We start from the raw sequence: 142,363 nt of genomic DNA, 5'->3' as shown, positions 1-142,363 counted from the left end.
GCCCAGGTGTACAGAGGAGGGCGTGGCCAGCCATGAGGTCCGCTGTGCTGGAGGGAACTCTACAAGAGTAAGTTCCTGTAGGGAGGAGATGTTGACTATGTCAGAAACTTCACAAGAGGGAGGGGTGGGGACAGGAGTGGTTTTGTTGTTTGTCTCTTTGTTACTGTAGTAAAACAGAGAATATAGCATTCTCTTTTTGGCAGTATGTGTGTGTGTGTGTGTGTGTGTGTGTGTGTGGTGTGTCATGCACACCTGTGGCTGCCAGAAGCAATCCTTAGCTGTTACTCTTCAGGCACCATATACCTTGCTTTCTGAGATAGGTTTTCTCACTTTTATCTCGAACTAAACAAGCAGGCTAGGTCTGCTAATGCTGAGATTACAGGTATGCACCATCATTCCTGGCTTTTTTTTTTTATCTACATGGGTGCTGGGTATCAACCTCAGGTCCTCATGCCCACAAGGCAAGCACCATTCCCCCATGGCCCGTTTTGAGACTATTGAAAGGTACAATTCATTGTCACTAACACATTTACATTATTCGACAGCTGTCACCACCATCTAGCACCACAACTTCATCATTTGCCAGTTAAAACTTTGCACCCAATAAACACCAGCTTCTCACTGTCCACGCCTCTCTGCAATTAATTACCCCTCTGCTTCCTGTCTCTGTGACTGACAGCTAAGGGTACCTTTGTTAAGCAATGTGAGTCTCTTTTCTGTGGCACATAATACAATACCACAATGGCCTACGTTCTAATGAGAAGAGGTTTATTTGGTCCACAGTTCTGGCTCAAGGTCAAGGTGATTTGTCTAGTGCTGGTCCTTCTGACTGCCAGTCTGGAAGCAGTACAGAGCGTCTCCTGGCAGTAGACAGGAAGCACGCCACTGTGGACATGTCTTCTCCCCATTTTCCTGAGAACTCGCTTGGAGATTCTAGCTGGGGGCACAGATACTTGTATGCCCTTGAAGAATGGTCTGCCTTTGAAAGATGCCCACCTGCGGAGAGCAGGGTGGGCAAGACTGTGCCCTATGTAGTAAGTGGAGTAATCCAGTATTTCTCTGTGTGACTGACCTCCCAGCTGACAGCATCCTCATGGCTGGTACATGTCGTAGCCTGAGCTACAGCTTCCTTCCGAGGCAGCTAGGGACCACATTCTATGTGTCTGTTCTGCTGCCCTGAACACCTGGGTGGCTGCCACCCTTCGCCTACTGTGAGTGATTCTGGGGTGAGTCACGTAGGCGAGTGGCTGCTGAGTCCTTGACTTTGACCTTTGGGAGTATATGCCCTGAAGTGGAGCTGCTGATCATATGGAAGAATAAATACATCCAGAGTTTTGTATGCATTCTGAGATAGGCCTGGGCTGGGTGAGATATGGCTCAGTGGCCAAATGTATTTGCTACCAATCTTGAGACCCATGTGGTGGAAAGAAGAACAGACTTTTGCAAGTTGTTCTCTGACTTCCACGTGGTGGTTGTGATGTGTGTGTGTGTGTCTGTGTGCGTGCATACACATACACACACACACAAAAATTAATAAATGCAATTTTTAAAAGTTAAGCCTTTTGAGATTGGCTCTCACTATATAGCTTAGACTGGCCAGAGGCTTGCAACCCTCCTGTTCAGTCTCCATAGTGCTGGAATTACAGGCATGTACCTATGTTTGACCTTGGCTTCAAGGATAAATGAACTCCCTGGACATCTAAGGAGTAGACAGGAGTAAACTTCCAGCTTATGGCCTGGAGTGAGCAGCGCACAGGCTCATGTGCCTGGCATTGGAGGCTGCGCCAGAGGCAAGTGTAGTAGGAGCAGGTCGGGTGTAGAGTCTTGCTTCCAGCTAAAGAAACTGGGCGCTACCTCATGGAAACTGAGAAGCAGTGAAAGAGATCTCTGGCAGGAAGCCATGTAGGCTGATTGCCATCTTACAAGGATGGAGCTGGAAGTGATAAAGCAGGTGGACTGGGAGGGAAAGAGGCTGGAGGCAAGAAAACCACAGAGGCAGAAAACCAGGGCGCTCACGAAGTCCGGGGAGGTAGTGGCTGCTCAAGGGTGCTCACAAAGTCCAGGGTAATAATGTCTGCTCAAAGGTGCTCACAAAGTCCAGGGTAGTAATGTCTGCTCAAGAGTGCTCACAAAGTCCAGGGTAGTAATGTCTGCTCAAGGATGCTCACAAGCCTAGGATCATAGTGGCTGCTCAAGGGTGCTCACAAGCCTGGGATGGTAGTGGCTGGCCAAGGGTGCTCACAGAGCCCGGGGTGGCAGTGTCTGCTTAAGTGTGCTCTTCTTCAAGATTGCAGCTGAGTAGACGATGCAGCCTCCCCCTAGATGAGCTTACAGGACGAATGGTAGTCTGAGAAGATGGGAGAGGATCCACTTGGGCTGGGCGGCTTTGAGGGCCCCTGAGAGGTATCTGACAAGATGTGAGAGTGAGGGTGAGAAGCGGGCAGTCAAGGGAAAGGACTGCCATCCTGGCATGGAGGCCAGGACATGAGGTGGCCTCTGGGCAGTGTGGCCTGCCCCCATGAGTGTCTTATCAATCCACACACTCTGATTGCCAAGTTCTAGGCCCTGTGCCTAGCCTCTGAGGAGTGGACACACACAGATGAGCATGAGCGATGACTTTTAATTCACTTATTCATTCTGTAAAGCGCAGGCTGGAACTGGGCCAGCACCTTTGCACAGCTAAAGATTGAATGGTGATAGGTGGCATGCAGGACCAGCAGAGCGTGCAGTGACAGTACGTCCCGGACCTTGACGGTCTGAGGTGCAGTTCCTAAACACCCCTGACATTTTGCCTTTTTTTGTTCCTTTGTTTTGTTTTTTGAGACAAGGTCCCATATAGCCCAGACTGGCCCAGGAGTCATATGCAGCTAAAGAACACCTTGAACTCTTGATCCTCCTGCCTTTACCTCCTGTGCCAGGATTACAGGTATGAGCTACCATGGTTGCTTTATGCAGTGCTGGGGATGGAACTCAGGGCTTCTGGCTGAGCTGTGTCCCCATGCCATGGCCAGCCTTTTGGACCAGCAGATTCCTTATTGTAAAGGAGACAGACAGTTCTATATGTACTGTAGAGTGTTCCTCAGCATTTCTGCCTTCTGCACACTCACACGGGGGCAGGGGTGGGGTGGGGTCAGATGTTGTTCTCTGGGGAGTGAGTTTGTGCCCTTCCAGGTGAACTCCATTGGTCCTGGGGTCAGAAAGGCTGATAAGAAAATACTAACCTGAATTCATCAAGTCTAAGCAGGGATGGAAACTCCATGCTGCCCCTCTTTCCAGCACCATGATGGAACTGATTAACTTCATATCTAAGCTAATCACCGAAGAAGAGGGAGGGGCTTATTCTGGCTTGCAGCGTGGGCGTTTCATTCATTGTTGCTTGGCCCTGTTACTTTGGGCCTGTGATAAGCCAGAGCACCATAGCAAGAGCACAGGGTGGAACTGGCCGGCAAAGAGAGAGAAAGGAATGGGTAAAGCTCCAAGATTGATTCAAGGCTTCACTTCCACATGTCTAGCAGACTTCACACGGGGCGCCACATCTTAGAGGTTCTGCCACCGCCAGAGAGTGCCGTGGTGGGGACTGTGCCTTCAACACATGGGTCTTTGGGGGACATTTTACCAAGCCATAGCAATGGGAGAGAACATTCAAGGCATAGATTATAGGATGTGCAAAGGTCCGGAGGTGGGGAGAGAGCATACAGGGAGACCAGCGAAGAAGCTGGGGTCACTGTTGAAGAAGGCTTTAGTTAAACAGACAAGCTGTAGTGGAGGTGGGGGAACAAGGTTCTGGGTGTGCTTCAGAGGTGGCTTGGCTATATTTCGATGACCAAAGGGCTGTAGACACTACAGCGGCAAGGGAACCTCCCAGATATGGAGAGCAAAAGTGACCGGAAGCTGGTGAGTCACACCTGGGCCATGTTGGTCGCAGATACTCAGGCTAGAAGAGGGGTCTGGCTGGGCACACACCTTGAGAGTGAGCAGTACACTGATACCGAAGCCGTGGGATAAACACGAGTCCAGGATGGAAGGCTGAACCAGGCACAGGAAAACCAAGTGGAGGCTAATCTCCCCACCTTTGAGGCACCAGGTCATGCTTCCAGGCTCCGTTTGGGGAGGCACACGGTCAGCAGGAAAAGGCTCTACGGTGGGGAGCTAATGCAGCTCTAGACAAAGGAAGTTGCTATACCACCTGCAGAGCATGGGCAAGTCAGATGAGAGCCCGTGAGTGGCCCGCTAACAGCAACAGGGAGCAGGGCAGCTGGTTCCCCAGACATTTGTGGGCTGAGGGGAGGATGCACAGTTAGGGAGGGCTTAGTGTGTTTTCTGCCCGAGGCTTTATTTTTTCATTGAACTCTTCTGAGTGTCTGTATAGAGTTTTTCTTTTGTCTAGAGTATAGGTTGTCACGTTGAGACTTCTGCCTCCACCCAGGATATTCTAGAGAGTCACCTTGTCCCTGAGTCACTTTGTAAATGCAGGTGGCCCTATGTGAGGTCATGTCCCAGGAATGGAGTGGCCCGCCAGTATGGTTATCAAACTGGCTTGCTGATCTGGAGATAAAAGCTTTTCCTTGAAGTTTTTGCTTTGATTTTTGTTGTTGTTGTTGTTGTTGTTTGTTTGTTTGTTTGAGTTAGGGTCTCACAGGCTAGGCTGGAACTTGTAATCCTCTGACCTTGGACTCCTGAATGCCAGGATTTTAGGTGTCCAATAGAATACTAATAAGGAGAAAAAAAATCCCCAGGACTGGAGAGATGGCTGGGTGATTAAGAGCACTGACTGCTCTTCCAGAGGACCCGGATTCAATTCCCAGCACCCACATGGCAGCTCATAAGTGACTGTAAATCCAGTTCCAGGGCGATCTGACACCTTCACACCATTGCACATAAATAAAGTTAAATGCATCATTAAAAAGTTCCTTAAAAAAAAAAGACCACACATTTTTTTATTGTGTGTTGGGGAGTGCATGTACCATAGTACACACATAGAAGTCAAAGGACGCTTGTGAGAGCTGCCTCTCTCTCTACCATACAGGATGCAGGGATCACATTCAGACAGTCAGGTTTGGTAAGGCCACCTTTATCTGCTGAGCCATCTTGCAGGCCCTGTTCTATGTCATTTTAACTTGCATTTTTCTTACTATGCACAAGGTGAGCATGACAGACAGGCGCCCTTTGTACTTCCTTTTCTCTGAACAGTCTGTTCATGTTTCACCCAATTTTCATCGTGTTTTTTTGATTTTTTTGTATTGAATTAGAGGAAATCTTACTGAATCAAAGGAAACCTTTGCTTATTTTTTTCCCTTTTGAGACAAAGTCTCACGTAGACCAGGCTTGAATTCCCTGTGCATCTGAAGATGACCCTGAACCTCTGATCCTCCTGCCTCTGTTTCCTGAGTGCTGGGATTACACACATGCACCACCACGCTCAGTTTCTGTGGCACTGGGGGGGTTGGGGGTCAAACCCAGGACTTTGTGTATGCAAGGCTAGCCGTCTACCCCCTGAGTTACATCCTTGGTCCTGGAGGAAACATTTATATACCAAGAAAATCTGTCTTTTTTTTTTTCCATTGGATCAAGGAAGCTTTTGTTGTGTGTAGGGGGAGGGTTGTTAAAATCAAATTGTTTTATTTTATGTATCTGAATGTTGTGCCCCCCTGTGCATTCCTGGTACCCTGGGAGGTCAGCAGAGGACATTGGATCCCCTAGAACTATAGTTATGGATGTTGTGAGCCATGATGTGGGTGCTGGGAATCGAACCCAGGCCCTCTGCTGGAACAAGTGATCTTAATTGCTGAACCATCCCTCCAGCCCGTTTTTCTGGTTCTTGCTATTACTTCTAAATTTTAAGAATTAGAAATGCTGATGAGAGGTCATTTCCTAGCTGGCAGGCAGGGCGTTCTGGAGAAAAGATCCTTGTGGAGGCAGTGGGATAGGCAGGGGTGGTCTTGGAGCAACAGGGGAAGGACTTGGGGCTCCTGCCAGGACTAAGCATAAAGGAACATTGAAGGAACAAGGGAGATGGCTGAGTTAACCCAAGGACGAAGTCAGGTGTGTGCGGTGTCGTAAGGTCCTCGGGGCAGGGTCTACTATGTCAGAAGGAGAGGTAAGTGGACTCGGAGTCAGGGCTACATGAAGAAGGGACAGAACCTCTGTCCTCCTTGCATCTTCTTGGGTCCCATTTGTGCCCTTAGCTTCTGTTGGACACCAGGCCCTGAGGCCTGAGCCCACACTGGCGACCATGTTCTCATTCACACATGCCAAGTCACGTGCCACAGCACTGGGATAGCCTGTGCCCAAAGCCCATTGACGCTTAGCTAACCAGTTTAAACTGGCCTATTCTTAACCATTTCCCTTGCACTGCTTCGCCTTTCCCAGGGACCCAGGCCTCCCCTAACTGCTCCTGCCTCCATCCACTGGCAAACCTGGTGTTCCTTTGTCCCTATATGGCATGGTCCCTCCTTATAGGGAAGTAAGCATGACAGTCCCTTCCAATGGTCTTCCCTTTCTATGTTGTCCCCAACACTGATTTCCAGGTGTTAAGTCCCAGAAGTACTCTTGAGACCTTGGGAAACCCTTGAATATAAAGAGTAAGAGAGTAGTAGGTCCATTGTGTGAATGCTTAGTAAGCAAACATTCAAGGCCGGGGAGATGACTTAGGAGTTAAGAGCACTTGTTTTGCCAGAGGCCAGAGTTCAGTTCCCAGCACCCAGGCTGGGGGGTTTCACAACTGTCTGTAACTCCAGCTGCAAAGCCTTTAATGCCCTCTTCTGGTCTCCCACAGGCATCCAAGCATTCGTGGCGTGTATCCTACAGACATACACATACATTTTTACATATGTAAAAATAAGTGTTTTTTTTAAAAAAAAAAAACAAACAAACAACCAAACCAACCAAACAAACAAAAAGCTCTCTTGGAAGCCACCCTGGAGGGGTGGCTCTGAAGAATGGACATGAGTGGGACATTGGAATGGCCAGGGCCAAGTGGGAGGCATAGGGTGTGAGCACCTGTGTTGGATGTGAACAGTGAAACAGTGGTCAGCCATCACTCCCAGTGAGCGTGTTCTTGTAATTGTGGAAGAGGCACAGGGTGAGAGCATCCAGTATAGGATGGGTTCTGGGAATACTTGGTGGAAACAGGTTTCTCCCCGCAAGAGTGAGTTGACATTTTGTGAACTCTTGCTGCAGGCTCAGGGCAGGGCTGAGCCACTGCTTGTGCTAGAAGGCTCCACACTGGGCTGCCTTGGGGCCATCCCAGCTTCTGTTGATGAATGAAGCCCTTGCCCACCCTTCCTGGTGTCATCAGCAGAGCCTTGCCCTGGATGAACTCAACCACCGGCCTTTGCTCCCTCAACCCCAGGCCCCACAAGGGCACCCTCCTTCCTGCCTGATCCCACAGCACAGATGTTTCCTCTCCTGCCTGATGTGGGCCTCCCACCTCCCTCCTTTCTCTTGCCCTCTCTCTCTCTCTCTCTCTCTCTCTCTCTCTCTCTCTCTCTCTCTCTCTCTCTCTCTCTCTCTTTCTCTGAGGCTCAGTGCCCACACCTGTCCCCTGGTCTGAATTCAGATTATGATATTATTTAAATTTTTAAATTTTAATTTATGTGTGGGTGTTTTGACTGCATGTATGTCTGTGTACTACCTATGTACCCAGTACCCAGAGACTCCAGAAGAGATTGTTGGGGTGCCTGGGAGCAGAGTTACAGACAATTATGAGCCACCATGTGCATGCTGAAAATCAAACTTGGATCTTTTGGAAGAGCAGCAAGTGCTTTAAACCCATGAGCCACCCGTCCAGTCCTGGTTTTATTTTTAATTATGTCTATATATGTATGTCATTGTGTGGGTCAATGTAAGTGAGTGCAGGTGCCTGAAGAGGCCAGAAGAGGGCATCTGATCCCCTCTTGGGTGGAGTTACAGGTAGGTATGAGCCACTTGACATGGGTGCTAAGAACCAAACTCAGGTCTTAACCGCTGAGCCATCTCTCCAACCCACAAAGAAGTCTTAAACACCCCCAAAGGTTTCGAACACCAGAAATGGTGTCTGGGGATGTGGCTCAGTGGCTTTGAGCATGGTTCAGACCCCTGCAACAGGCCGGCAAGAGGGCTCAGCAGGTAAAGATGTCTGTCACTAAGCCCAAGGACATGAGTTCAATCCCTAGGACCTACATGGTGAGAGGAGAGAACCGATTCTTGAAATTCGTCCTCTGACTTTCACACACAGACTGTAGCACATTTACACACACACACACACACACACACACACACACAAAACCACAAACACACTAAACAAAATGTAAAAGAAAAATGATTAAGCCTGTATCATTAGAGAAAAGGAGGAAGAAAAATAGTAAGTAATAACGGTGGTGATTGGCAGTGCCGCTGCTGTTTGGGGCTGGGAGCCTGATCCAAGCTCCCCAGGACACATAGAATCTTTTAGGAGATGAGTTGCTGGCCTAGGTCATAATCCCGAGCTCTAAGTCTGTTGCTAAAATTCATTCCCAGGGGGAGACATAAGTGACACCTGCCTCTTCTCCTAGGGTTCCAATGATGGACAGAGGCAGAGCTCACTTTGGAGAGCTAGTGAGTTTACTGAGCTTCCTCTCAGAGTACAGATGAAGGGTTACTTACAGGGATGTGGGCACTTCTCCACAGGCCACACCTGGAGAGTCTTTACCCGGCAGGCATGAGGGTGGCGCTCCATTCCCTAATCTTCCCCAGAAAATATACTCTAGCCCCACCCTAAGGCAAAAAGGGCAGCTTTGCATACAGCAGGTGGTAGGGAGCCACTGGGTGCTCAGGTGAGGGTCTCATGTCCCTTCTACCCCTCCTTGAGTAGGTGTAGATGGCCATCAAGCCCAGCTGGGATAATCCTTGCAAGGGGGCACAGCTGAATGGTAGTTGATTGGCTCAGAGGACAGCGACGTCCCTATTCTGTGGGATGCTCACAAATGTCCCACCCATTTGGCCCTTGCTGGCGTTACCTTGTGATCTCTCTCTTTGTTGTCTACAGAGGTCTGTACCTTTCAGAGTGACATTTGTGGGGAAACGATGTCACACTCTCCAAGCCCGTTGCCCAGCTCTTTTGTAAATATTGTATGACCGCCTCAAAATGCTCATGTTGTTTGTTTGACCCCTCAGTTGAGACCTAACAGGCAGGCTCACTGCCATAACATGCGCTATGCAGATGACCTGTGGTTGGTAGAGAATGGCTTCTGGAAAGAGGAAGAAGGCAGCAGATGCTGGTTCTGAGGCGTGGTGAAGGGGTAGGAGGAGACAGGAAGTCCACGGGAGGTCCCAGTGTGGGGGAAGTTGAGTGTCAGATCACAGGGACGCCAAGGCGTGACCATGGCTCACCCTGAGGTGGCAAGGAGCTACCGAAAGGACAGAAGAGGCTCAGTGGAGTATCTGTGAGCTTCTGTCCCTGGGGAGCAATGAGTGCTGCCCTCTTGCTGCCAACGGAGGAGCCTGGGGGTCTAAGCTGGAAGGATTTAGGGTGCTTGGGGGCCTAGAAGCCCTAACAAGCTGGGTGGAATCTCGTGTCCCCAGTAAGCCAGCCTGTTACACAACATGTCATAGTGAAAGGAGAGAAAGGCGATTTCCTTATCTTGGCTACATTGGAGTGGGGAATAAAAGGTTCAACACCCACCCCATCTTCAAGGTCCTGATTTGAGGTTTGGTTTACATAGAGGGCAAGAGGTATTCCCAGCTAAACAGTCCCGGTCAGGGATGGACCTCCTCATCACCACTGTCTGGGCCCTAGTCTGTCCTGCAAGGTCTGTGTATTGTCAGAACTGTGCAGATCTCTTTCCTGGAGACAAGTCTCTCTCTGGCTGGCACCAGGCTCCAGACATTTCCATCTTCCAGCATGAGATTTCTGGGGGAAATCCCAATTCCTTAAGATCCATTTTTTTTTTCCCAATAGTCAGATCACCAAAAGGAGGGGCCCAAGTGTTTCCTTAGAAGACCTCCACTCCTCTCAGGACCATGACCGCCGGTGCAGGGGCCTGGCATTTCTGTGAGGGACCGAGGTTCATTCCCACTGCCTCCCAAGCTACCCCCACATTCTGTCCCGGGCAATTCAAAATCAAAGGTGACTTTTGCCCACCTAAAGGCTTTCTTGGAAAGAGGTAGGAGGGGAGGCAGAGGTTAACCAGTGGAAGAAGCTTCCTGGGAGCAGCGGACTTTGGGCTGGATGAGGCCTTTGTGGCTCATCTCTTGCATGTTTTTGGTACATATCTTCTCTGGAACCTTTTTTTTTTAACTGAAAAGAAATAGGGGAAATTGTGTCGAGGAGGATAAAGGATTGGTTTACCACAAGACTAAAGGAAGAGGGGGAGAAAGAAGGGGAGTCCCTGACTCTGTGATCCTTCCCCTCTTTTCTCCCCTTTCCAGTCTGACCCAGTTTACTATTCATCTTTGCCCCAGGATGGTCACTAGTGCTCTGCATTCTAGATTGTCAATGGAAACTGGAGCTTCTGGATTTATTCCCTGACCAGCTGCTGGTTGTGTGATCTTGGACACTCCAGATTTCCAGCCAGATTTTCTACTGACTTTGAGTGCCTAAACCACTCATTGCTTCTTTTCTCCAGACAACCAGGGTATCCTGGGGGACTAGACAGAGTAGGGGGACACTGAGGCAGAGATGCCATCTAGCTGTGGGGTTGGAGAGGAACTAAGGCTCCTGACTGGGCCCTGCAGAGCTGGGAATGCCCTCCATTGACCCAGAGCCTCGTGATAAAGACAGCTTTATTCTGAGCTGGGCCACAGCTCTGCAGTTTCAATGCTCCGCCTACCTGTGTGAGAGCTCAAACTGACTGTTCTCTGGGGTTAAATGATTCCTGTTCAGGGAAGCTGAAGGGCTTTATGAACAAGAGTCCTGCCCAAGCATGCCTTTACCATCATGATGTACCAAAAGCTTGCCAGGGCTCGGCACTGCAATTCTATCATATATCATATGTCATATATCATATATCATATACCATATATCACATATCATATATCATATTATATCTCATATCTCATATCTCATATATTATATATTATTATGTATTTGGGGATTTTCTATATGCATATAATATGTTTGGATGAAACCCCCATTCCTGCCCTGTCTTAGTCACTGTTCTGTTGCTATCAAGAGACACCATGACTAAGGCAACTCTTGTAAGAGAAAGCATTTATTTAACTGGGGACTTGCTTATAGTTTTAGAGATTTAGTCCATTATCATCATGACAGGGAGCATGGTAGTAGGCATGGCGTGCTGGAGCAGTAGCTGAGAGCTGCATCCTGATCCACAGGCAGAGAGAGAGGGGGGAGGGAGAGGGAAAGAGATAGAGAAAGACAGACAGACAGACAGACAGACAGACAGACAGACAGACAGAGTTGGCCTTGGCCTAGACCTGGACCTGGACACAGCATGGGCTTTTGAGACCTCAAAGCCCACCCCCAGTGACACACTTCCTCAAAACAAGGGCACTCCTCCTGATCCTTCTAATCCTTCAAACAGTTCCACTCTTTGGTGACAAAGCTTTCAAATATATGAGCCTATGGAGGCCATTCTTACTCACACCTCCACGCAGGTCTTGTGTGTGCAGTCACAACTGCTGCAGATTCATGTGTGCAGCAGCCCTGATGTGTTTGGCAAGCTTCCACTAGCTCTGGCGGCTCTCACCCTCTTTCTACCCCCCCTCCGCCCTGGGCGAGGAGTGTGATATAGATGTCCTATCTAGAGTCGGGCATGCCAGGGCCACTTGACACATTTTAATCGACTATCGCATGTGCTATTTTATTTTTGATGAGCACTTTAATGGTATGAGGTTCAGCGTGAACTTCAGTCCCAGGCCCTCTGTTTACCCAGCCCACCCATCTTTTCAACGTCCAGTGACCACCACTTCTGCATACATGCTGGCTTGCTTTAGAGAGCACATACAGGAAGGTTTTTATTTTGCCTGCTCCATTTCAAATGAAAGCCCAGTGCCTTCCAGTACCATCCGTTCTGTTCAATTGAAAAGATTTTGGTTTTAGCCCCACCATATGTACAGATTTCATTTTCTTGATTCCTTCACCTGTTGGTGGCTGCCGGCTTGTTTCACACACTAGCTGCTGTGAATGGAAGGTAGTGGTCTGTCTGGTGGGCTCCACGAACCTCTCCACGAAGGGGAAATGATGGGCAGGGGACCAAAACCTCTATGTCAGGCTTCCAAGACAGGCTAAGCTGGACTTTAGCCAAGTTTTGAGACCCTTTGCAAGTGATCTGTGCTCTCCTATTAGTAAAGGCGGTCTTCACATATCTGGCTTCTTCTCCACTCCCTGTTGAATTTGCTTCTCTGAACCCCCCTCTGTCTGACGCCAGTCATAGGGGAAGCTGGATTCCCTTGGTCCAGGCCTGATGTATCTAAACTGCTGGTAATTTCAAGTGATTTTTACGCATCCATCAATTCTCATAGTGCTGGAATGTTCCAGGCCCTTCCTGGAAAGCCCAAGGGGAATAATCTCTGAAGGTCTTATAAACCACCTGTCTCTGTCCATAGGGCCTGCCTGACTCTGGACATCCACATCCTCACACACGATGCCAGCCCCAGTATGACAATTTCAGGGCTAAGGAGCACAAGGACCCAGGTCTAAGTCCATGTCCCTCTTAAGGTCATTCCCCACTTCACAATGCACCACCCCCATCATGCTTTAGGACACTGGGGACAAATGTTTCTTCACCGTGGCAATGGTCATGATATTTCTCCTTGCCACTTTTCATAGAGATGCCCGGCTTATCCCTTCCTAAGCCAAGTAATAATCGTTTCACAGAAAAGCAGTGGCAGCTGGTGCTCGGGGGGCTAGGGGGACCAGCGCAGGGCCGGGTTCAGAACAGCTGGAGCGACATCTCTTCACCTTCCACATCTGTCATCTACTTGCTGGCTCCTCACCTGTTCCTCTGGGGAGCACGTGTGGGTTCTGAGTGCTCCTTAGTCAGGAGCCTCTGAGGCCTGCTCTGGGGCCTTGAAGTGACCCTGGGTGACAGGTACTAAAGGAGGGAATAACGTTACGTTGGCTCTCCTTGTTCCAGAGGATGATTTAGAGGAACACATTGTTTCCAAACCCTCATTAGTTTTGTTTTGTTTTCTTGTTTAGTTTCTTCCTTTTCGTGTGTGTGTTGTGGTTGTGGGTGTGTGTGTGTGTGTGGTGTGCTTGTGTGTGTATGGTATGTTTATATGTGAGTACAAATGCTGGTTGGTGGAGGTGGTGTCGGGATCTTCTTCCCTTGTTCTTCCACCGTATTCTTTTGAGGCAGAGTCTCACAATCAAATCCAGAGCTCGCTGATGTGGTTATTCTTGCTAGCCTGCTCTCTCTGGGATCTCATCTCTGCCTTACAAGCCACCGCCACGCCCACCCAGGATTTAAGGGAGTGCTTGGGATCCAAACTCCAGTCTAATTGCTTCCACAAAACACTTTAAGGGCTGATCCATCTCTCCGGAGCACCTCTTCACTAACTCTTGAGTGGTACATTTTACTTCAGCCCTTCAAATAAAAACAACCACCAAACCACCTTGTATTTTTATAATGCTAGAATGATAACCTAATGTCCCAAGTCAACCACTGGGTTTTTAATCCATGACTGCATTCACATGTTGTAAGATCTGTTACTCAAGACATCGATGAGCTGTACGCATCCTATCTGTGCTCATAGGGATACTTTTATCGGCTGCCTTATAGCCTGGGGCATCCAGAGAAGGCGGTGGTGGGATGGGGCTCAGTCTTCACAGCCATGGCTGCACTTGCCCTAGTTGAATCCAGGTTGCACACAAATGTATGTTGAACACCCCTTGTGCAGGGAGGCCTGCATACAACCTCAGCAGCGTGCAAGCTCACCCGGCATCGGCTTCCAGGGGACCTGGGGAACTGATGGTGTGGAATTTCCAAGCCGTATCACCTCTGCGTTAGTTATGTTTCTCGTTGTCTTGTTTGTTTTTAGAGTTTATTTCATTTCATGTGTACGAGTGTTTTGCTTACTTGTTTGCCTATGCATCATGTGTATGGTTGGTGCCCACCGGAAGTCAGAAGAGGACAGTGCACCCCTGCAGCTGAAGTTATGGACAGTATGAGCAGCCATGTGGTGCTGGGAAGTGAACCTGGGTCTTGCACAACAAAATGGCTCCTTCAGCCACTCACAGAGCCGCCTCTGGCAAAACCCCTGACGAACGCAGTTTCTAGGAAGGGGGCTTCTGGCACTATGGGGGGCAGGTGAGAGATGGCGGCCTGCCTGTCACATCACATCTGAAGCTAGGGGACGGAGATGAATGCTGGGTCTCAGCTTCCTTCTCCTTTTCATTCAGCTGGGAGCCCGGACCAGGGAATGGTGCCACTGAATCTTCAGACTGGTCTTCTCGTCCTCAATTTACCTGATCTAGAAACTCCCTCACAGACATGCCCAGCGGGATTGTCTCCAAGGAGACTCCAGGTCCTGTCAAAGGGACAACTGGAGGCTCAGAGAGGCACTCAGGACCCTCAGCACGTGGAACTGACTCGGGGAACGCGGGCCATGTTCCCATGTGAAACCTCAGCACCAGCACGGCAGGGTGTCCACCCTGGCTTCCCATGGGGCGGCTCACTGGGTTTGGGGTCTGTTTGCAAGTTATGTCCTTTCCCAGCTGGGCCCGAATGGCCCTCCCCAGTCCTCCAGCTGCAGCTCCTGAGTGACCTTCTACCTGGCAATTTCACTACTTCCTTTGGCTCTGTGACTGCCCCCTTCCCACCTTACCCGTGGGGTGTTCCTCTGGCTAATGAATATGAGACATGACTCCCTGCGGGTTAACTGGTTAATATCCACCATTCCCAGTCAGGCAGATAAGTTTAGTAGTTAATGGTTGCTGGAGAAATGTGTTTCAATGAGTGCAGACCTCAATCTAAGAGGGAGGGATGCCATTTCCCTGTGCCCTCGCTCTGGATCCCTGTGGCATGGACCTGGAGTACACTAGAGGTATTGTTTCTTGACCTGTTCGTATAACACACACACACCACACACACATCACACACACACACACCGCATCACCATCAACCACGCTATGCTCCCGTCTCTAGCACCTCTAGACCCAGGGACAGTAGGCTTCCTGTGTTCACTGCCTGCTTCCCTGCTCTGGGCCTCAGCTTCCCAAGGGGACACTGCTCTCTTCTGGCACCAAAATGAGTTTGGCTTTGGAATCTACCTCAAATCCGGTTTCTAACCCAGAACCCCTTGCTCTGAGCCCCACAGCCTTGCACTGGGTACCTGCTCTGGACTCCACAAGCCTTGAACTGATCTTTAGGTACATTTCCCGTGTTTGTTGGGGTTCTTTGCTTGCCTGACGATTCAGCAGAGGAAGAGGTAGTAGTCTCACTAGATTGGGTCAGCTGGGCTCGGACCATCCTTAAGCCTAAAGTGCCCTGTGGGGTCAGTGGAGGGAGGAGCGTGATGAAGGGAGAAATGGAATTTTCCAGGCAGGTGAGGGGATGTGTGAAAGGGCAGCTGAAAGCCTCAGGATGGTACAGAGATAGGCAGGACTGTGGTCAGATAATGGCCCCTTTGATGTGAGGTCAGCAGGAGATTTGTTTGTCCCTTGCTGCTCCCTCATAGGCTAAGCTGGATCCTTGTCTCCTCAGCAAAGGGGCTTCTCTCTCTGAGGCAGCTAAGAATGGCCAACACCTGGCCAATCAGTGACGCCAGGGCTGAATGTGTGCCTACCGAGAGTCTGTGGAGTTACACGTGAAGTGAATCTTCTTCAGTAACTGTCCCCCATCACCTGCTGTGTCCCACTTTGTCCTGATGCGTCTGGCTTTGGGTCGTGTAGCCCTGTCTCTCAGGGATACTCGGGGGGGCTTTTGAGCATAGACACTCAGAACAATGCTCCTTATTCTGGCTGTGCCTGGGAACTGACCCTGAGACTTTAAAGGCAAAAGATGTCTAGGATCTGAAGAAAACCAGCTACTGGGGACCTGATGGTGTTCTGCAGGCGCCCTGGGGCCTCTGACCCAGCACGCCTAGAGGTAGACTGGAGAGGAAGGGGCTGGTTCTGAGGAGAAACACCAAATTTCAGAGTGTTTGGATGGCTTGCTGGCGGTTTCCAGGGCCCCTTCGCCTCCCTAACTCCAGCCCCTCTTATCACCTCATGTGAGGATCAGCTTCCCCACCAAGAGCGTAGATGGCCTGGTTTCCACAAGGGCAGCCCTCCTCCTCTGTCCCAGCTCTTCTCCGGGCTCTTGTCTTCATGCCCCTGCTGACTATACAACACTTTCAAGTGTGAAAAATGCTTATCTTCTCTCTGCAGCTTCTCTTGTCTTTGCTCCCACACAGTGGCTGCTTTATCTCAGGCTGCTTTCTGATTAGATTAGCAGCTAGAGAGGAGGTGGAGATGGGACCAGCCTTCCCCAGCAGTCTAGGAAGCTGGCACCAGCAGTCAGGGCCTGTGATTGCTTTCTATGGCCCACCCCAGCCTTAGGGAGGAGCCTGCTGTGGCACCTGCCCTGGGGGCCAATGAACCTGTAGGTTGGGCCTCAAAGAACCCTGGTGCTGGGTGCCTTGGTAGCGTCTTTAAGGCAGTAGCTCTGTGACTTCTGTCCCTCTTCCAGGGGCCCAGAACTTCAGTGGTTCTGGTCTTTTCTGTGTTTTGCAGTCACCTGGCATCCCCTCCCCTGAGTCCCTGAGAGCGTGAGGTACTTGAGATGTAATACTCCCAACTCCCTGGGTGATCTGGGCACATGGTTTTCCCGCCATCTCCGACAATACACACAGGGTGTGACCACCGCATCAGGCTACTCCTGTGTCCATCCATATTTGTATTTTGCAAAGTGGCACTTCAAAAATGTGAAGCAGTGGATGCTTCACCACTGGAGATACAGAAATGGTTTTGAACACTAAGTAAAAGAGAATTCACAAAAATGTACATTTTTCATTTGGACCTGAGATAGCAGATGAACAGAAATCAAGTTTCTAGGTCATTAAAACCTATGCTGATTGCTTGCTTCCTGATGTATGTTTGTGGGACTGGCACTGGGCATGCTCCTCAAGCTCTCTGCTGGGTGCACTGAAACCGCAGCGTTTCCAGGGTAAAATATGAAGAGGAGGAGTCAGTTGATGCCGTGGAAGCAGACAGAATCTTTACATCAAAAAAGATGTTGCTGGCATCATTTGTTAAAAGTATTGGGGGGCATGTTTTGAGATGGAATTTCTCTGTGTAGCCCAGTCTGTCCTGGAACTCTCTGTAAACCAGACTGGCTCTGAACTCAGAAATCTACCTGCCTCTGCCTCCTGAGTTCTGGGATTATAGGTGTGCGCCACCACCACTGGCATGATTTTATTTTTTTTCCTAGAAAACAGTTTTTTTGTTTGTTAGGGAAGATGACACTTGAGATTGTCCTCGGCCTCCATATGCATGCACATGCGTGTATATGTGCACACTCATGTAGACACACACACTAAGGGTAAGGTGGGGGAGGATGGCTAGGCAACAGCAAGCACAAAAGTATGGAGGACACTCCTGGTGCTAAGGACAGAGGTGATGGAACAGGTAAGGGAAGCATGGCCAGGCTGGCGGGAGGTGAGGCTGGCGGGAGGTGAGGCTGGAGGGAGGTGAGGCTGGAGGGAGGTGAGGCTGGAGGGAGGTGAGGCTGGAGGGAGGTGAGGCTGGAGGGAGGTGAGGCTGGCGGGAGGTGAGGCTGGAGGGAGGTGAGGCTGGCAGGAGGTGAGGCTAGGGTTGACTGTGGGTATCTGGAGGACATGCTAAGGATTTTGGGTCATCCAGGACCTACTGGAGCGGGCTGCATGGTTTTATTTTTGAGACAGGGTCGTGTTTGCAGCCCAGACTGACCTGGGCACCGTCCTCCTGCTTCCAGTTCTCTAGTGCACCACTGAACCCATTCTCAGGGTTTTCCTGTAGGAGCATAAGGTGTTGACCATGAGGAAAGCAGATCCTTCAGGGACAATGAAGAGTCTTTGAGGTTTCCAAGGCCTCCTGGAGCTCACATCCACTAGTCCTGAGGTACGTGGGGTGAGCCAGGTCTGCTTTGATCCCCAGTGAGTGCATAGGGATAGGAGATGGCTGGCCCTATCGTGGGGGTACTGATATGATCTGCGGATGGCCTCTCCAGTGCTTTCCCGTATGGGCCACTTGGCCCTCCCAGTCCTCACCTGTGGTGATAACTAAAGGGAGGAACCTGGCCTTTAGCCCTAGAAATTTGGGCTTTCCCCAGATGCCTAAACCAGTCAGCAATAATAGCCCTCAGGCCCAGCTAATCCTGAGTGGGAAACTCCAAGGTCAGTGCTTTTGGCTGGGACCCACAGGAAGGCCCAGATGTGACTTTCTCAGGAATCTCAATATTTACAACTCTGAGTTGATTGACACAGGTTAATCTTCCAAGACCTGCCAAGGCTCAAAAGACTTACTCACCTGTTTTCTTTAAATAGTACAGTTGCTTTGCAGACAGCGCTATCTACGTGTGATCTGGTGTGAGGCACACTCTAGCGCTGGAGAAAACTTAGGAAGGGAAGCCTCTAGGTTTGGCCTGCCCTGCCCCAACTGCCTTGAGAGAACCCCAGTCAACAGCTTGTTTTTTTGTTGTTTTCTGTCTAAAATACAAGCTGTTAAATGTAACGAGTCTTTATTATGGAGGTAATGGCAAGATTCACACAATTACATAACCTGTTTTCCCTTTAGCGACTGGTGGCATGACACGGTTTCCTGTCCGTTACCACCGGTCTGTAACGTTCTCCGTGGTGGCTCAGTCCAGGTTTGCATGGGTGTGCCATAACAGCCTTGTCTGTGCAGTTGTGCTGAGGAAAAGCACCCAGGTTTTTTCCAGATGTTCAGTGAATTGGCCTAGTGGTAAATATTTAGAATAGCTCCCACAGCTGGCAAGAGAGAGAGAGATAAAAAAGGTTTAGTTCCCTCTCTGAGCTCTAATGCCCAGCTGGGAGGTCACCATGGCAACCTCCTGCTAGCTTCATTTGTGGCTCAGTACCAGCAGCACTGCGGTGGAGGTGGGGGCCGGTGGCAGTGAGCCGGCGGTCTCTGTCTTCGGAGATTTTATAAACACAGGGTAGAGGAGCAAGGGGCACCATCCTCAGAGCTGAGGGCTGAGACTGCAACTTAGATAATGGCCATCCTTGGCTGGGTGCTTGTTCGCCCAAGCACCACGTCCGTCTTCTTGAGAGCTAGTGCCACTTCTACTGTCCTTGGTCAAGGGATAAGGGCGTAAACGGGTGGGTCATTGTCTACGCGCACACAGTAGATGACAGAGCGAGCATTGGAAATTGGCCTGGTGAGATTCCATCAGGTAGTGGTTAGCACTGTGCACACTGGAAATTGGTCTGTATTTGCTACTTAGAATCCTCCTTGCCACCCAACTGGAGGTTCCTAGTCTCCCCCCCACACACACACACCCCGTGCCCTCATCCTGAGGCTTTTGTCCTAGCAACCCAGGCAGCCTGTACTTCCCTGGTTCTGATGGGGATGTACTGACTCTTCATCCAGGCTGACTACCTGCCACGTGGCCCCTCTACCACCTTCATGCTAAACAAATTGACTTATACACAGTGACCTCTTATCTGCTGGGGATACATTCTGAGACTTGGAATGCCTAAAACCATAGATGTTACCAAGCTGCAAAATGCAATGTCTCCCATCTCTCTTCTGATAAACATATATTCATAATAAAGATTAATAGAGAGATTTAGCACAGTTGGGGTGGTATGCTGGACAGCAGCATGGCTCAGCTGATATATTTGCCCCCAAACCTAGTGACCTGAGTTCGATCCCCAAGACCCACACCACAGAAAGAGAAAACTGACGCCCACAGGTTGTCCTCTGACTTCTGAAACACACACACAAAGTAAATAAATAAATTTATTTATTTATTTATTAATGTAATTTAAAAAAGAAATCAGGTACACTAATGGATGGACAACAGTCATAAAAACAGAACCATTGCCATGATATGCTGTAACAAAAGTTGAAAGAATCGTGTTTCTTTCTTTCAAAGGATCAAAAAGAAATACTAGTATATGTGAGCTGAAGTTGATCCTGGGTCCCTGAAACTCCTGACAGTGAAGCTGTGGATGTGACGGTGGCTGTCCTCTTCGCCTGCCTCGGGCTTTCCCAGTGTGCTCTCGGGTCTCTGAGGCTGCTGCACTGGAGGGTGGGCAGGAGTCACCTCACGGTCTCACACAGACTCCATGCCCTTCATCTCAAAGCCCTGCCCTCCTTTCCCTCTATGTCCTTAGAGGCTCCCATTCTCACCATCTTACCATCAGCGGGACCGTGGACCACCCTTAGGTCTGATGTGCACGAGAGTATGGGTGTGGGGGGCTTCCTTCCTCACACCACAGTTCTTCTAATGACAAGCAAGGGAAACTGAGGCTCAGGGTGAATCCTGGTTCTCATCCAGCAGTGCCATCAGTCTGACTTTCTGCATCCCGTGGATTCTTTACCTTTGTCAAGAATCCCTCTCCTTTGGGGGAAAACCCAGCTGTTTCTTGGCTTCTGAAAGTTCCTTCTCTGTGTCTCTCAAATTTATCTGAAGCTTTAACTTCCCCTCTGAGACAATGGTTATGGATTTAAAAAAAAATACATTTTGATTGATTGATTGATTGATTGTAGGCAGCACACGTTTGGCACAGCATGTTTGTGGAAGTCAGAGGACAACTCACAGAGTCGGCTTTCTCCGTCCACTATATGGGTCTCAGGGACTGAACGCAGGTCATTGGGCTTGGCAGTAAGCATCTTTATTCACTGAGCTATCTCATTGCCCCCCCCCCCATAAACTGCAGGCCTCTGTGTCTGGAAAGTACCCTGGGCTCCTCATTCTCCCAATGCTTCCATCTCTTTCAATCCCCTGGGAAATGGGGGTCTAGGGCTCTGTGTGCTCTGAACCCCGATCTGAATTTACTATTTCTCTTCTTGTGATTAGACACTTGATTTTGCCACCAAGGGCCCAGAGTTTAATCTGAACAGCCAGCCCAGAACCACATAATTTCTTGCTTATCAAGAGAACTGGGGCTCAAGGTTTCCGTGTGAAGACTCCACATTTCTTAAATGTGGGCCTAGGTTTTGTTCATTGGCTTTTATACAACATTTTAACCAAATGTCATGTTTGTTTGCTTTTTGAGACGGGTCTCATATATCCCAGGCTAGCCTCCAGCTTGCTATGCAGTGGAGGGTAACCTTGAACTTCCGATCCTCCACTTCCTAGGTACTGAGATTTCTGGCTTGCCCCACTCCACCCAGTTTATACATTGGGCAATCAACCCACGACTTTGTGCATGTTGGGCAAGCATTCCAACTGAGTTCCAGCCCTAACTTGTATGGTTTTTTTTCCTTAATAGATTTAATTATTTAGAGTCATCATTTGAAGTTTACAGGAAAAAATTGTACAAAGGTGCAGAATCTTCCAAATATTCCTGCCACTCTACCTCCAGTCCCCTGTCATGAAAATGGGGATATATAGATGTATAAATAGATATTGATCCTTTTTTTTTTAAAGACAAAAGCCAAGGCTGGTCTTGAACTGCTCCTCCTGCCATCGTGCTAGGGGATATAGGTGTGCACCACCACACCCCAGCAGGAAAATGGTGAGCAAAATCAATACTGATACACTGGTACGACTAGCCATGGTCTTTGTTTATATTAGGACGTCTGCATTTGCCTTCTGTGCATTTGACCAAAATGCATAATGTCACATGGCCATCATTACACTGTGGGTTCTGGGCTTTTAAAGACACGTTAGAAGGCAGAAGACTATTTGTCTTGTACAACCCTGCCTTTTCAGAGTCCTGCCCCACCCAGCATTCAGCTCTTCCCACCTCCCTCTACTCTTTAGAGCTCTGTCTCTGCAAGTACGTCTATCTGTCTGTCTCAGGCTGCTGCAGGCTCCCTAAAGTGTGGCTTAGGAGTCCCAGTCTGGGCCACTCTGCAGAGAACCCTGAGAGCTACCTCTGGCCGCCTTCCCAGACCAGGACAGCCCTGCCCTCACCACACCTGGATGGGTGACTGGCCTGAGAGAGGGTGTGCCTAGTGTGGGGCTAAGCATTCTACAGAAGAAAAAGGCTCAGGGTGTGGCTGGCAAGCCTGTTAGCAGACTGGCTGAGGCCTGCAGGGCAGGAATGGGGAAGAGATGAAGGGAGATGGGTGGGACCCCTATGCCTCACCCTCTCTTCCTGGTCTGGCCTCATAGCTGGAGGCTGGAAGGGAGTGAGCCAGCAGGCTTGGGAAAACAGTTGAGAAGGAAAATTAGCTGAGAATGCCCTTCCCTGTAAAACTGCACCCCACATGTACTGGGAGATTCAGGTCCCCTCTCATTGCCCCCAACACACACACGGCAGCTCTGCTTCTGCATCGCCAGAATGGGGCACGTGGCTTCCTTTCTGTCTAAGGAACTCAGAAGTCACCGTCACTCTTTGCACCTTTGCTCAAACTGTTCCTTCCACTACTGCGTGCTCTCCCTGAGCTCGCACACTCCATTCGCACACAAACCACTCTCACAGCAAAGCTACCCTAACCCTCCGCTGGTACTCCATGAAGATGCCCTGCGGGACTCCTCCACCCAGCTGTGCCCCTTTCAGCAGTCTTCCTGTCCCCACTGTTTTGAGGAGCCTGCCAAGGTTCTGCACGGTTATATACCCCATTCCCGGAGTTGCCTAACTCACGGCCAGCTCACCCCATGGATAAGTGGGCGTGTAGAGGGGCAGACTGATGCCTGTCTAACCTCAGTGGAGAACACTCGGTAAGGTTTTATAGGGTCTCATAAAATAGACCAATTCCTGTCTTCAGCTGAGCCCTCTAAATAGTGGCTATCAAAGTGACCACACCCTCAAGGCTTGGAATGATGCATGCTAGCCTAACAGTCATCGACTGAGCGGCTTTGCTGCAGGCATACTTGAGGCAGAGAGACTCCATCCTTTATTCATTTAGCCTTCCAGCCCACATGAGGACCGACGCTGGGAAGTGAAACCACAGTTTCAAGGGTACCAGCTGGTAAGCAGAGAAGCTGAACCTGCAGCTGTGGCCCGAAAGACTCCTTGGAGGGGCTGGTGAGGTCCGAGTGAGACTAAGTAAGGCTCGGGATGCCTCCTGGAGGAGGCACACATGACTGGGCCTTGAAGGTCTAGAGAAGTGGACAGTCAGGAGATATTTGAGACCTGTGGACATGCCCCCAAAGCCTGGCCAGAGTTGAGACACCCAGGGAACTGCAGAAGAGTGGTTATGAGCGGCCATTATCCAGGCGTGGGCTCCCCCTGGGTGGCACACTGTGACAGCTGGGTCCGAAGATGAACCCTTCAGGTGAGCTGGCCTGCAGGTGAGCACTACGCCTATCGTCTCTAGGTGTGGACACTCCTCTAGAGGAGAACAAGTCTAGCCGAGGGCTTCTCTTGGGGCTGCCTGCAGAGATAGCCCCCATGTAGCCATCAATTGCTGCACCCCTCTGGAGCCTGCACAGCTACTCCTGCCCTACTGGGATCTGTCTAGACACCAGAGTGCCTCAGAGTTTGACTTAACTCTTGTGGACCCGACACTCTCTGGGGCTGGTGGTCCAGAACCTTTTTTAGTTCACAGACATCACTGAAGATTTGATGAAAGCCCTGGCTGGTCCCAGTGTACAAGTGCACGTGTACCCATCTGCACTTTCTAGGTTACAAGCCCCCGCCCCCAAAGGTGTCACGGATGCTGGCCCCTCCCCTGATACCTTCTGCTCTAGTCTTTCCCAGGCTAGACAGCAGTTTGGACAGAAGAGACAGTGTGAAGGGACCTGGTGTCCTGACTTTCATGAACAGTGAACTACCCAGAGGCTATTTCTGTCTGGTGAGGTGGACGGACATTAGGACACTCCGACTGCAGCCTGGCTTCAGATTAAGAGCATGTCATTTAGCTGAGTGACATCAGATGCAACATGCTTGCTGACTGTCCTGTGAGATTGCTCTTTCCCCCCTTGGGTGGCCTCAGGTTTGGGCTCCCACAGGGTGGGGCTACTGGATTTTCCAGTTCTGCAGACATTTCTGTACAGGTTCCCCTTGTTGCTTAGAGAACTTGTTTAATCTTGACTTTGCCAGGCCTTGTCCAGTGACCTCAGGCAAGTCCTTCCTATCTAGAATGTCTGTCTATATAGCAAGACGAGGGATGGGTTGGACAAGACTTTGCTTCTCTGCGAAGAAAGTGCTGGGCAGCCATAGGAGATATATGCTACATGATTGTTTTTCTTTTCTGGAAGATTTGGAGAGAATAAATTTTTAAAACAGTCATAACTGAGTTATAGACCAGACCACAATACACATGCTTTTAAAAAAATAAAAAAGATACTTCTTTTATTATGATAGAAGTACATTACATAAAATTTATCATTCTGCATGTTTATGTGAGTGCACATACATGTGTGCATGTGTGGCGGCCAGAGGTTAATGTTGGGTGCTGTCCCCACCTTTATTGTTTGAGGCCCAGTTTCTCATTGAATCTGGAGCTTATTGATTAGTTAGTCTGGCTGGTCAGTGAGCACCAAGATCCTCCTGTCTCTGCCTCTCCAGTGATGGGAGTAAAGTCTCACCCTTTTTTTGTGTGTGTGCCGGTGGTCCGAACTCACATCTTCATGGTCGGGTAGCAGTCTTTACTGACTGAGCTATCTCCCCAGGAAACATTCATATCCAATTATTTTGTATAGTAGGCATCCTAATGGAGGCTAAGTGTTGTGTTGTGGTTTTGAATTGTATGTCCCTTGAGACAATGCTGAAGTATCTTTCTATGTACTTAGTGATGTCTTTGGGGCAAATATATTCAAATCTTTTTCTCATTTGTTTGCTTAATCCCCCCCCCCCCATACGGCCTTGGCTGTCCAGGAACTCACTCTATAGACCAGGCTGGCCTCGAACTCACAGAGATCGGCCTGCTTCTGCCTCCTGAGTGCTGGGATTAAAGGCGTGTGCCACCACCACCAGGTTGCTTTAAATCTTTTATTCCATTTGTATGTGTGAGTGTGTGTGTGTGTGTGAGAGAGAGAGAGAGACAGAGAGACAGAGACAGAAAGAGGAGAGAGAGACAGAGAGAGAGACAGAGAGAGAGAGAGAGAGAGAGAGAGAGAGAGAGAGAGACAGAGAGAGAGAGAGAGAGAGAGAGTTTGTAGGCACACTTGAACCAGGACATGCATTAAGATCAAAGGACAACTTGACAACTTGTGGGATTGGTTCTTTTCTTCTACCATGTGGATCCCAGGAATTAAACCCAGGTTGTCAGGCTTGGCAGCCAGCTTCTCTACCTGCTGAGCCTCCTTGCTGGCCTTGTGTTTCCTTTTAAGATTGGTTTTGTTGTTTGCTGTTTCTCAGCCTTGTCTGAACTAGTAGATGGAAGCAATCCTCCTGCCTCAGTCCCTAAGTAGCTGAGACTGTAGCATGTGCCACAGAGCTCAGGTTTTTGCTCAGTTTACTGTTGCTGTTTTGAGCCACAGTCTCCCTGTGTAGACCAAGCTGGCCTAGAACTTATGACCCCCTTTCTATACTGGGCTCACATGGCAAGCATCTATACCAGAGCCATCTCTCAAGCCCTGTGCTTGGAGTTCCCCACTCCATGCTCAGGGCTTATGCCTTTAGAGTACTGGGTAAAGAGGCCAGCCTCTCCTGCCATGCCTAGGAGGCCGGGCTCTACTTGGGCACCAGCATCCAACCACTCAGATTGGGTTCTGAGGACAAGCAGAGAGGTGATTCCGGCTCCTCTGAGCATCTCCCCACCACCTTCTGCAGGCCCCGAGGTCCCTCTGTAACACTGCTTCTTGGGATCAGTGTGTAACCTCTTGTCTGAAAGTCCCCTCTACATAATCGCATTTATCAGGTCCTGGATTCATGCTGTTCCATGTTTTCCTGATATTTCATGGCTAAGTCTAAAACCAAGGACTCCTTGGAGTCCCTAGAAAAAAAATAATTATTTTATTTTTATTATTTATTCTGAATATAAAATTATTAACAGAGTATTTTTCTTTTTGTTTCCTTTCCTTTTTTAAAAAAAATATTTTTCAAGGGGGTTTCTCTGTGCAGCCCTGGATGTCCTAGAACTTGCTCTGAGGACCATACTGGCCTCAAACTAAGAGTCCAGTTGCCTCTGCCTCCTGAATACTGAAATTAAAGGGGTGTACACAAAATTTATTTGTGTATTTTGTGTGCACGAGTGCTCTATCTGCATGGTCACCTGTATGCAAGAAGAGGACGTCAGATTTCATTATAGATGGTTGCAGTCCACCGTGTGGTTGCTGGACCTCTGGAAAAGCAGCTAGTGTTCTTAACCACTGAGCCATCTCTCTAGCCCCATAATTTTACTTTCTGACATAATGTTTTCTAGAACTAAGAAATGTGTCATAGCTGAGTCTCACGTTTTTTAAGAGTCATTGTGTTCCTTTACGCTGATCAGTAAACTCTTCGAGGGTGGCACCCTGACAGTGTGATGCTTTCCCTGGTAGCAGTGCTTGGGAACCCTGAGGAGGAACCCAGCACAGGACAGAGAAGGGGATGAGAAAATACAGTCTTCCAATGGAAGTAAAGCTCAGCTACTTCTAATGATCTCTTGAAGAGAGTGACCATTGTAAACAGACTAAGACCTAAGGCCATCACTGCCCGTCAGCACAGGGGCTCCATCACTGGTACATACACTCGACCTGACGCTTATGGACACACCATCTTAGCTGCTTTCCCGTGGCTGTGATAAAATGCCTGGCAAAAGCATCTGTTCCCACCTCCCTGTTCCTACCTCCCCAGCACTGGAATTATAGACACACATTTCCATGTGCACTAGAGACTGAATTTAGGAACTCATGCTTGTGTGACAAGCACACTTATTACTGAACCATCTCTCCAGCCCCCCACCCCCCACAGCCTAACATTTTAGCAGCTCTAAAACTGGAATTCATTTCCATTCAACAGCATCTCCTGATTATAACTGGCACGGCTTCCTCTCTTTCTGGTCCATGAAAATGGTGATGTACTTCCCAGCTAACAGTGTCTGAAGGTCATTGAAATGCCATCCTGTGCTCAGTTGGTATTTGGAGGTGCTTGGGGACAGTTGGACCACACTTCCCACGTCTGTGCCCATTGTCAGGTCAGCACAGCGAGAAGCTGGTGCTGGGTTCCTGCCACCCGTATTTGTTTAAGCAAAGCAGCAGGAGGGCATCATGGGGACTTCTGAACAAGCTACTTGTCCTTTGGGGGCCTCTCAAGCACACCTTGCCTAAGAGGTCACCACAGGCCAAGGCGACAGCTGTCTGGTAATGATGCAGGAGGAGCCTGAAGTAATAAAATTAGTGCTATAAAGGATTTACTAATATGCTTGCTTAGGAAATGCTAAGTTACACAAAGTAGAACCTAGGTAAAGGAGCACTGACCCCATTATGGCTGGAAGGTACAGCAGGTGCTGGCCAGACTGGTTAGAAAGGAGCACCCACTCCAATATGGCTGGAAGGTATGGCAGGTGCTGGCCAAGCTGGTTAGAAACTGTAGCAAGAAGATTCTACACCACAACTGTTCAAAAGAGCAACACTGTTGTGCTTAAAAACAATTCTGCCAATACTTTGCTTTGTAAATCTCTCATCTGCCTGAGTGGCCAGACTGGCAGTCTCCTGTGTCTGTTTAATTGTTCAAAGTGTGAGCTGGGGCAGGACCTGAAGGGCAGTTGAAGACGACATTGTATGTGGGAAGTATAAGCCTAAGGCCTATATGAGCTGGTCAAATGCTCTGTGCGAGGCCAGCTCCTCTTCGTGCATTAGCCAGAACCAGTTGTGAGCTTTTTATTTAAAAACCTTCTTATTTATTAATCTCTAAGGCAGTGGACCAATTCCCTGCTGGGAAGGCACGTAATTCTGTGACAGCATCCTTTAAACATCGGATCTGAGTTCCAGCTACCTATTCCTCTCTTGTGGACTCGTGGGCTCCATGAGGGGAGCCACTCATAGGGCTATGGTTAGAACATTACCTTCACAGCAGGCTCTCTATGCTAATTATTTAAAGATTATATTACTAATTCTGGTGTGTGTGTGTGTGTGTGTGTAGCCAGAAGAGGGTGTCAGATCCCCTGAAGCTACAGTTACAGGTGGTTGGTTGTAAGTCTTCCCATGTGGGTCCTTGGATCCAAACTCGGGTCCTCTGCAACAGCAGTAAGTGCTGAGCCATCTCTCCAGTCCCTCCATATAAAGTATTTCAAAGCTGATCATAAACAGTATAATACAGGTGAGCTCCAGACTGGGGAGAAATGTCTGACAAAAGGGTAAATAGCACCCGAGGGATGACATATAAGATTGTCTCTGGCCTTTGTATGCACACATGTGAACATACATACACAAATTTTCTGTGGCACAAGATACTTCAGAAATACAGGCTCAACAACCCAGTGAGAACTGTGTTCATGCTCAAGTTCTAGAAAGAGTGGACAGCCATTTGAAATGTATGCTTGGACACAGTATGGGTGGTCTAATGCATAGGAACATCAGTGGGAAACCCAGCCGGGCCTGTCTGCTCGGAATCTTTTTTGCCTCTCCGTGCAGCATACTCTCCTATTGGAGTGGGGACCTACAATGGAGTCTGAGACCATGAGTTCTCTGAGTGTTACAGCTTGCTGTAGGAGAGAGGTGACAGAGGACAGGGCAGGAAAAGGTCAGAGAGCCCTTGTTTCTGACGCCTTCTAGTCTTCTTCATCTTCTTCGGTTTAAGTGCTCAGCTTGATGAGGAATCGTGTCTTGGGAGCCTCTGTATATAATAGGCATATGATTAGACAATATTCTTCAGTTGGATGAGGCAACTCAAAAACGTGACAGTATTTATAAAGAAGATACTATCTTTGATGACACAGATGAAGACTTCATTCAATATATTTAATAAATGTGGAAAATTTTTAAGTACTCTATTAAATACAGTTGGGATTCTATATGTGTGGAAGACTAAATTAATAAATCCATGCTAACAATGTGACTAATTGTTGGTTCATTGATATTACTATAAGATATTAAATTTTTGTACCCTGTCTTTGGTACAATATTTGTTAGGTATCTTCAGGTTTTTGTTGTTGTTGTGATAAAGCACCATTACCAAAAGCAATCAAGGGAGGAAAGGGTTAATTTTATATCACAGTGAATTACAATACATCATCATGGGAAGTCAGGACAGGCATTCAAACAGGGCTGGAACCTGGAGGCAGGAGCTGATCCGGAGGCCATGGAGAAGGAGCGCTGCTTACTGGCCTGCTCTCCATGGCTTGCTCAGTCTGCTAGTCTGCTAGTTCCCAGGAACGCTAGTCCAGGGATGGCACTGCCCACAATGAGCTGGGCTCTCCCACACTGATTTGCCCATAGGCCAGTCTAGAAAGGGGCGCTTTCTCAATTGCAGATCCACCTTCCAGAGTAGCGCTAGCTCGTGTCAAGTTGACATAAAACTATCCCACACAGTGGGTTGTCAAGTCTTCAGCTATAGCCTTTAAGACGTGGGGTAGCCCAGCTGAGGTTGTTGTCTTCTAGGGCAGGGACCTGTAAGAATGGAATCCCATTAAGAGATGAGTGAGGTACCCAAGTTCAGCTTTTACCCATTATTAATTTTTGGATGCCCTTGAATTTGAGTCCTAATATGAAACCTCCTGCATATGGTTCTAGTCTCATGATTTTTAATGGCTGTTTCAGAATAACCCCAGCAAATCCTTGGAGATCCATTCCTTCCTTTTTGAAATGGTGTCTCTTATACTCCAGGCTGCCCTGGAACTCTCTGTATAGCCAAGGATGACCTTGAACCTTTTTGTTTCTTTGTTTTACTTTTCAAGGCAGGGATTCTCTGAGTAGCAGCCCTGGCTGTCCCGGAGCTCACTTTGTAGACCAGGCTGGCCTCAAACTCAGAGAGTCACCTGCCTCTGCCTCAAGGCTCACCTTGAACTTATTCTTCCTGCCTCTACCTCTGAGAGCTGGGCTTACAAGTGTGAACCACTATATTTGGTTTATGTTGTGTTCAGGATCAAACCCAGAGCTTTATGCAAGCTAAGCAGAGACTGTGCCAACCGAGAAACACCTCTAGCCCTTTTGTTATTAAAAGACATAGAAACTTCTGTAAGATGAAGTCTTTTATGAGGCACTATTAAGCTGCATCTTCCTGATGTGTTTGGATTTCATCTTAGAAACTGTGATAGTTAACTTAATTGTGTACTTGACACAACTTGAGAGTCCTAATGAGGGATTGTCAACACTGGGTTGGCCTTTGAGCATGTTTGTGCAATATTATCTTAAATTAATTGATGTAAGAAAATTAAGGCACCGTGGGTGACATCATTCCCTAGGCAGGGGTTCCTGAATTGCATGAGAACGAAGAAAGTGAACTCGAGTGGGCCTATATTCATTTCAGTTGACTGTGGGTGTCATGTGACCAGCTCTTTCGAACTCCTGCCACGGTGGCTTCCCTGCAGTGACAGACTATAGACTGCACATTTTAGCTAGAATAAGCCCTTTGTCCCCTAAGTTGCCTTTAAAAAAATCAGTGCTTTGCCACAGCAAGAGGATTAAAAATAGAGCAAAAGCCCTTTGGTTCGGTTCAAACTTGTCTCTAGACCTCTGCATAAAGACCCAACCCAAGCTGCAACGTTGGTGAACCTGAAGCCTTCAGTCTGATTCTTCTACTGTCTTTGGAACGAAGAGCTTGTTTCCAAACAGATAGGACTAAAAGGATCAAGGAGTTCATTCCAGGCTCAGTGATGTCTGAAAGGCTTAAGATCGGCAGTGTGCCACAACTCCCCATCATCCGCCACTGGTCTCTGGCAATTATTGACAAAGATGAGCATTTTAGGTGTTGGCTGACAGCTAACCATGGGAAAGGCCTCATCGCTTTGAATGCTGTGAGACTCTAACAGCAGAAGCCTTGCACTTGTGAAACAAGTCAGTCAAGTTCCGTCTTATCTGCGAATTTGCCTCAGCTTGCTGAGTTGGCAGGAGTGGCTCGCTACTTGCTGCCCAGGCTTAGCACACATCACGAACATTCTGTTTCCCATTATCTCCCAGCGCTCAGGAGAAACTCAGTCTTGGTGCTTTGTGCCAGGATGCAATTCCCTTTCATTGAAGCCAATTCTGTTATTTGTGTGTGGTATATGTGTTCATGTATGTGCATGTAAAAGCCAGAGGTTGCTGCGAGTCTTCCCCAGTTGCCTTCCTTTCATTTGTGTGTCTGTGTGTGTGAGAGTGTCCAGCCAGCCACAGAGGTCCCAGGAGGGGTGTGACTGGTGACCCAGGGAGGTTAGGAAAGGTCCCTGGGCCCTCAGGCAGGGAAAGACTCCCCTCTGTTGACGGGGACATGAAGGAGGCTCTAAGGAAGCAGCAGGCCTTGGTCCAGGGACGATAGCCGAGAAGATCCACACTGTGTTGGTCCCTAGCTTTGCTCTTCCCATGTTAAAGCAGCATTTTTGTTTTGTGGGTCTGAGAACTCTAGATGTCTGTAGTTCATATTATTTACAGTTACTAAACAGTCGTAATCCTGTCTTTGATCAACTTTATTGTTTACTGCAAGTTGCTCTGTCTCCAAGAAGCTCCTTGGATTTTTGCCTGGCCTGGTTCTTTCATGTGAGAGCGCTGTGGTCCGTGCTCTGGATGAGCCGATTTGTCTTTGAGAGCACTGTGGTCAGTACTCTCTCTGGACGAGCCGATTCATCCTTGAGAGCCCTGTGGTCAGTGCGCTTTCTGGACAAGCCAATTCGTCTTTGAGCTAGAGCATAGTTCCTGCCCTCTTTTAAAGTTTCTATTATATTGTGTCTGTGTGTGCTTTTGCAAGTGCGTGTGGGTGCCGCAGTAGAAGAGTAGAGGACAGCCTATAGATTGTCTGTTTTGTTTCCTTCCATGGTGATCCTGGGGTTTTCAGGCTTGGAGGCCAACAGCTGAACCCTCTCATCGCCCCCCCCGCCATTGTTTCCTTATGTCACCCAGGATGGCACAGGGCTTGAGATTCCCTCTGCCTACCTAGGAAAGCCTCAGCTTTTCCTAGCTCAGCAAACTCTGGGAAAATCATTCTACTGCTCACTTCCTCTGAGGGGAGTGGGTAGCCTCAGGTCCTTTACTACCCGCAGGTTTCTTTTCTAAAATTTCTTTTTTTCTCCCTCCGATTTTCTACCCCCTCAGTTCATTCTGCTATAGCAAAATACCTTAGACTGGGTAGTTTATAAACAATGAAAAAATTTATTGTTTCCAGTTCTGGAGGCCAGAGTCCAATATCAGGATGGCACACCCGAAGACTGTTTCCTTCTTCATTGATGGCTCCTTCTCCTTGTGTCTTCCCGGCCCAGTGTCAAGAAAGCTCCTCAAGGACCTTTTTATGATAAAAGTACCAATCCCATTCAAAAGAGTAGGACCCTCATGCCTCATTACCTTTCAAAGGCCTGACTTCATAACACACCGGGGATTAAATTCTAGCATACAGATTATGAAGGTCAAAACTTGCATATTGCAGTAATCAGCCATTGGAGGATCTAATTGCTTAAATCTGTTAGCATTCTCCAAGTGAGGGATGAGGTAGTCTGGATGGCTGCTTTTAAGAAGTTTTTGCTTTTGTTTTGTGACAGGGTCTCAGGTAGCCCAGGTTGGCCAGGAGATGAGGATGCTCTTTGGGCTCCTGATCCCCCCCCCCCCGCCTCCACCTCCTCAGGGCCAGGCTTAATGGCATTCACCAGCATACACAGGCATGCCTGTCTTCTGCAGTGCTGTGAACTGAACCCAGGGCCTCGTGTGTGCCAGGCAAAGCACTCTACCCACAGAGTCCCATTCCCCAGCCATGGGCATCTTGGCTTTTTTGCTATCATTGTAAAGCAAATGTCCAATAGCTGAGCCACCAGATGCCTGATCCGGGTGGAGTTAGGTGGAGTCTGATCTGATTTTCTCTTGCTATCCTTTTCCAGGGAAGTCACCCAGATATCCCTGGTATGGCCACAGTGTCTGGTGGGACCTGCTGGGAGGGCCGAGGAGACCCCAACTGCCTTGCCCAGCCTGGTGTCAAGATGCTGAGTTGGAAGCTCCTAGGCTGTTCCGTTAGATCAGGTGCCTCAGGTAGTGCTTTTCGTTCCACATGCTGGGTTCCAGGGTCTGCAGGCAACCAGCCTCTGCAATAGGGGAGTTCAGGATGCTTTTTGCAGGCTCTTCTCTTTAGGTTAGGCTACCCTCTGAATCTCCTGCAGAATCAGGACCCCTCGCCACACCCATGCACCAGGTCGCTAAGGGTAGTCCTTCAACGAAACATCTGTGTTTCATCCAGAAGCAAAGTCCTTAGAGAGAGACCTTAGATTTGGGGCTAGTCAGAGGAAGTAGGAGCAAGCTGCTGGGGAGGAGGGGAGGGCTGGTTAGGGCCTACAGTGGCGCTTCAGAGCAGACTAGGGGAACAGTCACCTCAGTGTGTCCCTGCACAGTGTTCTCTCTCCTCCCTACGTCCCAGCACCTCTGTTTTATTTGAAACAGCCTAGCCTCAAACTCACAATCCCCTACCTACCTTGGCCCTCCCTGGGTAGAGATTATAGGCTCCACCAGCGTTCCTAGCTCGAGCCTCCACTCTCGCAGGAAGGCTAGGCCAGGGCATGGGGTTGGGCAAGGGGGAAGTGTTGCAGGCCTTTCTTTGGACTGCAGCTCCAAAAGAATGACACGGAGAGTTCTTACTAGTTATGAAAGCTGGCCTTAGCTTAGGTGCATCCCTAACTAGCTTCTAAAAACTTAAATTAACCCATATATATTAATCTACATTCTGCCACATGGCTTGTTACAACCCCTCAGTACAGCAGTCTGACTTGCTTGTGTTTGGCTGGTGAATCCCCCACCTCTCAGATTCTTCCAGGAGTGTTCTCTGTCTCTGCCTGGAAGTCCTGCCTGTCCTCTTCTGCATAGCTATTGGGCATTCAGATCTCTATTTAACCAAACCAAAAGGTGTCATTGGCAGAAAATGGATGGAGCTAGGAAACATTATTTTGAATGAGGTAACCCAGACACAGAAAGACAATTATCACATGTACTCATTCATAGGTGCTTTTTAAACATAAAGGCAAGGAAAGCCAACTTACAAACTACAATGCCCAGAGAACTTAGATAACAATGAGGACAACGAAAGAGACTACATAAATTCAATCTACATGGAAGTAGAAAGTAGAAAAAGACAAGATCTCCTGAAAAGTTGGGAACATGGGACCTTGGGGGAAGGTTGTGGAATAGGAAGAGGAGGGGCAGGGAGGGGAGCAGAGAAAAATGTAGAGCTCAATAAAAATCAATTAAGTCCTGTTCCTTGGCGTGTGCACACATCTCTCTGTCTCTCTGTCCCTCTCCCTCTCCTCCTCCTCTCTTCTCTTCTCTCTCTCTCTCTTTCTCTCTCTCTCTTTCTCTCCTCTAAGTAATAAATGTCCAGTTCTACACCCTAAAAAAATAAATAAAATCAATTAAAATGACAAAAAGGTGTCGTCGGCAAGGTGAGGTAAAAGAGTGTCACATCTTCACGCTGTGTGATCCGTATCCTGCAACAGGGGAAGGGACTTCCTTAGTAGCTTTTCTTGTCTCCTTTTGTGGATTCCTGGGACTAGAGAGCCATCCCAGCACACACGGCACACCCAAACACCCTGATTCCATAAGCTCTAAGATTTTGGTTATATGCTCTGTCTAACTGGTGGCCTCCATCTTGCCTTGTAGAGAAAGCGCAGACTGTACCCGTCTCTGGGTCCAGTTCCTCCTGCAGGACTGAGTAAGAGTCAACACTATTTGTTGTAGGACATTTCACATGGAAATGAGAGCCTTTTGGGCTCAGCTGACTACCGTACACTGATGGCTTGTATTACCTAACCAAGCTCACGTCACCAGCAGGACACCTGAGCAGAGATGCCGGGCCAGAGGCTCTCCGTCTTGTAGGTGTAGAGGACTAGCTGATGCGGGACGATGGCACTGGGCAGGGTCATACGCAGTACAGAGCAGCTGTGGAACAAGATGAGGAAAGCTGGCCGCTCTAGAGGCGGTCCTTCAGCAGGGCCCTTGCCTCTGATCTCACAGGGCTGCCCGGTCCCTTTCCTGCTCCCACATCAGTGACTGTGACCAGTGGGAACACAAGGTAAGTCTTGGATTTATTCATGCGTGACATTTTTATTGACTTCTTCCTGTGTGCAGGATGTTTCTTTACAGGACTCGGAGAAGACTTGCAGGCAAGCCCTGTCCTTATTGGGCTCCTCTGGAACTCAGGGGCTCTCAAAACCCTCTCGAGTACTTTGTAAAGCAACTCAGAGGAGAGACAGATGTGTCGCTTCTGTCTCAGAGGAGGAGGGGATCAGGAGAGAGACAATTAAGATGAGTTTCAGGGACTGGGAGAATAACGGGTGGGTAATGTGCTTGTTATGCAAGCCTGAGGACTTGAGTTCAAAACCAGAACCCATGTGAGAAAGCTGGTGAGCGCTTGTAACCCCAGCGCTGGGGAGGCAGAGACAGGCACGGATCCCTGGGGCTAACGGTCAGCCCGCTTAGCCTAGTCTGCGAGTCCTTGGCCAATGAGTGACTCTTTAAAAACCAATATGGATGGCACCAGAGGAAGAACCACCCTGGAGATTGTCCTCTGGCTTCCACACACACGAGCACACATATGCACGCATACATGCATACACGAACACATACACACACTAAACAAATAAATGCAATGAAATTTTAAATCCTCCTAGGTAGTTCTGAGCCTCCTGGAGCTCCCCAGTGAGTGAGGGTAAGGATGACTTTTGCTTTCTTCACAGTGCTCTGTGTCTCAGGGCCCAGCTGGGGCTGTGATCCAGGTTCTCTGCTTTTATTACCGCTTGTTTGAGTCATCTCTTTTCTTCCTTTGCCTTTCAACCCTTCCTGTCGTTACATTTTAGCTGCGCCTTGTGTAAACAGCTTGCGGTGGAGCTTTAGCTTGGCGGCACATGTCTTTTCCTGTGCCGTTCGCTCTGTTAATGTTCAGAGTGATAGCTGGAGAGGGATTTGAGTTCGTTTCAAACGCTCATGTGACTCTGTCTTCTCTGCTTCTGTCACCCACTTTGTTTTTTGGGAGGAAGTATCACATTCTGATTTCTATTGTCTTCTCATTCTGTTCCCCCACTCTACGGATAGACCAGTTTCCCCTATCGGCTGGCTTAGAGATCACTTCAACTGCTTTATCATGGACAGCTGTACTAGGCATAAGGGTAGGCAAACAGGCTAACAGTCACCCAGGACGGCTGGGAATAGCAGCTCAAATGATCAGATTACTTATCGAGCACGCCACCAAGTCCCAGGTTCAAGTCCCAGTACCACAAGCTGTCATCTTAGCATTCATGAGGTGGAGGCCAGGAGATCAAAACTTCATGGCCGCCTTTGGCTACATAGTGAATTGAGGTCAGCTGGGCTACACGAGACCCTGTGGCAACAGCTCCTCAGACACCTCAGGACTGAGGTGTCAAAGATTTCTTGCACTTCAACATTACATAGTCGTTGGAGGTGGCAAGGCAAGCAGATGGAAGATCTGCCATCTCCTAGTGGCACCATCTGGAGCAGGTGGCTTCCAAGGTCACCACAGAGGGGAGAGAAAGGGCGGCGTCTTCAGTTGGGTTTCCCAAGGAAACAAATCTGAGACAGAAATTGGCATGCAGAATGTTAGCTAGGGTGAGGTGCGGGCAGGATAGTAGGAGGAGGAACCACGGCATCAGAGAGGGTCTCCCCATCACAAAAAGGGCTCCGCCATGACTAGCTCATCTTTCAGAACTGTCCTGAATGAAGAAAGTAGGTCTGAAATTCTTGCAAGATAGGGATGGGCTGGACCCTGAGAAGGGAACATAATGAAGGCAAGATTGTGCCCTTTGACCAAAACAGCTTCCCCTAAGACGTGAGCTGGCCGAGAGTTCTGAGTGTGGAAAATTCCTCTCTGAATAGCATGGTTGGCTCTGCAGGGTAAGGCGCCTACAGCCAAGCCTGACAACCTGAAGTTCGGTCCCCAGGACACAAATGGTGGAAGGGCCACCACAATTCCTCCTACTTGTCCTATGACATCTATACAGCACTGTCACACACACACAACACACCACACACACACACTCGCAGCGCGCGCGCGCGTAAATAAATAACATCTTAAATGTGAAGAAAATGCACTGGAATTTCAAGGCATTGTGCTGCTTTGAACTGGCCTGGTTAGAGGTAGCTCTTACTGGAAACATCACAGCTCTTACTGGAAACGTCACCAGACTCTGGACCAAGCTTCAAGCAGTCTAGGAAGTGGGGGAAGAACTTGGGCCGGCTGGTTGGATCTGACTATCTTGCCATTCCTGACTTCTCTGGCCTGAAGTCTTTTAACTTTGAACAGCTCTGCACATGCATAAGTGCTACGAGTGCCACATTTAAAATCTCATCCTTTGGAGAAACAGCCCATATCTCTGTTTTGCTTTAATCATATTTCCATCTGTCTTTCTGGACTGTTCTGGAAACTTCCTTGCTCTTCTTCAGTTGCTAATTCTTCCTCAGTCCAGGGCCTAGTCTTCAGCCTGTCCTTTTAATATATTTTCAATATCACTTTGTTTGTTTGTTTCTGGGAGTTACTCTAGGTCCTTTCAAATGTTCCCTCTTTAGATTTGTTTCACTGAGCACAGTGCTTTTATGTTTCAGTGTCTTCTTTCAAACTCTTTCTTCTTCTTCCTCCTCTTCTTCTTCATTCACCTCTCTTCCCCTCTTCCCTTTTTCCCTCTTTGCTTTTTGGGACAGGGTCTCACTGTGCAGTCCTGACTGGCTTGGAACTTTCTACATAAATCAGATTAGCCTCAAACTCAAGGTGATCCTCCTGCTGCTGCTCCAGAGTGCTTGGATTGCAAATCATGCTCCACCACACCTACCTGGAACTCCATCCCTCCTATCCCTCTTTTTAAATCTATTATTTTTTGAGGTTTTATGCATTTTTATTTTGTGGGTGTTTGGCCACATGCAGTGCCCACGGAGGCCAGCAGAGGGCATTGGATCTCTTGGAACTGGCTGAGTAAATGGATGGTTGTAAGCCACCAGGTTGGGAAACTGAACCTAGGTCAGCAGGCAGAGCAGCCCGTACCCTGGACCGCTGAGCCATCTCTTCTAACCCTTGTGCCTCCATTTCTGACCCTGCTCTTGCTGCTGCTTCAGAACTGCGCGCTGTTCCTGAGTGTGCATGCTTGAGACAAGTGGAGAGCCTTGAGGGAGGCTTTGTGCTTGCCTTTGGGAACTGCGAAACCTTGGGCTCTTTCTGTTGTGGCTGCATTACTTCATCCACTGGAGATACCTTGGTTCTTAGAGACAGTGACCAAAACCCCACATATAGACGATCAGAGGGCCTGAATTCTTGGGATGTTGTCTTAGTTAGGGTTTTTTATTGCTGTGAAGAGTACAAAACCATGACCATGGCAAACTTTTATAGTGAAATAGTTCAAACCTAACTTGGAAAGGGGATTGAGATAGGCTCTTCTCACCATATTCACTTCCAGCTAGATAATTTTTTTAAGCATTGGCTAAACATATCCTGTTACAAATGCCAGTAGAGAACTCAAACCCATAGTTAGTTAATCTCCCACCTCAGAATCGAATTGAAGATCTCTGATTTCATTGGTTTCTTCTAGGCATTTTAAATCTTATCTAAATGAAGTCCACATGTTCTCTCCTCCTAGCCTTCTCACTGGGGGAAATGAGAGTTTAAGGTTAAATTGGCTATGTGTTTCTAAGTCATCTCATCCTGGGGATTCATTTCAAAGAATGAGACACACACCTCTGAACTGTTCCAAAGAGAGCCTTTCAGGGGGCTCGGAGAGATGGTTTAGTGGGTAGAGCATTCATTGGCTGCTCTTTCAGAGGACCCAGCTTTGGTTCCCAGTCCATGTTACCTTGCAACTGGCTGTAACTCCAGTTCCAAGGGATCTCGTGCCCTCTTCTGGCCTCCACAGGCATTGCATGCACTCAGTGCACAGCCATTACATGTGAGCAAAACATCCACATGTATAAAATAAAAATAAATCTGGAGAAAAAAAGTTCTAACTCCAAGCAAAACTCAAAACATGCACCTGCCTGGCCTGGGCACACTTTGCGATTTCTGTCAGAGTCTGACTGTTATTGGTTTCCTGCTACTTCCATAACACAATCTTCAAAAATTTGGTGGCTTAAGTAAAAGAGGCCCAGGAGTCTAGCCCAGCACACATTGGGACCCCAGGCTCACCCCAGCACTGAAGAAACAAAACGACAATGAACGAGTTATGTCGTCTGCCAGTCCTGTGGACTGCACACGTGGCACGGATTGGAGGGCATAATCCCAGTGAAGGAAGGCGATCAGCAGCCCAGCGAGAACCGGTTCCTTGCTCTTCCCAGCTTCCAGAAGTGCCCACTCCTCGGCTCGTTGACCTCTCCACCCTAAACTCCAGAACCCTTGCATTCTCTGACCGCCTTTCTGCCTGCACCACCTCTCACCAGACATCCCCTGGGCTCGCCATTCCCTGCGCTGGCCTTTCGTGTCCCTGTGTATTAGGTAGTGCCTTTTCGCCGTGCCTGATGCGAACAACTTAAAAAGAGGCTGGATTAAACTCTGGAAAGGGTTCAGAGGTTTCAGTGCATCCCAGCAGGGGTGAGGTACGACAGTTCCCTAACAACACTGTGGCCGGAAGCAGAGACTAGGATACAGGAAGGGTCCAAGACAAGATAGAGGTTCCCACAACGCACCTCCACTGATCAACTTCCTCTAGTCCGGCCCTGCCTCCTGCTTTTCAGCCTTCTCTCATAATGCTCACAACCTGCATCCACCAGGTTAGGCAATCCGCTGTCTAGGTCAGAGCCCTGAGAATCCAGTCCCTTCCCAACAGTGCCATCATAGCAGCCAGGCCCCCAAGTACATGATTCCTGTGGACGTATTTTAGACTCAAAGCATAACAGCCTACCTTGTTCTCATCTTGTCGCTCTTAAGGGAATGTCCTCTTCCGAGATGAACTGGATTCTGGGCTGGGAGGGGGCAGCACAGAGAAGAGGCAGGAGCTGGGCTGTACGGCAGTATCAGCATCTGCACAAAACTGTTAGAAAGCAGCCCTCTTCTCTCGGCCTGCTGGGGTGGGGGGGTGTGGGGCTTGTCATTCCAGCTCTCTTGAGGCAGAAGCAGGGGGATCAGGAGTTCGAGGCCACTTTCAACTATATGATGAATATGAGTTCAGCCTGGGATGCATGAAACTGTTTCAGATAACAAATAAATGCATAAATAAATAAGCGAAGATCCTAATAGCAGCCACCCAAGTGCAGTGAGACCCTCCGGTGAGGTGCCAAGAAGCGGGCTTATGACCGATGTTGAGCAGCCTTGGAAGAAGCTGATTACTAAATCCCACTGGCTGCTTCCTCTCGGCTCTGGGTACCAGAAGACCAAGATCAAGATGTGCTCGGGGCTTTTCCTCTGGGGCCTCCTCCCTCCTTGGCTCACAGATGGCTTCCCTCCTGTTGCCTCACCATAGGGTCCACACACACACACATACACACACACACACACACACACACCTGAAGCCTCTATATCAATCTAACCTATCTTCCTAGAGTCACCAGCCAGATTAGAGAACAGCCCATTCTAACAGCTTTATTGTAAGTGCTATCCTCATGGGAGACTCTCTTGTCAGGGCTGGGGGTGTAGCTCAGATAGAAGACTTGCCTAGAATGTATGAAGCCCTGGGTTTGATCTCCAGCAGAGAATAGTGCTACACACTTGTAATCTCAGCACTTAGGAGGTGGAGGCAGGAGGATCAGAAGTTCAAGGTCATCCGTGGGTACATGGGGAATTCTAGGCCATCTTCAAATACAGTGTGTTTGGGGATAGTAGTATTTTAGCACATACATTTGAGGGGAGACCTAATTCTGTCCTTAATGACACTTAAAGAGACTGACTCTCAGTGTATAGGACAGATTGTCCAAAATATTCCCCAGGGGACGGGATGAGAGCTGCAACCTCCCAACAGTGCCCTGCTTAGCAGTATGGGAGAGAATGCCCTCATGGCCGGAAGGGAGCCTGAGGCTTGTATGTGGTTTTCAACCTAACTCCTGTAGCCACTGGGAACATGAGTGGATGGCCTTCTCTTTTGTCTGTCTTGAGGACAATAAAAGACTCGACAAGGTGGTTGTGAAGATTCTGTGACATTGAGACAGGAATGAAGAGCACATGCCAGAAGGCCTCTGCTTTTCCTTCGGCAAGCCCCTCTTCCTTTTCCCTTTCTCAACAGCAAACCTTATTTTTCACAGCCCAGAGACCCCCCCACTTATTCCCCCTCAGGTGATTTGCAGCTCAATAGCTAGAAAAACCAAAGGGTGGAATTCAGGCTTCAGCTGGCCGGTACACTGGGCCTCTGATATGTCAGGGAGTTCTTCCTGTTCGTGTGCAGCCTCTGGCAAGCACTAGGAGAGCCCAACGGCTGATGCGCCCTCCGCCCCCGAGTGCCGGGAGGTTCTCATTCCTAATAGACTGCGCACGACTTGGTTTCATTTCACTCCGAATTGCCTTGTCTGCCACCCTACAGATTCAAATGGAACCCTACAAATCTGTGCTGCTGTGCAAACAAGCAGGTGCCTCCTTACTCCAAGGGAGGGGGTCGCTGGAGATGGAGCCAGGCTTCAGAGTAGTGAGGCAATGATTGTAATTTGCCGTTGGGGATCAAACTGAGCTTGGAATACAAAATTGTTTTCAAATGTTCTCTTTGCCGTTTTGATGTATGCAGCCTGTGTTCTGCAAAGATCAGCTCCGTGTGGAGGGCTTTGCTGGGGCTGGGGTAGCAGTGGCGGGGAGGGAACTTGCTTCCTTCTTGTGCTCAGAGCTGCTGGGAGCAGGAGCGCACCTGCATGCTAGCAATTTGGTCCAGCAAACGGAGGTTCACGTTGGGGAGGGCAGGAATGGATCTCAGGAGGGGAAGGATGTATCCGTGTGCTATTTCAAGTGAAACTCACTCTTTTCTGAGTCACAGAGAGTTGCTGCTGTCTTTGTCTGCCCCCTACCCACCTGCCATGGCTTCTCAGGAGTGCCTTAAAATCCTGCCCGCGTCACACGGGCTTGTCATACATGTGAAGGTCAAACTAGAAGGACATGTGGAGGGAGGCTCTAGTCAGTGCCCAGGCCTGGCTTTGACAAAGACCTCTTCTTCCACCCTCAGATTTGGGACTAAGTCCTCCTCCTCCTCCTCCTCCTCCTCCTACTCCTCCTCCTCCTCCTCCTCCTCCTCCTCCTCCTTCTCCTCCTCATCCTCCTCTTTTTAGACAGAAACACATAGCCCAGACTGACCTTGAATGCCATCTGTAGCCAGCCACCTCCCGAGTTCGGGGATTCTAGGAAGGCACCACTTTTGCCTGGTTTATGCTGTACTGAGGAGCAAACCCAGGGCTTCATGCTTGCCAAGCAAGCTCTCTACCAGCTGAGCTCCATTCCCAGCCCTGGGAGTGCCTGGTTTACGCTGTACTGAGGAGCAAACCCAGGGCTTCTTGCTTGCCAAGCAAGCTCCTCTACCAGCTGAGCTCCATTCCCAGCCCTGGGACCAGATCCTCCACTGTGGTCAACAGGGACAGTATCCCTGCTCTTCCCCTCCAGGCTTTTGACTGTTTCACCTGTGCTGGCCAGAATGCTAGGACCCACAAACAGGAGAGTAGTTGTTGGTGGCATGCTGAGTCGCCTAGGCAGTTTGTGAGGACTGTCTTTCGCTAGCCAGAAGCCCTGCTCCTTGACATGCAACCACCCTTGCTATTAGATCAGATTCTTTTCTCTTCGACTCTCACAGATAAAGTCAGCCACTCTGGCTGTTTTCAGCAAGAATCCCTGTCAGTTTGGTTTAGCCCAGCTCATCTTATCTCTTAGGGGGTTTCCCAACTACTAGCCTCAATCTGCTCCTTGGTTATAGACTCCATTTGCCTATGCTGCAGCTATCACTGTGGTCCCGGATAAAGTCTTCCCTGCTGTGTGTTACGCAATGATTTAAAGCAAGGATCTGCTTAGCTAACTCACACAAAGGAGCCAATAATTAATTATATATGCTCCCTTCTGGAGACTTTGCATTTTAATAAGTATCCAACACTTTGGTTCACTTCAAAACTTTTAAAAGATTTCTTGAGTTTGTGTGTATGAACATTTTGCTTGCATATATGTATATGCATCAGGTGTGTGCAGTACCCAAAGAGCCCAGAAGAGGGTGCTATATCCCCTAGAATTGGAGTTAACAGATCATTGTGAGTTGGCATGTGGGTGCTGGGAACTAAACCCAGATCCTCTGCAACAGTAGCCTGGAGTCACATTTTCTGAGAGAGGACCTCCAGAATGCCCTAAACTAGAGACAGCCCTATTCCACATGCATCAAAGGCAGAAGGTATGTGTTCTTCCTTGTCCAAAGCCCCTGTGGCAAGTGCAGGTCAAGATTTCTGTGCCTATTAGAGGAATCTGCTCACTGTTGAAGGAAGAAGGGCTGCCTATTGGTTCATGACTGCTCAGCCCCAAAATAATCACAGAGAAACCATATTGTTTAAATCACTGCTTGGCCCATTTAGCTCTAGTTTCTTATTGGCTAACTCTTACATATTTAATTTTAACCCATCTCCATTAATCTGTGTATTGCCACAAGACTGTGGCTTGCCGGGTAAAGTTCCGTCCAGTGTCTGGTTCTGGCAGTGACTCCATGGCATCTCTCTCATTCTGCATCCTTTCTCCCAGCATTCAGTTTAGTTTTCCCTGCCGACCTCAGCTCTGCCCTATCAACAGCCAAGGCAGTTTCCTTATTCACCAATGGTATTCACAGCATACAGAGGGAATCCCACATCAGTTCACTGTAAGCAGGCGCATCAGCAGAAGGGAGAGTCCAAACTGGAGCAAGGGCTGGGATATCGAGGTTACTGAGTTCCAGCCTCAGCACCCTTCAGGGTTCAGAATAGGATTTCTATGACAAGCAAAGACTGGCTTGAATGGGATCTGAGGGGTAGAACAAATTGACTGACTTAGGCACGTTTTTTTCCTGGATGTTTCTTTATGAGAATAAGGGAAAAGAAGCAGCCTGGGGCATAAGGCTCAAGGGCAAAGGCAAAGCCAAGGCTAAGGGCAAGGGAGGCATCAGACATGAGGGTAAAAAGAGAACATAGGGGCATCAGGCATAAGGCATAAAGGGGGGTAAAAAAAAAAGTGAGGGTAAAGGGAATAAAGCATGAGGCATGAGAGTCAAAAAGAAGGAAGAGTAAGAGAAGGGGGTGATCTCTACAAAGCTGTCAGTTTATGTAGGCAGACAGACCAAGTTAACAGTCCCATAGGCGGTACCAATAGTATCAAGCATGCATTTTCAGAGTCACGAGAAACCGGTGGATCTGGCAAGGTGGCACCTTATGTTTTAGAGGGTGCGTGGCTGTGTCCTCAGTGGCTGGACATACAGCCTTGGTGGTTACACTAACCTGCAGGCTTGATTTGCATTAGCATCTAGCTGGTTGAGTTAAATGGAATCTCTTTTGGGAACTTTGCTTTGACCCCAGCAGGGGCCCCAGTGAGAATTTTTCTCTCTTGAAGCTAGTTTTAGCGACTCAGGCCTTTTTTCCTATATAAACACTTAATTTCCTAGGTTATGATCCTGTGTTAGTTGGAACCAAGGGTAAAGGGTAATACAGACTATTAGTAGCCTGTTACGTCAGAGCAGAAGACTAGTAGATTACACCTTCCTGAGTCTGCTGTGTGAGCGAGGTCCTTTCTTATCAGTGACGACTGTCAATAAAGAAACTTTGTAGGGGACTATTTTTGTGTAGATTTTGCCTCTGAGATTAAGCACTTGGCTGATCCTTTTCACAGCAAGGCTTCACGGTGTGGGGGAAAGCATCCAGTCGCCCTACAGGAAAAGTCAGGTTTAGACACTGCTAGGATATATGGGAGAAAGAAATGCCATGATTTCACAAGACTTTCACAAAACAGACAGTGACTTATCCAAAGGACAGATGTCCCCCGCAGCTCTGCAAACGGATTCTCCAGGTGGAGTGTGCACTTACCATGGATAGTTCACTAGGTCTGTCAGCTGTCCATTTGCTGTATAATACTTGTGGACTCACCACACTGGGATGCGGCTCAGGCGGGAGAGCACTTGCCTAGTCTGCTAGAAGTGCTAGGTTTTATCTCCAGAACTCCATAAGCAGGGTGTGGTGGTGTATGCCATAATCTCAAAACCCTGGAGGTGAAGGCAGGAGGATCAGAAGTTCACAGTCATTCTGTGTATCCAGCTCAAGGCCAGCCTGGGCTATACGAGATCCTTTCCCAAAAAGATAGAATATTAATATAATTTCTTTTTTAAAAAATGGAAGCAAATCACTTTTATTAGTTAAGGCCCAAACATAATTCAAATTGTATTTCCTTTAAAAATGTATATATTTACTGATTTCTTATATATGAGTTTACAACATCTTTATTGACCATATAATACATGTATACAATATACCTTGGTCCTATCCATCCCCAACATCCCCCCCCTCCACTTGACCTCAGTCAAATTGCTGTGTGGTTCCCAAGGAAGCAAAAACAGGGTGTCAGATCCCCTGGAGCTGGCGGTACAAGTGGTTGGTTATGCGGTTACAAGCCACCGTGTGGGTGCCCAAAAGTGAACTCAGGTCTTGTGCAAGAGCAGCGAGTGCAGTTATCTGAGGAGCCATCTCTCCAGCCCCCCAAACTGTATTTCTTGATGAGACCACGAATCAGCTTCTCTGCCCCTTTCCCTCTTCTCACCAGTTTACCCAGCACTGAACTGAACGTTTCCGAAAATTTGTATCTCACACCAGAAAAGCCACATGTCTGCTGCACTGGTTAGTCTTAACTGTCCTCTCGACACAGCCCAGAGTCGCCTGAGAAGGTGAGCCCCATCTGAGGAACTGCCCAGATCACTCTGTCCCACCGGCATGTCTATGCGGGATTCTCTGGGCTGTTAGTTGATGTAGGAGGGTCCCACCCACTCTGAGCGGCACCATTCCCTGGGCAGGTGATCCCTGGCTATGTAAGAAAGCTAGCTGAAGCCTGAATCTGTGAGCAAGCTAGTCAGCAGGCAGCACCCTCCATGGTTCCTGCTGTATTTTCTGGCTGTGAAGTGAGTCTCTTGATTGGAGTTAATGGTGTGTGGACTGGCAATCAGGCCTGCCTTGAGCTTCCTCCTTGCCTTCCCTCAGTGACAGACTGTGATCTGGGATTATAAATCTTTCCTTTTCTGAGTGGCTTTTGGTCCAAGTATTTTATCACAGCAGGAGAAAGGAAACTGTAACACCTACCCTGCAATCCACCACCATCCCATTTCATAGGACCCATAGGGCATCAGTGTGCTGCTTTTTTTTTTAGATGAAATCTTGCTACATACGCCAGGTTGGCCTTGAACTCATAGAGATCCTCCTGCCTCAGCCTCCTAAGAGCTAAGATTTCAGGCATGTGCCACCACCCTGGCTTCCAAACATGCCTTTTTGCTTACTTTATGGTTCTGTGGGAACTCTTGACTAGAACAGCAAGAGAGGGAGCAGCTCTGCTTGGTACAGTTCTTTGCTTTTGTTTTCAGTGCTGTGGATAAAACTCGAGGCTTCGTGCATGCTGAGTCGGTGGGGCTCTGCAGCTGTCCCCTCCTCCCTCAAGAAGACAAAGGAGAAACTATAGAAAATGTGTCTTGACCTCCATCATGGGGGCTAAATACTAAGCAACACTGTAATAATTTGTCTCCGTCAACCTACTCCTGTATAGTGTGTGTGCGTGTGCGTGTACGTGTGTGTGCGTGTGTGTGTGTTTAGCATGCATGTGTGGACATCAGAAGACAACTTGCAGGAGTCATTTCTCTCGTTCCACCATGTGGGTTTGGGAATTGAACTCGGGTCATCAAGCTTGGCAGTAAGCGCCTTCACCTAGGAAGCCATCTCACTAGGTATAATTTACCTTCCAAAGGTTATGACAGTCTTTGAACCATGACTTTGAAATCAGTGCTTCTAACCAGGCATGATGGCTTACACGTGTAATGTCAGCATTTGAGAGGCTGAAGCAGGAGGGCTGCCAAGAGTTTGAAGTCAGCCGAGCTATACAGAGTGAGCCTTTGTCACAAAACAAACAAGATCAGTGTTCTTAACCAGAATTAGATGTTGCCTCCAAGAGACTGTCCCAGTATTTGGAGCCATTTGGGGTTGTCATAACTTGGCATGGAAAGGAGTTTGTACTTAGAGTGCTTCTAGCAGGTAGCAGGTAGACGGCCCAGGCACGCAGGAAGCCAGTCTTCCCCAGCAAGGAACCATCTGGCCCCAAATTCCAGGAGTGTGAAGAAACCTTGAGCTAAGCAACACAAAAAGGAAGATTCATTTCCTGCTAGCCAACTAGCCCGACAGATGGACCCCTTTCCTCTTCTGTGTTCTCCCCAGTCCCTGCCCCACTGTGAGAGTATACCTCTCCAGTCGTGGCAGGACTGTGTTCCACTTTTCTTCGCTTGATGTTACCCTCTGAGATGGGGCCCATGTGCCCCGGTGTGTTGTCAGTTACTGTGTGTATGAGCGCATGCGTGTTCACATGCAGGTCAGAGATTGACACTGGGCAGCTTCCTCATTGCTTCACCACCTTGTCTATCCATTTATTTATTTATTGAGGCGGGGTCTCACTGGGTAACCTTGGCTGACCTGGCGCTTGCTACCTAGACCATGCTGGCCTTGAACTCACAGCGCTCTCCCTGACTCTGCCTCTTGAGGCGTGCACTGCCATACCCAGCTGCCACCAAATTCTTTGAGACAGAGTCTTGTCCTAAACCCAGTACTCACCAGTTGATAGAGTGGCTGGCCAGCAAACCCCAGGGATCCTTGTCTCCACCATCGCCAGCATGGGGTTACAGGCCCTCGCTGCTTCCCGTGCTGGTACCTCCACTGGCACTCGAAATCCAAACTCACGTCCTCATGATTACCACTTTCACCCCACTGAACCATCTCCTAGTCCTCTGGTTACCATTTTTAATGGATATAATACAATGCTTTGGACAAGTCCAGTACCCCACATCTTTCTTACCGGAGATGCTGGGGGAAGGAAAAAGTGGTTGCTTACCAGTGATTCTCTTGGGGACTGTGGCTCAGTGATCCTGCGGTGGTCAGCCTCTTCTTCCCACAGTCCAGACTCTGGCATCATCATCGGCCTCATCATCAAAAGGCCTTTATGAAGTCCCTGTGGATGCCTCATCCCACTGGGAGGCTCTATCGCAGAGATTGCCCCACCAGCCTCTGACATCCAGGGCAGGCTGGCTCAGGCAGACAGCATACATGCGAGCACCACGAAGACATCTAAAGACCAGGCCATTGGCCTTAGGCAGAGTGCAAACACGACTCTTAGACAACATCATGCCAAGGGTAAGCATAGCCGGAAATGCAGAGCCAGCCTGCACTCCCAAGCCAGTCTGGCCCTTGGATCCCAACTGGCTAGGACGGCTTGGAGGACAGGGTTCTTAGAAGCTCCTGGGGAGAGAGTGGACAAAGGCAGAGGACCAGGTCAAGGAACTACTCAGTCACCCAGGAACTTGATCTAGCCAGAGCCACCCCTCCCCTTTGTCTCACCTCCTTGCCCCTCCCTTGTCTTCCCTCCACAGGTGTTCCATGAGCAGGGCATCCTCTTTGGCTACCGACACCCACAGAGTTCGGCCACTGCCTGTATCCTCAGCCTTTTCCAAATGACCAATGAGACCCTCAACATCTGGACGCACTTGCTACCATTCTGGTACCTTCGGCCCCCTGGACAGCCTCTCTCATTTGGGATCCCTGGGGACTAGACTTTGTAAAACACAGCTGGGTGGCAGGGAGATTTTATGCTAGGGCCAGGGGTCCCCTGTGGGTACAGGTACATGGGTGATGGGGGAAGGAGCCAGGACTGTCAAGGACTAAGCACCAGGGTGTGGACTGCCATAGGATTCTAGGGTTCCTATTGACCGGGTAGCATTTATCTTCATCTCTTTCAGTCTTACAGGCTTTGCTGGTCTTTGAGAAGTCTTTATTAAAATGTCACTAACTTGAGCAAGTCACTTAATCTCTCTGAGCCGGGCATTTTCTGCCTGTAGAGCAGGCATGATCCTCTGTCTGTGTCTTGTGGGTGCTGTGAGGACTGAGAGAAGACCCTGATAAAGACAAAGAGGCAGGAGCTGGAGATGTAACTCGGGTTGTAGTGTGTGTGTGGCAACTTCTGCTGTCAATCCCTAGTACTGCATGGTGCTGCATGAACCAGGCCTGGAAGCCTCACGCTCCTCAGGACTCTGGAGGTAAAGGAGGGAAGAGTTCAAGGTCATCTTCAGCTACATAGTGAGTTTGAGGCCAGCCTGGGCTACATAAGACCCTCTCTGAAAATAAAAACAACAACAACAACAAAAAAAAAATACATAGGCACGGTTGTGGGTGCTTGTAATTATCTGGGGACTATAGCAGCCATGTACCGTTGGTCACCTTTAATGGAGCCAACTAGGAGCCAACCAGGAGCCAACCTCTGAGAAGTAAGGGTGCAGAATGGGGTTTCCAGGAAGGTTAAGGAGGCTCCTTGCTGAGAAAGGTGGGGTGAAGACCAACTTTACACACATCAAGCAAAGGTTCTGGAAATGGAGACAGGGTCACCTCTCCACACCATGGTGCAGCTCTCCGAGTATCTGTGGGGATTGGTTCCAGGGTCCCCTAAAGATGCCAGAACCTGTAAATTCTCTGTGCGGCAGGTGGCACCGTATTTACATATCCCTCTGCACATCTTCCCGTGTTCTTTAAATCATCTCCAGATTCCTTAAAATACCTGAGGCCGAGTAAACACTGTGCCAAAGCTTGTTTCACTGTTCAGGCAATAAGGACAAGAGAAATGTCAGTGTGTGTTCAGTACAGAAGCCAGCCCTCCATGCTGGGATATTTTGGTTGACTCTAAGGAAACAGAAGGTGGCGGTCTGGAGGGTTGGGTATGTGTCAGGCCTAGGAGGACCTCAGCAGTCAAGCAGGTCACTGTCCTCCTCAGACCTCTGCGGGCTGACATGACGGCATGTGCAGCTGGAGAGGAGAAACATTCCACACAGCACACAGATGGTGGCCCAGGCCAGGCCTGAACAAATCCTTTGAGTCATTCTGAGAAGCTGAGCTAGGTGGAGAGTCCCTGAGTGTGGCAAGCAGACATGAGCCCCAGGAAGGACCCTGTGATTAGATTAGCATGGAACAGCTAGCCCAACTAGATGTGTAGCGGTATATTACCTGTATTTTAATAAATAAATAATGCCTGAAGACCAGAGGCAATGCTAAAGCCACTAGAGGTCACGGAGTGATGGCACACACCTTTAATCCCAGGATTTGGGAGACAGAGGCAGTCGAATCTCTGTGAGTTCAAGGCCACACTGGGCTACACAAAATCAATGCAGAAACAAATTCAGGTGGTGGTTGCTCGCACCTTTAATCCTAGTACTAGGGAATCATGCCTTTAATCCCAGCACTAGATGGAATATGAAATGTGGGGAGAGGGACTGGAGAGATGGCTCAGAGGTTAAGAGCATTGCCTACTCTTCCAAAGGTCCTGAGTTCGATTCCCAGCAACCACATGGTGGCTCACAACCATCTGTAATGGGGTCTGGTGCCCTCTTCTGGCGTGCAGGCATACACACAGACATAATATTGTATACATAATAAATAAATAAATAAATAAATAAATATTTTTTAAAAATGCGGGGAGAGAGAGAGGCTTAGTCTAGTTTATGGTTGCCCAGCCTTGGTGGAGCTAAGACTTCTCTAGGGGTTCAGCTGCCTTGCTTTTCTGGTTTTTGGGTTGATTTATTTTTTTAAAATACAAATAACATACCACTCTATAGATGTCAGAAGATAGGGTGGGGATCCAAAAGTTAACAGGAGGGGAGAAAGGCGACACAGTCTTGGGGTGAAGTGAGGTGATCTGTAGAGAAGCTTGACCGCCCTGCCGTCTGGCCAGTGGCAGCAAGGTCTAGTAGCTCGAGAAGGCCGTTAGCCACATTAAATCTTTGCTTACATAGAAATCTGAGGCTGGCAAGATGGGCCAATGAGTGACGGCAATTGACAAGCCAGCCTGGCAGCCTGAGTGTGATCTCCAGAACCTATGTCAAGGGAGAAAGAAAAAAAAAGACTTCACAAAGTTGTTCTCTGGCCTCTATATATGTGATAAGCATTCACGCATGTGTGCGAGCACACACATGTGCACGTACACACACACACACACACACCATACTCCATACACACAATGATAAATACAAAAGATTTCAAAGACTTTATGCCTTCTGAACATGGTTATACATGCCTGTAATCCCAGGATTTGGAAAGTTGAGGCGGAAAGATCATGACTTTGGGGCCCAGCCTGGGCTACTCATGGGGGCCCTGTTTCAAAGCAGTATCAACAACAACCTGGACATGCTGACAAATTGAAGGCTCCCCAAGGGAATAGATCCAGGCTGTTCCTCTGCTCCCCATTCTCCTCCCTGGAACTGCTGGGGCCACTTGTTTCTGTGTGCCCTTCAAAGCTTTCCCAGACAGCCTTGACTGTGGCATGTGCCCACCTGTCTTTTCTCCCATGGTCTTCCTGTTGCCCATCTCCCTTGAAGATTTTAAAGTTTAGACCATTTTAAAGTTTGTGCCACTGCGTCATGCCTTCCATTGCTTGTGTATCTTGCGGTCCATGCACAACTGAGTTGTTTACACTGCTCACAATTCCCAAAGCCAAGCCAGGCACTCGGGTCATCCACCCTGACAGCACAGAGCATTCTGGAGAGCCCAGGGAAACCTGCGCTAAGATACCCCAAGCAAATAGGACAAGGATGAATCTGTTGGGACGAAAGGAAAATTTTGGAGGAACAGCAAACAGCCCAAGTGCCACCTCTGCTAGACCATAGGAGAGAGCAGGTGGCCAGGAAGGCTTTATGGCTCTCCTTCAGTTACTGGGTGAAGAGATGTGTAGAGTCCCTTTCCTTGATGGACATTGTGGGAAAGCGACCTAGCTCTCCAGCTGTGGTTTGTGAAAGGGAGGTGCTGTGTAGGCAAAACACACATACAGTTGTAGGCCAATGTAGGTACAATGTAGGTACACATATAGGTACATGTGACTTAGGATGGTCTTCCCATTACTCAGAGCTACCATAAGAGGGGATGAGACCCTCATTCTTAGGTGTATGTAAGCTGAGACTGGAGGATATCTTAGGCAAGATGCTATAGGAAGGATCCTATCTCTAAGGACTATCTTTTTACCCTACTTCCTAACTCACTGCTTCAAGTCAAAGAGGCTTCTCTAGTGCATGCCATTTCATTTTAGTGAAGAGTCACTGGATGGGCCGTCTCCCAGTGGGGTGGAAGGCAGCAAACAGTCCAGAGGGGATTGAGCGGGTGCACATTCTGTTCCAGGTTCTTTGTGTGGAGGTTCGTGACTGCACTGTATATGACAGACATCCAGAATGACAGCTACTCATGGCCTATGCTCGTGTACATGTGCACCAGCTGTGTGTACCCCCTCGCATCCAGCTGTGCACACACCTTCAGCTCTATGTCCAAGAACGCCCGGCATATCTGCTACTTTCTGGATTATGGTGCTGTCAACCTCTTCAGCCTGGGTACGTGAGGCCCTTGCCCTTCCGTCCCCTCCTCCCTAGAGTGTCACCTGTCTCCCAGGAGATTTGATGGGTTTTAGGGTTTTAGCAAAGCCATGAAGATGTAGGAGCCCTGTCTGGGGCTCTGTAAGAAGCTTGTGCATACGTGTGCCGCCTGTGGATATACCCTCACTGGCATGTTTGCCAGTTCCTATGGTGTAAATGCCCTTGCCTTGTCTCCCTTCCTGTTCTCTGAGTGGCATCACCAGTTGTAGAGGTATAAGGAGAAGGTTAGGAGCAACCTCACTACATAGTAACTCCATCACACAGGCCCATGTGCTAAGTACTTAGGACTTTGGTTACTGTGATTTATTTAATTGTAACTTTTAGTGATGGCCAGGATTAACCACAGGCTTGCAAGGACTCTGAAATGTTCACTGTTTGGCTCTCATGGGCCACCATGGGCTGACCCCAGCACATCAGGTCTTTGCATTACTCAGAGCTACCATAAGAGACTCTCCACTGGTCTGCCTAGTGGAGAAAGGAGGATGGAGTCACAAACCACCTTTGCCCAGAGGCTTAGAGGTGTCAACTTTCCAAAGCACTGAAAAAGAGGGGAACTGTTGGGAGTGGGTGGTGCTGCTCCCATGCTCGTTCACTTATTTTTCTGGCTAGGAAGCCCCTCCTCCTGCTTCTCTCCTTCACATGGTTATCATCCATCCCTTAGGATGCTGGTTCTGGCTTCTTCCTCCATCCCGGCCCCACTCTAGCTGGGAAAGCCAGTCACTGTATCTGCTTTTGCATCAATTTGTCCTGAAGGAGGCTACCCTCATCCTTCTTCCTCTTTTCCCTCACAAGTGTACACCTGTCTCTCTCTCTCTCTCTCCCCCCCCCCTCTCTCTCTCTCGCACACACACACACACACACACACACACACTGCTCAATGCTCCACTGTCCAGTTCTCTCCAGTCATTCAAACTGGTTGCCATGGTCCCAGTCCCTTCATGCCACCCTCCAACATCTCCGTTCTCAGTCTTTACTGGTTCCTTCCTCCCCTCTACCCCATAACTGGGCACACTCAGAATTCTCGGTAACTCAGGATTAACCCTGGGTCCTTTTGTCTAGCATACCCAGGAACAGCCTCCCATCCCTAACATCTCTGGACAAGGGACTCTTAACCCTTATCCTTAAACACTGGATCTGAAGCCTGTTCTTTCTCTCAGGTCCCTGGCTAGGGGGTGCCACCTCTTGCTTTGCTCAAGTCTGAACTAATAAGCTTCACCTCCTCCTCCGACTTCTACTCCCCATTCTATCTAATCAGCTAGCAAGCTCAGGCTGTCCCATGAATCCTCAGTCAGCTTGACTCAGACCTGAGCTTCCTTAGAGCTTTGCCTTTCAGCTCCACCATGTTACCTGGGAAGTTCCTGCTTCATCTCTTGCCAGGTCCCCTCCCACTAGAAGGCTTTCAGACTCCTTAGTACCTGGGATAAGGTCCAGATCTTCAACTCAGTGACTTCCTAAAGGCGCGCGCGCTCTCTCCCCTCCCTCCCTCCCTCTCTCCTCCCCTTCCCTCCCCTCCTCTCCTCTCCTTTCCTTTCCCTTCTTTTTTGAAACAGAGCCTTGAACTTGCTGTGTAGCCAAGAATGACCTAGACTCTTGACCCTCCCATCCTCTTTTTCTAAGAACTGTGAAAACAAGCGTGTGCCACCAAGGTCAATTTAGATAGTGCTGGGAGTGGGTTCAGCTGTGTGCATGTCAGGCAAGCCCTCTACCAACTGAGCTACAGCCTCGGCTGCTCCCTGGGGATTCTAATACAAACAAGCATTTTGAGAAGTCCTCAGCCAGCTGTATGCTGAGTCCCTGACATGCACCTCTTTAAAATGGATTTATTTTTATTTCTGTTTGTCTGTGTGCCACGTGTGTGTGGGTGCCAGTGGAGGCCAGCAGGTCCTCTGGAGCTGGAGTTACCCGTGGTTGAGAGCTGCCCAACATGGATGCCGGAAACTGAACCAGGTCTCTCAGGCCCCTCTGATACACATTTTGACAAGGCACTTGGATCCAGATCCTGACCTTATGCCACCTGTCCCAAATTCAGTCTTAGATGAATCTCTTAGCTTTTCTAAGCCTTGTCCTCTTGAGCAGATGTAGGAGGGTTATCAACAAATTCAAAATGCTTTGATTCTGTGTCTTTCTCACAGGGTTGCTATTACTGTGATTGACAGTGTTCTCCTTTACCTGCTCCCTGGCCCATCTCAAACACCCATCCCCCATGGGAACCCATGGGTCGGCTTTGCTTCCTGCTATATTCTCAGGCAGGTTTGAGCCCCTTTATCTAGTGTGCAACGCTTGGTGCACACCTTAGCTCCAGTCAGCATGGATGGAACATCTTGGTCCAGACATCTCCCTGAGCATCAGGTCTGGAGAAGAGTTCCCTGGTCTCCTGGAGCTGAGTTCCTGGGTGAACGCCCACGGGAAGGTGATGCTTAGGCCTCTCTGTCAGCACTTGGGTTTGTTTACATGTGTGTGGAGGGAGGGGACCTCAGGTGGTGCTTTTAGAGTCGAAATATTTCACTGGCTTAGGAGTAACTGATTAGGCTAGGATGCCTGGCTGATGACCCCCCAGGGGTCCATCTGTTGCTGCCTCCCAGCACTGGGATTACAGGTGAGGACCACCAGGCTGTTGTCCCTTCAGGTGACGACCATCAGGCTGTGGTCCCTTCAGGTGACGACCACCAGGCTATGGTCCCTTCAGGTGACTACCACCAGGCTATGATCCCTTCAGGTGACTACCACCAGGCTATGGTCCCTTCAGGTGACTACCACCAGCTATGGTTCCTTCAGGTGACTACCACCAGGCTATGGTCCCTTCGGGTGACTACCACCAGCTATGGTCCCTTCAGGTGACTACCACCAGCTATGGTCCCTTCAGGTGACTACCATCAGGCTATGGTCCCTTCAGGTAACTACCATCAGGCTGTGGGTCCTTGGCCCTGTGATCATCTTTACTGGAAGATCCACCTGTTGAATGGGAGAAAAGGCGGGTTGAATCTGGCTTGTTTCTGCCTCTAATTATGAATCCAAGGTGCTTAATGTATTAAAATATTGGTTTTCAATCTGTGGGTCGAGACTCCTTTGAGCTCTTTTACAGGGCCATTTAAGACTATTGGAAACACAGATAATACATTGATTTATAAGAGTAGCAAAATTAAAGTTATGAAGTAGCAACAAAAATGATTTTATGGTGAGGGGGTCACCACAACATGAAGAATTAAAAGGTTGCAGCATTAGGAGGGCCGAGAACCACTGTATTAGAACAACATGAATTGGGACCAGATCCAGGCTCTCCCATACTTAAGGGTACAGGTCCCGGCCACTCTGAGATGGGCAAAAGTATCTCTTGTTCCTCCAGCCAAAAACTTTCACAACTAGTCTCTCAAGAAAGTTCTGATGTAGCTGCCTCCCTCATACTCCAAAACCCAGAGCCAAACCCCACATTGACTGGTCACTGATAGGACATCCCTGTCCTCAGGGATATGCCCTCTCTTCCTGAGCATCTCAGGAAGCACCCTGTCCACAAGTAGATGAGTTTGGTAGCATCATCAGTGACAGCCTGTGGCTAGGAGCAGGGGTTCCTCTCCAGGCTGGCTGGGTTTGAAGCTTATTTCTATTTTCTTGGTGTGTGACTCCAGATAAATTACTATGTCTCCTGTGCGTCTATAAAATAAGTGTAAGCTTTCATGGGACAGGATTGTAAACACACACATACACACACCTCTAAAAGGACATAACCTTATAGATTTTGAGTGGACAGAGAGCCAAGAGGATATTCGGAGAAGGTACAGAGGCAGGCTAGCTCAGGATTCCGTGCAGAAGATGAAGGCTAAGGTTGCCTTTCCCCGGGAGTCCTCATGGTGCTCTTGCCCGGCCTGGGTCTTCAAGGCTGCTGTTTCTTCTGCAGGCTCTGCCATTGCCTACTCTGCATACACGTTCCCTGATGCACTGATCTGCAGTACCTTCCATGAATGCTACGTAGCCCTGGCCGTTCTGAACACCATTCTCAGCACTGGTCTCTCCTGCTACTCCAGGTACAGGGCACTATGATCTTAGGTGGGAAGCCAGGGAGGACCTAGCATGTATCCCCATGGGAGACGCCCAATAGAGAAGGCTCTAGGAGCCTTGCTGCAGGTAGAACCCCTGTTATCTAATGTACTGGTTACTTTACTCATTGTTACTGACAAAAGCAACCGAAAGGAAGAAGGGTTTTCTCTGGCTCACAGTTGGAGGGTATAGTCTGTCAAGGCGAAGTCATGGCAGCGGGGGCTGGAGGCAGCTGGTCACATTGCGTTTGCAGTCAGGAAGCAGGGGGATGGGTATTGCCGCCAGCTAGCTTGATCCTTTTCCTTCACTTCAAGACCCCAGTTTACAGTATGATGTCACCCACAGTTAGGGTGAGTCTTCAGGTAATCAAATCTAGAAACTTCTGCATCAGCCTGCCCCCATTCAAGATTCATCTCCATGCCTGGGTATACCTTGGGCAGCCCCTCTACCCTCTGGAAAAGCCCACCTATGACCCGATGCTCTGAAATTCTCTGTAACTTAAACAAGAGTGTCCCTACACTACATTTTTTTTTACAGTCCCTACAAATTTTTCAGCTGGCTTTACTGCTTATGCAAGTCACTATGTGTCTTCCTTGAACTTCAACTCGTTCAGCTGTACAGTGGGATCAACACAGCTCCCTTCTGGATAGAAGGTGTAGGTCACATGCCAGGATGACACATGCCCTCTGGCAGAGAGGGGTCCTCATAGTCAGGCAGTCCTTCACTCAGAGTGATGGGGGATGTGTCACCGCTAGGTACCTGTGATGGTGGGGGATGTGTCATCGCTAGGTACCTGTGATGGTGGGGGATGTGTCATCACTAGGTACCTGTGATGGGGGATAAAGAGTATTTCAAAGTGGCCATAAGTCACGGCCAGCTCCTCACCTCTAATCCTGCTATCCTTTTTCCTTTCAAGCCAGACTCTGTGGGGTGGAGTGTGAGCGGTGTTGTCATGGGGATAGCGGTGCTAGTTGACACTCTTCTTTGCAGGAGTGAATTGCCTGAAATCACAGGTTCCCTGGGTCGCTTAGGAAACCTTCCAGGTGATTATGGCAAGGTGACAGTCCCATCTAGATAGTACCACCATGCCAGAAGTGGCAAGTCAGGAGAGGCACCTGGGTTGCATGTGTGTCCCCTGTACCCTCCGACTGCACTATCCCCCCTCCAGGAAGAAGCAGGCAGAGTAGGGGGTTCTTCTTTGGGATGGTTATGGTTTGTTTCCTCTGGGTGACACCCAGGTTTCGGGGGAACCTGCCAAACTGGTTTTTGTTTTTTAAATGTGGGAGGATAGATTTTTGTACATGAGAAAGATTCACCCCAGCTTGCCCTCCACTTTCCAGAGGCAGATGGGGTTTGTCCCCTGGAGGTGAAAGCGCCTTGCAGTGTGTCCACCCTGGATTTTGTATGTTTCATCCCTCAGGGAACTGCTAGGGATGGGAAGGGTCTCTCTTTGTGGAAATCACAAAATTCCCTGACAGCTGGGCAGGGCTTGAATCCACCTGCAGAGCCAGGAAAGAAAGTCCCTTGTCCTCGGTTGCTATGTCCTAATTCCAGGAAGAGTTAAGTTGTGTGGGATACAACCTCTGCACCAGGATGGAAATCTAGGGTACCGCTGATGGTGGAGAGGGGTTGGGTCTCCATCTTGGATGAATCAATGTACAAGCATGGTAAGAGCCATGTTCACAGCACAGAGATACAATGTACCTGTGTGATCTTTCCTCTGGCTGCCTGAGCTCCTAGGTAGGCCTGGACACCCCTGAGTCTGGTCTTTGGGTATGCTATTGCCCTGTGTAGTTGGTTTCTAAGCACCTGTGGCTTTGGTGTTTAGAACTGGGATCAGAGGGGACAAACACTGTGGGTAGTGGGGCTTGGGGCAGTTCATGGGTGTGAAAGATACAATCCCTATGATTAATAGGACAAAGCTGATTTCCCAGGGGCTCATAGTGCAGTGTATGAGGACATTTGCTGCCTTTTAAGTTAATTGAGTTTTTGAAAGCTCCTGACCGACCACCTGTTAGCCACCAGGGTATATTGCTTTCTGGTGGCCCAGAGTCCTCCTTGACCATGCAGGCTCAGTGTTGGGTGTTGTGGATTCAGCAAGCCTGGTGCATTTGGATGGTGTTTGGCACAGACCCAGCAATGTTTTGTGCCCCCCAAGTTTTGGGACTTCTCTCCTTGACTATGACACAATTTGTTTCTGATGATCCAGAGGGCACATCTGGGGCTATCATCCCCACTCACCTGACCAATGTTCCTCAAAGGCTGCCTGGGCTCTGGGGAACCATGTGAAAAGTTGCCACACCTAGCAGAGTGAGGTCTTGCCTAAAGAGGATGCCAGGTAGATGCAGGAAAGGCAGAATGCTCTCTCTCTCTCTCTCTCTCTCTCTCTCTCTCTCTCTCTCTCTTCTCTTTCACACACACACACACACACACACTCTCACACACACATACTCTCTCTCCTCTCTCTCTCACACACACACACACACATACACACTCTGTCTCTCTCTCTCCAACACACACACACACACCCCAAAGAGTCTGAAAGGGCACTTTCATTGCTCTGTGAAGCAGAACAGAGAACAGGGGAAGCAGGCCATGTCCGTGACTACACTTGGATACACAGGGCCTTGAGAGGTTGTCTTAGGACTGAAAGGGAGCAAGGGACAGTCCTGAAGCTGAAGATAAGGGAGGGCCTTTGGGGCAGAGCAAACAGCCTGGGCAAGGATGCTAGTGTGTGGGAGTGGAGGGCCTAGGAACAGCAGCAATGCACTGGAGGGTGGGAGGGAGGATAGCTAGAGAGGGCCCGAGGGCCAGCTGGGAAGTGTAGTGCTCTCTTGGAGGACCACTCTTGGCTCTTTGGGAACAGCGACCTCCTTGGCTGCTCCTTTTGGGCTCAGCTTCCTCTCCACAAGACCTTTGAGCTATGTCACCAGTAGCCATGTGGGGGGTCCTCTCATGTTGTCACACTTGAGAGGGGATCTAAGCACTTTGCTTGGTGATGGATAGTCAGTGCCCCAACACATCCCTTCTTGACCCCGCCCTCAGCTGGCAGCCAGCGAGCTGTCCTTGCTCTCTTTGCCTCAAGCCTCCTGTCACGTAGCTCTTCCTTTCAGCAAGCCTGCCGGCCATCGAGTTTTGTTTGGTTTAGTGTGTTTTGATAGCGGGTCTCACTGTCCTGCCCTGGCTGCTTTGATACTCATTACGTAGCCTACCCCCAGTTCTGGTACAGGCAGCCACCACCTCTCCCAGCTTTCATCCAAAATTTTTGTTTTGCAAAATCACTGAGGTCAGTATGGTGAGCATCACAAAGTAATCTGGGCCAGAGGAATAATCCCTCAGTATGCAGAGTGATAAACGTCAGCTTCAAAAGGCTCGGGGTCAGAGCTGGGGCAGTGGTTCAATAGACAAAGTTCTGGGGGCTGTGACACCCCACCCAGATTTCAGAGTGCTACCAGGGCTAGTAGGGTCAGGGATATGAAAGTGTTCCCCTTCCTGTGAGTCTCCAAACTAGGATAAAACCCACACACAATAGAAGACAACACATACACACACACACAACTGTGTACTTTAGCAATTGGATAACTTCCAATTAACTGCTTGCATCAACCATTAGTTCCGGCATTTTAGTTGCCAAGATTTATTGACTCTGATCTTAAGGGAGGCTTCTTCCCCAATCCAGTGTTTCCTGCACTGCTTCCTGGACAGAGCTCTCAACCCCAGGGTGGGAAAGCCAGCTGTGCTTTGGAAACTACTGCTGGGTGCTTTGGAGGCATCTCTGGCCAAGGCCTTCAGGAATCTCTGGCTGTGGCGACATCATGTGGTTGGATGTGGAATTACACCTTTGGAGTGGGGGGGGGGGTTGTCTTCTGTGGTTAAGAGCTTTTTTTTGTTTTGTTTTTGTCTCTGTTGCTTTCTTTTCTCCTATTCTGCTTCTTCTTTTTGTCCCCCTGTAGACTCAGCTTTGTTGCTGGAGAGGCTGATTCGTTTGCCCCCAGGGAAAACGGTGCTTTGGGGGACAGCCCTTGCCAAGCCAGAGCCAGGTTTTCTTCGCGTGTAAGTGGCCACAGGAAGCACTCGTTAGGAGTGAGCCTGTCCCGGATACGGCAGATGCATAGGACACGGCAGATGCATAAGGGGCTTGTTGCGATTGGACAGCTTCTGCTGGGGTTGTGGCAATGTGTTCCCTTTGGCCCGTGGGGGAAGAAAAACAAAGACTGGGGCTAACAGAGGCAGAGAGGGACAATGTGACACTCGGGGGACAGATACCTTGGGCTAGAGCCTAGCTGAGTCTGTTCTCAGCTTCTTCTGGACCCATCGCTCTGCTTTGACCCTCTGCTCCATCATAGCTGGGAGGTGAACGGGAAGTGGTTTGCTTGCTTTTCCCGAGCTACCTTTGGTACCTGGAGCTTCGTTTCTTTAAGTCTTTACAATAACACTGTGAGGGAGGGATAGGTCACACACAGCTTTAGAGGCAACCTGCCATATCAGCATGGTCCTGATGTGTCCAGTCTGTGTTGGAACCTGGTGTGTCCCTATGAAACCACAGCCCCACTGCCTCCTTCCCAGTGTTGTGGCATAGTCAAGAAGGTAATGGAGTCATTTGGTTTCTTTGACATAGAATCTCCTATAGCCCAGGTTGACCTCAAGTTCACTATATAAACTATATTAAAAATGACTTTGAACTTCTGGTTCTCTTGACCTCAAATTCACTATATAGAATATATTAAATGTATTTAATATAGTGTTTAATATATAAAATATATTAAATATGCCTTTGAGCTTCTGATCCTTCTGACTTGCCCTCCAGGTGCTGGAATCACGGGCATGTGCCACCATGTCTGGTTCATGAGTGCCGGGGAGGGAACCTGGGCTTCCTGCGTGCCAGCTAGACAGGCGCCCCGCCAGCTGAGCTACATCTCCAGCCCCAGAGCTGCAGTTTTGTGTGGATGCCTTGGTCAACCCTAATCTCCTGATACCCAGTCTGGGTGTCTCTGGTGCTGAACTCCCAGGTCTAAAGCTGTTACCCCTCACTAGGTCTCCAGAGAGGTGGGGACCTGTCCAGGAGGTCCGGCCTCCTCCTAAATAGTGAGGATTCTGTCTTTGCTCTGGGGAGCAGTGGGAAAGCTCATGGGGGAGAGAGACAGGCCCTCCGCACATCCGCTTTCCCCAGGCCAGTGTTCCCGTGCTGATACAAATATTCTAGAAACTTTTCTGGGTGACCTAGCGCCCTCTTGAGCCCAGGTCTTTGTATGGCATCACGTGGGTGGTTCCAGTTGTTTGGTGCATCTCTGCTTCTGTGTAAAGTGTCGTCCGGGTCTGTGCTTGAGAGGCCCCTTCCTGTCTTGGTGGTGTTGACCTTCTAAAACCTCTCTGCTGCTAAATCTCCTCTGACCTTTGCAGGTTTCTGCCTGAAGAGACACCCTCCACCTCCAGTCTTGGGTTGTGCCCATTACATTCCATGCTCTCAGAGCAAGTTTCTCCTTCTTGTTGAAGTTCTGTTGTTTCCAGCAGTGTAGGAGGTGTGAGAGAGGCTAGAGGTTCACAGGAAGCCATGTAAAAACGTTTGTTAATGACCCATGTGCTCATGTGTGAGTTCCTAAACAGTCTCCATTTTCCCTGACTTCAGGTTTCTTGAACTCCAGAAGCCCCGGCTCTGTAAGCTGCTCCGGGTCCTCGCCTTCGCCTACCCCTACACTTGGGACTCACTTCCCATCTTCTACCGGGTAAGAACATGGGTACATCTCCTCTCTTCCTGTCAGCAATGCCAGAGGCTTCATTGTCTCCTGAGCTCTGAGAGAGTCATAACATCCCAGTGGGTTTTGGGGGACCCATAGGAGTCGAGACTCGGGTGTTGCAGTTGGAGATCGTGTGAACACAGAGGCCAGACAAACTGATTAGGGCCTTAGGAACAACCACAGAGACCTAGACAAGTGTCTTAGTTCGGGTTTCTATTGCTGTGAAGAGACACCCTGACCACGGCAACTCTTATAAAGGAAAACATTTAATTGGCACTGTTGTACAGTTCAGAGGTTTAGCCCACTATTGTCATGGCGGAACATGGCAGCATGCAGGCAGACATGGTGCTGGAGAAGGAGCTGAGAGTTCTACATCTTCATCTGCAGGCAATAGGAAGTGAAGTTTGAGCCACACTGGGTGTAGCTTGAGCATATGAGACCTTAAAGTCCATCACCACAGCGATACATTTCCTCCACTAAGGCCACACCTCCTAATGGTGCCACTCCCTGTGACCAAGCATTCATGCACACGAGTCTGTGGGGGCCATTCCTATTCAAACCACCACCACCACAAGGCAGACAGCCTGGAGTTTGGTAATCATCGGTATGGGGAAAGGCCAATACACGCACGATCGTATTTTATCGGTAATATAGTGTGTTGCTGGAGGAAAAGGCGGGGATGGAAGTCTTAAAAGGATAGATGGGGATGAGGCCGAGGTACAATGGCGGGGAGCTGAGGTCGGATAACAGGACAGGAAGGAAAGAGACTCACTTGCAGGACACGTGGGCTCAAGTTCAAATTCTAGTCTCCACGGTTACTTGTTGTGTGATTTGGGCAGTACACACACCCTTTCTGAGCCTGGGTTTCCTCATCTGTGAATGAGGCTAACATCTGCTTCTGCGTAGGAGCTAATGAGGATTCCTGTGTATAACGAATCTTAGAGGGTCAGCATGACCTTGTGCGTAGACTTCTCCCAGAGGCAGTGTGAGGCCCAGGTGGCAGGGGGAGAGGCTACAGGGTGGGGGAAGAGTTTTACTTGCCACACTGGGGGTTTTGCCTGTATTTCCCTGAGTGGGTCTACAGGAGAGTTGGGGACGGGAGTGCAATTGAGAGCTCTCGCTGCTTTTTGGAGGGAGCTTGTGCAGGGGCACACAGGGAACTTCTGCTGAAAGCGGTCCCCAGTTACAGGCAGATTTCATGCTGTGTGTGCGAGACGATAGGGCATAGGGCAGGGGGTGATTGTATCGATACCAGAATGGCCCTGCCTAGATTCCAGCCTTCACTTCACTGACTACTGGCGGTTTGCAAGTCACTCTCAGGCTCACTTTCCTTGTGTGCAAAACTGGGAAGTAGAGTCTGCCTGAAGGTCCTAAGGGCCAGAGGAAACACATTCCCACAACCCCAGCAGAAGCTGTCCGACTGCAGCATGTCCCATCTGAGGCACAGAGATGGCTGGCCTGGTGCCTCTAGTAAGAAGAAGCTACTACTGTTATTTATAAAACTAATTAAAAAAAAAAACCTCTGCTTAGCCTTGAAGCAATATAGTGGTCATACATTGAGGGGTGGTTGATGCTGGGAATGAGTCTAAGGTCTTCTGTGTGATAGGCAAGGGCTCACATAGAGCTATATCCCCAGCCACTTCTTGATTGATTGGTTTTGAGACAAGATCTCACCAGGTTGCTCAAGCTGCCCTTCAACTAACTCCATAGCCTAGACAGGCCTTGAACGTCCAGTATTTCTGCCTTAGGCAGTGAGTTCAAGCTTGAGTCACCAAGCTAGGCCAAATGGTGATCCTTTTTGATGATACAGAAAGGCTTCCAAGCCTTTTTTGTTTTTAAAGATTTTTTTTCCTGTCACATTTATTTTTTTGTGTGTGCACATATCTGATCCCCACCACGTGCAAGTCACAGCAAGCGTATGGATGTCAAATGGTGGGAGCCATTTCCCTCCTTCCACTATGTGGGTCCAGGGGTTCGAACTCAGGTCATCAGGCTTGTTGACAAGGGGCTTTACCCACTGAGCTATGCTGCCAGATTGCCTCTAAGCCCTGAAGCCTTCATTATGAGCCTCAGTTCTGTAGCTCGGCATCTGGATTTGGGGCAGATAGGACCATTCCTCTGTGCTTGCATTTTATCCTCAGAAAGCAGCAATATCGCCGGGCGGTGGTGGCGCACGCCTTTAATCCCAGCACTCGGGAGGCAGAGGCAGGTGGATCTCTGTGAGTTCGAGACCAGCCTGGTCTACAAGAGCTAGTTCCAGGACAGGCTCCAAAGCTACAGAGAAACCCTGTCTCAAAAACCAAAAAAAAAAAAAAAAAAAAAAAAAAAAAAAAAAAAAAAAAAAAAAAAAAAGAAAGCAGCAATATCTAATAGGATTTTTCTCTTTTCTTTTCTTTCTTTCTTTCTTTCTTTCTTTCTTTCTTTCTTTCTTTCTTTCTTTCTTTCTTTCTTCCTTCCTTCCTTCCTTTCTTCTTTCTTCCTCTTTTCTTCTTCTTCTTCTTCTTCCTCCTCCTCCTCCTCCTCCTCCTCCTCCTTCTTTTCTGTTGTTTATTTAGCTCTGGCTGTCTTGGAACTTGCTCTGTAAACCAGGCTGGTCTTGAACTTGGAGGTCTGCCTGCCTCTGCCTCTGCCTCTGCCTCTGCCTCCCAAATGCTGGAATTAGAGGCATGTGCCACCGCTGCCCACTGCTCATCTCTATCCGGCCTCTTCTCTTCTATCTCCTTTCCCCTCCTCCCCACACTCCCCTTGTTCAGGCCACGATCCTGAGGAGGCGAGGCCTGGGCCTGAGGAGCTTGTGCTGGTGTGCTGAGAGGTGTAGGTCTGAGAAAGACCTAAGATCTGGCTTCTCAAGGCCTTTTGCTTTGTTTTGTTTTTCCAAACACCTGCAGCTCTTCCTGTTCCCAGGAGAGAGTTCAAGAAATGAAGCCATCTTTTATCACCAGAAGCACATGGTCATGACCCTCCTGGCCTCTTTCTTGTACTCTGCTCACCTGCCGGAGCGACTGGCTCCTGGACGCTTTGACTACATCGGTGAGTGGGGTGGGGTAGGGGTAGGGTGACCCTGAACCAGGGGGTGACTCTCAGCTGGGGTGGGGAGATCCTTGACAATGTGTATACAGCCACCAGGCAGGGGACCTGGAGAGGAGTGACCCTAGAGGGAGTCATCCAGGCATAGGTCACGGTGACAGGGATGGCAGTGACCGTATATCTTGACGGAAGCCATCATTTGTGTTGCTACTGGACTGCCAGAGACAGGGAGGATGGGAATAGGTAGATGCAGGACCCTGAAGCATTCCAGTGAGCAACCATAATGTGGGCACCCGGAGTCTGACTTCCCAGTACAGTATGAACATGGGTGGGGGCAGCCACAGAGAGGAAAGGGAAGATGGGCTTGCCAGTGACTGCGGGTCCCAGACAGCAGGCAGCTTACAGAGGACAGTCTGTCTTGAACATGGTGAGTGGAAGGCCTGGGGTCTTGTGGAGCTGCGGGTCCCAGGTGTATCCCTGACTGAGGCCGCAACTTCTGGACCCAAACTCAGACCTCCTGACCCAAGAACTCCAAAGCTGGGGCAAGGCCAGCAGCACTCACGGAGGTCATGTGACACTCAAGGGGCGCTGAGTTAAGTATGACTTAAGAGGGCACGTGATCGCCAGTGGCGTCAGAGCACAGGTGCTCCTAGCTGCTGCAGTGTTCCCTCCCGCTTTCTCCAGAGCAGGATGGGTGGGGTTCTTCAAGGCTTTATTTTGGTTTAGTTTTGAGGGTGTGCCCCACGGTGAAAGGGAAGGCATGGTGGCAGAGCAGGAGGCAGCAGGTCATTTTGTGTTCACAGTCAGAAAGCAGAGAGAGAGAGAGAGAGAGAGAGAGAGAGAGAGAGAGAGAGAGGAGAGAGAGAGGAATGAAGGCTGGTGCTCAGCTTGCATTCTTTGTATCCAGCCCAGGACCCCAGCCCATGGAATGGCAGGCCTTCTCACCTCAGTTGTCCCAGTGTAGAAACTCCCTCACAGACATACACAGAGATTTGCTCCTGAGTAGTTCTAGAGACTTCGGTTGACAATATTAGCCATCACAACCCCTTTGCGTGGCTTCTGTAGAAGGGGACAAGCCTTTGGCACGTAAGTTCCTTAACTAGATACTATGAGACTCAAAAAAGTCAGTTACTGTCCCCACCACAGCAAACACCTGGGTCCTCCCCAAGCCACTTTTGCTCCTGCCTGGAGCTTCCTCTCCACTTACTTTAGAGATGGAGCCAGATAGGCTTTGTGATCTGATTAGAGCCTCTTCTTTCCTCTTTGTCCTACTAGAAGGGACTGCCTCCAGCGAAATTCTTAGAGCACTTATTCTAGAGAAAACAGAGTCAGAGGCCAGGAACTGGAGGCCCCAGGCCTCTGCCTAGCACACGGAGACAGCTGTGGATGAGAGCTGGGGACCACAGCAGCGGGCAGGGGTGTGGCACAGGCTGGGCCATTATTTTGCCATCACTCTGGCTTCTCCATGTTTTATTTATTCACTTAGTCCTGTCCTCTCAGGCCTAAAGACACACAGCAGAAAGCCGCCAGTGTGGTAGGGGAGGGTGCTTTCCTGGCCTGGTTAGCCCTGGGCTACAGGAAGTTCTCGAGACCTGGTAGGTGGCCTAGTTGAAGCCATTCTCTAATGGAAACGGGTTTAGTGAATGGCGCAAGTCAAGGATCTGTGTTTGGCACTTGTCACAGCTGGGGCAGACGCCACTTGCCTGCACCACACTTGTTTGGAGTGTTGGGCACAGCCCTCCACTAAGGCTGGGGCTGAAGGAAAGCAGCAGGCAGGCTTGCTGGAGTTCAACAATCCTGATTCTGTTCCTGCCAGAAGAGGTGCTGTGGTCAGGAGCCCCCTAGAGCCTGAAATGGGTTTTATGGTACCATACAGAACTTTTCATGCATTATTTTTTTTATTTCATGTTAATTTATTTAATGTGTTTGTGTGTGATGCTTTGGGCATTTAGAGGTCAAAGGAACACTAGCAGGAACAAGTTCTCACTTTCTACCGCGTGGATCCAGGGTATTGAACTCAAGTTGTCAGGCTTGATGGAAGGTACCTTTCCCACAGAGCCTTCTCTCTCACACACCCACCCTTTTTATAAATTTATTGTTTAGATGAGGTCTCAAAGCATAGTGGAAGGTGGTCTTCAACTCATGTAGCCCAAACTGGGCTTGAACTTATGACCTTTCTGTCCCTGCTTAAAGAGTGCTGATGTACAAGTAGCTACCACCGTACCTGGATATAGGTATCTGGAGAAGTCTTATTTAATAGCCATGCTGCATTGGTTTCTTAGGCCTGCAATTCCCACAAAGGGAAGAACTGCATGCAAGTGTGACTGACCTGCACAACGGAGCGCTGTTTTCTCACACTCAGAAGGCTGACCGGCTGAGATGTAGTTGTCAGTAGGACGGTGTCTTCATACTAATCTTGGCCTTGGTACCTTTCCACGGTCTTCATGAGATTATTCCTCGGTATAGATCATGTCCAGTGGATTAGGGCGCACCCTAGTGACCTCACTGAAACTTAACTGTCTCTCCAAAGATGGCCATGGGTTGGACTTCAGCATGTTCAGAGACACAGTTCAGTCTTGAAAAGTACCATCTTCTCGTCCTGCCTTCTGTGTCATTTCCCTAAGCCTGAACCTTTCTTCATGGCCCTGCCTACTTCCGCCCCTCCTGCTTGGGCTCCTGCCCACTGATTGTGCAGTTGGTGAGCTCAGTCCAGCAAGGCCTCCTGGAACGAGAGCTCCTGGTCATGTCTCTGATTAGCCAGAAGTTGAGACAAGAACACTTGGGAAGAGGCAGGTGGAAGACTCCGGCTCTTCCACTGCAGCAGAAGTCAGAACTGGAGCCCTGAAAGAGCAGGGTGCCCACATTTTCACTTGGAAAAGGGGGCTGATGGATAAGGTGCTTTAGAGAAAGAATTTTGCTCATCTAACCTTCCTAGTTTTCTCATATTAATTTCTAAGAATAAATATAGTAAGGAGTTATATTAGGCCAGATTCTCTAGAACAGAACTTATTATATATGTATATATGTATGTATATGTATATGTATGTATACATACACATACACACACATATGATATAGGGCTTACTAGGTTGGAGTTTGGGTAGTCCAACAGTGGTTGGCAGCCTGCAAGAGAGGCAGAGAAGCTGCTGGGTGCTCAATCTACAAAGCTGGATGCATGAGTAGTTCAAAACTGGGGCTATGGGCCTGATAGCACCCTGCGGAGCTGGCAGTCAGTCCACACTGGAAGGCTGAAGAAGCTAAAGTCCCAATGGTAGAGGACGGTGGCAACAGCAAGAGATGCACTTGCTGGGGAGGGAGGCAGGGGGCACCTCTTTCTCAGTTACAAATAATTTCTTTGGAAGATGCCGCTCCCTTAGAAGGCAGACTTTCCCCCTTGGTTCTCTCTGGAAATACACACACACACACACACACACACACACACGAGGGGAGATGTCTCCTAGACTGACTCTGAATCTCAACAAGTGCACAATTAAGATCAGCTACCACAAGTATGTTTGACTACTACCACAGTCAAGTCACAAATCAATGTTGCTTCCAGCAGCTGGGGACAGGCACACCTGCAGTCCCAGTGCTTTGAAGGCTGTAACAAGAGGACCACGGTAGTTAGTTCTAAGGCTAGTCTGAGCTCCACAGCAAAAAACTGTCACAAATACGAACCAAAAACAATGATGTATAATTCCTCCAGTATATGTAGCAAAGTGCAAATTCGTTTGGGACATGTCTACCATTCTGGTATAAAACCTTCTGCCCAGGCAGGGAGAATTCCCATTTCTACCCTCTGCTATAGCTTCATCCATTCTGAACATTTTTAAGTTTTAAAAAAATTTTGTATATGTTCATATTAATGAGTGTGTGTGTGTGTGTGTGTGTGTGTGTGTGTGTGTGTGTGTGTGTGTCTGTGTCTGCAGTCCGCGGCTAGAGGAAGATGTCAGGCGTCATGCTTTATCATTCTCTGTCTTACTGCCTTAATCTCTCACTGAACCAGTAGCTTGGCTGAAAACCAGCAAACGCCAGCTAGCCTCCTGCTTCCACACAGCACCAGGTATAGAGGCATGCCCGAGCATGCCCGAGCATGCCCGAGCACGCCTGAGCATGCCTGTCATTTTATATGAGAGCTAGGGATCTGAACTCAAGTTTTCATGTTTGCTTAGCAAACGGTCTTACACACTGAGCCATCTCCCAAGTCGTCCTAAGCATTCCTTTCTTTTTAAACATAATTTTTATTGATTCTTTGGGAATTTCACATCATAAACCCCAGTCCCACTCATTTTCTAGTCCCTCCATATCCACTCCCACCTCCATAGTGTTCCCCCCAAAGAAAATTTCAAAAAATTAATTCAGAACAAAACAGAAAAACAATAAAACCCCACTTTGCTCCTCCATCTCTCCCACACGCAGCACCTCTTCATTCATCTTAGTGGCACTGGGAGCTGTAGTGTGTCACACAGGGTATGCTTTTGTCCATTCCACGTTCCTTGTTCTGACTGTAATAAGTTGTTGGTGTGGTTCAAGGCCTCTGGCTTCTCTTACACCATCAATACTGGATCCTCACCAAAGCTCCTGCTGGATAGCCCGTCCCACCATTGCCCCATGTCCTGGAGATTCTGCAGCCATGGTTCTGTCGGAATCATGCACTCAGCTAGGTCATGGATGGTGTAGGTGCTGGGGCGGACCAGCTCAAAGCCCTGAATGTGGTCTGCATGGTAGCTGATTTGGTCATTCTGGGCTGCTGAGGCTGCCCCTCAGGTGAGGGGTCAGCTCTTCTATACTGGTGTTGGTGATTAGGGAGGCTCTTCCATACCCATGGTGAAGGGTGGGGCCAGCTCTCTTGTAAGGGACAGGACTAACTCTTCTATGGCAGTGGCCAGCAAGGGGCACACTTGGGGACAATGATGGGTGGTGCTGGCTCAGCACGGCCCTTGGATTTCAACATGCATAGTTCCTATGGTCCCCTGTGGTATCTTGGGCCATGGAGAGCAGCACAGACCCCAGCTGCATCAGGACCATGAACCCAGACATGGCCCTGGGGCAGCCCAGGCTACCCAGATCAATATCACCCCCATTGGCAGCATGGTCCTAGGATATCAACATGGTCTTAGGTGACTGACCATACCCCAGGTATCCGCACGGCCCTAGTGGTAACAGGAGCCATGGGCATCAAATCAGATCCCGGCTGCTGTAGGGCCATTGATCCAGACATGGCCTTTGGCAGCTGTCCAGGCCCAGACAACACCATGGCCCCAGGTGGCAGCTCAGGACACTCAGGTAGGAATGGCCCCTGAAGTGGCACAGTCCTTGAACACTAACATGGCTTCAGGTGGCAGCCCAGACCCAGACTCCAGGCATCTGTGTGGCCTTTGGTGGCAACATAAACCATGGACATCAACATAGACCATGGCTGCGGTAGGATCATAGACCCAGATATGACCCTTGGCAGCAGCTTGGGCCCAGATGTCACCATGGCTTTGGGTGGCAGTGCGGGTCACTCAGATAAGTATGGCACAGCTGGAGCATAGCTCTCAGACACCAACATGGCCTCAGGTGTCAGGCTAGACCCTGGGCATCCTTTTGGTCTTCAGTGGTAATTGAAGCACGGACATCAACATAGACCCTGGCTGCAGTAAGGTCATGAACCCAGACATGGCCCTCAGCTACAGCTGGGGTCCTGATAACACCAAGGCGCCGAGTGGCAGCACGGGCCACCTCAGCTCAGCCTGGCGCCTGTGATGGCACAGTCCTCAGACACCAACATGGCCACAAGTGGTGGCCCAGACCCTGGGGCATCAGTGTGGCCTTTGGTGGTAACATGGACCATGGATGTCAACACAGACTGGGTTATCAATTACTCTGCTGGGGTAGGACCATGGCCCTTGGCAGCAGTTCAGGATCAGATATCACCATGGCCACCTACAGTAGTTTGTTTTTGACCACCTTTGCTTCTGCAGTTCCTTCTCTTTCTGAAGCACAGGAACCAGTCGGTTTCTCTTTCTCTCCCATTTCTCCACCATATACTTGCTCATCATAGTGAAGTCTGTCTGCCTGGCGCTGCAGGCCTGTGGGTGTCTTCAGCCAGTCCGGGTCAGTGACGATCCAGGAGGGCCTGTGGCTGTCTTTCACCCACCTCTCTAAGCATTTCTTAGACATGAAATTATAAAATAAGTATTGTTATAGAAACCTGTAATCCCAGCACCCAGGAGGTGGAGGCAGGAGGATCAGAAGTTCAAAGTCATCCTCAGCTCAAGTCTGGGCTACCTGGGACCCTGTTTCAGAAGACAGTCAGTACTGAAATAAAGAAACAAACAAATAAAATCATATGTGTGATCTCTTGTCTGGCTGCTTGGATTTAGCTATCCCATTTTTAGAATACATATCATAGCCTGCGTCTATACACCTTTTGATTGATGACTTCCCAGCACTTAATTTATCCTGAGCATGTATGTGTATACATGGGTGTATACAAGCTATAACATGCAGAGGTCAGAGGATAACTCCCAGGGATGTATACTCTCCTGAGGGTCCCAGGAGTGGCCCTCGGGCTACCAGGCTTGGCAGCAGGAGCCTTCACCCACTGAGCAGTTTCTCTGGTTTGGACTGGTAATTTGACAACCTTTTGTGTTTTTTCCACAGGTCACAGTCACCAGCTGTTTCATGTGTGCGTGATCCTGGCCACACACTTGCAGATGGAAGCCATCCTGCTGGATAAGACTCTAAGGAAGGAGTGGCTTTTGGCCACCTCCAGACCCTTCTCTTTGCCCCAGATAGCAGCAGCCGTGCTTCTGTGCATCATCTTCAGCCTCAGCAACATTATTTATTTCTCAGCTGCTCTGTATCGGCTCCCTGAGCCTGAATTACATGAAAAGGAAACGTGATTTAGAACACGCCAGGCGTCAGTGTTAAGTCACTGGTGTGGTGCCGGCTTACCGTGGCCAAAAGTATTTGTAGTGACTGATGTCTTGGCGCTTTTTAATGGGCTCGTATCAAAAAACGCATCTAACCCGGGGAGAGTTCTCCACACATGCACTGATTCTGTAAGTGTTCTGTAAAAAAGAGAAGAACATGGGCTTAAGTCCTGGACAACGCGAATTATTGAAATATTAACTTTTAAACTTATTTAAAATGGGGTGTTTAGGAGATGGGGTGCAGCACAGTTGGTAAATACTTGCCTACAATATACAAAGGCCTGTTTTTGTTTAGTTGGTTTTGGCTGTTATTTGTATGTTTGAGACAAGGTCTCACTATGTAGTTCAGGCTGTCCTGGAATTTACTGTGTAGACCAGGCTGGCTCCTGACTCAGGGCTGAGAGTAAAGGCATGTACCACGTACCACTAGACTGAGTCCCTGGTTTTGATCCTCAGCGAAGCAGGGACCTGACCTGATGGTGCATACCTATAATCCCAGCACCAGAGGAGTAGAACCAGATGACCAGAAGTTCAGATACTTAGTGATTTGAGGCCATCCTTGGATACAGGGGATTCTGTCTCTAAAAAAAAAATACAGTTCTCAATTTAAAGTCGAATTAAGCATATTGTCTTGCCCTGCCCCCCCCTTTTTTGCAACATGGTTTTTCTGTAGTTTTGGATTTGGAGCCTGTCCTAGAACTCTGTAGACCAGGCTGGCCTTGAACTCACAGAGATCTGTCTCTGCCTGCTGGGATTAAAGTCGTGAGCCACCACTGCCTGCTGCCTTTCTAATTTTTATATTGTTTAAATGAAATTGGCTGCACTTGATGAATTATAACTAAACTTCTTTCCCAGATGAGAGAGATGGGTTAATGAGTTAAGAAACTTGCTGTCAAGCCTGAAAACAGGCGTTTGATATCCAGGCCCTGCTGCAAAAATATTCCATAGTGGAGATAAAATGTGTTGACCTCTGGAGCTAAGTGTATCATCTCAACTGGTAGGGTTCCGTCACCTTTTCAAGCAATGAAGGAGTTGTCTTTGGAGATGTCACATGCCTGACATTGTTTAAGCATGCCCACTATGCTGCCAGACTTAGTATCTGTGCAGAGGGTGTTGAAGATCTCACCAATGGGACAGTCAAATATGCTGTCTTCAAACTTTCCTGTGAAAGAAACCCCAGGGAAGCCTGTGACATGCATTTCCTGGGGTGAACCTAGGGCTTCTACTTTTCCTACGTCAAATGCAGATTTTGTAGAGAAAATGTGGATAAGATCACATCCACATGAGGACTCCAACACAGGAGGGCAGGGAGCAAAAGCTAAAGACATTTGTGGTGTCTTTCATTTAGCTTAATCAAAGCTCCAGCAACTGGGGAGATACTATGATCACGAAGGTGGTTTTCCCAGGGTGAGGCTTGGCCATTGCTCTCTGGATGTGTTGACCCCTGTGATTTCCCCAAATGTGGGGAGCTTCGACTGCATAATGTGTGGTAGTGGGGGACTTCATTTGTGCTCTCTGATACGGGGTGGGGGGAGTTCCAGTAACCCGCCATCTATGTGTAAATCCTTGTATTCTTTCCAGAGTTTTCTACTGTCGATAGTATTTTTTAAAGTGGTTAAAATAAAAATGAAGTCTTGTGGATCAAACTCTAGACTAAAAAGAAGATAAAGCCAGGAGGCTTGAAGGAGAGGCTCTCAGGCATGCGTGCTGGATTTAAAGCTCTCTGTTTCCTGTGTGTGGATGAAATGAGGTCAGCCATCTTCCTGACTGCTGGGTCAGCCTCACATTCAGGATCCATACCTTCCTTACAATATCCCTTCTAGAACAATAAACCCAAATAACCCCCTTCTTAAAAATAAACAATAACATCACAGATACCCCCCAACAGAACTCTGCTAAGAGCCACAACCTTATGCAGTGATCTTTGCAGTCTTACACAAAAAAATACTCGTGCAGGGCCATCTACCCATAGCTGCCTGTCTGCCCTTGGACCAATGTTGCCCTTGTTGATGCTCAGAACAAAATATTACTGTATTCATATGCAACATAGCATCCTTCTCATTTTGCCTTAAAAATATCCCACTATAGGATTGGGGATGGCTCAGTGGGTCCAGTGCTTGCTGTGCAAGCATCAAAGCGAGTTCAGATTCCCCAGTATGCACCATGGAAACCTAGGTGTGGTTGCATGTGCCTGTAACCCCTGCACTGGGAACTAACTGGCCAGGTAGTCTATCTAAATGTAGAGGTTTAGTGAGAGGTCCCTTCTCAGCAAGGTGGAAGCCATGGAGGTAGACATGCTGATGCCACATGCATCAGCATGGATGAGAGTATCTCGGCACACTCACCCTTGCCTAGACTCCTAATGTGCATGTAATTTCCCACAGCATGGCTGCAGTCATTGCAGCTCTGTTCTGGATTCATTTGTTGTCTTTGAAGAAGCTCTGTTATTTAGGCTTGTGGTATCAAACATGGCAATTCCTTGTTTGTTGCATTAGTAATTAAAGTTCAGGATTTTATAATGTTTCAGGGAGTCCAGAAATGCTAATACAAAGCAAAGTTTAAGAGAGGACCATCAACCCATGATTTGTACTTGGTAGTGACTTTGGGGGTCATCCATCACAGAGCTGGGTCCCTTTGCCGACTCTGGACTACCCTCTGTCCTCTAACACCCTCTCCAGGATTAGGCAGCTCAGCCATGTCAATGGCCTTGCCAGTAGCTCACAGTCTCGTTCTTTCATGACAAGGACCAACATATTTTGGATGTGAGTGATCAAGAAATATGGTTTGATTATTTTATTATCTGTTTACTTCTCCCCAGGAAGGGAGACTGATACAATTATATGGGCTGGTAAATTTTGTTACATTAATTACAAACTGCACAATCAATTTTGTTCTTTAATAGCAATGTGACATGGTTAGTGGCATTTTCACAGCCCCAGTTTTATGGTGGAAAGAAAAGGTAGAAAATTGGACTGGGCATGGGGCTCAGATGGTGGTTTTTGCCTGGCATGCATCAGGCCCTGGCTTTGATACCCAGCACTGCATATCCTGGGCATGGTGTTACATGTCTAGGATCCCAGCATTTGGGATATGGGGACAGGCGAGTCACATTATACTCAGCTACACAGTCTGAGGCCAGTCTGAGCTTCATTAGGCAACCAAATAATAACTCTAGTTCAGAGTTTCCCAGCCTCTGCGGGGGTCGAACAACCCTTTCACAGGGGCTGTCCAAGACTAGCAGAAAACGCGATTTTACAGTGCAATACGTAACAGTATTAAAATTATAGTTATGAAGTAACAGAAACAATTGTATGGTTGGGGGGGGTCACCACAACATGAGGAATTCTATTAAATATAGGGCCACAGCACTAGGAAGGTTGAGAACCGCTGCTCTAGTTCTAGAGGTTTCGAGGCCTTCTGGTTTCCACGGGCTCTGCATGAACATGATGCAGAGACATAGCCAAAACACCCACACACATAAAATGAATCTTTAAAAAGCAAACAATAACAACAAAACAGGTATAGTGTTGACACTCTGGAGACAGAAGTGCACAAAACCAAACCTTCCAGGCCTGCTCTTGTGAACGAACATAGCACTAGTAGATAAATCCAGAAAAGATCAGTCCTATGAAGGAAACAGACCCAGGGAGCTGGGGAGAGAGGTAGCCCACTGAATTGCACAGCCCGTCTGACAAGCGACAGCTCTGGAGAGACTTCAGGGACTGAAGGAGCCAGGCTAGCTGGCGAGTAGTGGACAGACATTTCTGGCCTTGGGGCCTAGCGAGGGCTATCTTATTGGAAGGAGAGGAGCCAGGCCATTCCTTCCAGAAATGTCGTGGAACTGCATTCCGGAAGACAATGATGAATTCTGAAGAGGTTCTGATTTTCTCTGAGAGATTGCCCGAGGGCCTTCTTGTGCTCATTTCTAAGCATAGGGAATGCTTGGAGTTCTGTAATAAAGTACCTCAGGCAAGACACTTATCAGCTGCCATCTTGTCTAAGCATCAGAACTGGCTTTGCTTTGGCCTCCCTGAAGAGTGGATCAAAAGGAGCTCAAAGATACCTTAGTTCACCCTATAAAAATGTTGCCCGGCCATGTGAAATGAACACATTCAGGCCTAAGCATGCTGACATATGAGATGCAAGGAGTGAGGGGTGCTGGATACCGACTATTCAGAAAAATCCTCAGGGGATTCCCGCCTTATGTTGCTAGGAATGGAACCCAGGACCCAGCTCAAAAGTTAACCCCTACATAAGACAGACCAAGAAAAAAAAAACATGTATTTCAAGACCTTTATGCAGGCTTGAGAGATGGCTCACCTATTTAGAGCACCCGCTGCTCTTGAAGAGGACCCAGGTTTGGGTTCCAACACCTACACAGAAGCTCACAATAATCTGTAACTCCAGTTTCAGGGGACACAGTGCCCTCTTCTGGACTTTGTAGACATGGTACACATACAAACAAACAGGCACACACACACACACACACACACACACGAAAATTAAAATTAATGTTTGTTGTAAGAGGTGATCAGGCCGAGTCCTGCCACCCAGCTAGCTTAACCTGAAATAGTTACATAGAAACTGTATTCATTTAAACACTGCCTGGCCCATTAGTTCTAGCCTCTAATTGGCTAACTCTCATATCTTGATTAAACCATTTCTAATAATCTGTATGTCACCACGAGGTTGTGGCTTACCAGGAAAGATTCAGCATGTCTGACTCAGGCGACTCCATGGCGGCTCTCTCTGCCTGCCTTCTTCCCAGCATCCTGTTCTGTCTACTTTGCCCACCTAAGTGCTGCCCTATCAAAAGGCCAAAGCAGTTTTCTTTATTCAACCAATGAAAGCAACACATAGAAAGAAGCCCCTCCTACACCAAATGTGTAAAGGCATATTGTCTTTGCAAAGGACCTGAGTTCGGTTATCAGCACCCACATTAGGTAGTTCACCACCACCTGGAACTGTAGTTCCAGGGGATCTGATGTCCTTTTGTAGTCTTTTTAGGTCCTCATACACACACCACACACACACACACACACACACACACACACTTAAAAATAAATCTCGCAGGGCAGTGGTGGTGCATGCTTTTAATTCCAGAATTTGGGAGACAGAGGCAGGTAGATCTCTGTGAGTTTGAGGCCAACCTGGTCTATGGAGTAAGTTCCAGGACAAGCCAGGGTTACACAGAGAAATCTTGTCTTGAACCCCCGCCCCCCCAACAAACAAATCTTGAAACAGATTTTTTTTTAAATACAGGTTGTACTGTTGATTCCTTCCTAATTGCTACTGCTGGCCTGGAGCTTACTATGTGCTGAGATTAAACACATGATTAACCAGGCTTGAGCCAGGTGACTTTTTTTAAAATGGGGAAATTTAAGATGGGACATTTATAAACTCTAGCACTTGGGTGCTAGATCTTGGGGAGGAAGATCACCAGTTAGAGGCCAGCTTGAGCTACATAATAACATCCTTATCACAATTATCACAGAAACACCTGAGTTAGCGAATTAGCTCAGTAATTATAGCATAGCCTCTGGGTTTCCTTCTCACTGCCCTGGGTGGGGAGGGTGAGAGGTTGCAGGTGGGAGGGTTAATAAGCACTATTACAGTCTACTTTTCTTTTCTTTTTTTCCTTTGAGACAGGATTTCTCTATAGCTTTGGAGCCTGTCCTGAACTAGCTCTTGTAGACCAGGCTGGCCTCAAACTCACAGAGATCCGCCTGCCTCTGCCTCCCGAGTGCTGGGATTAAAGGCGTGCGCCACCACCGCTCGGCCTACTTTTTTTTTTTTAAAGTTGCATTTATTTAGTGTGGGGGGGCACGCACGCATGTGGGCCTGTAAACTTGCAGGAATTGCTTCTCTCCTTTCATGTGGGTCCTGGCAATCAAATTTAGGTCATCCAGCTTGGGATCAAGCATCTTTACAAGCATAGCCATCTCACAGTTTTGAATTCAGAAACATGTTGCCAAGTACTGCAAACATTCTCAGCCCCTCCCCCTACCTCCACCTTCTGATGTTTAGAACCCCTTCTGCAGCAGTGGGAGGCCTGCTCCCCTTAGCCACCCTGCTACAGTGTACTTTCTGACTTGCTCAGTCCTTGAGTGTTTGGAATGCCGTTGGAGAATTGCTAAGCCACGCCCGGGTGAGAAAGGGGTGTCCTCACTACTTTGCTGTGTGAGTCTGGGGTGATAGTCTAAGCGGTCTAAAACACTGTGTATGCTATTTCACTTTCTGTGTATGCTATTCATTTGAAGTGTGGCTGACGAGACTGGATTTATTTCATGTGAATTTATTATATCGGCCCCTCCACCTGATTGATTCCTTGTTTCTGGAGTATGAAAAAGATAAACATCTAATCTTTCATTGTACAGCTGCCTGGGAACCTGAGCCAGTGTTTCCAAGACAACTATTAACAGCCACTCAGGGTGACTGGGGTGTGTCAAATGGGTTTGAGCTGCACAACAGCCCTGTCTCCATTTTCTCTCTTCTCAAATACCCTGAGCTTCAGCAGTTATTGGTGTTTTTAGGCCTCCCCCAGCTGGGCTTGTTTACCTGGGCGCCTTAACTACCTGTAGATTAACCGTCACACTAATTTGTATTTGAGCAAAACATAGTCTTAAGCATCTGTAGTGCCAGTCCCCTCTCAGTGGTGTGCACAATACCCTCTGTTGTAATTTAAAAGGCAGCACACAACAGAGCTCACGTGGAGGGTTTTTTTAAATTGGGGGAAGGGAATGGGAAAGGGGGGAGAGAAGAGGGAAGACAGATCTCTGGGGACAAGAGCAGGAGAAGAGGAGAAGAGAAGAGACAGAGACAGAGACAGGAGGTGGGCAAGGCCTACCTTTTAAAAGGGAACTTAGTGAATGTGCACAGGAGATGCTCTTAGTGGCTGCAGCTGAGGAGGTATCCTACCTATCATATCCTATCAGGCCCCTAAGGGCAGGCCAGTGCGGATACCTGACTACTAACACCCTCATCCAGAAATTAAAGCTATAATTGCCACAAGACCCACAGGCCTACCCAAGAGAAATTAAAGTGTGTGTGTGTGTACATATAAACAGTCTTTTTTTTTTTCAAGTTACAGCTGTTTCATTCATTAATTGCCAAAATGAGGGCCAAGTTAAACCCACCAGCTAGTGAATGGATGATCCTTCCAGCATTCATACACTGCAGTGCTATTTGGCAATGAAAAGGTATAAACTGCTCAGACATGCACTGCAGAGATAAATTTAAAAACCTTATGCTGAGTGAAAGAGGAGACCAGAAAAATCAAAAATCAGGGAAGGAATCAGACAAACAGTTGGTGAAAAATTATAATTATAACTCAATTTTTACCTTCTTTTCTTTTCTTTTTCTTTCTTTCTTTTTTCTTTTCTTTTCTTTTTTCTTTTTCTTTTCTTTTCTTTTTTTTTTGACAATGTCTAGTGGAAGCGGCGGGCTGCTCCTGCCGCCCGGCTCCCGGCCACCGGCTAGCTTTACCCAAAATAATTACACGGAAACTGTATTCATTTAAACACTGTCTGGCCCATTATCTGTAGCCTCTTATTGGCTAACTCTCACATCTTGACTAACCCATTTCTAATAATGTGTGTAGCACCACAAGGTGGTGTCTTACCGGGAAGGATTTTAGCCTGTGTCCATCTCGGAGAGGAGAGCTATGGCATCTGCCTGACTCTGCTTTCTTTCTTCCACAATTCTGTTCTGTCTACTCCACCTACCTAATTTTCTGTCCTATTAAAGGGCCAACAAAGTTTCTTTATTAACCAATGAAAGTAACACATAGACAGATGACCCTCCTCCATTAACAGTGTCTTTCTATGTAGTTCTGGCTGTCCTGGAATTTGCTATGTGGACCAGGCCTTAAATCTACAGAGATCCACCCGCCTCTGCCTCTTGAGTGCGTGCCTTTTTTCTTCCAATCTCGTGTAACTCAGGCTTGCCTTGACAGTAGCCCAGGCTGGCCTTGAACAGGCTTTAGAGCTGAGAATGAACAGGAACTTCTTTGATCCCTGCCTCCACCCCTAAGTGCTCAGATTATGGTCATATACCAGGAGACCACGGTAATGTGGTGCTTGGGATGGAGCCCAGGGCTTTGCATACAGTAGGTGAACAGTCTACTGAGTCCCATTGCCAGCCACTCAAATCTAAGGGGAAAAAAAGGTTTCCGTTTTAGACAGCTGGAAAGAGATGGTTCAACTGTTAAAAGCATTTACTGCTCTTAACAGAGGACCTGGGTTCAGTACCCAGCACCCACATGGTGGTTCACAACTCTCTCTAATTCTAGTTTTAGGGGTTCTGGTCTCTTCAGGTATTGCACACACATGGTGTACAGACATACATGTAGGCAAACATTCATAAAATGAAATAAACACATCTTTAAGAGATTTACTTTTAGTGTTTAATTATGTATAAACATATGTGTCTATTTAGGAGTGTATGCATGTGAATACAGGTGCTCATGGAGAACAGGAAGGGTGTTGGATGCCCTGAAGCTGTTATTTATGGTAATTGTAAGTACCCTGAAGTAGTAGGTTCTAGGATAGCAGCAATCACACTTAACCACTGAACCATCTTTTTAGCCCCAAATCTGACTTTAAAAAAAAAAAGCCTCCCGGTTAAGGTCCACTCCACAGGTGGAACCCATGTTTGGGTGGCCAAGAACCTGAGGCTGGAAAGGACATGGGCCTAAGGGAAAACCAACTACTATTATTCTGCTAAAGGAAGTTAGCAATAAAATTATCCCTCAGTGTCTTATTCAACCACCACCAAAGAAGCTTTCTCTTGCAGTAGATGGGAACTGAGACAGAGACCCACAACGGGACAATGTGCAGAGAGTGAGTGAGAGATTTTAGAACATTTGGTCTTAAATAGGTTGTCTTCATCAACCCCTCCCCTTGGGGTTCAGGGATACACAGCAGAGGGGGAAGAAAGCTTGTATGAGTCAGAGGAGATGATGACTACAGAAACGGTGTCTTCCTGGCACAACGGGAGTGACAGACATGAACTCACAGAGACTGGCCAGCATCACAGGGTCTGCTGGGATACAAGCCGGCTGGGTACTAGTGCCCAGAGGGAAGAAGACAGGCTCTTGTCCCAACCCAGAAGCTGTCTGCACTTGATACCCACTTGCAAAGGAAAAATTAGTTTCCTCCAACGGAGTCTCCCCAGATATATTAGCCACACTTAAGGTCAGGCCCCACACCCAGCAGTAGATGGCCAACACAAAACGAACTCAATGGTATTTTTGTAGACTTTTTGTCTCACTTTGCTTTGTTTGGGCATTCTTTTTTTTTTTGTCTTGTTCTTTTGCGTGTATATGATGGTGTTTTTTCCTTTGGAGATGGGTGGGTAGGGAGGTCGGGAGGATCTGAGAAGAGCTGTGGGAGGGGAAAAGTGAAATCAGAATATACTGTATAAAATATTTTTTTAATAAATAAATAAGAAAGAAAGATGTCCCCAGATATAGATTGGCTTCTTTTCCATACTTGCCCAGGTCTACATCTCTAATTCTAGAGGGAAATGCAAATCTCCCAGGGCTATAGTGATTGATACTTTTAAGAAAATGAATGAGCTAGAGAGCTTTAATATGGACTGGAACAAGGAAGAGAAAACCCAGACAGAAGAAAAGCTGCAGATGGAGCAAAGGGAGGGCCCCTCCAATGTCCTTCAGTGAGAACCTCCATCCAGCCTTTCACACCTCAGGGCCAAGCCCACACTGCTAAGCGCTGAGTGTGCAACAATGCCATCTACCGAGGGTGAGGGGGATAAGCCTCGGAGAGGACTCAGTAAACAGGGGCTGTCAGTTGGGAGCTGAATGCTGCTGAAATCAGCAGAGCAAGTCGCAGGCTGCAGGGCAGATCTGCTGACATGAGACATCCTCAGAGGAGAGGAAGAACGAGAGACAACAGAGACTTTTGTGAGGGGGCAGATATGTCCCGAGCATGTGTGGTGGAGTAGGGACAGGTGATAGGTGATACGGGACCCCACTGAGGGTCTCAAGCAATGGGTGATGACATCACTCCAGAGTGTCACCTAGACCTGTGATTTAGAGGTGAGAGGGATGTCAAATGGAACTGTTTTGAAAGATGGTGGCTGCAGTGATATTTTGTTTGTAGTCGAACAAATAAAGCTTGCTTGAAGATCAGAGTGCAGAGTTAAACCACTAGTTAGCCAAAGAAACCAGGCAGTGACGGCAAACACCTTTAATCTCAGCACTCCGAGACAGAGGCAGACGGATCTCTGTGAGTTCAAGGCCACCCTGAACTACATGAGATTGAATCTGTCTGAAAGAGAAACAGAGCTCGCACAAAGGTGATCCAAGCACTTGGGATCCCATGCCTTTAGTCCCAGCACTAGGGAGGAGAAGACAGGAGTGGTATGGCTGGGCAGAGAGAGGAATATAAAGCAGGGGGAGACAGGAGCTCAGATGCAGTCTGAGGATTCACAGAGACAGATCGTCCCTTCAGTCTGAACATTGGTAGAAGTAGGACCTCTCTGGTGGCCGACTGCTCTACTTCTCTGTCCTTCAGCTTTTGCTCCTGATAGCTGATTCTGGGGTTTTATTATTAAGATCAATTAGAATTGGTACTACAGGTGGCTGCAAAGCCTGTTAGGTTGCTATCTGCTTCTGGGAATTTATCCTACCTCTACTTTATAAAAGAGCATGTGTCCAGGTTCATTCATTGTAGCAGTTTGCAAAAGCAAATATTAGAAAGACTAATGTCCAATAACATGGGCATTAAACTACAGATATCAAACTGACTATCCTTATCCAGGCTGGTCCTAAAGGAAGTTTTGAGCAGGGCTTGAGTTGCAGAACGCAGGTGTGGACACACCCTTGATGATCATCAGCATAGGGGCAAAGATGGAAGCGAGATAGAATCAATTTATGGAAGACAAGAGTAGGTTCTGGTGGCTGCACAAAGGCAGTGCGTAGATTTTATTCATCTTTGAATGCCCAGGAAACATCACAATCAAGAATTTGAAAGTTGGGTGTGTGTAGCTTAGTTGGATAACCTTTGCCTAGCATTTGTGAGGCTCCGGGTTTCATCCCCAGAACCACGAAAAGAAAAAATACATACATACATGCATACATACATACATACATACAGACATACAGACAGACAAACAGACAGACATAGGAAAGATCTGGTGGACCCAGAGAAGGAAACTCACGGAAGGTTGACTGTCAAATTGGTGTTGTTTTCAAAATCATCCCAGAGGTTGCACTGCAAGTTTGAGGACAGCGTGGACCACTTGAGACCCTTGTCTCAAAAAAAAAAAAAAGAACAAAATAAATATTAAAAGTAAGATGAAAAGTAAACGTATCATTCATTGTAAAAGGACAAATAAAACATAAAATACAGTATAATGACTTAGATGGTCTGGTGGCCCGGAAACCAGCCAGCCAGAGAGTAGAACACTCCCGGTGGGAACTTTACTTCCTTTGAGGTTTTCGGGACAAAAGCAGGGAGACCTCCGTCTCTGCGTCAGAACCGAATGGCTGGGGTTTTCCCTTTCGGGTTTTTCTCCCGCGCAGCCCTCCTGCCTCAGGCTGTTTTCTTTTGGTTGCTAAGGAGACGAGCGCCCTAGCTGACTGCGCCGGTGCTCCCCGAGGCCCCGCCCCTTCGCCGCAGGCGGCCGCTGATTGGCCTGTTTGAAATGCGCCGGGCGGCCGCACTCTTAGGCTTGCAGCGACGCCGCCGGGCTTGCCACAGACTGAGTCCGGGTCCCCGCGGCCGCTGTCTGCAGTCTTCTTTTCCCGCCAGCTCTGCTCCGGTCTGAGCCTGACGTCCTGCGCGCGTGTCTGGATAGCACGGAGCCTGTGGTCATGAAGCCAGCGTGAGTACCAGGCCAAGGAGGGGACTGGTGTGGTGACGGGGCGGGGGTCGCCGTCCTCCTCACGCTGCGACCGGGAGTTGTCCGGGAGCTGAGCCCGGACCCGCAGCGCTCCGGTGCCCGCCGACCCTGGTGTGCCCACGCCACCCGCGAAGGTTGGCTCCGAGTTCGGGGTGACCGGGTTGCCATCCTTTGGGCTGCCCATTCTTCCTCAGCTCCCTCTGCAAAGCCGACCGCTTTGCAGGTGGTGGGTGTTAGGATCCGGAGTGCGCGCGCAGCGGGGATGTGTCCTGGCACTTTGCGGGCTTGAGTCCCCGCAGCTCGGTGGGCATCCCTTCCCTAGTCCTAGCCTGGAGGCCAGGTCTTTTTGCGCTATCTTTGTCCCCAGGCTATCCCACTCGCCTGCTCTGTCCCCCACGCCCACATTCCTCAACAATTCCTAGACTCTTCCGGCGGGCCAAATCCTGGTCGCACTTGCACTGCGGAGAGCCTCGGCTTTAGACTTCGTTTCCTCGGAGCTAGCCTTTCTCAAAAACGGAACTTGTTTAAGTGAGAAAACGTTAAAGTCTTCGTATTTGTTTAAGGACATCTACCCCAGTCTATCGCCCAACTCTGGTTTGCATCCATTTTATGTGTGACTATACTGAGAAAAATATTTTAATAATCTACAGTCCAAACCAATCTTCAATTTTAGTGTTAAATATTCCTGTAGCCCATAAATGAGAAAGGAGAAGTCATATGATAGAGAATGTTGAAGTAAGTCAAAATGGCTTTTTTTCTGTTTGGGACAGTATTTGGGGTATGAGCTAAAGGATAATAGGTTTTTGTTTTTCGAGACAGGATTTCTCTTGTGTAAAGAGCTCTCTCTGTCCTGGAGCTCGCTTTGTAGACCAGGTTGGCCACTAACTCAGAGATCCACCTGCCTCTGCCACCCGAGTGCTAGGATTAAAGGCGTGCACCACCACACCTAGCAAAGATAATAGTTTTTGTCATTCAGTGACCAACTGTTCCTTGAAAGTACAGATTATTTATTTATTTATTTCTATCATTTGGGATTCAACTAAGTTCGTTCTGTGTGCTGGGCTCTTCCACTCCACAGAACATCCATAGCCCTTAGGCATACAAGTTGGTCAGAAAGTGAATTTGTGTGCGATTTTATAATTGAATAATTGTGCACTGTGCTTGTACACCTGTATAAAGTTCAATGTGGGCTTCTCAGATTGGTAGTGCCTGTAAAATTGTTGCTTAAGAAAATATACTAAGAACTGATATACTAAGAACTGATAAATTAGCAGACTGGGGATGTATCTTACTGGTAGAGAACCTGCCCAGCAAGAGCAAATCTCTGAATTTGCTCTCCAGCATTGAAAAAAAAACAAAACAAAAAAACTGAAATCAAGCAAAAGTTCCTTGGGTACTTCTGGTATCAAAAGTGTATTTTTCTAATACTAATTTTGATGAGTTAGATTACCATTGCTAGAATTTGTAAGTCTTGTATGTTAGTATTGGACAGAAATTTATGTTTTGTTTTTTGGATTTTTTTGTTTTTGCCCAGGAAAGCTAAGATGCCGAGGAAACCTGTAATAAAAAAAGGATCTCAGACAAACCTTAAAGACCCAGTTGGGGTAAGATTTATATGTGTGTGTTTTCTTTAGTCTGTTTCTGTCTTGTTTGCTTGAAAGATGAAGGAGAAGTGCTAAGACAGTTGGGTCAAAGAGCACACAGTTAAATTGATCCACTAAATTGTCTAAAGCTGGCTTTAGCCTTGAAGTTCGCTTTCTCTGCTGGATTAGCCCAGAAGAAGGTAGTCTTTAGTTGTTGCTAATCACTAAACCTGCCATCTCTAATTAGAATCTGAAAAGTTAAATATTCGAAACTCCTACCAGGTTCTTCTCTTGGGATGGGAACTTTGTTCTCAGTTCTTGGTTCTCGGATGTGCTACCTACACATTCTCAAGGAGAACCCTGCACTCAAGGTTCATAGACTGATGTAGAATAACTCAGTGTAGTTCATACCTCCTCCTGAGAAGGGTTGCTTGCCCTGCCGTGCTCTGAATGCCTCCACCCCACTACAGAGGGTCTCTGGTGCTAAGCTGCACCACCTGCTCTCTGTGAGTAGAGTATAGCTGGACAGCTTTTCCGGAAATGATCTCCACCCTCCAAGTACTGTGATTATAGGTGTGTGTGCTGTCATGCCTACCTGCACTGGCTGTTTGAAATGACATCCAGTTCTGAAGAATTTAATCGCCATTCAGGCATTTAGAGAGATTTTTATGTTAGTACAATTTTATTTGAGCACAACAGCGAAAAGAAACCGTACAGTTTACTATTTTAACGTAAATTTATTTTTGATTTAATGCATTTTTGCATTTGATCATTCTGAGCTGCAGATTTTGTTTTTCATAATTTTGTGTTTATGTTTGTGTGGGAGAGCAGATATTTGTAGATATATGAATAGAAAGCTTGCATGCGTGGAAAATCAAGCAAGCGGTGAACATTCAAGGTGGTTCATACCTGCTCTCCCAGGCAGGCAGATTACTGAGAGTTTCAGACCAGCTTGGGCTACAGAGTGAGAACCCTGTCTCAACAATCAACACAAACAGAAAAACCAAAAAGAAAACCAGGCAAAAAGTCAACCTTGTTTAAACACCTTTCTCTTTTTCCAGGTGTACTGTAGGGTGCGCCCACTGAGTTTCCCTGACCAAGAGTGCTGTGTAGAAGTGGTCAATAGTACAACTGTCCAGCTACATACTCCTGAGGGTTATCGGCTCAACAGAAATGGAGACTATAAGGAGGTAGGTTCCTAGTGGAGCCAAGTTGTTTTTGCTTGATGAATGGCCCTTTTGAATTTAAAAGTTCCTGCGTGATCTCACTTGTGGGAAGGGATGCTTTTAGCCACCTTATCTAGAATATCTTTGATTTCTAGGACATACAGATAGACTTTTGGTATGTTGGAATTAGAGGATTGTGTCCAAAGGAGTTTTTTCTTTTTGTATTTTTGAGACAGGGTCTCACTATGTAGCTATGGCTGTCCTAGAACTCCCTCTATAGACCAGGCTGGACTCAGTTCACTGAGGTTTGCCTGCCTCTGCCTCCCGAGTGCTGGACTAAGGCCACCACCGCCCAGCTTCAGATGATTTCTTATCCTGGATATATAGCTTCACACAGGGAGATTTGACTAACAGTTAATAATAGGCATTTTGTGTTTTCCCTTTTGCTGGGGCTTGAGTCTAGGGCCTTTTGCATGCTAGGCAATATCTGCCACTTGAGCTACATCCACAGTAGCGTTGTGCCTCTTTGAATCAGTCTGTTAGGGGTGGTTTTGCTTTGTTTTACTGACAATATCACCTTGTAGTCCAGTGTCTTAGTCACTTTTTATTGCAGTAAAGAGACACCACGACCATGGCAACTTCCAAAAGAAAGCATTTAATTGGGGTCTTGCTTACAGTCTGTGGTCATCACTGAACTAGGAGCTGAAAGTTTACATCCTGGTCTACAACCATGAGGCAGAGGGAGGGACACTGGGCCTTACTCGGACTTTTAAAACCTAAAAAACCTTATTCCACACCTCCTCTAACAAGGCCACACCTCCTAATCCTTCCTAAACAGCTCACCAACTGGGACCCAAACATTCTGATACATGAGCTTGTGTGTGTGATGGTGGTGGGGGGAGCATTCTCATTCAGACCTTCACATCCAGGCTGGCCTCAAAACTTCTTCTGATCCTCCTGCTTTGGTCTCTCTAGTGCTGAAATTAGAGGTGTGTACCACATGATGCTTTGAGTGGGTTTTTGCTGTTACTTGATTTTGTGGTGTTTTGTGGTGTTAGGGATTGAACTCAGGACCTTGTTCATGTTAGCCAAGTGCTAGACACATCTTTTTGAAATGGAGTCCCTCTGTAGCTTAGTTTGGCCTTGAACTGGTGATCATCCTGCCTTCACAGCGTGAGTGTTAAGGCCTTGTATCACCATATTTAGTACTGGGAGAGTATTTTGTTTATTTGCAGTGCTGGGAAATGGGCTTAAGGCTTCCTGCATGCTTGGTGAGTGTTTAAAGGAAGCCCATGCCTTTATGGACTTTATACCCTAAATTGACAGTTAGTAGACAAGTAGGTCATATAATAAGGAATGCAGAAAGTAGAGGATTGGTTCCACTGTCTGCTTTCTAGCTGCCACTTACTCTTCATTGTTGTTGTTGGGACAGGGTCTTACTCTGTAATCTGTCCAAGAGCTTGCTGTGTAATCTGGAATAGCTTTAAATGTTTAAACTGACTTTAAATTGGCATTCTGTCCGCCTCATTTTCCTGTATGCTGAGATTCCGGGCCTGAGCCACCACATTGGGCTGCCATTCAGGCAGGCTTGTGCGCACTACTGCAGAGATACCATTCTTTAGACTACCTACATCCTCGTTTCAGCAGCTTGTTTCTTCCTGAAGCTCCTTCTCCCTCTCCAGCTTCTGGCTGTTTTGCCACTAGCCGCCCTTTGCTGGCTTCTCCTGTCTAGTCTCTGAATCCTAAGGTAGTTATGTCCGGGTCCCTATGTTTTTCTTCTTTCTCATCTTCTGTTTCCATCTTCCTTTTTCTGAGACAGGATCTCCCACATTATCTTGGGCTGTAGTAGAACTTGCCTCAGCCTCCTGAGTGTTGGGAATACAGGTGTGGGTCACTATGCTTGACCCAGGGGCTCTGTTTTCTACCTGTCATTCCCATGGTTTTAAGTGCTCTGGAATTTATTTGGCAAGGCAAAATATCTTTTTTTCTTACTCTATATTTGAATGTCTGGCAATTTTCTATCTTTGGTGGACATCACTTACCCATCTCAAATTTTGGTTTTTGAGACAGGGTTTCCCTGTGTAGCTCTGGCTGTCCTGGAACTCACTCTGTAGGTCAGGCTAGCCTCAAATTCAGAGATCCACCTGCCTCTGCCTCTTGAGTGCAAGGATTAAAAAGGCTTGTACCACCACTGCCTGGCCCATCTCAAGTTTTATATATTGAAAGGAGCTCTTGAGTCCCCGCTACCCTTTAAATGTTTTACTCTTAACCTTTTCAGAAGATGGTACCATTGTTGTCCAGTTGTCCAGTCCAGAAACCTGGAAGCTTCTTTCCTTTTACATCTGTTCATGTTGGGTCATGCATAGACAACCTGTCAGTTCTGCAGAGTGGATCCTGAGATTATCCTTTCCTGTCTCTTTCGCTACTAGCTTATTCTGAGCTGTCTGTGGTGGGGAAGTGTTTTTATCTTGATCCAGGGCAGCGGATACTTTAACTTGTGCAAAATGTCACTGACAGCATGAGTCCCCTGACTAACTGCCTTCCAATCTGTGCATTGAGATGTACCATTGACTGCAGGCTGAGGGGGAGCAATGGAAGATGGCAGGGAATGTTGTTTAATGTTGAGAACTGGTAACAGCCAGTTCTCAGGTTTGTTGAGCATGGTTTGAGCCTTTCCTGAAGCCTGTCTGGCTGCCTGCTTTTATAGAGGATCTTGCATAATGGTTTCCACAGAGCTGCCAGAATGATCTTGCAAAGAAGAAAGAGATCTTATCATTTCCCTGTGCAAAATCTCTCAAGGAAAATTCTGTTCAACCAGCCTCCTGCTTATCTTCCCACCCTTATCTTTCTTTTTTTCCTGATTTTTCGAGATGGGTTTCTATGTATAACAGCCCTATCTGTCCTGGAACTAGCTCTTGTAGACCAGGCTGGCCTTGAACTCACAGAGATCCGCCTGCCTCTGCCTCCCGAGTGCTGGGGTTAAAGACCTGCACCACCACTGCCCGGCCCCTATCCTTATCTTTCAGTACTCATCTAGTCTTTGGAGATCGTCTTTAAGCCAGCATCATGCTTACCAGCCACTCTGGCTTAACCTAGACTTCCCCCTTGTAACCTGGATGCCTCTCATCTTGAATTTCAGCTTAAATCTTACTCCCTCTGGGTGTTCAGACTACCCCAGCAGAAATAGCACTTAACTCTCTGGTCTTCATTCAGTGTGCCTGCTTTATAACACTATATTGATTTATTGATAGCTGTTTAAAGATGACGGTGTCTTCTGAGGTCATTGGGCAGTTTCACCATTTTATGAGCGTGACCGAGTGTGCTTGCAAATGCTAGATTGCCATAATAGACAGAGAGGCTCTCCAGAGTAGCGTGCTTAGACTCCGGTGGCACATAGGACTGCTGTGTGGAGTACAGTAGACCGTTGTACCACAGCGCATCTCTACCTATCCAGACAGGCTGGTTCACACTAGCATCACCATCTCCTCGAGCAATATGGTGAGCTTTTATTCCTTTAGACACTAGGAACTCATCACCTTTGTAATCTTAGAGGACCACCATGTGGTCCCTTATTGAACTGAAACATCTGGAGATGTATGTCTGTGCTTGTGTTCACTGTCTCTTTCCTGTTCCTCATGAAAGCACCAGACGATATGTGCCTTTTGGTCCAGTTTGTCAAAAGAGTACGTTTGGATTAAGCAAGAATGCATGGTGAGGAAGGTTGGCGGAGCAGAGCAGACTTTGAGGATATAACGGGAGTTGAATACTGACTCACTGAATTTCAAGTTTGTACAAATGAGTTTAAAGTACAAACAAACACAAGGTTTGGTGGAAATTGAGTACTCGGAGAGCATTGTTCAGGAGCTTGAGCAGGTACCTTCTTGCATCTGTTTTCATTATGCCAAATGAGGAGGTGTTCCTGACGAAGAGGAGGGCATCTGTTCTCCTTGGCACCATCCTACATATCCTTGCCATTCTACAGTCTTTGTTTTGAAGTACATTGAGAATGAAAACCTCACAAAGGTGAAAGTTAGCCTAGCTGAAGTATGTGTTTTAACTTTTTTTTTTTTTTTTTGAGACAGTATTTCTCTGTAGCTTTGGGGCCACTCCTGGAACTCATTCTGTAGACCAGGCTGGCCTTGACCTCACAGAGATCTGCCAGTCTCTTCCTCCTATGTGCTGGGATTAAAGGTGTGTGCCACCACTGCCCGGCTAGATTTTTAGTTTTATGTCTGAGTGTTTTGCTTCCTTGTATGTATGTGATGTATACCACTTATGGGTCTGGTGTTCGTGGATGTCAGAGGAAGGCAGCAGATCTCCTGGAATTGAAGTGATAAACAGTTGTGAGCCACATATTGAATTGAAGTTACAAACACTGCCAAGCCATCTTTCCAGCCCCTGAAGTAGGTATTTCGTCTTATTTATCATTTATAAAATAGTAGTTTGGGGCCTGGAGAGATGTCTCCTCTGTTAAGAACACTTGCTACTCTTTCAGAGGACCTGGGTTGGTTCCCAGCACCCATATGGTGACTCAACTTCCTTTAGCTCTGGCTTCATGGGATCAGATGCCTTCCATCTGGCCTTCATGGGTACCAGGCACACACATATAGTACATGCATACATAAAGACAAGCACTTGTACACTTAAAATAAGAATAGACACCTCTTTTATATGTGTGTATAGGTCTGTGTATACCTATGTCTTCGCTTTCATCATCTACAGTCCCACATCCAGGAGTTTAACTAGGGGTTGAAAATCTTCAGAGATGCGCTGTAGATTTAGCTCATTGGTAGAATACTTGCCTAGCAAATGTGAGGGAGATCCTACTGCACCCCCATGCCTTCAGGAAAAAAATCTGAGTACAGACAGGTATTTCTTTGTCTTGCAAGAATAACCATTGTATTAATATAATGGCAGCCTAGGGTGGTTTCAGGTGTATTAAATGGCAAATGCCATGCCATTTAAATAGTGGACTTTGGTTCCAGATCCACCATGAAAACCGATCCCCCACTGTAATGCTGGCATATAATTTCAGCTCTCTGGAGGTAGAGGCAGGAGGATTGGAAATTCAAGTTCATTCTTGGTTGTGTAGTGAATTTGAGACTACTTTGGGTTATATGAGATTGTCTTAAAGTTATGTGTGTGTGTATATACACACACACAACACACACACTGTCAAAGTAGCATTTATTTTATAAAAGAACTCAGATAAAATTATGTTTGTAACTCATTTCTAGTTTTTAAAATGCTGTAATCTTGGTATTTTGCTGTCTTGTTTACAGTGTCTTTTTATATTTGTTATTTTTGCTTGTCTGTTGTACCTGTACTTGTGAGGTCAGAGGATGACCTGTAGGAGACAGTTTTCTCCTTTACTATTTGGGTTTCAGGGACTGAATCCATGTTCTCAGGCTTGATAGCAAGTGTTTTTACCTGCTGAGCCATCTTGTTGGCCCTTGCTACTTTAAGTATACCTTCATAAAGAAAAAAGTAGAAAACAGTAGGCAGAGGTGGTAGTGTATGCTTGTGATAGTAGCAGAGGCAACCTGCTACTATCATTGAAAATTGAAGGCCAGCCAGGTCTACATTACAAGTTCAAGGCCAACCATTAGTACATACAGACTCTTTCATACAAACATACTCAAAAGAAAAGAACAACAAATAGAAAACCATAACACTTAAAATTTTTAATAAATTTAATTTGCTGTGGGGGATGTGCATACAGGGTTTCTCTGTTTAGCCCTGGCTGTCCTCAAACTCACAGAGATTTGCCTGTCTCTTGCCTCCCCAGTCTTGGGATTAAGGTGCATGCCACCTCCGCCCAAAATAACCTTGTGTTTTTACTTTGTTAACAGGATCTCACACGATAGTCCACTCTGGCCTATAATTCTGTGTAGCCCAGACTGCCACCCAACTCATGGCAAACTTCTGCCTCAGCCTCTGTAGCACTAGGCGTAAATGTTCTCTTAATCTATGCAGCATTAGTGGACTTGACTTTTCTTCATGCTGTTCAGTATATTTGTTAGGACAGCTGTGATTTATGTATGTTGTGACTACTGAAGGCTCCAAGCTTAAAGATCATTCTTGTTTTTCTTTACATGTCTGGATTTGAAAGCTTACAACAGAAACATTCAAGCGTAGGACAGATGTATTTCTAGTCTCGTAGAATTCCATGTTTATTTTTTTTCCTTCTCTCCACAGACGCAGTATTCATTTAAGCGGGTATTTGGCATTCATACAACTCAGAAGGAACTCTTTGATGTTGTGGCTAGTCCGTTGGTAGATGACCTCATTCACGGCAAAAATGGTATGGATCTTGGAGTTTAGTTGATTTTTCCATTTAAACTTGTAATTTAACTTTTTACTGTTTATTTATTTGGTTTAACATTGAATTCAGATTTAACTCATTAGAGTGATAACCCGGTTTTGGGGTTAATTTAAGTGTTTTAAATACAATGAAATGTTATGTGAAACTTAAGACTGTAACTCCTTGTTGTTGCTACACTGTAGGTCTTTTGTTTACATACGGTGTGACAGGAAGTGGAAAAACGCACACAATGACAGGGTCTCCGGGGTCTGGAGGCCTGCTTCCTCGTTGTTTGAATATGATCTTTAACAGCATAGGGTCATTTCAAGCAAAACGTTATGTAAGTACAATTCCTTTGGGTTGTGACTGTCACAGTAGATACAGGACTAAGACATCTATAGATGCAGTGATACCGAGGAAGAACCACAGCACCGGAGCTGCTTTGATTCTTACATATGTTTGGATATGGTGGGCATGGTGGGTATGCCTATGATGCCAATACTTGGGCGGTAGAAGAGAATCAAGAGTTGCAGACCAGCAACTCTGCCTGTTCCCAAAGTTTAAAAGGCAAATGCTTTCTGTTTTTAAATGTTGCTGTACCATAGCTGGTGGTGGTGGCACACGCCTTTAATCCCAGCACTCCGGAGGCAGAGGCCAGTTCAAGGCCAGCCTGGTTTACAGAACAAGTTCCAGGACAGGCTCCAAAGCTACTCAAATAAACCCTGTCTCGAAAAAAAGTTGCTGTTCCTTAAATTAAGTAAAATTCTTTTCAAAAGTCTTTTCTGCCCTGTTTTAGGTTTTTAAGTCTAACGATAGGAACAGCATGGAAATACAGTGTGAGGTTGATGCATTATTGGAGCGGCAGAAAAGAGAAGCTATGCCCGTTCCAAAGACCCCCTCTAACAAGTGAGTAACTTCGTGTTGGACTGACTCAGAGTGCGAGGAATTCTGTCCTGCAGTTTCTGTAGATCTGGGAAAGGTGAATACAAATTAGAGAAGTTAGTTTTACAGTTGACTTGTGAGGTCAGGGTTGAGGCATGTTTTTAACTGAGCTGGTATTTTGTCTGATTTCCAGAGGATACTTCCTTCTGTGAGTTGGGGAAGGCCAGTGCCTGTGTGAATCTCAGGGCTTGGCTGTCCTTGACCCACCTTGAATCTGAATAAAGTTGCTTTATGATTTCAGTTTTAAGTGGCAGAACATTTGAGTAGTTTTTTCACTCTGGTATCATTTCAGTTAGGTCTCTTTTCTCTTTCTTCCTTCCTTCCTTCCTTCCTTCCTTCCTTCCTTCCTTCCTTCCTTCCTTCCTTTCTTTCTTTCTTTCTTTCTTTCTTTCTTTCTTTCTTTCTTTCTTTCTTTTTTGAGGCAGGATTTCTCTGTGTTCAGGCCATGGCTAGCCTGGAACAAACTGTGTAAACCAGGCTAAGCTCAAAGGCGTATACCACGCCCAGCAATTCAGTTAGGTTTCTATTGCTGTGATAAAATACCATAAGCGAAGCCGCTTGGTGGAGGAAACAGTTTATTTCATTTTTTACTTCCAAGTAACAGTCTATCACTGAGGGAAGTCAGGACAGGAACTCAAGCAGAAGCTGGTGCAGAAGTCATGGAAGAATGCTGTAAACTGGTTTACTTCCCATGGCTTGTTTAGCTTAGCCTACTTTCTTACATAGCACAGGACTACCTGCCCAGGGTTGGTACTACCTACAGAGGGCTGGGCCCTCCCACGTCATTAATCAAGAAAATGCTAGATAGACTTGCCTTTGGACCAGCCTCATGCAGGTATATTCTCAGTTGAAAGCCCTCTTTCCCAAAGACTCCATCCAGCTTGTCAAGCTGACATAAAACCAGCCGACACAGGTATCTACTTTTTATATTAACTCACAGTGGGTAAAATCTGACTTTGAGGGATCTGTTTCTTGTTTTAGGCGGCAAGCAGATCCAGAGTTTGCAGATATGATAAATGTACAAGAATTCTGCAAAGCAGAAGAAATTGACGAAGACAGTGTCTATGGTGTTTTTGTCTCTTACATTGAAATCTATAACAATTACATATATGATCTCTTGGAAGAGGTGCAGCTTGATCCCATAAAGCCCAAGTAAGTAATAAAGATGGTCTCTTCAGGTAATGCGGCAATCCCTGGTTCCTTCAGGTATAAGTGGGGATAATGCTTAGCGTTTGTTTTAGACTGCACAGAAATCATAGTCATGCTCAGAGAATACTTTTATCTTAACTGGATTGTAGCTTTATTAGGAATCCAGCAGGTTAAGGCATAGTGACCTGAAGATCCATCTTTGAAATTGCTTTTGAAAACTTAGCCTTGGGTTTGAAACAAATCTCGATTTTATAGACAGTATTGGGGGCATCTTTCAACACCCTGACAGAGCTGGAGGTTTTGCAGCCTCTTTGGCTGTCTGTGTCTTGGTGTTCTCTGTAGAGTGGGTCCTTGTCTGTACAAGTGATTCTTATTTCATCTGTTGCAGATTAGTGTAAAGCCACATTGCCTTGTCATTCTGAGAGGTAAAATTCTACTCCTTAGATATCTGTGGGTCTTGTCTTATAGAATCTGAAGACCACTTACCTTGTAGCTTTAAAAAAGTACCTCTCTTTGTGCCAGAGTAGATTTACAAATCTTGTGTCTGTTCTTGAGTGGGTGGTTTTGTTCTTTAGCTGAAGGCTGGTCTTGCATACTGTGTTCATCACAGCCAATTAAAACATAAATAATATGAAGACCTTTGTCTTAACATTTGTGTGTATGTGTAGAGGGACATGTGTGGAAATAGCTAGATTTAGAAAACCATTGAACTGAACAGACCTATGTCCACTTACATCAGTGTGTTCACTAATATGAAAAGTTCATGACTGATTGAGGCCATACTATGATTCTTACTGAATTTCATTTCAGTAAGGAATTACTAATGATTTTGTAAAATAACTATAAAGTTGGTAGGTAAATGAAATCTGAAGGTCTTAAGTCTTTTGCTTTACTCAGCCATTCTTTAGATGAGAACTGTTTTGTTTTTGAGGCAGTTACTACGTTACACAGGCTGGCCTCCAATTGCATGTGATCCTCCATCAGCCTCTCAGTGCTGGGGTAGCAGTGTGCACCACCAAACCAAGCTTCCAATGCAAACTGTACAAAGGGGCTTATCTTTGGAGTTACCTGTCTGTCTTTGGACTGTTGGAATTAAGAGAAAGAAGTACCTGAGTTGAATTACAGAGAAGAGCAAGAGTACTGTCTTAGAGGCAATGCCTTTTATGTTAATTACTTTCCCACTTGAGCAAATATTTTCATGTGCATTTTAAACTGTCCTTTGTTGCAATTCCAGTTTTGTGTACCTGTTTTACCTAAACTTCTGCTTATTTATTGCTGCCAACTAACTTTTTTGCTTTTTCAAGACAGGGTTTCTCTGTAGCCCTGGCTGTCCTGGAACTCGCAGAGATCTACCTAGCTCTGCCTCCTGAGTGCTGGGATTAAAGGTGTGTTTCACCACCACCTGGCAGCTTTTCTTTCTCTCTCTCTCTCTCTCTCTCTCTCTCTCTCTCTCTCTCTTTCTTTCTTTTTTTTTTTAATTAAGTCTCGCACTATGTCGACCAAGCTGGTCTGGAACTCACAGAGATCCACCTAGCTCTGCCTCCCAAGTGCTGAGATTAAGGGCGTGCCTTACTGTGCCCAACACTACTAATTATTTTTATGTCTCTCTTGTTTGCAGTTTGTTTGGCTTGTTCCAAGTGATATTGTTTCAAGTGATACTGTCTGGTTTTAGTCATGCAAAGAAAGCAGAGTGCCTTCATAGAGTATCTATTGCGCATACTTAGGAGGGAGCCTGTTTTGCACTGATTGTGGATTTAATGTGAGGATAGTGTTAGCTCTCCTTTTCTGAAGGGTTAATTTTTATTAATTTTTATTAGTTTTTTTTTTTCTTTTTTTTTTTTTTTTTTGATTTTTCGAGACAGGGTTTCTCTGTGGCTTTGGAGCCTGTCCTGGAACCAACTTTTGTAACCAGGCTGGCCTCAAACTCAAGAGATCCACCTGCCTCTGCCTCCCGAGTGCTGGGATTAAAGGCGTGCGCCACCACCGCCTGGCTAATTTTTATTAGTTTTTAACAGTGAAGGAGTCTCGCAAGTAGAGGGTTTTAAAATCTCTGTCACTGTCACTAGTCTGACTGAAATGCTGCCGCAGGATGACTGCTCTGGAACAGTAATGTCTGCCTTATTCCTTCGCTAGGTGGAACGGCTGCAGTACACCTATGAGGAACGCAGAGTCTGTGTATGTGGTGACACTGGCCCTTCTTAAGGAGAAGGGTGTAGTTAACACTAGTGGGGGGGCATATTTGGCATGTTTGTAAGTAGTTTGCTTTTCCTTAGCAGTGGGCAGGCTGCTACCTCTAACCCTCCTTTCTTTTAGAAAATCTTCCCTTGATTATCAGTGATGATAGCTGGTAAATGTCTTCATCCTTACCATTCACAAAATGGGCTGTGAGACGGCTTAGCAGGTAAAGGTGCTTGCTGCCAATCTGACAACCTCAGTTCCATCCCTGGAACCCACATGGCGGAAGAAAAGAACTGACTTGTTGTCCTCTGACCTCCACACTCAATTCCAGATAAATAAAATTAAAACATGGGTCTGGAGAGATGACTCAGTGGTTAAGAGCACTGGCTGCTTTTCCAGAGAGCCTATGTTTGATTCTCAGCAACCACCTGGTGGCTCACAACTGTCAGTAACTTCAGTTTCAGGAGATCCGATGCCCTCTTCTAGTTTCTGTGGGTGCTAGGCACACATGTGACGCACATATTTATATACAAGCAAAACACCCATACATGTAAAATGGAAGCATTATTTAAAAAAATTAACTAAAACAGAACATGCAAGCACCCTTACCTAATTAACATTAACCAACTGCAAACTAAAACTTACCAAGCTACTTTGCAGGGTTCACCACTCTGGGCATATACTAAGTCCCTTCTGAATTCGTTTTCTGCATTGCTTTATAGGTCAGAACCAGTTGAATATGCTGATCTTTTAAATGAGGGAAGTGCTAGATTGTGATGTGTAACCTGTGCTGTATACGATAGTGCTATGCCAGAGTACTATTATAGTCTTAACTGTCTATTGTTTTGTGTGCTTTTTAGGGTGGCTTAGAGCAAACTTTAAAAATAGCATTGGTTTCTGCTTTACAACTAATCTTGACTGTATAATCATGTTTTGTTTTTTAAGTCTACCATTTCTTTAGGGATCTTATGTAAATTTCTGTCCATTAAAGAAAGGATGTCATGGGCGCATACTTGTTCTGTCTCACCATGTGGTACCCCTATCATAACACCACAAGAAGGTCCTCACCGGGTGTCAGCACTGCACTCATGGACTTTCCAGCTTTTAGAACCAAGCAATAAATTTAAGAAAGCTGGGGATGTGCTCAGTGGTGGAGCCCTTGGCTGGCATGCATGAGGTTTGGGTTCTGTCAGTGGTGTTAAGGTGAAAGGGGAGATATTGTGTTGCTTGGCACTTTAACATTAGTCAGGAAGACAGTTGTCTCTCATTTAGGAAACTAACCATTTATTTCTCCCCCACAGACTCCCACAATCTAAAATACTCCGAGAAGATAAGAACCACAATATGTATGTTGCAGGATGTACAGAAGTGGAAGTGAAATCTACAGAAGAGGCTTTTGAGGTTTTTTGGAGAGGTTAGAAACAACTAGAATTTGAAAAATGTGAACTGATGGTCTTAATCCTCAGATTTGTTGCTGTAATTGAACAGCAGTCCCTTTGGATTAATTGGAAAGCAGGTTTAATAAAAGGCTGAGTTCAGGTATAATCCATGATTTCTCTGTCATCATAGGTCAGAAAAAAAGACGTATTGCAAACACCCATTTGAATAGAGAATCCAGCCGGTCACACAGTGTGTTCAGCATTAAGCTCGTCCAGGCTCCCCTTGATGCTGATGGAGATAATGTTTTACAGGTATGTTTGTATGTGAATCTTGTCTTTATTTCAGCCCTACGGTTTTGGAAGATGGCCTAAATTAGGGGCTGCCTCGGTGATGCAGGTTGCTCTAGAGTTAATCCCTGTTTAACTATGAGATAGATCCTAGTGGATCCTAGATCCACACATAGCATGTGTGGCACATGCAGTCTGCTGTGTCGTGAAGAGGCTCTGCAAAGCTTTCAGACTCTGTGAGGATGTGTTTGCGTCATTTTAGGGACAGGGTCTCCTGAGCCCGGGATGACCCTGAACATTTGTTTGTTTTCTCTTTTATTTCTGACATTATAATATAATTATATTATTTCTCTCTTCCCTTTTCTCTCCCCAAGCTTTCCCCATAGTTCTCATTGCTAGTTTTCAAAACCATGGCCTCTTTTGTTTGTTTCTTGTCTCTATACAGGCAAAGCTGACCCCAGACTCGGGGATGTGTTGTAAAATATTATTTTAGGTGTGTTACTCTTTGAACATTTGCTTAATGATACAAAGATGTATTTAATTAAATAAAATTCACCTGTGTATCCTCTGCCATTCTGGGTGCTTGTATTGTGCACATATAGTGTCTAGTACGACTTAATACCATGTTAACTGGATCTTAAAGAACATTGTAATGTGGTATAGATTGTTGTCTTTATCCCTCGCAGGAAAAAGAACAAATTACCATAAGCCAGTTGTCTCTGGTAGATCTTGCTGGAAGTGAAAGAACCAACCGCACTAAAGCAGAAGGGAACAGATTACGTGAAGCTGGTGAGTGCAGTGCTGTACTTACATACGGCTGTAACTTTCAACATCTATGAATGACAGTTTCTATTTATCAATGGATGGTTTCTGCTTAATCCATGAAATAACATTGACTATTAAACTTAGCCTTTAAATTGGCTTTTTAACCCCCTCTGGCATGTGTGTGTACCTCAGTGTGCAATAAATGTCAGAAGGTAACACTTGCAGGCCCTTGTGGCTATCCTGCCTCAGTCTTCTGAGTGCTGGGATTATAGGAGTATATCATCATATCTAGCTAAATGATGTGTCTGATTGGCATAATGGACTTAAGAGGTCTTAGTCAATGTTCCAAGATGAACAAACAGTTCTTAAACATTTGGAAGTCCAATTGAGACCTGAATTTTTAGAGGTGTGATTAATATATTAGCCTTGCCCTGGCTCAGAAACCCAAATGAGATACATCAGGGAAAAAGAAAGCAAGATGACTAAGAAATCCTGTTGAGATGTAGAGGGACAGAGTTTGTTGGCACCTAAGACATTTGACTGTTAGAAACATGTCACTTCTAGGTGTAGGAAGGATTTCTGTCCCTTTCCCACTGTAGTCTGAAATGGTTACTTGGGATATGGCTGGCCTCCCATGTATGAGGCACCTGAGTTCAGTCTTTAGCATCACCATCCCTTTAAAAAAAAAAAAGAAAGGAAACAAGCCAGATTGATGAGATTGTCTATCCATGCCATAATTTAGGGTTTGGAAAAAACTTAATTGTTCTATTGCTCTGAAGAGACACCATGACCAAGGCAACTTATCAAAGGAAATACTTAGTTGGGGGCTTGCTTATAGTTTTGGGGGGTTAGTCTACGACCATGACGGCAGGGAGAAAGGCAGCAGGAGGCATGGTGCTGGAGCAGTAGCCGAGCACTAGCTCTAGAGCAGCTGTGGGTCAGATGGCTCATGACCATGAGGTAGAAAGAGAGAGGCACTGGGAATGGCTTATGCTTTTGAGACCTTAAAGCCACCCCTAGTGAAACATTTCCACCAGCAAGGCCACACCTTCCATTCCTTCCCAAATAGTTACACCAATTGGAGATCAAACAGTCAAACATGAACCTATGCAGGCCGTTCTCCACCACCAGAAAATTAAGTATCATGTTGTATTCCCAGGCTATAGAGAGATGGATTGGCTGTTGAGCTTCACTGTTAGACAGGTGTGGTGGCATGCACTTCTAATCCCAGCACCTGGGAGGCAGAGGCAGAGGCAGGTGGATATCTGTGAGTTTGAGGTCAGCCTGGTATACAAAGCAAGTTCTAGGACACAGAGAAACCTTGTCTTGAAAAATCAGAAAGCTAAAAAGTACTTGTTCCTCTTCTAGATGACCTGGGTTCACTTTTTAATATCCACAGGACAGTTCACTACTGTCTGTAACTCTGGATCCAGGGGATCTTCTGCCCTCTTCTGGCCTTTGTGAGCACCAAGTACATGAAGTATATTTACATATATGCAGGCAAAACACTCAGAATCAAAGAATAAATTCTCTTTATTAAGATTTATTTATTTTATTAAGAAGAGTAATATTGTATTTGGAGAGTCTTTTTAATGGATTGCTGAAAGATGGTTATTGAAGCTAATAAGATTAATACTGTTGAAAGTATGGTGGGACATTACATGGACAGCTCTCTATATAATTTCCCAGCAGCTAAATGAAGCTGTGTTATAGACAAATGGATGTATTATAGTTAATGTTTTCAAATGTCCTCTGTATCTGACTTCCTCTCAGGTAACATTAATCAGTCACTAATGACGCTAAGAACATGCATGGAAGTCCTGAGAGAGAACCAGACATATGGAACTAACAAGGTACACAGCAGTCCTCGCCAACTGCTTTGTGGTTTAAATCGTGCATTTATTTGTCTAATATTCTTAGCTTTCAAATGTCTTTATAGATGGTTCCATATCGAGATTCAAAGCTAACTCATCTGTTCAAGAACTACTTTGATGGGGAAGGGAAGGTGCGGATGATTGTGTGTGTAAATCCAAAGGCTGAAGACTATGAAGAAAGCTTGGTAATTTAAGGGTATTTCTCCAATACAGTTGGGTTTCTCTAGGGAAAACAGCTACTTGAAGAATGGCACACTGGCTGGGTGGTGGTGGTGCACGCCTTTAATCCCAGCACTCAGGAGGCAGAGATAGGCAGATATCTGAGTTTGAGGCCCGCCTGCTGGTCTCCTGAGTTCCAGGACAGGCTTCAAAGCTACAGAGAAATCCTGTCTGCGGGGGTCGGGGGATGGCAAACTGCACGTTTTGTAGATTGACACAGGTTAGTGATATGCAAATGAACCATTTAGCTATCCATAAAGGAGGACTTGGGTAGGTTTACTTTTTCCAGACTCTGCTTTGTATTTTTAGCAAGTCATGAGATTTGCTGAAGTAACTCAAGAAGTTGAAGTAGCAAGACCAGTGGACAAGGCGATATGTGGCTTGACACCAGGGAGACGATACAGAAATCTACCTCGGGGCGGCCCAGTTGGAGATGGTATGATTTTGTGTTATTATTCATTTGCTTGTCTTTCTGTAAACTTTAAAAAATCTATTTATACCCTTCTCAAGAACCAAATGAAAGAAACTTTGAACTAAAATATAAGGTTTGCTTGGTTGTTTGTTTTGTCTTATTTTTGAGAAATTCTATTCTTAAAGTAGGGTTTAGTGAAGCATACCTGTAATTCTAGCACCAAGTGAGTATGCTGAGAGGGGAAAATAAATTCTGTGGTTACTGGTTCAGGGGTTCTGCTCACAGCATCTGACTTAAGCTCTTTCATAATTTTTAAATTCAATACAGAACCTTTGGTGACTGAAGTGATTCTACAGAGCTTCCCACCACTGCCTCCGTCCAAGCTTTTGGATATTAATGATGAGGAGACCCTTCCAAAGCTGATCGAAGCTTTGGAGAAACGACATCACCTACGTCAACTAATGACAGAGGAGCTTAACAAACAATGTAAGGGTAGAGCTGCTTCTAGCTGCTGTGACTTTAGAGGTAGAAACAGGTCTCAGTGACTCCATCTGGTGAGATCTCTTTAAGGAGGACTTATTTCTCGACTTTGTAATGGTCTCAGGGTGTTTAATTTGAAAGGCAAGATTTTGTTTTCAACAGATCTATTTTACTTTTAAAGAATATAAGAAGGGCCGGGCGGTGGTGGCGCACGCCTTTAATCCTAGCACTCGGGAGGCAGAGGCAGGCGGATCTCTGTGAGTTCGAGACCAGCCTGGTCTACAAGAGCTAGTTCCAGGACAGGCTCCAAAACCACAGAGAAACCCTGTCTCGGAAAAAAAAAAAAAAAAAAAAAAAGAATATAAGAAGGAAAAAGTGGGTGTCCCTCCGTCTATTTTATTTTTAATAGTGATGGACACAAAATGGTATTTTGTAATTTCCCCTGTTTGCAAGTTATTAGCATTCTGTAATGTTTGTACCTCAGTGGTATAGGGGAAAGTGAATAATGTTTGGAAATGTGCAGAGCAATTGAACAACTGGTCCATGGAAGTGACTGTCTCTGAGTGACAAAGTGGGTGCCAGGGTCTTCAGCCCAGGCTCAGCTATTCTCAAACACAGGATTATTACTGTTTTTGCATCTGTAAGCAAACTTTAAGTATTAGGGGGAGGTTACAAAATATTTATATAAGCATCTCTTATAGATTTGAGAATCAAATTCCTGGCTTCTTTCCAAACTTGTTTTTAATGTTTTTTCACTTTTTATATCAAACCCAGGGCCTCATGCATATAGAAAGCAGATGCATACAGGCCACTGCATTCCCAGCCTTTGTTATGTACATTTGCCATGGGGGGATTTGCTAGAGTGCTACATTCTACCGAGTATCTGCCGATGAAAGTTGGTTTATCTGCACTAAACAGTGCAATCTGTATGCTTTGTTTCAGGTATGAACTTCAAAGCCTTATTAAAAGAATTTGACAGTTCTCTTCTAAATAAAGAAAACTACATCCAGGAAAAACTAAATGAAAAAGAAAAATTGATCTCAGGGCAGAAATCGGAAATAGAACGACTGGAGAAGAAAAACAAAACTTTGGAGTACAAGGTTTGTGGTCACACTTTCATCTGTGCACTGGCCATTCGTTACTTCTCAGAACAGCTCCTGTGCCTGTCCCTGTGAAAGGCATGAAGGGAGGGAGTTTGTTTCTACTGTTCGGAGTGGAGCTTAGCTTGAGGAGATGTAGGCACCTGGCTTGCAAGGGACTTTTTGAGCAACTTCTTTCTGAACTGGAGTGGAACTGAGGATTCAGGTGAAATAGTGAGGGCAAAAGTGATCTCTCTCTCTCTCTCTCTCTCTCTCTCTCTCTCTCTCTCTCTCTCTCTCTCTCTCTCTGTGTGTGTGTGTGTGTTTGTGTGTATGTGTGTTTCCACAGTTTGCTTTTGTGAGCACTTGAACTATATAGTTAGGTGAGATGCTTGCACAGCAGATGCTAAGCCCAGTGGTCCCCTTTGCAGATTGAGGTTTTGGAGAAAACAACCACGATCTATGAAGAAGATAAGCGCAATCTGCAGCAGGAGCTCGAGAGCCAGAATCAGAAGCTTCAGCGGCAGTTTTCTGACAAGCGCAGATTAGAAGCCAGGTTGCAAGGCATGGTGACAGAAACATCGATGAAATGGCAGAAGGAATGTGTGAGTGTTCTTCTTAGGTTAAACATTTTGCATTTCTGTGCTGTGGCAGAGCTTTGGTATTTGTTACTGTCTGGAAGACATACAGAACTGTCACTTTCCAGGAGTAAAGTTGGTGCTGTGGTGTGCTTGTGTAGAGGGATAAAGCGACTGTAATTTGCCATTCATCTCTGTAGGAGCGTCGGGTGGCAGCCACCCAGCTGGAGATGCAGAATAAACTCTGGGTCAAAGATGAAAAGCTCAAACAGCTAAAGGCCATTGTAACTGAGCCTAAGCCCGAGAAGCCAGAGAGGCCTTCCCGGGAGCGGGACCGGGAAAAGATCCTTCCGAGATCCGTCTCTCCTTCACCTGTGCCTGTAAGTGTTTGCTGCTGTATGTAGTAGCTTAGTGCCAGAGAATTTTTTTTTTCCATTTAGAGGAGTGTTTCTGTTTCATGTTATATTTTAAGCTTCTGCTTTTAAAACTTAGCACAAAAGGGCAGGGCATAGTGGCACATGCCTTTAATCCCAGCATTTGGGAGGGAGATTGAGTCAGGCAGATCTCTGTGAGTTTGGTCTACACAGAGTTCCAGACCAACCAGGGTTACATATGAGTTCCTGTCTCAAAAACAACAAAAGCATATCACAAAAATTTGATGCCTTTAGTTTCTTACAATGTTAAATCTTCATGTAGTGAAATTATAGAAAAGTAATATTGTTCCTCTCCGTTTTTCAGTCTTATTCATTAATTTTTCTCCAATTTTTCTAGCTTTCTAGTAACAATATTGCTCAGATTTCCAACGGCCAGCAACTCATGAGCCAGCCGCAGCTACACAGGCGCTCTAACTCTTGCAGCAGCATTTCTGTAGCTTCCTGTATCTCGGAATGGGAGCAGAAACTATCTCCGTTCAGCACACCTGTCAATGTCACCTCTCTTGCAAGGCATAGGCAGCAGGAGCCAGGACAAAGTAAAACGTGTATCGTGTCAGACAGAAGGCGAGGGATGTACTGGACGGAAGGCAGGGAGATGGTCCCTACATTCAACAGTGAGATAGGCGTAGAAGAGGACCGTTGCCGCAGGGTTTGTGCCAGCATTCTTTAAAGCACTGTAGTGATAGACTTATCGTCTTTGTTCTTTGTAACTTGGTTTCAGAGTTTGACGGAAAGCTGGATAGGCTCCAAAATGAAGGAGCTCTGACTTTTCTGTTAAAGACTGAGCCACCTGAAATTAAGACTGAGCTCTTCATGTGAGAAAGTAGAAGCATGGCCTATGAGCTCTGAATGTCAGCCAGAATGGTGCCCCCTAGAGGAGACTGCTCGCCTGAATAAGGGGTTTTGCAAAGAATCTAGGAACATGAGTGTCTTGCTTCCTTGATTCCTCACTCTCTTATTTTTTCTCCCCCTGCTCCCGCTTTTGCTGGGGATAGAGCCTAAGGTTTCAACATGCTAAGATGCTAAGCAATGGCTCTATCACTGAGCCATAATCCCCCAACCCAAATATGAATGTATAAAAACTACACTTTTTTTTCCCGTTTGATTCCTCTTCCCCAAACTTTTTTCATGCTGTTTTGGGCGGGAATAAAGTTTTTGTTTTGTTTTGTTTTTTGCTTTTTTTTTTTTTTTTTTTTTTTTGGTTTGATTAATAAGTTGGATACTCTCCTGCCTCCACCATCAGCAGAGTCGCTATTTTGTGCAAGTCCTTCCTCTTCTAAGACACTCCAAAATAAGTCACAGATGATGTGACACTCAAACATTTTCCTGTGTAGCCACCGTCTTTACCACTTTGAAGACAGCATTTTCTGTGTGGAGAGCCCCTCACTGCTACCTGTCCTCATGATGGCCTTTCCTTTCAACCCAGGCTGCTGTCCAGATGCATGCACTACATGTGGCAATCACAAATCTTTCATCTCTTTCATATATAACAAAATATGCTTCCTCCTTTTTGATTTTTGTGACCTGAACGGCTTGAAACTGACAGCTTTCACATCCTGAAGTTTTTATCTTGAAGCTTTACAAGGCCTTCAAGGGTGATTTAAACCCAATTCATGTTTTCTTCAATATTAGATAAAATTTCCTTTGAATTTGAATAATCACACAAATGCTATGAATTAGATATTCAATAAAATCTTAACTACTCTTTTAAAATTATTATTCTAAGTGAAAAGTCTTGTAAATACTTTAAGATCCTCTTACATGCCTGGTAGTGGTGGTGCACACCTTTAGTCCCAGCACTCAGGAGGCAGAAGCAGGCAGATCTCTGAGTTCAAGGTCAGCCTGGTCTACAGAGTGAGTTCCAGGACAGCCAGGGCTGTTACATAGAGAAACCCTGTCTCACAAACCAAAAAGATCCTTTCACATGATTTAGAATGTAGGTAAAGGCCTGCAATATGATTACTAATGATGGTGACCAGTCTAGGGTTCTTACAAGGCAACAGACAATTCTATAGTCTCAAGTTCCTGCTTTGCAGATTTTACTTTGAGCCTTTTAGGGTGCAAATCATGGTGAATGGTCTCTGTGATCACCTCTAGTAAATCCTCCTCTTCTGTGTCTGACTCCAGCCTGCTGGGAGGTCTGTTTATACCTGCCAGCAATAAGGGAATGCCTGACTGGCCATGCGACAGTCTGGGGAATAAACTAAGACACAGACTTTAACCTCTTTCTTGAAATCCAAATCTCTTTAGAAGTGCAGCAGAAAAGTTTCCACGAGGTTAGTATCTCTGTATCCATGTTCATTGATCAGAAATTATCAGGCGGACCAAATTTCACATTTTGGTGAGGAAAGAATTTCAAAATACTTAAGTCATGACTACTAGCAGATTCTCCGCATTCTGTCCCCTTTCCAAAGTTTGATTTGAATGTATTATACTGTAAATGTGTTTAAGGAAGCTCTTCTGCCAAATGCTAGATCCTAAGAGCTAGGTTTTCTTATTCACCATCAGATCATTTTCAGAGTGAAGGTTTTCTGCCTGCATGGAAGCTTAGTATCTTTCCTGGCAAGTTGTGGTGACTGTTGTAGAGTTGTCGTTAGGGCTGTCCCTGAGCTGGTTTCCTGTAACTGAACAACTGAATCACAATCCTCATTTGGCTGAGTCGGAAGGGCTCTGACTGCAGACTCTCATTTATTTTCAGTTTTATGAACAGGAGTCGCTCACAATTGCTTATGCTACCATATCATGTATATGAAATACATTTTCTTAAGCTGAATGTGCTGTTTAACTTGGCACATATGTCATTTGAACTGGAAAACAAGTAGTTTTTATGATACAAGCTGATTTCATAGCATAGTCTTTGATTCTTGAAACTTGTAAGAAACATTTGGAGAAAGTGTCGGTATAGTTGAAGATTTTGTGGAATTGTGTTTTGAGATATAAAAGTCTTCACTGCAAGTGCCTAGAAGTACTTAGCACTGTTTAGGCGTGCTGCACTTGAAGTTCTGTATGCCTGTGTTCTTCAGGGTTTTGCTAAGCGAGAACTTCAACAGCTTGCAGGTTTTTGGTTTGGCTGTATATGGAGGTATGTTTTCTATTAGATGTCTAGATATAACTTAAGTGTTATTGTTCCTGCTGATACCTGCAACACAGACCTGCTAATCTATGTATTACTTCACAAAGCAGGCATGATAATTGGTTTTTGATCAAGAATGCAAAATGGATTATTTTTCCCGAATAATATCTGGAGTCACCACAATTCTATCTTTTGCCCTTTGTTGAAACGGAAGCTCCCATATGACTATATTCTCTATACACTGTTGTCTAAAGATGCCTGTTGGTTCAATTTGGTAAGAGAACATGAAATGACTTACATGTTTAGCTTGGACAGGTCTGATTTCTGTTGTTGTGAATATGTATATAAGCTGCTGCACTTCTAACAGTTCCTCAAAGTAATCCTGGGTTGTGCTTGTTTCTCAATTCCTCTTTCAACCTGATCAGAACACACCAATTCCTGTACGACACAGAAGGTCCCGCTCTGCAGGGAGCAGATGGGTAGATCATAAGCCTGCCTCTAATGTGCAAACTGAGACAGTCATGCAGCCACATGTCCCTCACGCCATCACAGTGTCTGTTGCAAATGAAAAGGCACTAGCTAAGTGTGAGAAGTACATGCTGACCCACCAGGAACTAGCCTCCGATGGGGAGATTCAGACTAAAGTAATTAAGGTAAAAACAAGTCTTCACAAAAGACTACCAGTGAGAAATATTTGCCCTGCTGTCCTTTGAGATCTAGGCCTTAAATGGGGTGTTGGGTGGAACTTTTGTTTTAGTAGAAAATGAATGTAATGCTTAGGCTGTGGATCTGCTGGGGCTGGATCTGCTTAAATAGGCCTAGATTCTTGGGGTTCTTAGTACTCCAGATCTATGATGTACTTTAGTTACATCATATTTAGTTAAAACATAGTTTCAAAAGTAAACCCAGAGCCATACTGACAACTTGTTGGAACCCTAGTACTTGGGAGGCCAAAGTAGGGAGGTCACCAGTTTGAGCCCATCCTGGAGCACGTAGTTGTCTTGAAGGACCAGACAGCAACAGAAAGCAAACCTAACAAAGATCTCCTATTTTGCCATTATGTCAAGATAAAATATTTGCTTTAAAACTTGTCCTATGCTGGGCGGTGGTGGCACTTGCCTTTAATCCCAGTACTCAGGAGGCAGAGGTAATTGGATCTAAGTGAGTTCAAGGCCAGCTTAATCTACAGAGTGAGTTCCAGGACAGCCAGGACAACACAGACAACTCTCCTCTCCCGCCAAAAACAAACAAACATGCAAAGAAAAACCCAACAAACAAAACTTGGCCTGTGGTCAGGCATGGTAGCACTTGCAGGAGGATCTCAGTTAAGAGTTTCAAAGTAAATAACACACAGAATTTGATTGAGAATGTTACTCAGTGGTTAACTACCCAAGATCTTTCTTGTAAAGAGACTTTCCTGTCTATAGAAGACTTTTGATCGTATGGTCAGTGGGAAAAGTGGGGGTGGGGGGGAGGATGACAGTGACGGGGGTGGAGAGTCATTTCAAGTCCAGAGGACAGTTACAATTAAGACTACTGCCACCAGGCAGACAACAGCACCTTAAATGTGGAGCTGTCTCTGCTAGGTTAATTTAGTTTTGAAATTTATAGGTGCAATAAACTATTTTCCCCATAGCTAGGAATGTTACTGATTATCTTGTACTGGACTCTTGTTAGTGAGAGGTGAATTGAAGTTTCTGAAGTGTTTTATCAGTAGATTCAGCAGCCCAGGGGTCTTTTGGGTTTATGGGTGAGTTTCAGATATGCTTGCCTATCATTTGGATTTATCAAAGTGTAACAGTTACCTTTTCTCTTGGATTTAGGGTGATGTTTATAAAACCAGAGGTGGAGGGCAATCTGTTCAGTTTACTGATATTGAGACTTTAAAGCAAGAGTCGCCTACTGGGTGAGTGTTGGTCACAAATATCTCTCTAAAAGTCTGTTTCTTAGCCTCTTGTTCTTAGGTTATCCTATGAGGTTTATCATTAATTCTCCCATGGGTATAGGTGGTTTCTCCCCCCTCTAATGTTTTCCATTCTTCTTAGATGCAAAAATGATTGTTGCATCATGTTTCCCCTTTTTCAGTAGTCGAAAGCGAAGATCGTCTACAATAGCACCTGCCCAACCAGATGGTACAGAGTCTGAATGGACCGATGTAGAAACAAGGGTAGGGGTGAAATTAAATACTTGCTTGCTAAAATTAGCTGTAACACTATAGAAATTAGTGTTCGCTGAAGTTGCTGAGGCAGGACCACATATTGCCCATGCAGCCTGGAAGCCTATAACTAACATTCTGGTGGGGCACTTGCATTTCTTTAGATCTGGTCTTTACTAGAGGTCCTCTGTGTGCATGTGTGCTAATGTATATGGGAGTCAAGAGTGTGTTGCTCCAGACTAACGAAAATCATAGCAGATGGACAGATCTGCAGCAGCACCCAGTGCTCCCTATGACTATTACCTCTGAGGAAAGACACCTAGGGAAAGAACCAGCTTCTTCAGGACTCCTCTCTCTCCTTCCTTAAGCTGAAAAGGTACCTGGGTACTCTCCCAGGTCCTTCTTGCTTTTGTTGCCTGCGCAGAAGTGGATCCTAAGTGTGTGACTAGTGGTTTAATCTAGGTGTCTTCGCTGAACTAGAGCAGTGTTGGATTTCATCGCAGTAGAGCCCATCTAAATGTGGATGTGTGCTTCTGGATCGTTGGAAGCCGACCTTGTCCTCTTCTGTTATTTTTCTCTAGTGTTCCGTTGCTATTGAGATGAGAGCAGGATCTCAGCTGGGACCCGGATATCAGCACCATGCCCAACCCAAGTGAGCACTACAGCCAGCCCTGCTGTGTCCTCCCTCTCCCAGGCTTTCCTTCACCTCTGCTCCTCCAGCTGTGCCTTACTCTCTGCTTTTACCTGGGCCCTGCTGACAATTTATGGTCGGCCTTTGTAGTGTCAAGCTCTCCTGAGTGCTGTAGCTATACTGGAGGAAGTATCAGCTGATTGATGGCTTTTGCTCATACTTGATCACTTCTAAATCTTTTTGAGGCTGAACTGAAAGCACCTAGAGGGGCGTGTCTTTATTTAAAAAATGACAACGCATATAATACACAAAAAATGCTGTCTTTGGAATTTAGACAAGGCTTTGTTCATAGCTGAGGTCTCTGATTTCTTTGCACTTGTGCAAGATGACTCAGACACTGGGGATGACAGCATTGTGTGTGTCACTCTTACCTAACAGGTCTCATGGTTTTGGAATAGGGGTACATGCTCTATAGATAGGTTAAGATGAATGCCAGAAGTGGTGTTGAAGGAAGCACACACACCATTTGCTCTTTGGTTAAGTCCACAATGGGGAGGGAGCTGGCCTGACTTATCTTTTCCCATATTTCATAAAACCAATCTTTACACATCTCTCTACATTTTTAACTTGGGTTAGTTACTTTGACAATTTGGAAGATGGCTGCAGTAGGTTAAGAACAGGGGAGCTGGGCTGGAGAGATGGCTCAGAGGTTAAGAGCACTGGCTGCTCTTCCAAAGATCATGAGTTCAATTCCCAGCAACCACATGGTGGCTCGCAACCACCTAAAATGAGATCTAGTGCCCTCTTCTGGTGTATAGGCACACATGCAGGCAGAACACTATGCATACTAAATAAATAAATCATTTAAAAAAAAAAAAAACAGGGGAGCTACCTCCTATTCTGTTCTCTAAGTTGCTTGCTTGTTCCAAGGACTTGAATTTTCTTCTGATAAAAGAAATTTTCTCAATGTTCCTAAAGACTATGTCGCTAAGTGCAGAATTCAATATTAAATGCTGCTTTTGTGTTTTAGGCGCAAGAAGCCTTGACCTGACAGCTCTGGTAGCAGAAGAAATCTTTTGTTTGTGTTGATGATTTCTCCAAAGCTATGCCATGCGCGGTGTCAGAGTCATCCTGCAGAAGAATGTATCTAGATCATATTGTATTTTCTGTGACTTTTTCAACTGTTCTGAATATTTTCTAAGGTTTTATAAAAAAAAAAACAAAAATGCTGCTATTGATTAGCCACAAAAAAAATGCACTTTAGACATATTTAACAATTAAGACTTTTAAAATAAAGATGGTAACTGGCCAATGATAACAATCCATTTTAGGAAGGTTTTAGAATCCTGTATGTATATATTCACTTTCTTTTTTATATATGCAAATGAAATACAATAAAAAAAGCACTAAGAAACACAAAGCTGTGTAGTGGACATTCTCTCAGCATGCTCCCAAGCACCTGCAGTGTTCTGTTTATCTGGTACTTACTTAGTATTAGTGGGATACAAGAAAAGAGCACTAGAGAATAGAAACTTGGCTGTGAATAAATGTTGCCTTTATGGGGTATGAAACAGGCTAAGATATTGCTCATGGCCCCCAAAGTCTGCTTATAAAGTCCAACATCATCAAAAGTACTGTGCTGTTTGTCCTATCCTAATGCATTCTTTGCTGAACACTTCTTAGCTCCTATGGCTAATGTGGTTGGAAATCAACTTTGATTATACTATACGACTCCAGCATTCCTCAGAAGGAAGGTGCTCAAAGTCAAAGCCTCAGATGGAAGCCAGGTTTAGCAGGATTTTTCAGTGTGCTTCATCACTCAGTTCTGAGACTACCCATGTTGACTGACACTGCTCAAGATGCTCTATGACGTCTTCCCTATTCCCTCAAGGGTGCAGTTTTCCTTACACTGAAGAGAATAATGTTGCAATTGGCTCCTCATGCCTATACTCTATAGAGTGTTGAGGGCAGAGACAATGGCTACAAGTGCTAGTTGTAGGCTGTGCGCACACCCAGCTTTAACCAGGTTTTCCTAAATTTGTTCCTTTGCCAGTATATCATTCTCACCTGTAACTTTCAGAACTGATAGGCATGAAATAGGATCTCATTGGTTTAATGAGTCCCAATTGTGAGTTTGGTTTCTCAAATGCAAGAGCCTTTGCAATAAAACTACATAGCAAGTTTTTTGGGTGTGTAGGATTTTTATGTATCCTTTGCAACTTGAAACTTTGGATCTTCCTGCCCATGACTTTTTTATGGCACCTTTATGATTCCAGGGGTTGATTCCATGTCTTCAACTTGCAAGGAGTACATTCTGCCACCAGAAGCCCCTCTCTTCCTTTGGTAGAGCTTTGTTTTGAAGCACCTACCCATGCTCCTTGGATCTCTACTTTCCACCAACAGCACTAGCATAAGTGTGCTTACTGACGTCTCTGCCATAAGTGTGCATCTATTTGCATTGTCAGTGACACTTAGAAATTCCTCTAGGGCCAGGTGTGGTGGTGTAAGCCTCTAATCCCCGCTCTCAGCAGGTTGAAACGAGCACCACAAACTCAAGGCCAGACTGGGTTGTATAGTAAGGTCCTATAAGGGGCTGAGATGTAGTTGAGTGGGTAGAGTGCTTGCATAGGGTATACCAGGCACTGGGTTTGCTCCCTCGAACTGGCTGCAGTGGTACAAACTTAAAATCAGTCCCAGGTGGGGGCAGGAAGATCCTTCACTACAGGTTATCCTCAGCTACATAGCAAGTTCGAGGTCAAGAATTATCCGTGTTTTTGTTTTTCAAGACAGGGTTTCTCTGTAGCTTTGGAGCCTGTCCTGGAACTAGCTCTTGTAGACCAAACTCACAAAGATCCACCTGCCTCTGCCTCCCGAGTGCTGGGATTAAAGGCATGCGCCACCACCACCCGGCCGTGTCTTTGTTTTAAAGATTTGAGGCCTGCTTGTCAAATCCCATTGAGATCATGATTATAATTTTATTTGTAACTATATAATTTGGGGGGAATTATCCATTTTAGGGTCTTAAGTGTGAAAACTATATTTCTCCACTTCGCTTCCGCTTGATAACTTTCATGGCTTGTTTGTGGTGCTGAAATCGAAATTACATGAAATTTAAAGCAACATCGTATGTTGGAGGTATGGCTTTTTGGTAGACCACTTGCCTGGTATGCATGAGGCTCTGATTTCAAGTCCTTAGCACTGAAACCTTTACACAGACTCTTCCAAGAGCTCTGCAACTGAGCTGTACCCCAACTTGAGGTGTATTTTAATTTTTTAAGATGTGTGTGCGCGCATGAGCAGTCTTGGGATTTCTATTGCTGTGCTAAAGCGCCACACACTGAAAAAGAAGCAAAGGAAGACATTCATATTTGTTCCCCATTTTCAAAGAATGTTTAAAATTTTTTTCTATTAAGATATTTGCTTTGGGCTGGGTGGTGGTGGTGGCACCACACCATTTAATCCCAGAACTCTTGGGAGGCAGAGGCGGCAGGTGGACCTCTGAGTGCCAGGACAGCCTGGTGTACAAGAGCTAGTTCCAAGTTAGCTAGGACTGTTATACAGAGAAACCCTGTTTCGAACAAAAATAAGGTATTTGCTTTTAATGTCTGCTCAATACTCTTATCGTATTATGAAAGTTACTCTCCTAGTTTTCTAGGGTCTATGTAATAAGTTGTCAAATTTTAGTCGCGTGGTTTCCTGTCTTTTTTTGGGCTACCATACGTTGCATGATGATACTTTTTTTTTTGCATGATACTTTTTAAAATAATGACTTTTTATGTGTATGTGAGCTTGTCTGCTTATGTCTGCCAGGATCCGATCCCCTGGAACTGGAATTCGAGTTCTGGGATGGCAGAACCGAACAAGGGTCACCTAGAAGAGCAGTAAAATGACTTTAACCTCCACGGCACCTCCAGCGCCCTCTGTGCTTTCTCAATATAATGAATTACTTTAGAGTTTTCTTGGGATGAATTGTCCTGTTTAACCTCGATACACTGCAGTTGACATACAACACCGGAGACTCCCCCCCACACACATTCATGGTATTTACCTACTTTATGAGACACGCTGGGCGAGCGCGTGCGCGAGGGTGGCAAGGTGGGGGTATGGCCAGCCACGTGATCGTCACGTGTTTTTTCAGACAGTGTGCCCAAGTCACTGGGACGCTCCTGCTAGTTCAAGCAGGGGACCGGACTAGGGCGCTCACCCCAGACAACTTTCCGGTTAGCTGTTAAAGCGTAAAGTTCAGCACTTCTGATACTAGCAAGCCGCTACAGGCCAGCAAAACCGGAAGCCGAGCGTCCAAATCCGGAACTGCGTCATTCAGACACCGCCTCTCGTTTTTGGCTCAGCCCCTTCCTCTCGGAGCCGGGATTCGATTGGTCGACGCGACCCCGATAAGAGGCTGCGCGCAGGCGTGTGTGACCTTTTCCTCTGCTGCCGCCAAGGTGCTCGGTCCTTCCGAGGAAGCTAAGGCCGCGTTGGGGTGAGGCCCTCACTTCATCCGGCGACTAGCACCGTGCCGGCAGTACGCAACATGGCCTCCGTCTCTGAGCTCGCCTGCATCTACTCCGCCCTCATCCTCCACGACGACGAGGTGACGGTCACGGTGAGTGCGCGGCGTGGGTAACTGCGGGGGGGGGGCCACGTGTGTTGGGCGGGCACCGGGCTCTCGGCTGCCCGACTCGTCGCTTTCTCGGATATTCCGTTCCTAGGCTTCCTGGCTCTTGGCGCGCATGCGCTCTGTTCTACCCGCGCCTTCCCGCAGCCGTGAAAGGCGGTCTCGAGTGTGCCTGTGGTTGTGAGATCAGTTGTTAGTGGGTTGTCTTAACACTGGCCTTTAGGATTCGGACTCCGTCATTAGGCCTAAAGGGCAATCTCACTAGCCTCCGAGCCATCAAACCTGGCCGATGTTTTTATGATAAGCATTCATGAACTGCCCTTAGAAGCTCAAACTGGCAGTGTGGCTGTGTCTAAGCGACTTCTGTCACTTGGTCTTAACCGTATTCTGATCGCCCTGATGGGCTGCGTTTGTGTTCCAGGAGGATAAGATCAATGCCCTCATTAAAGCAGCTGGTGTCAATGTTGAGCCTTTCTGGCCTGGCTTGTTTGCCAAGGTAAGATTTGGGGGAAGTCCTGCTAATATACTACCGCCATTGAATTTTGTATATCAGGCCCTGGTTTCTAACAGATTAAACTTTAACCATGTCAGTTCAAGCAAATCCTTTAAGTGTCCTAGTTATGTCTGTACAAATTGAATTTAGTGGCCTTTTTAAGTTTGGGCATTTGAAACAAGCAAGATGCTTGTTAAGTAGGAAGCTACGCTCTGGACAAACTTATTTCTGGGAAGGGAGGTCAGCCAACTTGTGGAGCTGGGTTCAAAGAGTTCAGAAATTTTGAAAATCTGCCCATTACTGCTCTGTTGGGCTACCTAGGGCAATTTTCCCAACATGAAAGGAAATTCAGTAATCCCGCCATAAAACAGCAACCAAATACAGGCCCAGTTTACACACTTAGTATCAGTTTTGTGTGTGTTGACTGTAGTCCTCTGCCTTGGTCCGGGAATGGCTGAACAAAACGTGTCATCGCAGCTTAAAGGATAAGACTGAAACCCCTTACCTGTCTGTGTTGCAGGCCCTGGCCAATGTCAACATTGGGAGCCTCATCTGCAATGTAGGGGCTGGTGGGCCTGCTCCAGCAGCCGGAGCGGCACCAGCAGGCGGTCCTGCCCCCTCCACCGCTGCTGCCCCAGCTGAGGAGAAGAAAGTGGAAGCAAAGAAGGAAGAATCCGAGGAGTCTGATGACGACATGGGCTTTGGTCTTTTTGACTAGGCATTTTGTTACCATGGCAAATAAAAAGATGAACCTGTAGGTGGGCTGGCGTGGTTCTGTGTGTGTGCTACAGGTATAGCTTCTTGAGGGTCCAGGGATGGTAGCAGGTGCCTAAGAATTCAGGGTACCATCTCGAGTTACGTGTGGACAAAAGCCTGGGTCAGTTAAGCTGTAGCCCTAAAGAACTTGGCTGCCTGGGGTCCTTCTGTCTCCAGAAAGGCACCTTTCAGTGCCAAGGGTTCTGAGCACCTGTTTAGTGCCAGCCATTTTGAAAACGAACAAAGCCCTAGAAGCGCTTACACTGTAAACAGCTCTTAAAATGCTGTTCAAGATCTAATTTGCTTCTGTAAAGGTGGCACTTTGACAGTTGTGGGGGCGGGTCTGAGTAGAAATTGTGTTCAGTGAGCACCCTAGCTTCTAGGGTTACCAGTAGTATTAGGTGGCAGCATCTGGAAAGGTCAGGAGAGCCTATCCACTGATTTCCATTTTAAATAGGCCCTGGCAGCTGAAACTTCCTTTAGGGGTGCAGAAAAGCCAGGGGAGAGCCACATACACATTGCTGAATGTGCCTTGTACTTGTAGGGTTATAAATTGCACTGATTGTCTTCAGTATTTTATTCCCGTGAAAGCTCTGCTTGGCTTGAGCAGGTCAGTAAACATGGTTGCCAAGGCTTGCTGAGTAAGCTGTATTCAGAGCGCAGCTGCCTTTAGGGAACCACAGACTGGAACCCTCCTTATTAAGGTTTGTTTGGTGGGTGATTTATCACACAGGCTTGTTTCTGCTGTTAAAACAGCTGTAAGGAAGGTTCCAGCCTGTTACCCCTAAGAACCAATGTAGCTGCATTCATATTTTGGTTCTATAATATCTATAACTGAGTTCAAACTCTGCTGGGACTAGAGTGCACTGCCACACCTGGTCTTCAAAAGTATCTTAAGCAGAACATGCAGTAAGGCTATTTGACTGCAGCTAAAATCCTTAGGGCCAGAACCTGAGACAAAAATGTTGAATAACAAGCCTTGGTTTACTGTTTAAGTTACAAGCCGCTCTTATCTGTAGGCAAACCTTGAATATTTGCAGTGAAGATAAAATTCAGACCCAGGATAGGGCTCGGTGATGGAATGCTTGCCTAATGTGTTTGGCCCTGGGTCTTCATAGGGCAGATGGTTTACATAGCATGACAGGACAATGCTCAATCCTTACAAACTTAATATTGCTCAGATCTGCACTTCTGACTTGTATAATTATTGAGGGTTATAATGCCAGTTAAGGGGGGTATCTTGCTTCATTCTGGTCTTGGGAGTTGTTAACATCCCTTCTGCTGGAACATTGCCTTGCCTGGGTGGGGTTCCCCCCCCCCCCCCAGGGTCCTTATTGTATAGCTTTGGCTAGTCGGGAACTTGATGTGTGGACCAGGATGGTCTGCTCTGTGCCCTGGTGTTCCCTGTCATCCCAGCATTTATAGGAGGCAGAGATCAGGGAGGATTTGAGGCTGCCTGCCAAAAAACAGAAAACAGTCCCTTTGTAGAGCTGGGAGATGTGATCTATTTTGAAGCTCTGGGATCCAAGATAGATAGGGAATAGGTTTAGGAAGCAGGACCTAAAAGGTTTTCCAGGTGGGAAATAATAGGTGCAATTTTTCTGCTTTTCAACTGCCTGGGTTGCAAGTGTATCCCACCAGACCCATTTTGGACTGGAGAAATGGTTCAGTGAACACTGGACCATTCCAGAAGACATTGGAGTCCCAGAGGACCCAAGGGGACCAGGCACCAATATGTACTCACCAATGCTGACAAACACCTGTACACATAAAGTTTACTGAGTGGTGCCTTCCTTGCCACCTGTGTCTAACATTTTTAGGGATCAAGTTTATGAATATGTTAATTTATGAATATGTTACTTCCATGTAACAATGAAAATGCACAATTGATGAAATAAATGTTGCTTTTCTGGGCTGGAGGTGTAGAGCTCTTGTGTAAACAAAGGGCCTGGTTTGATTCTTAGTAGCCATTTTACCAGCCACAAGATTGTTAACTTAAAAACTTATGTATAAGCACACATGTTCCTCCTCCCTAGTCAGGGTGTCTACTTCACGGCCCTGGTTGTCCTGGAACTGGCTCTTACAGACCAGGCTGCCCTTGAGCTCAGATATACCTGCCCCTGCCTCCCACTGCCCAACTAGGCACATGTATGTTGGTACTTGGAGGCTAGAGGCAGATGCCATGGAACTGGAGTTCACTTGTGAGCCAGCCAACGTGGAGCCTGAGACTCAAACTCGCGTTCTCTGGAGTTGCAGGTTGTATTGATTGAACCATTCAGTCACCTCCCCAACCCCAGGATGTCCTAACTCCACATCCCAGAATCTGGGAGAGTGCCTTATAAGTTCTAAACCTGCCCAGGATGCCTCAGAAACTCTACTGTGATCTCATTTAAGTTTATTTGCAACTCTTTAAAAATCAATTTTAGGACTTAATAAAACTTTATACATGGTCTCTTAGTTTGGATTTTGGATTTCTGTTGCTGTAATCAACACCATAGGCAAAAGCACCTTAAGGAGGAAAGGGTTTATTAGGTTTACTCTTACATTCATTATCTAAAGAGGTGGTCAGGTCAGGAGCTGATGCAGAGACCATGGAGGAGTGCTGCTTACTGGCTTGCTCTCCTTGCTTGGTCTGTTTTTGTTTTGTTTTTTTCTTCTCAAGACAGGTTTCCTCTGTGTAGACCTCAAACTCAGATCCTCCTCCCTCTGTCTTCTGAGTGAATTAAAGGCATACACTACCATGGCCCAGTTTCAGATTTACAGTAACCAGGACCACCAGCCTAGGGATGGCACCATCCACAGTGAGCTGGGCCCTCCCACATCAACACTATGAAAACGCCCTACAGGATTGCCTACAGCTGGAGATAGGGAAACATTCTTTTTTGTTTGTTTCTCTCTTGGTTGTCCTGGAACTTGCTCTGTAGACCAGGCTGGCCTCCAACTCAGAGAGCTGCCTGCCTCCTGAGTGCTGGGATTAAAGGTGTGAGCCAGCACCGCCCTGGAAGCTTGCTCTTTTTTAAGATTTAGGTATACAGCGTTCTGCCTGCACACCAGAAGAGGGCACCACATCTCATTACAGATGTGTGTGAGCCATCATGTGGTTGCTGGGAGTTAAATTCAGGACCAGGACCTCCCAAAGAACAGTCAGTGCTCTTAAGCTCTGAGCCATCTCCAGTCCTTGGAAGCATTTTCTTAATTGAGTTCCTGGCTCTAGCTTGTGTGAAGTTGAAACAGAGCTAGGAGTACACATGGCTAATATAACAAAGTGCAGAGCTCCTTCGAGAAGCCCACACCCGTGCTTTAGTGACGTTTTAATCTGTACATGGAGGAGCAGCAGGAAGAAGAGAGATCCCACTTCAAAACAAGGTAGACGGCAAGGACTGACTCCCAAGAGTGGCCCTTGATGTTAGTAGGTTGCTGCAGCATGCATGCACTGTGTTCACACCCGTATCATACACTCCTCACACACAGCCCTGTGTAGTTGAAGAGAACTAGAATTCTTTATCCTCCCATTTCTACTTCCCAAGTCCCGGGTCCTGGGGCGTCACTGCAAGCATTCTCCTAAACCGTTTTTGTTTGTTTTAAATGTGAATTTCAGTTTAAAAACTGGGCATGGTTTCTTTCATGTGGAAGAGACACTTGACTTCTAGGCAGCTACCGAGGCAAGAACTCTGGCTAGTTTTCAGAGTTTCAGCTCAAAATAAACAGAATCAGGAAAAGCCTTGCTGGGTTTCATGCCGAGGCTGGGAAAGGGAGGGTAATGCTTTGAAATGGGATTTGGGCTAGCCACTTTGCCTTAGTCCAGTGCTTCTCAACCTGTGAGTCACAACCCCTTTGGGGGTTACATACCAGATATCCTGTATATCAGATATTTACAACTCATCAGTAGCAAAATTACAGTCATGGGGTAGCAATGAAATAATTTTCTGGGTGGGAGTCACCACAACACAAGGAACTGTATTAAAGGGTCACAGCATCTAGGAAGGTTGAGAACCTTTGCCTTAACTTAGTCTGACCTTAGTTGACCCTGACCCTGCAGCCTTTCAGAAAGGTTTGTTTGTAATTCATAGTTTTGGAGCCTGGGAAATCCAAGTCTGGGTGGCCCCATTTGTTACAATGAGGGCCTTTTGGCTACATCACAGCATGGTGGGTGGTGTCTTAGTGTGTAAGGGGACAGACACCATGCACGGAAGAGATCAGGGGTGGTGCCAAGTCACCTTCTAACAATCCAGTCTCACAAGACCTGCATGTGTCCCTTGTGAGGGCATTGCCTCATGGCCTAACTTCCTCCCACCAGACCCTGTTACAAGCTTCAGAGGATTCCACCCTTCGGGACAACCACACTGGAGACCGGGACCACAGGACACAAACCTCTGGATAATAAATCATGTTTAAACTTAACAACACCTATGTCTTGGAGATCTGTTGGGACGCAGGGTTAAGTGTTCTGATGTCCAACTACTAGTGTTGAGTCAGATCCCAGTGCTGCCAGGGCTGTGGAGCTTGGGAGGATTAACCTCCCCCTCTGGTTTATTGTATGCTGGGTGGGAGTGGTGGTAGCTAATGCTATCTACCTCAATGAGTTTTTATAGGGAGGATGAGGCGGTATGGGCAAAGCATTTACACAGTTCTTGTTTAAAAACATATTAGTGATGCTGGACATTGTTGTGTGGTCTAGACCCAGTCGCTTTGGGAGGCTGAAGTGGTTATATCATCTGAGTGGGTGATTTCAAGGACCCGTTCTGGCCATAGCGTGAGACCCTGCCTCGGAGGGCATTGGCATTTAATTTCTTAGCTTTCTCATAATAAATCGATGCTTAAAATCTAGAAAGGGAGATGCAGGGATGACTGGGTGGTTAAGAGCGCACACTGCTGTTGTGGGGGACCCGGGTTCGCTTCCTGTCATCCGTGTAGGGCAGCTCACAACCACCTATAACTCCAGCCCCAGGGAATCTGAAACCCTTGGCCTCGGTGAGCACCAGCATTCACTTGCACACACCCCCATCCATATAATTAGAAATAAGATAAATCTGAGCTGGATGCTGTGGGTACACATTAAACCACAGGACTCAGCATGCAGGGGCAAGAGGATCTCTTGTGAGTTTGAGGCCAGCCTGGTCTACATATTGAACTCCAGATCAGCATGAGTTACATAATGAGATCCCGTTTAAAAAAACAAACAAATAGGGGGCTGGAGAGATGGCTCAGAGGTTAAGAGCATTGCCTGCTCTTCTAAAGGTCCTGAGTTCAATTCCCAGCAACCACATGGTGGCTCACAACCATCTGTAAAGGGGTCTGGTGCCCTCTTCTGGCCTGCAGGCATTCAGACAGAATATTGTATACATAATAAATAAATATTTAAAAAAAACAAATAAATGAATATATAATTTTTTAAGTAAAAAGATGGAATGGCAAAATGGCTCAGCAGGTGGGAACGCCTGCTATCACAGCTGATGAGATGTTTGATCCCTGGGGCCCACATGATGGAAGGAGAGAAGTGACCCCTATAATTTTTCCTCTCACTTGTACTCAAACGCCTCAGTACACACAGCCCATATACACAAAGTGATGTGAAAACAATTTTTAAAATAGTTTAAAGGGAAATTAGAGAAGTAATTTACAGTAACTTTCTTAGTTTGCATGTTTTGACTGTGGAAAAAGTCAAACACTGGGATCTCAGGATTCATGAAGGTAGAATTGAATGCATGCTGGGTTTACATGGGTTGCTTACAAGTGAATGTGTAAGGATGCTGGCTCAGTGCTGCCCCACAGTGGCCTGTTGTGGGAATGGCTTCACAGCTGGGCGCTCCTAGGCTGGAGCTATTTTATGAATCAGTGAGGGAAAGAGTCCACTCTGATTGTGTGTCAACCAACCTGTGACTCTGTCAAGAGGAAGCTAAATGCACTTGAATTTGTTCTTACCTTCTTTGTAATTTACTTTCTCGCACTTGGCTTTTCCCTTCTCACACTCAAATTCATTTCTTGTCTGAGAGCCAAGGATGTGGCTGAGCCGTCCTGCGATCAGGCGAACCCTGTGCCCCTCCGGGCCCATTGGAAGGAAAAACTTGATGCGGACGGCTTCTGCTCTTGCCATGATCTTTCAGAGGTGGCTGCGTGTCTCCTGAATAAGAAAGATTCTTGTGAGATGGAGACCTAGGGCGAAGTTTGTGTCATCGGGAAAATTGTCGTCCTCCTTTAATTTTTGTGTTATTTTGTTTAACTTTTAAGATTTATGCTTATTGTGTGTGTGTGTGTGTGTTCATATGACTGTATGCCATGTGTGTGGTGCTCTCAGAGGCCAGAGAGGGTATCAGGCCTGAGCAGTTGGAGTTCTGTGCTGGAAGCTCAGGGTGGTCTGGGAACCAAGTTCTGGTCGTCTGAAGAGCAGGAAACACTCCTAACCTCTGGGCCATCTCTCCAGAACCCCTTTTAGTTTTTTTTAAATTATTTAATATTGCATGATGTAGACATGGGTGTAGGTGTGTGTGTGTCAGGACACACACGTGGGTGCAGGTGTGTGCGTGTTTCAGGACACACGTGGGCATAGGTTTATGCGTGTGTCAGGACGCACACTTGGTCGTAGGTTTGTGTGTGTCAGGACACACATGGGTGCAGGTGTGTGTGTGTGTGTCAGGACACACGTGGGATAGGTGTGTGCGTGTGTCAGGACACACATGTGGGCATAGGTGTGCGCGTGTGTCAGGACACACGTGGGCATAGGTGTGTGCGTGTGTCAGGACACATGTGGGCATAGGTGCGTGAGTGTGTCAGGACACACATGAGGGCATAGGTGCATGCGTGTGTCAGGACACATCTGCTGGAGGAGCCAGTTCTCTACTTACACCTTTATGTGGGTTCTGCGGATCTGAACTTAGTTCCTCAGTTCTGTTCAGAAGTGTGCCATCTTCTTGCCGGCCCTGTCCTCTTTTAGAATGAGCTCTGTGACTTAGCCTCTCAGATGGTGAGAAATTCACCCAGAGGATTTATGGCCCCATCTCTTGGCAGAAGTGACCCACACAGACAAGGCCTCTGTTTTCTTCCTCCTCCTCTACTCGATGCTGATTTCTCTTGTGCAATCTATGGGGCTCTTCCTTTGACTTGGCTGGACTTTGAGCTAAGTCTTCATTTCCGTTTGAGGAAGAGGATGAAGGACTCCGTAAATTAAATGAAAGGGGAAACACTCAGAAGGTTCTGTGCGTAGCTGTGGCAGTAAGTTCTCTGAGATGATTTTAGGCAGTGGTTGGATCCAAGTTCGTTTTAAGGCTGACAGGTTTATACGGATCAAAGGTTTTGGACCAGGGTGTCTCTTTACTGGATAAAGCTCTTGTGAATGAGTCCAAGAAGGAAGTCACAAGGTGTGTTTAAAGATCCGGCACGGTTAAGACCTGTTCCTTTGTCTACCCTCCTTCCAGAGATAATATTGAACCAGTGTAAACACTTAGAGACAAACCTTGGTGGTTTATTGGGATCAAAAATATATTTCAGGCGGTGAGATGGCTCAGTGGGTGAAGGCACCTTTTGCCAAGCCTGCCCACTTGAGTTCCTTCCCCAGAACCCACATGGTAGAAGGAGAGAACTAACTCCCGCAAGCTGTCCTCTGACCTCCACAGGTGTGTCACAGCATGTGACATGCACACAAAATAAATAAATAAAAATCTTTAAAAAAAAACCCTATTTTTCTACTTCTGTCTTATTCCTCCTTCATCCTCTTTGTTGGAGACAGGATCACACGTAACCCACAGGGCCTTGAAGTCCTTATGTAGCTAAGATAACGTTAAACTTCCTATCCTCCTACCTCCCTCTGAGTGTTGGGATTATAATCTTCCTCCCCACACCCAATTTATATGGTATCAGGGATCAAAATTGAGCTTCAAATACGCTAGACAAGCCCTTTCAACTAAGCTATGGCCCCATCCCTACTGCTGTGATGTTGCACTTGGCCACCATTACGGCTTTTAATTTTGTTTTAGAGGCAGGGCTTCATGAATCCCAGGCTGGCTTTGAATTTAGTATATAGTCCAGGCTGGTTTTAAATGCCTGCTCCTCTTTGCCTACTCCTCCCAAGTAGTGGGACTGCAAAGCTAGGTCTTAGTTTTCTTGTAGCCTTCTTTCTCTTTTTCTTTTTGGTCTTTTGAGACAAGGTTTTTCTGTGTAACAATCCTGGCTGTCATGGAACTCACTTTATAGACCAGGCTGGCCTTGCACTCACTGAGATCCACCTGCCTCTGCCTCCCACGTGCTGGGATTAAAGGTGTGCGCCACCACCATTTCTTGTTGCCTTCTTGAAACAGAAATATTTTCCTGGGGAGGACAAGACATTGGTGTCGTAAGACTACCGAGCCAATGGACTCACTTCGGGCTCTTCCTTTCTGTGGGATCCTGTCAGGGTCGGGGTTTTGCCTCTCTACCAGGAGAGGTGGCTCCTGGGGTGGGAAGTGGGGAGGGCAGAGATTGTGTGGAAGAGAGAGGCCTTCTGCTTCAGGGAGCTGTGCTGTGACATTGGCCAGCCCCAGTACTTCCCTGGACCTCAGCCTCCTGGCTTTTGCATCAAGGACTTTCAAGGACTCCAGTCCTGGCTTCCTTCTCTCCAGCTTGTGTGGTGGAGTCACCTTCTCGCCCCAGGGCCACCTCAGCTCCTGGCTCTGTTTATTCTCAAGCAAAACCTTCCTTCTGTTTACTCAGCAAAGATTCTTCTAAGACGAGCTAAGCACACCGTTTACTCTGCTAACAAGCCTTGGCACATACAGGGAGATTTGTGTTGACTTATTCTTGAGCCTCCGTTGACATTCACTGGGTAACACAAACACAGAGACAGCCTGGGAGCGCCGGCCTGACACGGCACTAAGAACCTGCCTGGAAAGGGCCATGCTTTCTGTTTTGGTTAAAATAACCCCTGAAGTAAAAATAATACCGTATACACTGAAGAGATTCCAATTAGTACCTATCCTGACAGCAATGAGGATATCCTGAAGAGACTTGTGTCCCCACTTTGTCACACTGTAGAAACAGTGGACCCCAAGACATTGGAATTTCCCTCTGAGTTTTGTGATGGGAGAAGGAAAAGTCTGAGACCTGGTGCTGGCCAGAGGGGAACTTGTCTCTAAGGAAGATTCCACACAGGAGACCAGAACCAGACGGTGATGGGCAGGAGCGCAGCTTGGCGGGGACTGCATGGCTCTGCATGCTTCTTGTATTCTATTTAAGCCTAAATCTTGTGTCAGGACTCGAAAGATGGATTTGGGCGTTCTCTGACCTCATTTTCCCCCCCAATGTAGCCACACTGAATAAATTGCCTTTTTTTCTTCTCTTCACTATGACTTGCCTGTTTGATTGGCCTTTTGAAGGCGGGTGGCGGAGCCTAGCTCGCTACCACTGCCAGGGCCCAGGTTCTCTCTGTGTTGTCCTAACAAAATTGGTAGGTAACACAATGATGTCTTTCAGGTTTTGGGTTTCAGCAGCTGAGCACTTTGAAGGTCTCTAAGAAGCTCCTGGGTTTTTCTTCACAAGACTGCACGTGATCCTGCAACAGTTGGGGACCTTGGCACACTCACAGTCTCTTAGGCTGTGGGTTCAATTGCACCTGTAGTGGCCATGGCATATGGGGACGACCCTCTCTTCCTCTGGCTTCCAATGGTCCATCCTCTTTTTTTTTTCTTCCGTATTTTGCTTTATTTATTTATTTACTTACTTTTTAAGATGAGGTCTCACTGTGTAGCCTCTTGCTGACTTAGACCAAGCTGGCCTCAGATTTACAGAGATCTGCCTGCTTTCGTTTCCCACAGGCTGGGATCAAAGGTGTGCACCAACGCATCCGGCCTCACTGGCCATTCTTATGGTGAGGGGCAGTTGTTCGACTGTGCACTTCCAGTCTGAGTGCCCGTGCTGGAATAGTCAAAATTATTTGTTGAGCGAATGAACACATCATGTTGGCTGATTTCTTCAGCCTGCGCCAAACCCTCCCGAAGGCGGGCTCCCCTTGAGTCATTGTCTGACAGGATCTGCCAAAGGTGTCACAGCTCAGATGTGAGGTTGAAGTGGCTTCTGCCTTCACCTGGCTCTTCTTTCCACCCCAGCAGGTGCTTGTAAAGGGAGCGTCTTTTCAGGTGAGGAGACTGTGTATAAGGTTTGTCTTTGTTGCCCAGAAACTGTTGACATCCAAGACATCCTGTTGCCTTTGCTGGGTAATGAAAAATTGATTACTTTTCTCCGTCAGCAGGAACTCTGCAGCGGTTAACCTCGGCCCCCAGGGTGGGAAATGTTTGCTTCTCATTGCAGAGGCATTTGCTTCCTTTCAGGAATTTGGGGTGCTGTCAGGAGAGGTAGAAGCAGGTCTCTGGGATGGGAGCCAGGTCATAAGGGTGCCTCTTGCCAGGGATGTGGTCCATTTCTCCTCAGGTGCTGCTGTGTCCAGCCAATGCGGTTGCCAGGCAACCCCTGGCTGAGCTTCTTTCCACAACATCTCACTGCTCAGCCCAGAGCATCTCCCTGTTTCTCTGGTCCTGAATCCTCCTTGTCCCCTTTGTGGTTGAACACCCTGCTTGTACCCATGCATTTTGTTTTTCCTTTTGGCTGTGTGTCAGACTGGCTGTTCCTACACAAGGGGAATAACCGAGCCTCCAAGAGAAACACAGCATTTTAGATCTAGGGGGGACTTCAGCGTACCCAGCCCTTCCGATGTTTACATTCGTGAAGATGGAGCTCAGAGAGGCAAGTGATGTGTCTATGGCTACACAGCGATGTGGTGACAGACATGATTCCTGATCAGTGGCTGCAGCACCTGTCTGTCTGCCGTGTGCATGCCTGGTGCCTGCAGAGCCAGAAGAATGTGTCACAGCACACCCTGGAACTGTAGTTACTGATGGTTGTGAGTGGACGGTGGGGATTGAACCTGGGTCCTCTGGAACAGCAGCCTTTGATCTTAACTACTGAGTCTTCTTTCAAGCTCCAAGAAGATTTTCAAAGATGCTGATGGTTTCCTGAGGGTGGGACTGGTGGGTGAGTCTTGGTTAAGCCTTCCTCTTTATCCACTGCCATGTCTGATGCTCAGGTGTGCCTTGCTCTCTGGAGGGAAGTCACCAGCTCTCAGCTGCCTATGCTTCCTGCACAGCCTCCTTAGCACCGGATGGGCCTGAGGGTTGTTCTTATGACCCTTGCCTTGGTGATGGAGCCATGCCTGGAGACATGTCACTATCCCTCGGCCCTGACCCCAGGCAAGCCTTGCATGTGAACTGATCACATGCCTTCTTCTGGAGCCCTGGGTCTGCCTCCCTTGCTAGCAAAACCTAAGTGTGGCTGTGGACAGCTGTAGTTTCAGCTGCTTGGGACACTGTTGTCCTCGGGACTGTCCCTGGGCCCCCGGGACATCTCCGCTCTTGCTGTTGGCTTGGAGCTGAGTCACAGAAGTGATCCAGGAGCCCTTGCTGTTTGTGAGGCACATCTTAGGAGATGGATTCCTCATGCTGGTCCAGGAACTGGTTTTCCTTGTCTGCTTAGGACCAGTGTGGTCTGCGGACACATGCTGGCTCACAGAACATGGTTACAGGTACAGTGAGTACTTACTAAATACAGAAGACACCTTTGAAGCAATCTGCTGCTTTTTCCTCCCCTTTCTCCTCCTCCTTGTCCTCCCCTTGCTCTCTCTTTTTCTAGTTTTTCCTTTATCCTCCCTCTGTCTTCCCTTCAGATTCCAGATAAGAGTTCTAGCATTGAGTACAGCCTGCCTATTTTTATTTTGAGACAGGGTCTTACTAAATTGCCCAGGCTGGCTTTGAACTTGTGATCTTTCGGTTTCAGCCTTCTGAATAGCTGGAATTACAGAGCTCACACTCAGCTAGCACTCCTGATTCTTCTTCTTCCTCTTCCTCTTCTTTCTAATTAGTTTTTGTGCTATTTTATTTAAAATGGTGGCCCTCACTAAGTCAGAAGTTGGTGATCTGGCTCAGTGGGTAAAAGGCATTTGCTAGAAATTCTTAATGACCTAAGTTTGATCCCTCAAATTTATATAAAGGTGGAAGGAGAGGACCAGCTCCACAAGATTGTCTTCTGACCTCCACTTGTATGCTGTGGCATGTGTCCCCCCAATAATAAAATAAATAAATGCAAAGCAAATTAAAAGTAGGTTGGAAGTTTTCCCAGGACACAGCGGGCTGCTGGTCAGCTTTCATGAAGGAAATCCTGTCACTCGCTCACTATTGAGACCTTGGGTTCTACAGCAACAGAGAACCTGTACTTTTGGTGGGGCCGAAGGTGAGTGGGACAAGGTCCTGCTGTGTCTCCTTAGCGAGCCTGAAGCTTGCTATATAGACCGGGTTGCACTCAAGCTCACGGTGATGCTCCTGCCTCTGACTCTGCAGTGCTTGGTATGCAAAGTGAACTTGCAAGCAAGCAGAGTAGAATGGTATTTACCAGACATGGAGTGGGCGAGACTGGGGCTGTGTGGATCACAAAGTCTCATTCAGGTAGGAAGAGTGAGACTTCTGAGGTGTGTTGCCTGGCAAGGAGGTCAGAGTTAACACTAGCATGTTGTATACTTCAAAATTGTTTAAATGTGAGGTTAAAGCATTCTCACTGTGGAAAAATAAGGATGAGGGCGATGAATATGCTATTTATCTCCACTTATTCTACATCTGTACAGTTATTACAGGTCGCATGTCACCCCGAAAATATATGCCATTATTGTTTGTCAATTAATGATTGAAATAAGTAACCAACTCAAGGACAACCGGTGCCTTTTTCACAGGTGGAGCTTCTGTTTCTCAGCAGGGCTGAGTCTGTGGAGTTCTTCTTTGGGGCAGCAGGGGGCAGCAGCGACATGGGACTCATCTTTTCGGATCAGGCTGGAGTTTCTCCCTTACCCAAGCATCCTCTGCTCTTCCCCAAGGATGGAAAAGAGGTGGGGTTCATGTTCTTCATCCATCTTTGTGAAGTCTCCAGGGAGAGCGCCCAGGAGGGCCACCCAAGTGGAGCTGGAAGGAGCGTGAGGGCCTGGGAAGAGGAGTTGCACGTGGCTTTGGTGTGTGTGGCACAGAGCTTGGATTCTGGCCGCCTGGGTTTGAGTCTTCACTCAAACTGTGAGGCCTTGGGAAAGACACCCAGGAAGTCCTGTTTCCTGGGTGCAAAGAGTGTAATGACAGCTACAGACAGGGTAGGATGACTTGACGTTGGACCTGCCCTCTAGGATTCTGTGACATTGGGAGATGTCAGTCTTTGTGGGTGCTTATTTCTCTTGAGGACAGCTGATCCCACAAATCTCTGTAATTGCTGTACTGAGATTTGCCTCAGCCTGGGCCTTCGCTGGGATGCCTGTGGGGGTGGACCCAACACGCTGTAGTGAATTTCTCAGTCCTGGGAATTCCCCTGTCTTCCCCCCATCATTGCAGCGACTCTACACATTTGACGGTATGTGAGATACCATGGTTCCTGTTGCACAGTGGAAGACCCTGTGGCATGGCGGTTGTGATCCTAGCAACTAAAGCCAGGCTGCCTAGGTTGAATGAAGTCTTGTCAGCGGGTTTGCCAGCTATATGACTTGGGACAAAATGCTCGATGCCCTTGGGCCTCAGTTTTCCCGTTACGTCTTGTATCGGACTGTGATAACTGAGCGAAGGAAAGCAGGGGAAGGTCAGACGCCCGTACTGAGCAGGTGTCTGTCCGGCACCTCAAGAACAGGAAGCTAGCTATACTCAGGAAGGAGGGGGTCTGCACTCAGTACCAGCCAGAAGCCTGCTACCTGCCAGATACTGGGTACCAGGCACACAGTGCTATGACTTATCCCCTCCTGTGGAAGACAGGCATTTATACCTCTGGTTTGCAAATGAGACGCCAAGACTCAGTTTACTCAGGTCTGAAGAATATAAAGAACTGGAGGTGGTTGTGGCCTTGCAGTCTCTGACACAGAATCCAGAGTTCCTCTTTTCCTTATTTGCGACAGGAGGGAGGGAAATATTAGGGGAGGGTGTTTAGTCTTTTGTGTAGTATACTAGAAGCCCAGCGATAGCCACATTTCCATGCTCCAGGAGGGATTTCAAGAGGGTGAAGGGGTGAGCGAGAAAGTAGAGTGCTGGAAATCTCTCAGACTTCAGCACCAACTGATGTGGCAGGAGAGAATGGGCAGCAGGGGGCGCTGTGTCGCCAGCAGAGAGCTGCTTCTTCCCTGAGGAGGGCTGGGGCTACTGGGAGACAGGCCCATGGATGAGGCCAGGGAGGGAACTTCCGCCAGAGAACTGAGGACCAGAGGGGTCTCCAGAAGGTTCATTCATGGTGGACACTGTAGATATTCTGGGTACTGCTCTTCTTTCTTGATTTGTGATTCTGGGAAAATGTCTTAACCTCTTCCCCACACCCAATGGTGTGGTGTGTGCGTGCGTGTGTGTGTGTGTGTGTGTGTGTGTGTGTGTGTTCGTGTGTGCACACCTGTGGAGGCCAGAGGTCAATCTAGGGTATTATTTCAGGAGTTATTTCTTTTTTAAAATTTTATTTAAAAGAATTATTTTAGCCATAATAAAGCATATGCCTTTAATCCCGGCACTCGGAAGTCAGAGGCAGGCAGATCTCCGTGAGTTCGAGGCCAGCTTTGTCTACAAGAACTAGTTTCAGGACAGCCAGGGCTGCACAGAGAAACCCCATATCACCCCCCCCCCCACACACACACACAAAGTGATAAAGCTAGGCACATAGTACACAATTCTACTTCTTAAATTCCTAGAAGACAGTAGTCCCCTGAGATGGAAGTGAATGAGGAGGTTGTTGCTCGTTGGCGACTAAGAAGCTGGGAATCTGAATGAGTGTGAACAAGGGTCAAAGACTTTATATGAAAGCAGAGGTTAGCATCTGGCGTTCTCCACCTGAGCTTTTGGGATAGACTCTCTCACTGATCCAGAGTTCACCAGTTCAGCGAGGCTGGCCGGCCAGCAAGCACACAGAAAGTCTCTGTCCCCCACTAGGGCTGGGCTAACCCACAGCTGCAGGCAGCTCTACTCAGCTTCTGCTTTGGTGTTGGGGACCTGGACTCTGGTCTGTTACTTACTGAACCATCAAGCATTTCCACAGCTCCTTATTTTTATACTTGAAAATTTAAATATTAAATTAAATATTTTGTCTTGGCTTTTTCGGTAAGAAAATTTTTATTTGATATAGACTTTCCTATATTCCAAACTGGCCTCAAAACTCACTATGTAGGGGAGGGTGACCTTGAACTTCTGACCATCCCGTCTCTACCAGAGCTCTGGACTCACAGGCATTAGTCACCATGCCTCGCTTTTCCATTGTTTTTCAAGAGGAAAAATTATATTGTAGCTTGTCAGCCTAAGTCTCTTAACCAATATCCTAAAATCTAATAAAATATACCAACGTGTTTATATGTGCTACACACCATCGTGTTCAGCTGTAAAGAGCTTATGGCTTTGCCTCCTGATCACACCGGGACTAACAGGGACATTAACGAGCAGTCACTCTGCTGCAGGACTCTGCCACTCAGTGCCAGCAATGGCCAGGGGCACCATTCCCTTCATTACCTAGCCTTCGTGTATTTCAGAATGCAGCTTAATTCATTCTGCTAATTGCTTCTTCTCACGCACACTTTTTTTTTTTTTTTTTTTGTTAGAACACTTTCCACCAAGCCTGAGGACCTGTGTTTGATTTCTAGGACCCATGTAGTGGAAAGAGAGGACTAATAGTCACAAGTTGTTCTCTAATTTCCACATGTGTGTGCTAAGGCACACACATGGACACACACTAGTTAAAATGTAATTTAAAAGAGAAAAGTGAGATAAGGGTGCATTGACATTTGGAAATGCATGCAACATGTTGTTCCCATGTAAGTACTACCCATGAGGCATGCTCCTGAAGGCGGCTGAAGCCAGGGAGGAGCGGTCCTGTAGGGAACATACTTACAGGAGGCTGATGCAGGGCACACCCGAGGTTGGCACTTCATGCTCAGGAGGAGGCATGCACGTTGATTCCCTCCAAGCTTGAAGGGTCTTGCTCAGTTCATTGGGAAGAGACTGAGAGGTTTGGGGACTTTTCCTGGGTCATGTGGGGACTGTGGCAGGATTCAGTTGGGAGGTCAGGCTCCTGGGTTTAGCTGGTGACCCTGAGCCCTGCAACAGGACCTCAGGCCTGCACTGGAGCAACTGTGGTCATTCAGGGCACTGGACCGGTTTACTGGACAAGTCACTTCATATGTGGACGCTGCCAAGCCGCACTCAAAGAGCTGACTGTGGTCCTGTCCCTGCTTTTGGAAGGTCAAGCGCTCTCAGTAAATATACCTGCTGCTTGTACACAGAGCTCAGTCTGGAGGCCACATTAGGCATTTCCCTGAGGACAAGGCAGGGAGTGGCTGTCAGCCCAGTGGCTGGGCAATCAAACCTGGGGGCAGTGTCTTTGAAACCTGTCTGTATTGCTGGAGTGGGGAGGACAGAGCTGCCTGGCTTCTGACAAAGCCATACTGTGGTCTGGGTGTTCGTTTGGTGTGACGCTGTGTGGCTCTGTGCCATGCCTATCTCTAGGACATTCTCTGGAAGTGGAAGAACAGGGTGGATGCTTAGAGCAAGCTAGGGCACCGGGCAGGAGGCTGCTCCAGGGAGTCATGGGCCCGGAAACTGCCACTGCTCAGGAAGCTGGGTGTTGTCTCTCCACCTCATCTTTGATGCAGGGAGTCCACTAGGCCTCTAGGACACATTGTGTCCCATCGGGTCCTATTTCTTAGCCTCTCAGGCTGGAGAACCTGGGGATGGATTGGAGGGGAGGAGCAGCAGGTGAAATCTGGCAGACTGGAGCTCAAGGCCAACTGTGAAGCTGAGGGGTCTGAATGGGCACAAGAGGCTGGAGGGGACAGCCTTAGAGTTCCAGACTGAGCTGAACACAGAGGAAGGGGCCTGGGAGGATGCTCTCTTCACGTTCTAGAAGGCTGCGTGCTCCATTCTGATGTGAGGTCTTTGCAGATCTCTGTTTTCCTTTTATTTATTATTCTTGCGTTGCACATAGGTGTATGGGTCAGAGGGCAGCCTTGTGAAGGTACTTCTCTCTTTCAAGGAGGGGACTGAACTAAGCCTGCCAGGCCTGATGTTACAAGCTGAGCCACCTGCCCTTCTGTCCCACCCCCCAGACCTCTCTCTAGATCTCAGTTCTCACTCTCCCCTCTCCTTTTATCCCCTCTATTTTTTCCCAAGCCCCTTTCTCCCCTTTCCTCTTTTTTATTCTTGTCTTACCTGCTCACGACACTGGGAGCTTCTGAGAAGCCGGGGCAAGCTGCCACTTTTACATGTTTAGGGTGGTCTGACGTGTGGTCAGATGGGAGTGGCTGGCCCTTCGTTTCCTGCTCTGGAGCAGCCCAATGCCCTTTAAGGCACAGCGTCCTGAAAACCCTAAGCATCTGTTTTGCCTTTAGCCACCAGCCTCTGCCTGGTTTTTGCTCATTACCTTCGGATGTTCCATTATCTCCTCACGAGAATTGAACCAAATACAGGGCCTGGGTCTTTTTCCTTGACCCTCTGTTTCAAGGTCAGTGTAATGACTCAGACGTTATTGGGTTTCCTGCATCAGCGGGAGGGATTCACCCTGTAAAACAAGGTCAGTTAGATTTTCACACTTGACTTTCAAGGCTCTGCCAGTTTGTGAACATCTGGCTTTTCTTTTCCTCTCCTTTCTGTCTTCCCTACCTTCTGGCTCCAGCCTTCCCAGCTGGATTCCTCTCAGCGCAGACCGACTCTGTAAAACCAAGGCATCGGCCAGGCTGGGAGCCTCCCGCAAGAGGACCTGCCATCAGCAAGAGGAGCCTGTGCCACAGACTGAGGCCCTCCAGGGACTCAGAAGTCCTTCTGGGTTTGGCCTGAGGCACCTTTGCCTCTATCTGCACAAGAGGCCTTCTCCCTCTCCTCTCTCATCCTGCCAGTTCCAGTGGGACCTGGCACAGTTTCAGGCTGCAGGCTGGAGTCAGATCTCAAACTGCCTTCCTCAAGGAGACAAGCACCGGAGAGCAGACGAGTCACCTTTTCCAGCAGTCACGCTGTTCTCCGAGATCTTAATCTCTCCTGGCCGGCTTTGCTGGAAAAAGCTTCTAGGCGAAACTAGATCTTTCTGAGCAAAACTGGGGCTGCCCTTCCACCTATTCCCCCATGCAAATGGTGCACTTTGCCCAGAAGAAGCACCCCATGGTGGTGGTCATCCCATAGTCATCCCAAACTCACAGAATTGTGAGTCCTCCTATCATCTCCTCTACCCGAGGGGTGTGCCCGGCTGAGCCCTGGGCACTGAGGATTCAGTGAGGGTCTCCCAGCCGCCTTTTGCCTGAAGGAGGATGGGTGCAGAAGAGGGAAGAAGTTTGTAATCCCATGTTGGCAGATGCCATCCAGACAGGTAGGTCGCTGTGTGATCTTGGCCATGCCTTTTAATGATCTAAGGCCTTAGTGTAGGTGTCTGTAATCCAATGTCAGTAGAACTGTTGGGACCCAGTGCCAAGACACTTGCTAACCAGAGGACTTTGGGCAAGAACTCCGGGAGCTTCGGCTAGCCATTCAGTCATCTGTCTGGGGATGTGGCTTAGTTGGTGGAGTACTTGCTCGTCCTACAAGAAGCCCCGGGTTTGACCCTCAGCATCTCATAAACCAGGCATGGTAGTGCACACCTGTAAACCCAGTACGTGGGAGGCAAGAGAATCAGGAGTTCAAGGTTATCCTCTACTACATAGCAATTCTGAGGCCAACTGGATACATGAGACTTGACCCACAATAAAACCAAACCCCTAAACCAACACCCATTCCAACAACAAACAAGTACTCATTGCCAACAGCCCTAACTCACTATGTATGTGACCTTGATTTTGGCACAGCCATACACCTCTCTGGGTCTTGTTTCTTTTTTGGAGGGGGTTCCTGTACACTGCCTAGGCTGCTCTTGAACTTATGGGTTCATCATCTTTATATACATTCATTGTACTAATTTGCTAGTTTTTATAAGATAGGTGTTTTGTTTGTTTGTTTGTTTTTGTTTAGTTTTACAAGACAGTATTTCTCTGTTTAGCCCTGGCTATCCTGGAACTTACTCAATAGACCAGGCTAGTCTCTAACTCAGAGATCCACCTGCTTCTGCCTCTGCCTCCAGAGTCCTGGGCTTAAAGGCATGTGCCACCACGGCCTGCTAAGACAGTTCTATTCTATGGCCCAGGCTGCCCTTAAACTTGTAATTTTCCTGCTTCAGACACCTGAATGCCAGGATTGCAGGTGTGAACTGTCACGCCCACTTTCAAGTCAGTTACCTTAGCCTCCCAGGAACTGGATTGACAGACACCCACTAGTACATCATTTGAAGCACACAACTTAATGGGTTTTGCTATATGTATACCCAACATTTTGTTCTCCTCCAGAAAACTCTTCCGTCTGCTTCCCAGCCCGCGGTGGGGAAGACTGTGTCTGGTGCACAGGTAAGCTCTTCTGGGTCTGTCTTCTCGTCTTCAGTGCTGTGACACATGATGTTGGTATATCAGCCATTTGTATCCTGTCATGCTGCCAGTCTCCACCCATGGGTAGACCCTTGGGTTAGACGGTTGGGCTGTTTCTGGCTCTCCTTCCATCTTTTGGCTATTTTATATAAAGGTTCTGTGTATCTCTGTGTATGAATTCTTGAGTGACTGCAAGTTTTTATTCTCTGGGGTACTTACCAGTGATGACAACTGCTCAGATGTATGTTACTTACTTGTCTAATTTTCATTTTATTTATTTATTGTGTGTGCCATGGTGTGCATACAGAGGTCAGAGGACAACCTGTGGGAGTCTGGTTTCTCCTCTTAGCCTGTGGGCTCTGGGGCTAGAACTCAGAGCATCAGTCTTGGTGGCGGGCGCCTTTACACTGTCACCTCACTAGCGCTTTCTAATTTTAGAAGAGACAGTGGGGCTGTTTTCCACAATCCCGTGCTCTCTACATTCCCGGAGGCGACAAGCACTGTCCCTGCCCCACACCCGCATCAGTGCTTTGTGCTGTCTGCTGGTCCTCCTGCATGCTGTCTGCTGGTCCTCCTGCATGCTGTCTGCTGGTCCTCCTGCATGCTATGCTGTCTGTTGGTCCTCCTGCATGCTGTCTGCTGGTCCTCCTGCATGCTGTCTGCTGGTCCTCCTGCATGCTGTCTGCTGGTCCTCCTGCATGCTGTCTGCTGGTCCTCCTGCATGCTATGCTGTCTGTTGGTCCTCCTGCATGCTGTCTGCTGGTCCTCCTGCATGCTGTCTGCTGGTCCTCCTGCATGCTGTCTGTTGGTCCTCCTTCATTCCTCATTCTCTACCTTTCATGGGGTCCCAGATCTTCCACAGCTTCTCATCCCCCACCCCCATGCTTATCTCATTCCCAGGTCAGCTTCTCAGGCCTGGCTTCAGCCTTGGCATAGTGCCAGACATCCAAGATCTGAAAACTCCAGTGTCAGCTTGGCTTTGATGCCTGGCCCAAGAGAACAGTTCAAATGGAGCCTTTTCATTCACCAAGCAGACAGACCAGGCCTTTTAGAATCTCTTAGCTGCCTCTCTCAGGGCCAAGAACTTCACTTTGCTTTTGTTCATGGTCACTTTCTCTCTCAGAATTTATTGTTATTGTGTGTATGGTGTGTGTGTAGGGGTGGGAGTGTGGATGGAAGGCAGATGCCAGCATTTGAGGAGTTGGTTTTTATCCTTTTACTTGCGCATTGGTGCCAGGACCCAAACATAGGTGACCAGGCTTGTGGCTGAGCCATCTTGCTGGCATACTTTGTGCGATTTTGAGAGTTCCATTTTGGAGAAATAGAACATAGTGAAAACAAAGAAAATTCCTTATAGTTTGGTTTCAAAGTGTTTACTTCATGTTTCTTCTGTCTGTGCTGTGTTCCGATGTCACTATCTCAGAGGCCCTTTATGACTCTGGGAGCAAGGTGAGCTTCGGTGAGGGAAGCCTGAGTTTCAACAGTTTAAAACCATTGTTAGGCGGGCACCAGGGCAGGCCCATGGAGGCCGGTGGGAGTCGCTTTGTTTCTTCCTTTCCAGCCCTGGTCCAGGGCACTGACTCCAGTGGTTAGGCCTAGCAGTGAGTGTCTTCGCCCCGAGCCATCTCTACAGTCCCGTTGTGCCGTCTTGGAGCATCTCTCTTAAAAGCTCACACTAAGGAGCATGATGTTCAGTAGGGAGTGGCAACAGGGAGGGGCCAAGCCAGCGAGTCACTCTGAAGCTGGGGCCTTAAGAGCTTTGGGTAAAGTTGCTTGGTTTTTGTCTCATCTCATGAATCAGGGTCCTCAGAGCACCCCTGCTCCTTCACTGAGCACCATGGCCTGATTATTTCTCCTCATTGTGGGGCACTACCTCCTGTCATGTTTTGCTTCTCCCCTGTTCCCTCTGCCAGAAGGCCTGTTCTATGAGGACAAAGGCCTGTGGGCTGTTGCTGTCCCTCTGGCTCTCAGAACAGCCATGACCAGTGCTTGGTACATGTTATCCAAATGAGAGCATCCATGCATGTTTCCCTGCGCTGCTGGTTTGCGCTCTGTGGAAGGCGAATGGAATCTCCAGAGGAAAGGAATCTATAGGGAACTATTAAGCTCTCGAGGGTGGTCCACGGTGTGACAGTCACAGTGAGCGGAGCATGGGGCTTTGGGAGACAGGTTCTGGTACCTCTTGAGGGCCTACCATGGGCCAGGTACTTTTCAGACATGTTCCTGTTTTGGGAACAGAGTCTTGCTCTGTACTTCAGTCTAGTCTTAAATGACAATACTTCTGCTGTAGCCTCCTGAGTACCGGGGTTACAGGCATGTGCCACAAAGCCAAGCCAGACATAATCATCTTAGACACTCTGCCCCCATTTTGTAGGACATGGCATGGTGGTGAGATGAAGTTGTGTCACATCGCTGCAAAGTGGCAGCTGGGATCTGCACCCCAGCTACCAGTCTCCCCTGCTTCACCGTGCCCCGGTAAGGTCCCTCTGTGCGCCCAGCACCCCTCTCTCAGGCATCCATTCTCCACTGTTCTGGTGGGGCTAGCCAGGGTCTCCTGGGATCAGGTGCTGAGAGCTGAGCTCCAGGGGTCAGAAATGAAAGGCTCAGAGGAGAAAGAAGATCATGTCCCCTGATGGCCAGAAGAGAGAGGAGGCTCCAGGGTCCTCTACCCCATCCCGGGCAACAGTCCTGCTAAGATCAGTTGACCTAGGCTAGTCAGGAATGAAGACACAGGGATTGGCTCCAAAGAGGGTGATCTTTGAGAAACTTCCAGAACTTACTTGATGTAAGGAGGAAACCATACAGGTACCCAAGGGCCCAGATAATCTTCCTGTGCCAAATGCCAGAAATGTCACCAGTTTAGGCCCCTGAGAATCTGGGTGACAGACTATGCTAATGGTCATTCTAGAGACACCTACTTCACAAATTGACACATTGATTAGTGAAAGACTCAACATATGCAAATGTTTCTAGAAGTGGATTCGCTCTTCGCTCTGTTCTTACTAAAAGTCTCTCTCTGACTTTGGATTTTAAGCCAGAGCCTCCCGGGCTGGCAAGCCTTCACTGTCTTTGTTTGGATGCCCATCTTGACCTAAGCTCTGTCAAAAGTGTAGTGTTCCGGGGGATAGAGGGATGGCCTAGCGGATCAAAGCACTAACTGCTCTTGCAGAGGACACAGGTTCGATTCCCACTACCCATATGGCAACTTTTCAACTGTGTCTGAGTTCCAATCTCCCTCCACATCACAGTGGGCTTTTATTTATCTCCTGCCGTGTGCCCTGCACTGCCCAGGCCACCATCTCTTCTTCACTCTCCCTCTACAAGGCCAAGTGGGTGGAGAGGGGAGGCCTTAGCCGAAAGCGATGCAGCCATGCAGGGGCGCAGACTGTGCTCCCCTTTCTGGAGCTCTTCCCTCGTGCTCCAGTCTCCCGACTCTCTGGTAGAAGCTGAGAACACAATATAGCCTGACTTCTTCTACGTGTCCTGAGGGAGACTAACCTTCACGCTTGTCTTCAAGGAGCTCAGAGAGCGGGAGGGAGACAGAGAAGTGGGGAGAATTCTGAAAGAGCGTGGCAGCTGCAGGTCAGCTGAGGGCTCCCTGCGACTAGGCTGCTTTTGTTCATCAGGAGGGCGGGGAGCCTCCCACCTCAAGCCGTCAACACAGAGCCCCTCAGTACATCCCTGTCCGTGCATGTTCTGGCATGCACACGTGCCTGCCGGAAAATGTGTGTGCAGCGCTGCGGTGAAGGTAAGTGAGATGGGGTTGCAGCCTCTGCATGGCTATGCTGCCCCTCCACCTGCTCTCCTCCATCTAGAATCTCAGTTTTGATGATTTTGGATGAGAGTTGCTGAGCCATCTTTCCCAGCTTTAGATAATAACCACAAAATATTTCTCTGTGTAGTCTTGGCTGTCCTGGAATTTGTTCTGTAGACCAGGCTGGCCTCACACTCACAGAGATCTGCTTGCTTCTGCCTCCTGAGTGCTAGGATTAAAGGTGTGTGCCACCACTGCTCAGCTAATTTTATTTTTAATTATGTGTATTTCTGTGTGTCTGGGTATATGTACATGAGTGCAAGTGTCTGAGGAAGCCAGAAGAGGGCGCCATATTCACTGGCACTAGAGTTACATGTGACTGTGAGCCATCCAGGATACTGGGAACTGAACTTGGCTTCTCTCAAGTAGCCTAATGGCCTCTTGACCACTGAACTATCTCTGCAATCCTTATTTTTTTAACCAGTAGAAAAACAAACATTAATTTGAGATGCACCCTTAAAAATACTTATAAATTTAACTTTTAATTTTTTAATATGTTTTCAGCATGCACACATGCACAAATATAAAGAAAAGGGGAGACTGGGGATGTGGTTCAGTTGACAGAGTGTTTGCCTAGTGTGGACAAAGGCTTAGATTCCGTTCCCAGCACTGCACAATGAGGTGTGATAGAGCAAGCCTATAATCCTAGCACTTGGGAGGTGGAGGCAGGAGGATCTGAGGTTCAAGATTAGCCTTGACTATATAGCACATTCAAGGCCAGCCTGGGTGATGTGAGATCCTATCTCAAACAAATAAACAAAAACGACAAAAGAGAGAATGATATAATATGCCCGTGACTCATTCAGCCCCCTCTGGCTCTCCATTCTGCTCATGCTGGGGCTTGAACTTGGCACCTCTCACATGCTGGGCCCAGCATGCCTCCACTAAGCTACACCCCAGCCCTCAACATTCTGCCGTTCTTGAAGAAATGGATTCTTGATGAATTGAATAAATTCTATATTTTGCAAAACACTGACTTCGGTTCATTGACTGCCTATTGTTTTTCCCTCATAAGAGAAGTAAAAATTAGATTTTTAAAATATTTACCATGTATGGGAGTAGCTGCCACTTGTTATGTGTGTGTAGAACTCAAAAGGTGCCTGGCAGAGAATTCAGATTCCTAGGCTGTACAGAAGTTGGCAGGGGAGACAGCTGAGAGCCTGTGTCTCCTGAACCCTAGGATTCTGTGGCTCTCTTATTTGTAGACGGACAAAGCCCATTTATAACTTTTGGAGTCTGGCTTCTAGCGCAGTGGCAGAGATTCAGGAATGTGTTTGCTGGGAGTCACTCAGAAAACAAGGCCTGATTGTTTCGCCTCCTGACTCCCAGGACACGCTATGAAGGGACGTCCTTAAACCCATATTGCCCGCAACCTCCCTCACAGTGGCTATGATACTCTGGGGAAAAGGCTGGGACCTGTGGGTCAGGAGATGGGGATTTGTGCTGTCGCCCAAAGCTGTGTGGTCCCCAGAAAGTTTCTTCCCTTTCCTGCCTCCCCTGTATAGGTGGGCTTTCGTGTGGGGATTCTCCGTGGACACTCTGAACTCTGGGTGGCTGCTGTCATTGGCCATGGGCAAGGAAGAAATGTTCCGCATGATGCACCATCAAGGGTAGACATGCGCGCCGGAAGCTTTGGTGTGCTAGAGAGCTTTATAAACAGCACTGGTTTCCTGTAAGGTCATGGATGCTGAGTGCTTGCTTCGTCCGCGTGATCTGCTGTTGGCAGCGGATGCCACAGTCCTAGAAGGGCCTGGACCTGAGTCAGAGCTCCTGTCACTCACGTGCAGACTCCGGCTGAGCCCTGAAGATCCCCAGGCTCTTGAGGTGCAGATGAGGCCCAGAGTTGAATCAGCCCTTTGCTGATTTCCACAGCTACAAGTCTTGCGCTCGGGGAGATCCACATGGGTGGGGACTTTCCCCAGCACCGGGAGAAGCTTGTGGACACGGCTGACTGTGTGACTTTTGAGTCGTGTCGGCCTGTCCTATACCCTGTCAGCTTTCCCTTCCCTTACCGGGTTTTCTCCTTCCGGTTTTTGATGTATTCCACTTCCATGCGTTGGATGTCAAACTCCTTTTCCTCCTGTTTCTCAGCACAGTTCAGCTGCTCAGGCTGCAAGTGCAAATATCAAAACCTGCCAGGAGGGGCTGGAGAGACGGCTCAGTGTTTAGAGCACTGGCTGTTCTTCCAGAGGACCTGGGTTCAGTTTCTAGGACACACACGGTTGCTTCTGACCATTTTAACCTCCGGTTGCAGGGGATTCGAAGCCCTCTTTAGGACTCTGTGGGCACCAGGCATTCATGTGGTGCCCGGGCATCATGCAGGGAAACCATCCATGTACGTAAAATAAGAAAATAAAGATTTAAAAATACCACCTATCAGCCTACCAGGCTGAAAGATTCTGGGCAATGGGG

General features: G+C 47.3%; 3 protein-coding genes and 1 non-coding gene across 4 annotated transcripts; all 4 read left to right on the top strand.

The window, feature by feature from the left end:
- Positions 1-48,215: 48,215 nt before the first annotated feature.
- Positions 48,216-72,251, top strand: Paqr5 (progestin and adipoQ receptor family member 5). Its single transcript, XM_038322222.2, has 7 exons — positions 48,216-48,302; positions 48,539-48,666; positions 52,320-52,525; positions 56,460-56,586; positions 62,226-62,322; positions 65,223-65,364; positions 72,010-72,251. The coding sequence occupies exons 1-7, from the start codon at positions 48,216-48,218 to the stop codon at positions 72,249-72,251; spliced, it is 1,029 nt and encodes a 342-aa protein (XP_038178150.2).
- Positions 72,252-73,637: 1,386 nt separating this feature from the next.
- LOC119810937 lies at positions 73,638-73,798 on the top strand. Its single transcript, XR_005284873.1, has one exon. It is a non-coding gene; the product is annotated as a U1 spliceosomal RNA (small nuclear RNA).
- A 10,227-nt stretch (positions 73,799-84,025) lies between these two features.
- Kif23 (kinesin family member 23) lies at positions 84,026-111,971 on the top strand. Its single transcript, XM_038323401.1, has 24 exons — positions 84,026-84,128; positions 85,681-85,750; positions 86,791-86,919; positions 93,094-93,199; positions 93,403-93,539; positions 93,996-94,105; positions 95,123-95,293; positions 97,424-97,465; positions 98,770-98,882; positions 99,038-99,159; positions 99,822-99,924; positions 101,674-101,753; positions 101,840-101,959; positions 102,303-102,429; positions 102,733-102,891; positions 103,828-103,985; positions 104,396-104,569; positions 104,743-104,922; positions 105,314-105,626; positions 108,455-108,702; positions 109,873-109,955; positions 110,135-110,216; positions 110,786-110,856; positions 111,866-111,971. Exons 1-24 carry the CDS (start codon positions 84,118-84,120, stop codon positions 111,879-111,881), a joined length of 2,925 nt encoding a protein of 974 aa, XP_038179329.1. The 5' UTR covers positions 84,026-84,117; the 3' UTR covers positions 111,882-111,971.
- A 3,273-nt stretch (positions 111,972-115,244) lies between these two features.
- Rplp1 (ribosomal protein lateral stalk subunit P1) lies at positions 115,245-116,703 on the top strand. The gene is made up of 3 exons (XM_038323131.1): positions 115,245-115,441; positions 115,875-115,949; positions 116,467-116,703. Exons 1-3 carry the CDS (start codon positions 115,370-115,372, stop codon positions 116,662-116,664), a joined length of 345 nt encoding a protein of 114 aa, XP_038179059.1. The 5' UTR covers positions 115,245-115,369; the 3' UTR covers positions 116,665-116,703.
- Positions 116,704-142,363: the final 25,660 nt, after the last annotated feature.

Source organism: Arvicola amphibius, chromosome 3 (genome assembly GCF_903992535.2).
Source record: "Arvicola amphibius chromosome 3, mArvAmp1.2, whole genome shotgun sequence".
NCBI classification, from domain to species: Eukaryota; Metazoa; Chordata; class Mammalia; order Rodentia; family Cricetidae; genus Arvicola; species Arvicola amphibius.
Note: the sequence above shows the minus strand (reverse complement) of the source record. Positions and strands in the feature narration are given on the sequence as shown.

Coding starts and splice junctions, on each gene's coding strand:
- Kif23 (XM_038323401.1), top strand. Junction 86,920..93,093: donor GAAATGGAGACTATAAGGAG/GTAGGTTCCTAG, acceptor TTCTCTCCACAG/ACGCAGTATTCATTTAAGCG. Junction 101,754..101,839: donor AGACATATGGAACTAACAAG/GTACACAGCAGT, acceptor ATGTCTTTATAG/ATGGTTCCATATCGAGATTC.
- Paqr5 (XM_038322222.2), top strand. CDS start 48,216: ATGCGAGCACCACGAAGACATCTAAAGACCAGGCCATTGGCCTTAGGC. Junction 52,526..56,459: donor TGTCAACCTCTTCAGCCTGG/GTACGTGAGGCC, acceptor TTTCTTCTGCAG/GCTCTGCCATTGCCTACTCT. Junction 62,323..65,222: donor CACTTCCCATCTTCTACCGG/GTAAGAACATGG, acceptor AAACACCTGCAG/CTCTTCCTGTTCCCAGGAGA.
- Rplp1 (XM_038323131.1), top strand. CDS start 115,370: ATGGCCTCCGTCTCTGAGCTCGCCTGCATCTACTCCGCCCTCATCCTC. Junction 115,442..115,874: donor ACGACGAGGTGACGGTCACG/GTGAGTGCGCGG, acceptor TTTGTGTTCCAG/GAGGATAAGATCAATGCCCT. Junction 115,950..116,466: donor GGCCTGGCTTGTTTGCCAAG/GTAAGATTTGGG, acceptor TCTGTGTTGCAG/GCCCTGGCCAATGTCAACAT.